Raw genomic sequence first — 144,179 nt, 5'->3', positions numbered from 1 at the left:
CTTTGTTCCTTACAAAGTATTATTGTTTTATGTTTTCCATTGTCCAGACCCCAAGAACCTTGAGTGAAGAACCAGCAGTCTGTGCCGGGTTTGAATTCACCATTAGCACCCAGGGTAACCTCAGTCCACAGAATGTAAGAAGACAAGCAAGGCAATGTTTGTGGAGTCCAGTGACCGAACCCGCTCCACTCCAGAAGAAATACCCCAATTGTCCTTCCTAAGCAAAAATTGCCACGATTCCCCATAAACAAGCAGTTGTCCGTTGACTGTTATAAATAGACTTTAATACACAACCAGCTGTCAGAGAGTTTATAACTGTTGACCAAAGACACAGTGGGGAAGGGAAATGGGAGATTTCCGCATAGCAGGAGAATGGCTTGTCTGCAGTGAGTGAGCTTGTGCACAGATCCCCCATTAAAAATATGTCAGCATGCCTGGATTCGAGCTAAAATTAGGGAAAGGCACAATGGGCTTCATGTTGGAGTCTTCTCAATAGTTACTGTATTCTTGTCTCATGGACACCCTCGAATTCAGGATTGTGAAATAAGTGGCAGTCACCAGCAGATAGCCTGTAAAGTGCTGGTCAAAGGAGATATTTTAGACGATACAGAGCAAGATGCACCAGTTTGGCTGTGATAAGAGCTAACCTTTCCCCCTGGTTCTTCCCCCATTTCCGGTACTGTTTTCTTTTATCTTTAAGATGATTCTCCTTTTCCTTCTTTCCCAACCTCCCCAGATAAACTGTTGAGAACACCCCTAGAGAATGGTTATTTTCACCAGGCCCAATCCCTGGGGCAAGATGGTGTCTCAAAAATCTGATGGGGTGTGATAGAATGGGGCCAGAGCAGCCTGCCAGGAGCACACGCTTCCCTGTGTGTGCTGAGTTCTGACCAGCCAGCCAGAGATCACCGCCCACGGCTGCTCTGAGTTCTGACCAGCCAGCCGGAGATCACCGGCTGTGGCTATGGCTGAAGGTGCAAGGGCTGTTGTTGCAAAGCTGAATGAAACTAAGCGTGGAAGGACAAACAGGCCTTAGAGGAACGAATATGGACACAAAGGGGCAGACCCAGAAGACAGACACAGGAGTAGAACCCAGAAGGGAAGACTTACATTTCTTTCCCCTGTAAACTAAGTAGGGACAGAGAATGAAGGCCATATTTGAAGAGAAAATAGTAAGTTGTGTGTAGTTTTTAGATATACCTCTTCCCAAAGGTCTGTGAAATATGCTTTGAGACACTGAAATTTCTCTTCAAATTCCCAGTTTGATCCCCACCCGCTAAAAATTTTTAAGAGGTATTATGAACTTTTTACATTGAAATATAATTGATGTAATTATATTAGGCTCAGGTGTACAACATAGTGATTTGATATTTTCGTATATTACAAAATGATCACCATGATAGATCTCATTACCATCTGTTACCGTACGAAGACAGTGCCTCGTTTACTATTTTCGCCCACACGTCACGTTTCATACCCATGACTCATTTATTTTACAACTGGAAGTTTGTACCTCTTCATCTCCCTCACCTATTTCACTCATTCGCCCACCACCACGGCCTCCCCTCTGGCAGCCACCAGTTTGTTCTCTGTATCTACGCCTCTGTTTCTGTTTTGTTATGTTTGCTCATTTGTTTTTTAGATTCTATATATGAGTGATATTATATGGTATTTCTCTTTCTCTGTATGACTAATTTCACTTAGCATAATACCCCTTAGATCTCTCCATGGTGTCACAAATGGAAAGATATCATTTCTTATGGCTAATATCCCATTGTGTGTGTGCACGTATATATGTACACACACTGTGTGTGTATATATACACATTCTGTGTGTGTGTATATATATATATATATATATCCCACATCTTTAGCCACTCGTCTGTTAAACACTTATGCTCCTTCCATATTAGAGAGTATTATAAATTCTCTGTGGAGAAAAAGCCTCTCATGACTGGCTTTGAACTATCCAGAGCTAGCACCCATCCTATAATTCCAGCTTACCCTGAAATTAACATGAATGAGGAAGTTTACGGCTAAACGAGAATTTGTTTTCCTTCTGGTTGAGAAACGTGCAGTTTAACACCAGGTCCTATTTTTTTTAGGAATTAGAAGTTCTATTCTATAGACTGAAAAACTTTAAACTGAGTAAACAAGAGAGTGTACCTCTAGAGATGTATACCCTGAAGATCTGAGATATTGGATATCGCCTACTACACACCTACATACAGCTACTCTTTCCTCAATAAACCTGTTCGTTCATTTCCTCTTTAAGAAAGTAGCACCTAACTCAGTATTATAAGAGGGTTAAATGAGTTAGAAGAGTGCCTTGCACCTGGCACTCAATAGTGTAACCTATTACAAATTCATTCATTTCAAAACTTCCTGAGTCTTTTTCTTCCAGGATAACTTTGTACCAAAGCATAACGTTCAGACAGAAGTGCATGTAAGATACCTCTTGGTAAATCTTCACGAACTGAGGATAACCATGAGAGCCCTGCCTGGAATAAGAACATTCCCAGCACCTTAAGACCCTCCCCTCTAGCCATTGCTGCCTCACCTGCCAGCTAAGAATAACCATTATCCTGACAATATTAGTTTTGCTTTTTTAAAATATACTTTTATATTTATAATTGATATGCTTTATATATAAGATATATTTATGATATAATTATAAAATACAACATAAAATTTGCCATCTTAACCATTTATGTGTGTAGTTTTGTAGTATTAGCTATGTTCACAGGGTTGTGCTACCATCATCGGCGCTCATTTCTAGAGCTCTTTATCCGTAAACTGCAGCTCTGTACCCATTAAACAATCTCTCTATTCCCACCCCCAGGTCTTGCCAACCACCTTATATTTTCAGTCTCTGAATCTGACTATTCTAGGTACCTCATATAAGTGGAATCGCACAGTATTGGTCCTCGTTTGGGCCGTTTGTTTTCTCTAAAAATGGAATCATCCAAGTGTGTGTTCTTCTGTGTCTGGCTTTCCCCACCTCAATATCATGTCTGTGGGATTCATCACTCCTGTTGCAGACAGTTACACTTTATTTATTCTCACCATTACATAGTATTCCTCTGTGTGACCATACCATAATTTATTCTACTGGTGATAGGCATTTGGGTAGTTTCCAGTTTGAGGGTTTTTATATATAGTACTGCTATATCTTAGGAGCAACATTGCTAGGCCATAGGTGCACGTGTTCAGCTTTAGCAGATAGCCCCATGAAGTTTTTTCTGCTACAAGTCACTATAGAGAAGTGATCTCTTGTATCATGTGACTTAGATAATCTTCCAAGAAGAGCAATTGCATGTTTGAATACATATGATGCCACAGGCTCTGCACAGAACAGTTCTTCTCTTCCCAGGGTCTATCTGCCCACCCCACTTCCCTCAACTTCCCCTACCTCAAATCCATGCTCCAGCTCCACTGGGCTTTCTGCACTTACCCAAATGCAGGTCTTACTCTCCCTTCTTTTCTAGGCCATTGTGGGTACTGCTTTGTTCAGCTGGAAAATCTCACTACCCCACCCCAATATTGTTTCAAATCAGTGGGGAAAAGTGTGAATAGACAATAAAAAGGGTCAGGACAGTTGGCTATTTATGTATTGTTTCAGTTGGCTATTTAAAAAAAAAGATTCTCATCAGGTAAGAATGCATTTAACTGCAAGTAACCAAAAAAACTAACAGTGACCTAAACAGCTAGGGCTACATTTTCTCATGTAAGTCAGGAGAGATAGTTGCTAGCAGTGACCCACCTGCTCGATGATACCGTTGGGCAGAGGTTGGCCAAACTATGGCCCATGAGCCAATCACTACTGGGTTTTGTACAGCTCACAGACTAAGGATGGTCTTTTTAAACGATAAAAAACAAAGCAAAAAAATGTTATGTGGCAAGTGAAAAGTCTATGAAATTCAAGTTTTGGTGCCTATGAATAAAGTCGTTGGAATACAGCTATGCTCATTTGTTGACATTTCCTCTGTGGCTGCTTCCACAGTGCAACAGCAGGGTTGAGTAGTTGCGGCCGACTGTATGGCCCACAAAGCCTAAGACAGTAACTATCTGGCCCCTTACAGAAAAAGCTTGCTGATCTCTGCCCTACAGAACCCAAGGTCATTTCAGTTTTCTCCTTTGCCATCTTTGCCACATGACCCCCAGTAATTTGCTAGGCCCCAAGCTCCAAAGCTGAGCTTTCCTGGAAACCATGCAGACCTCTACTTCCACCTCATAGACCAGAATATCACAGCGCCCTAGATGCAGAAGGGTGTGGGAGATATCCACGTCTCCTCACTCAGAAACAAACTTCAGAAGGAGGAAACATATAGGTAAAACTATCAATACAAAACACAAAAACGAGGAAGTGCAGAATGTGTATGACCCTTTTACATGGAAAACTAAGCAAACATGAAACCAAGAGTCAATAAAGACAGTGATTGACTTATCTATATAAAACCTCCATGTAGAAAAGATAAACTTTATATATTTGCCACATGCTAAGAGTTTCTACAAGAAAATAGAGAAATGATAGAGAAATTCAAAGAATTCACGTGTCCTACAAGATATTCAAATCTTCATTTTTAAAGATGCAACTTAAAACAATGAAATAATCAGATTAACAAAAATTATCTTGCCCAGTGTGTGTGGGGCGCAGGGAGAGAATGGACACTCACAGTGGATGAGACTATAATTTGATACAGTCCTTTTTAGGAGGAAGCTCAGTATTGCAGCAAGAACAAGACACATCTCTGACTAGCTGTTCTATGTCTAGCACTTTCCCTAGAGAAATTCTCCTAGAGCCTGAAGAAATGCACTCAAAAATTATCACAGCACTCTAACAGCGTGTAACTTTAAATATTCTCTGAGGACCCACCAAGAATGCAATCCGTCAATTGGAACTTTGTTCATATGAAAAGCAAGCAATCTGGCAGGGCACAGTCAGGCCAATGGTAATGACTTCAGGATAGGATCAGTGGTGGAAGGTGGGCCTTTCATTTGTATACTTTGCTATTCTTCACATTTAAAGCACAGACTACTTCCATAAATGTGTTGAAGTTCAGTTGCAGGAGTACTAAAAATCTAGCAAACAAGTTAGTGCATCCATTTAAAAATTACCATAAAACTGAGACAGAGCTTGGAACAGACAGGAGCCAGGGACCGTTATGTCTTCTAACTCAGTCCCCACCCCGACCACTATTCTTCCATATTGTCAACTTCACAAATTATGCTGCAAGGACAGGCTAACGTGGAGAGCTATGAATACTGCTGAGAACATTGAATGCAGTGATCTTAAGGTTATTGCCAAATGTAACTGATGTATTCCTCCCCTTTCCTAGGATTTTAGGACCCATCATACAATATTAAGGTATTCAGTAAATGCAGAGTGTCATCTTGAACTTTTCAGTTTCTCTTCTGCATCAACATCTAAGAAGTAATTTTTGCATGAATAGTCACATCGGAATACTTCCTTATATTTTTGTAGCTAGGTTTTAGAACTTAAAACCAAAAGTCACGAATAAATACTATAAAGGACAAACATTTCAAAGAGCATTTGAGTTACTTCTCTTTTCTGTGATCCTAGACAATAAGATTTGTGACCCAATACCTTTACTCATTCTGATTCAGACTCTCAAGGATATCAAAAGATAGCATGAGACCCACAAAACTAGTACAGATTGTAAAGAATATTAAAGATAGTAAAAGAGCTAATATAACTGAGTTAAACCATCTTTAGGCAGAAAGTCTCTTAAGTGATAATGAGAGACTTAATCTGTCTGTGAGTTTCAAGTTCTCTGCACCCAGGGTCAGTCTCCAGCGATGTCATCCATACCCAGAGGTTCCCAGGCTCTCAGCTGACACTCACTACTAGCTGAAGCCTGGTGTCCTGCACCACGACTAGCCCATGCAGAATGCTCCCTTGTACAGAGTCCTCACCTACTCCAAAGAGGCCAGGAATGTTAGCTGGGGAGGAGTTGACAGTCTGACTTAAGCCAGCTTTGGGCCAGCTGCAGGCCTATGGTACAGAGACAGACAAGAGGAGGGGAATAGCTTGGAAAGGTCCAAAGCAGAGCCCTGATTAACACCAGTAACAGTTCTACCCCTACCCCAAGGGCAGGCACACACCCATTCCAACTCCTCCTTCCCCTCCTAAGTGACCCCCAAGGTGACACAGAACCTGGCCAACTCACCCATCTAGGACACAGCAGTATCCAGACATCCTGACACACAGTGGGCCCAGCTCCCCCAGTGATGGGGTGGTGAGAACAGCACTAGAGGGGCCTCTGCCCACAAAGACAAGCATCCAAGGAGGAGTTACTCTCATAGCTCCATCCTTCCTACTGTGCTTTGACAAATAGAAACCAAAGAGCTTCAAAGAGCTCTCATCGCTATGAGGACTAACCCCAGGCCCTCACTAGAGTCCCGAGATTGCAGTGGCTGTGAGGCTGGTGGGAGGCTCCAGCGTATCTCAAAAGCAGCCTCACTTTTCTATCAGGGACGTGTTCATGCAATACACACTCATTGTGTTCACCATCCCGGACCATCAAGGAGAAAAGCCTGACCTTGATGGGACCGCAGACCTGGAAGAACCATGCCTGTCTCCTGACATTAAGGGGAGTTGGACGCTGGGTGCAGCAATACTCTTTGCAGGCATCTCTGAAGTTTCACCTTGTGATCCTGCAGGTGACAGAACTTTTCTGCTGGAGACTTGGCCTGGCCAGGCCCTGTCTACCAGTGACACTGGCCTGGGAACCCCAGGACCAGCTGCTCCACATCAGGGATAAAGGGTTCCTGCAGGTAAGGCAGGAGAAACAGAGGGGGTTGTGTGAGGAACCAGGACATAACCAGCATCCCTGTATCCTGCCTGCCATTGGTGTAGACACACTCATTCAGGCCGGTGTCAGTAACATCAGCGATGGAAACTTTTCCTCTGCCATGAGGGTGGGTACCAGCTCTACCCAATACCTTAGTGAACAGTAGATCTCCAATAATGATCCTCTGTCTGACAGATAGGATGGAAAGATAATGGGAAAAAAACCCAGAAGGAATCTTTTGGTGCCCGTCAATGATCCTCGAACTCTAGAAGTAGCTCAGCTGTGGTGGGGGTAATAGGCCCACAGCTGTATCAAGGAAATCCCTAAGAAGGAAGCTGTTTCAAAATGGAGAAGCCAGTAACTGTATAGGATCTGGGAGCCTGGACGAAAGAAGAGAGGATGCTCAAGGAGGCTGCTATCACAGAACGTCTCACAGAGGAAGCTCCTTCCTCCCCATGCACCCGGCCTCACAGGATGGGGCGAAGACTAAGTAGCCCCAGCACATGCACACCCACCCACTAAGCCAGCTCTGACTCCACAGCAGCCAGGCATGGCCAGAGATTCCTCTAATCCCGTCACCTACCACTTGTATTAAGGCCAAGAAAGACAGCTCCGGGGCTGACAATAATCCCAGTCACCATGACCTAGGATAAGCCACTTGCCCCGTCATGTCTCCTAAACACACTGTAGTTGCCCAGGTTACCAGATGTACACTTCATGCTTTAGAGCATCTTCGCACACGGAATATCAAGGACATCAGCCACAAAACTTAAGAACACCTCACCATCAGAGCTACAGAGCCAAGACCAGGAAACAGACTCCTTTCCTGCTAGACCAGCTCTGGAGTATTTCCTGTCCCCAACTCCTAGCTCTACCCCCAAGAGGCCCAAACATTTGTGGTCTCTTACACCCCACTCCCACACTGGCCCCGCAAAATGCTACCAGGCAGCTTCTGGAACATTCATTCCCTGGCAGGGAGCAGAGCTCCAGTTACTTACTTTTGAACGTGAGGGGGAAGCCACGTTGCCTGGCAGAAAAGGTCTCATTCATCTGGGAAGGCAGAATCTGGCCGGGACAGTCCTATGGCTCTGGCTAAACCACATGAACCAAAAACCCAGAGCCGAAAGCACAGGGACAAACCAAAGCAGCCCCTCCTACCGATACCATCCCCATTGTGCCTACTCTCAGATCCTGGACTGCCCTCTCCATGGCCTTTAAATATCCTTCTGCACTGGTGTAGGCCCTTGTCTAACCCCTGCAACCTGGGGCCGATCCTGAATCCAAGAAGAACTGAATTCAGGTGAGAGAACTTCCCTCTCCCAGCACAACTTCAACACCTACTCCTGCTTATAGATGGAGGTGCAAGAAGAGATAATACAGAGTATTTCTTAACCTAAACCCGAAAGCACAGTACACAGTTAGTAGGTAGATGCACTTATGAGGAAGGTGTCAGCCTATGTCAGCCCAAACGCTGGCAATAAGACAGAGGCGGGCAGTTTACAAGTTATATAACTTTACCCTACCTTTGAATCCTCCAGAGTGGTGCTCTTTAGACTTTAGCAAACAAACAGCAGAATCACCAAGAGGGTTTGTTAAAACATCTATTGCTGGGCCCCATTCCCAGGGTCCCTGATTCAGAGGTCTGGGTGAGATCCGAGAATTTCTCTAACAAGTTCCCAGGTGATGTTGGTTCTGAGGCTACACTTTCAGAACAACTGATCCAATCATCTACACCAGGACTAGTAGATAGAAGTTGCTCACTAAGTGTATATTGATTCATTGATAACAAGCCATGCCTGGTGTGTTTTGCAGCTCTAGAATTCTTTAAAACAAAAACAAAAACAAAAAACTTTTGGAGTTCCCTGGTGGTCCGATGGGTAGGACTCCGTGTTCCCAGTGCGGGGCGGTGGGGGGGTGGAGGGGACGGGGTTCGATCCCTGATCTGGGAACTGGATCCCACACACGTGCTGCAACTAAGAGCTCACATCGCATAACTGAGTCTTCACGCGGCAGCTAAGATCCCACGTGCCGCAACTAAGACCCGGCGCAGCCAAAATAAATAAATAAAAATAAATCTTTAAAAAAAAAACTCTTCAGTTTAAAAAGAGAAAATTCACTAAATCTGGAAATTATTGGAGGAAGTATCCGTGTAAGCAAAGTAACTGGTATTTGGAATTCATGTTCCCAACATTCTTTTATCTTGTTTGAGGAGAGGAAATAGCTGGATCTCCAAAATTTTTGAATAATGAAGACTTAAGAAGCCAATACAGTCCTCCTCATGCTTCTTAACACTTACAGGTTATTATGAATATCATAGTAATAGTCTGTCAAGTAAACATGCAAGGGAGGCATACTTCATTCACAAATTAACCCGCACTTCACAATATTTGCTTTTCTTAGAAGACCAAATCACATTGACACACACACACTCAAAAGAAGAGAAACTCGAAGTTTATTTATTCTCACTAAAAGATTTGGAGTGTGTGTCCCAAATTATACAAATGTATCGAAAGGAGCCATAATCAGGACGTTCCATCTTTTTAAAAAAACAAATTTATTTATTTTTGGCTGTGCTGGGTCTTCATTTCTGTGCGCGGGCTTTCTCTAGTTGTGGCGAGCAGGGGCCACTCTTCATCACGGTGTGTGGGCCTCTCACTATCGCGGCCTGCGGGCCTCTCACTATCGCGGCCTGTCTTGTTGTGAAGCACAGGCTCCAGGCGCGCAGGCTCAGTAGTTGTGGCTCACGGGCCTATTCGCTCTGTGGCACGTGGGATCTTCCTAGTCCAGGGCTCAAACCCGTGTCTCTTGTACTGGCAGGCAGATTCTCAACCATTGTACCACCAGGGAAGCCCACCGGACATTACATCTTTAGAAATGCTTCACCAACATTAGCTAATAGTCTCACACAGCAAGCTGGTAGGCGTGATTATCCTTGTTTTGTGGATGGAGAAATTGAGCAAGGAGGTAATGACTTGCCCCAGGCAGGCATGAGTCAGCACCAAATGCAGAGACTCTATGTTAAGACAACTGCTTTGGATTTTCGTCTCTTAAAAATCAAGAAATACAAAACAGAAACAAAGGAGAAAATAACTCAATTTAGAAAAATGCGCTTTGGTGTGAGAAATAGACTTTTTTTTTTTTTTTAAACTAAGAACAGAATTTCACAAGCTAATAATTTGTATGCCCTCCAAGGTTCCTGCTAATTACCACCTCCTCCTCTGGGATGTCTTTCTAGTCAATGAGAGGTTGATGATAACTCTCTCTTTCTACCTGATATGCTTTGCTTTTTAATGAGTAGTTTTTTATGAAACCCAATTAAATATGTAGTGAGCTTATGAAATTTCTAGCAAGCATGGCTTTCCTTTTTGTTTACATAAATTAATCTTCAAATTCTCAGCAAAGAATAAAGAGGTTGCTCCCATGTAATCCCCAGACCTTCCCTAAATGGCTTCAAAAGCTGTATCAAGTATGAATGTGTTAATTAAAATCCTTCATGACTTTGTAAATTGCTCTGAATAAAGCCTTTCAATAGTAATCTTGAACGAGAAGCTTGTTTTAGTAATTTATAGCTAAGCAGCTGTTGTTTTGGTAACATCTTCAGTTTCTTTTACACAAGAAAATCTGAAAAGGAGTCAGGTAGACAGGAAGACCAGATTGCTTTCCATGGTAAATGTTTTTGTACGCTTATCTCATAGAACTCTTAAAGTTTCAGAGAAGTAAACACCAGAAAAGACCATTCGTTAACCATCACACGGGAGAAAATGTTGGCCAATAATATGTTCGATTCATATTCCAATGGATTTTCCATTTCATCATTGCCATGTGATAGCTGAGCCTGTGTGATTAGCACACGGGCTAGCAAAATACAAGTCACCTTCTCTGAGGCCCTGCAAAGCTTAGCAAATGCCTCTTCAAGGGTGTAAGGTAGGATTTGACTGCTCAAGTTATTTCCTCTGGTATTCCTGTCTGCACCACTCAGTTCGGTCCACTTGGACTTGGCAAGAATCAGAAGCTGATGAAAAGTACATAGTTACTAATATGCTCAGTATCTTCTTGGCACTTGAGGTAATTTATGTAAAGCATATATTATAAATTGTAAATTACAATTCTCTTCCGTATACAAGAATGTCATATACTTCAGTAATGCAATTATTTCTAAGCTTTTGATTGAGTACCAGCAAAAAGAAATTAACATTTACCCCCAAATCTATATGTGTGTTTAGTCATTCATTAATAAACTATACATGTATAATCTCTAATAATATATTATATATTATAAGACACAAAAAATAGAAGTTGAAAATGGATAAGAAGATAAATAGGAATAGTTGCTCTAGTATTTTCTTCCTTCTTTCAATGGATAATCTTTGGAGACTACTGCTCTAATGGAATGTTAAATCTATCTTGAAAATAAGGGGTGATAACTATAATTAGCATTTAACATCGTGTAAGTAAATACTGCAAAAAATCATTAATTCTCATGCTTTATGTATATTAACTTGTTTTATCTTGGTATCAGCCTTATGCAAGAGGTATAATTATTATCTTCACTTCCCAAATGATGAAACTGAGCACAAACTTGTCACCTAACTTGCCTGTGGCCAAATAATTACAAAGTAAGAGGATATGATTTAAACCCAGGCAGTCTAGAGCTAGATTCCAGCTGAAACTGAAGACCTGGCAAGTTATTATCGTTCTAACCAGTGAGTGATAGAGGCCCCAATGCATTAGTTTCCATAATACCAGCATAATGGCATGTATCCTACCATATTAAAATTGTTCTTTTGAGTGTTTCTCTCTCCCACTAGAATAGAAACTTCTTGAGTCTGGTGACTGAAGCATTTTTATATTTGTATCACAGCACTGAGCACAGTGCCTGATATCTAGAAAGCACTTGGTATAGACACTTGTTGAATGGATGGCTGGATGAAAGAAGAAAAGATTTTAAAAATGGATGGATCAAGGGGTAGATTTACCTAAAGCTACTAGATATCCACTGAAAATTTTTTTTTCTTTTCCTTTTTTTTTTTTTTTTTTCCTGCGGTATGCAGGCCTCTCACTGTTGTGGCCTCTCCTGTTGCGGAGCACAGGCTCCGGACGTGCAGGCTCAGCGGCCATGGCTTACGGGCCCAGCCGCTCCGCGGCATGTGGGATCTTCCCAGACCGGGGCACGAACCCGTGTCCCCTGCATCAGCAGGCGGATTCTCAACCACTGCGCCAGGGAAGCCCTCCACTGAAATTTGAATGTCCTTGAAATAGGGACAGGAAGCTATCCTGCCAACAAAGATATTCTCAGACTTTCTTCTTAGTGGGATATTGCTCCATTGCTAAACCAACACATAGGAAAACAATATCTGCTGATGTTATCCAAACCCCTTCAGATAGGAGTATTGTCCCACCCATGAGCTTTCCAATTCTTGACCCTAGAGAAACTGAAAAGATGAAAGAAGAAAAGATGGGAATGTTGTTTATGGAAATAATATGTCTCTCAGGAGCCTTATTCACAGTTTCTCTCATGAAAAGAACAAAACAACAAGCAAATCTGCCCTCATGCTCTGGAGTCAACAGGAAACTATTTCATTACAAACTTAGCCTGGATACCACTGGTGGGGGGGTAGGGGCATGTTGGGGGATGCATGGGTGAATGAATGAATGATGAGCTTGCTTCCTAAGAAATGGAATCCACATATCTAGGTCTCAATCCAGTCTCAGTCCAGCATATGTGGTTATACTTCCTTTAGCAATATGCTTTGTCATAACACGAGCTACCCAAGCTGCAAACTGACATTTATCCTCAAACCATGGGAGTTAGTGTATTTCCTTCCCTTCATTTTGAGTGGCACAAATCAGCACCAGAATGTGTCAGCCAAACCTTGAAAAGTTCCTTCTTATATTTGAAGCTGGAAAAACTTCAAGGCACTTTGACCCAAATGTACTTTCTAGTAAAACGTGTGTTTCTTTCACACCAGTTATTCTGTACATAGCTTAAAGCACAAAGGTCTCTGAATCAAAACAATGACTATGGAACTGCTTCAACAAATCAAACAATTTACATAATGTAATGTGATGGGTTCCATCTAAGTACTATATAATTTTGTCTGTTTTCCATTGCTTTATATTCTTTCAAAGGAAATGCAGTTTCATGTCAGTTGAATTCTGGACTTTCTTTGTTACAATTATATATATTGTATATATTAATTATTGAATATATAACATATTTTCTATATAATATATATTTTATTTAGGCTCATTAGTGTTGCCCTTTGGACCTTTCTTTTTTTTTTTTTTTTTTTTTTTTTTTTTGCGATACGCGGGCCTCTCACTGCTGTGGCCTCTCCCATTGTGGAGCACAGGCTCCGGACGCGCAGGCTCAGCGGCCATGGCTCACGGGCCCAGCCGCTGCCGCGGCATGTGGGATCTTCCCGGACCGGGACACGAACCCATGTCCCCTGCATCGGCAGGCGGACTCCCAACCACTGCGCCACCAGGGAAGCCCTGGACCTTTCTTTTGTTTGAAGCAATCAGATACAGCTATCACTGTTCTAAAACACTGCCAGTCAAACTCATCATTTCACTCTGAGAGCTGTGCCTGCCTGTCTTTATTCTTCCCTCCTCAGGACAATGTCCAGCACACCATTGATAAATTTTTACTGAATTGAGTAACTGTTGAACTACTTAGCAAAGGTAGCATTTTTCAAAGATGTTCATTTTAATGAGTAGGGAGGGAGTAGAGTCCTGCTAAAGTGTGGTTAAGAGGACCAGCAAAGCAGCATCAGTGTCACCTAAGAGCTTCTTAGGAATGCAGAATCTCAAAAACTCTCTTTCATGTGCATTTGAACCAACTGGGGATTGTGGTAAAAAGCAGGTTCTGACCCCAAGAGTTGGGGTGGGGCCCAAGATCCCGCAGTTCAGTGAGTTCCCAGGTGATACCTATACAGCTAGTCCTCAGACCACACTAAATGGGAGGTGTAGGTAAGAAGCCCAGGAAGACACTGCACCCACCAGGTCTTACGACCAAAACAAAAAGATTTAATGGGACAAGTAAGTAGTTGATAAATAAGGATTCACTTAGTATTGATATATAGTCTCTGACTAGACCTTTTATGAGTTGCTATTTGACTTTAGTTAGACCATAAGATTTCTCTGCTTATTATCTCTATGTATTTAATGAAAGTAGGGCTTCAATTTGTTTTCTGATAATGTTTACATTTGTCCTTTGGATTCACTTTATGCATGCTATTCGTTGATACTACCAAGACCAGCTAATTTTTATTTATAGAAGAAATAATATAAAGATATAATTTTCAAGTAAAAAAGAGGACTGGTCTGTTAAAAATCTTTTCAATCTTGTTATGATTTAATCTTAATTAAAAGTTGTGGCAACAAAAACCAAGAAATCTCAGGGTTCCTCAGGTCTATTTTGTTAGTATAAACCTCAGAAAACCACCTAATTGATTTCCGTACTAGATTCCTCATCTATAAAATAGGTTTAAAGTTAAGTTTTCTCAAAGCATTAATGCTGAAAGATGCTAAGAAAATATATTGATTCCTCTACATAAGTGGGTCTCAGAGAGTGGTCCCAGGTGATGCCTACACAGCTAGTATGACTCCAAGGTCAGCAGCCCCAGCAACACCTGAGAACTTAAGAAACAAATTCTCAGAGCCCACCCAAGACCTACTGAATCAAAAACTGTGGGGACGGGGTCTGGGAATCTATGATTTTAACAAGCTCTTGTGTGAATCTGATATATGCTAAAATTTTTAAAACCCCCGCTCTCTCTATAAAGTGTAACAATAATCATTCTTAGTCAGATTTTCCCAATTTTTAAAGGACTTTTATATTTAGTTACATAAGTTCATAGGGTTGCATGGTACAAAGATTTTATTTCTTTTTTTAATTGATAAATTTATTTTTGGCTGCATTGGGTCTTCGTTGCTGCACACAGGCTTTCTCTAGAGTTGCAGCAAGCAGGGGCTACTCTTCGTGCGGTGCGCAGGCTTCTCATTACAGTGGCTTCTCTTGCGGAGCATGGGCTCTAGGCGCATGGGCTTCAGTAGTTGTGACACATGGGCTCAGTAGTTGTGGCTCGCGGGCTCTAGAGCACAGGCTCAGTAGTTGTGGCGCACGGGCTTAGCTGCTCCGTGGCATGTGGGATCTTCCCAGGCCGGGGCTCGAACCCGTGTCCCCAGCATTGGCAGGAGGATTCTTAACCACTGTAGCACCAGGGAAGTCCCCAGAGATTTTGTTTTAACAGTATAAAAGCAATGTAAACTGGTTCCAAGAACATGGAAGACTGGGGTACTGGAGAATCTCTCATATCACAGCATATAGAAATGTATAATACAAAACTAAGCTCCAAAGAAATAATAAGAAATCTCAAGATGAAAAAAGTGATGTGGGAACTCACAGGCAGAAAAGTAAGCAAGGACGACAGAGTGTCCCAGGGGATGGGGTTTATTACCCACAAGGGAACAGAGATGTGGCCTGGGCCCAATGAAGTCAGGGACCTAAAATTAAGACTCCTTCAGAAAGCTGAGACACACACCCCCTCCCATAGTGAAAGGAGGATTAGAAAAACTCTGCTGTCTGCCCAAGGAAGCTTGTCTTTTCCTCAGGCTCTGAGGAGAAAAAGGAAAGATTATGTGGGAGATTTCAATCCCCAATGGGCCGTGTGTGAATGTGGAGACTGATTTAACACTGCAGGATGTGGAAATCCCAAAGTGAAATACCTGAAACTCCCGGGACCAGCGGAAGCAAAACTGAAACCTCCTTGCAGGAATGTTTCCACAGCCCAGAATAGCAGGCAAAAATGAAACCTCCTTGCAGGAATGTTTCCACAGCCCAGTATAGCAGACTGTCACAAGAAGACAGAGAGAGAAAAGGTAAGTGTAAAAAAAAAAGACATTTTCAAACAAGGAAAGTCTACCATCCAAAAACCTTGGCCAAAGGAGCCTCTAAAGATTGTACTTCAGTGCAAAGAAAAATGAACCCAGAAAGAATTTCTTACAATTCCACAATAAAAAGACAACCCAGTTTAAAAATGAGTAAAGAATTGGAATAGACATTTCTTCAAAGAAGATAAATGAGTGACCAATAAGCATAAGAAAAGATGCTCAACATCATTAGCCATTAGAGAAATGTAAACCAAAATCACAATGAAATACCAATTCATGCTCACTAGGACAGCTACAATTTTAAAAACCGATAACAGTAAATGTTGGCAAAGGTGTGGAAAATTAGACCCCTTGTACCTTTCAAGTGTGAACGTAAAATAATGCAACCATTTTGGAAAATAGTTTGGCAGTTCCTCAAAATGCTAAACGTATAGTTGTCATGTGACCTCACAACTCCATTCCCAGGTATCTACCTATGAGAACTGAAACATGTTCACATAAAAACTTGTACATGAATATTCATAACAGCACTATTCGTAATAGCCAAAGGTGGAACAACTCAAATGTTCATCAACTGGCGAATGGATAAAGTGTGATGCATCTATACAATGAAATATTATTTAATAATAAAAAAGGAATGAAGTACTGCTACATGCTACAACATGGATGAACCTTGAAAACATTACAGTAAGTGAAAGAAGGCCATCCCAAAACTTGGGAAAATGTCTAAAATCTTTATGGAGGAAATTAGAAACATTTATTCCAGACAAAAATGAAGACTTAAATATTTGGTGGAAATCTCCCACCATATTTTCCTGTAGTAACTAACACTTTAGGCCTTGCTTCCCACTCCTTAAGTGAGTTTTTAGTAGAGAGTTTGTCTGACCTCCATGGGTCCCATTTTCTCTATTGGATGCAGCTAATCCATTAAATTGCTCCAAGCAGTGCAGATTCTCCCTCTCTGTTGTCCCTCTTCACTCTATCTGACCTTAAGTAACAAAGCTGGTTGGAGTGTTTACTTTGCAAGCCCAAACTTTCCCTAAATCCCAAGGTCTCCAAGACTGACTGGGGAAGAGAGTAGAGGAAACCATGTCTTCACAGATCTAAAGCACATTCCCTAACCACTTTTATCAACAATAAAAGCAATACTTTGATCACCATTTATCCATCTCTGCTAGAGCAATTTGGGAGGGAAAGGGGGGAATTATTTAATGATCTCCGAAAACCCCAACACGACATCATCACATTGAAGGCTTACTGTGTGCTGTACCCTATTCTAAGTGTGCTTTGTGAATTAGCATTCTTAAGCCCCACCAAATTCTGAAATAAACACTATTGTTAGCCTTTTTGCATATGAGGAGAGTGGGACACACTGAGTAAATAAAAGGATGTATCACCTCATGAATGGAAAGATCCAATAAAATAAAGAGGTCAGTTCTCTCCCAAATGATCCTGTAAATCCAGTGCAAACTACAGTCAAAACTGCAACAAGTATTTTCACTAAACTTGAAAGTGGATCCTAAAATACACATAGAAGAGGAGAAACAAGAATAAAAAGCAAGAATATTCAAGATTTTGAAGAAGAGTGGGGAGAGGGAGGTTAATCCTTCCAGATATTAAACTTAAGATAAATCAATGTGGTTGGTAGATAAATAGATCATCAATGGAGATTAACAAGTCCAGAAACAGAGCCAGTGTCCACGAGAACTTGGAGTGTGACAGAAGAAGCTTCACAAATCAGTGGAGAAAAGGGTATGCTCATCTAATTAGCTGTCCCTATAGAGCAATAAATTAGGCCTCACCTCACAAGAACATAGATTTATTTATTTATTTATTTATTTATTTTTGCTGTGTTGGGTCTTCGTTTCTGTGCGAGGGCTTTCTCTAGTTGTGGCAAGCGGGGGCCACTCTTCATCACGGTGCGCGGGCCTCTAACTATCACGGCCTCTCTTCTTGCAGATCAGAGGCTCCAAACGCGCAGGCTCAGTAGTTGTGGCTCACGGGCCTAGTTGCTCCGTGGCATGTGGGATTCCCCCCAGACCAGGGCTCGAACCCGTGTTCCCTGCATTAGCAGACAGATTCTCAACCACTGCGCCACCAGGGAAGCCCAAGAACATGGGTTTAAATCAACACTTATTAAAGGTATATGTATGAAAAATAAAACATTTAAAACTTTTTAAAATTTTTAATACATTAAAATTAAGTGTCTAGACAACAAGAGACACAACATACAAAATTAAGACAAATACTAAGAGAAGATACATCCAATGTAAAGTTCTTAAAATCCAGTAGCCCTAGTATAAATTTCTTAGAACTTTACAAATCAATTTGAAAAACACTATCCTTTTTTTTTCAAATGGGCAAAAGATAACAGCTAGTTCACATAAGAATGATCAATAAATATGTGAAAAGATTCTCATCAGCAATCAAGGAAACACAAAGGAAAAGAATATGGAATGCTATTTCTTACACAAAGGATTGGCAGAAGATCAAAAATCTAATAATATAAACATTGAGGGGTATGTGGGGAAGCAAGCACCCTAAGTGTAAATTATAAAATATGGCAATATCTAGTAAAACTGAAAATGTACATATCCTACAAACTAGCAATTCTACTTCTAGGAACTGACCTAGAGGCTCTCTTTCACATTTTCACTGGAAAGCTATACAAGGGTATTCCAGGTAGCATCCTTTATCTTCGGGAAAAACTGGAAGTAATCTAAATGTTCAATGATAGGCCAATAGATTAAAATAAAATTGAAGAATATTTACACCTAAGTGTTCATCAACACAGTGGAACACTATAGAGTCTTAAAATACATAAGATAGTTCTACACGCAGGAAGGTGATGAAATCTCAAAAACATTTCAAGATAGATTCATATAAATTTTTACAAACCATGAAACAATGTTATATTTTGTTTATGGATACAAACACACATAGTAAGAGCATGAAAGTATGGAACAATTTCAGTATGGTGATTACTTTTGGGGTTCAGGGAAGGGAATAGGAAAAGGAAGATTTCATCCTTATCTGTCATACTGTTTTATTTCTGCAAAACAATATTTGAAGCAAGAGCAGTGAAGTATCAGCGCACATTAAAACTGGTTAGTGAGTATTTAACTCTTTACTACCGCCAGCAATTTTTGTAATTTTATATGGTTTAATAATTTAAGAAACAAAATATAAGCTTCATTTATTTCTGTGTTCCTCAAATTTTTTCTGTGCTCCTCAAATTTTTCTAAGTCATCAGCTACCTTTACGTCTCCTTAACTACATATGAGAAACATATGCTTTAAAAACTAATAAAAAAGTAACAAACTTCATTTTTATCGATTGTCACTATGATATCAAATATCTATAAAATTGTGAAGAAAACAAAAATATATATACAAATAAAACCTTTCTAGTTGGTTTTGGAGTAGGGAAAATGCCAAAGTAGAGAATTTTCTGCATCTTTATGTGGTGTAGAAATGGACTTGAAGGCTATAAGGAAAAAATCAAGACCATAATTTATTCCCATGAATCCATCTAGAATGCACTGCTTGAATGAAGGAAAAAGTAGCTGTTTACCAATCCAAAAATGGGCAGAGGACCTAAATAGACATTTCTCCAAAGAAGATACACAGATTGCCAACAAACACATGAAAGAATGCTCAACATCACTAATCATTAGAGAAATACAGATCAAAACTACAATGGGGTATCACCTCACACCAGTCAGAATGGCCATCATCAAAAAATCTATAAACAATAAATGCTGGAGAGGGTGTGGAGAAAGAGGAACCCTCTTGCACTGTTGGTGGGAATGTAAATTGGTACAGCCACTATGGAGAACAGTATAGAGGTTCCTCAAAAAGCTAAAAATAGAACTACCATGCGACCCAGCAATCCCACTACTGGGCAAATACCCTGAGAAAAGCATAATTCAAAAAGAGTCATGAACCACAATGGTCACTGCAGCACTATTTAGAATACCTAGGACATGGAAGCAACCTAAGTGTCCATCAACAGATGAACAGGTAAAGAAGATGTGACACATATATACAATGGAATATTACTCAGCCATAAAAGGAAACGAAATTGAGTTATTTGTAGTGAGGTGGATGGACCCAGAGTCTGTTACACAGAGTGAAGTAAGTCAGAAAGAGAAAAACAAATATATGCTAACACATATATATGGAATCCAAAAAAAAAAAAATTATTCTGAAGAACATAGGGGCAGGACAGGAATAAAGACGAAGATGTAGAGAATGGACCTGAGGACACGGGGAGGGGGAAGGGTAAACTGAGATGAAGTGAGAGGGTGGCATGGACATATATATACTACCAAATGTAAAGTAGATAGATAGTGGGAAGCAGCCGCATAGCACAGGGAGATCAACTTGGTGCTTTGTGACCACCTAGAGGGGTGGGATAGGGAGGGTGGGAGGGAGACGCAAGAGGGAGGAGATATGGGGATATATGTATATGTATAGCTGATTCACTTTGTTATAAAGCAGAAGCTAACACACCATTGTAAAGCAATTATACTCCAATAAAGGTGTTTAAAAAAAAGTGGCTGTTTAGTGCTTAGGGGCTTTTTTAGAGGACTTAAGGGACTTATTAGATGCTTAGATATTTGAAACAGGATAACCAGCTTTCAGGCACAGGTGGGCCTTAATTCCAGTTGGTTTCCTTCTGGTAGGACAAAGTTTCCATATGCCCAGCTTCTAAAATGTTATCTCAATTTTACCTGCAAAAATTAGATTATCCAATTTATGTGTGGGGAGTTAGAGAATTGTCACTTGACTTTGTACATATAGGGTGTGGCTTCTCACAGCCAGGGCCCTTTGGAGACCACAAACACTGAAAAGATTATGGAGTCCTCTCACCCAATTGGTAATTCAAATTTCTATTTTGACACAAGATTTTCATGCATACTGAAATTAAAAGAATCCCTCTCTCCATTTTTGAGTGTGAAATTCTAGAAAACTATGTCAAAGTTAACTTGTTTATTTGTAGAGGGAGGATTCCCTTGCTTTTCTGGTGCTCTGAACACATCATAATCTATGGAGTAGTCCTGCACTGTCTCAGCTATCTGTAAAGCTAAAGGGCTCTTTAAGGCAACCCGTTATTTTAAACCTTAGAAGTGACTAGAAAAAGCTACTAGAAGCTGTAAGTTTTCTCACTGGTTTCAGGACTCAGATTCTAGTCTGAAAAAGCAAACACTCTAGTAGTTGAATGAGTAAGTACCACAGGGCTGAAGCCTAATGTTGAGATAGATGTTCATTTACACTCTCCCGTCCTCTGCCACAAAACGAGAATGTAAGACATCAGTGGAATTTGGACCTAAAACCTTATGAATGTGCTACGTGAATGCTTTTTGGAAAAGGTATACACTTTAGCTTCAGGACTTCTTTTGTTGTGTTTGACAGAGTGCAATTACTGGAATAAGATTGCCAAAATGCCTTTCCCAACCAATGCTACAGACTTCTGCAAATAAAGGTCATGTAGACATGCTCTTTTAGGTTTCAAAAATAAGGTTAATTGTAACAGTAGGTATAGCTTTAAACCAATTAATTTTAAGCCCATGCAATCTTACCAAAGAGCTTTATATTTTTATAAACTTGTTTCAGCAAACTTATTGAGAGCCGGGTCTATCTATCTGTGACATTCTGCTCAGTGCCCAGTGAGGCGATGGGTAAAATGTCTACTTGTTACATTACAAATCATAAGTCACCTGTTTTCAAGTTATGTAAAGACATTCAAAAGTATATGAGTTAGGGACTTCCCTGGTGGCACAGTGGATAAGACTCTGCACTCCCAATACTGGGGGCCTGGGTTTGATCCCCAGTCAGGGAACTAGATCCCACATGCATGCTGCAACTAAGAGTTCACATGTCACAGCTAAGGAGCTGGCGAGCTGCAACTAAGGGGCCTGCCTGCCACAACTAAGACCCAGCACAACCAAACAAACAAATGAGTAAATACTCTTTTAAAAATAAATAAATAAAAATTTTTAAAAAGTACATGAGTTAAAATTTACATTAATCTAAAAATTTAATTTTTTAAAACACATTCGTGGAACTGTAGTAGGAAATACCACCTGAGACCTTTTTGTAAAAAGTCCTTTTTTTGTGTGATTCTCCAAATCAGTTTAGTAAATCCAAGAACACCACCAATCAATCTGTCAATTAATCAATGTTCTTGAGTCCTTGTTATATGAAAAGAATCATAACAGTTGTTGTGTGGAATTTTTTTTTTTAAGTATAAAGGGTTTGCCCTTAAGAGATTTATAATTTGGTCAGGAAGAAAAGGCTTAAGTGCATTAAAACATAAATTACCACGTAAGAAAACAACACAAAAGCAGACAAAGGCAATGTATGATCAGTTGTCCAATCTAAATAAATGTGATTCTTTCATAAAAGGAAGAAATCATTGTGGAACAAAATTTGGTATGTGAAAATTTCACTATTTAACCAAGAAATGCTAAAGGACAGGCCAGTCACAGACCAGTTGAGCAAGAGGGCTCCCTTGCTCCAATGTTAAGACCAAACTAGGTCAAAACTATTGGGTATTTACATGTCTTTAAGGTTGTGAACTGAGATTGTAAACAGGGGAAAGATTAGGATAGCAAGCTGAGGTTGGAGAACCAAAATGCTGAGAGCTCCTTGCGCACTTCCTGGGAACCCTTCTGGTCAGCAATTCTGACACATTTGACGTGCTTATTGCGGATGGTTACATTTGCATGTGTTCTCACAAAACGGATAGTATTGTTTTAACTGCAGTTAACTGTATCTCAACCTTAATGATATAGTTCACGTACCATACAGTTCACTCATTTAAAGTGGACAGTTCATTGGTTTTTAGTACATTCACAAAGTTGTGCAACCATCACCACAATAAATTTTACTATATTATCTTCCCACAAAGAAACTCTGTACCCCCTGATGAGTCACTACCTATCTTCCCTCTGCCCAGCCCTTGGCAACCATGAATCTGCTTTCTGTCCCTATGGATTTGCCTCTTCAGGACATCTTGCATACGTGGAATCAGACAATATATGGCTTTTTGTGTCTCACTTCTTCCACTTAGCATAACAAGGTTTATCCATGTTGCAGCACAAATCAGTACATACTTCATTCCTTTTTATGGCTATATAATATTTCACTCTATGAATTTACCATACTTTGTTTTATCCACTCATCAGTTGACTGGATAACATTTGGGCTATTATGAATAATGCTGCTATGAACATTCATGCACAAGTTTTTGTGTGAACATATGTTTTCAATTCTCTTGGGTATAAACCCAAGAATGGAATTGCTGCATCATATGGTATGTCCATCTTTAGCATGTTGAGGAACCACCAAACTTTTTCAAAGTAGTTGCACAATTTTATATTTCCATAAGCAATTTCTCCACAATCTCACCAACACTTGTTATTATTTGTCTTTTTTTAAATTATAACCATCATAGTGGGTGTAAACTGTTATTTCAGTGTGCTTCTGATTTTCATTTCCCTGATAGTTAATGACGTTAAGCATATTTTCGTGTGCTCATTGACCACTTGTATATTCTCCTTGGAGAAATGTCTATTTCAATCTTTTTCCCCCTTTTTAAAATAATTAATTAATTTTTATTTTTGGCTGCATTGGGTGTTCGTTGCTGCGCACGGGCTTTCTCTAGTTGCGGTGAGTAGGGGCTACTCTTCATTGCGGTGCACAGGCTTCTCATTAAGGTGGCTTTTCTTGTTGCGGAGCGTGGGCTCTAGGCATGCAGGCTTCAGCAGTTGTGGCACGTGGGTTCTAGAGCACAGGCTCAGTAGTTGTGGTGCACGGGCTTAGTTGCTTCGCAGCATGTGGGAACTTCCTGGACCAGGGCTCAAACCCATGTCCCCTGCATTGGCAGCCAGATTCTTAACCACTGAGTCACCAGGGAAGTCCTGCGCCTTTTTAAATCAGGTTATCTGTCTTTTTATTATTGAGTTGGAAGAATTCTTCATATGTATTCTAGATACAAGTTCTTTATCAGGGTTGTGTTTTCAATTTCTTAATAGTGTCCTACGAAACACAGAAGTTTTTCATTTTGATGAAGTCCACTTTGTCTATTTTTCTTTTGTCTCTTGTGCTTTTGGTGTCACATCTAAGAAATGATTATGAAACACAGGTCACAAAGATTTACCTCTATGTTTTCTTCCAAGAGTTTTATAAGTTTAGCTCTTACATTTGGCCCTTTGATCCAATTTGAGTTAATTTTTGTATATGCTATGAGGTAGGGATTCCACTTCATTCTTTTGCTTATGGTTATCTCATCCCAGAATCATTTGTTGAAAATACTATTCTTTCCCCATTTAATTTTCTTAGCACTCTTGTCAAAAATCAACTGACTCTAAACGTGAGGGTTTATTTCTGGATTCTCAATACATTCTATTGATCTAGATGCCTGTCCTTATGCTAGTACCTCAATGTTTTTGGGGTTTTTTTTGGGTTTTTTTGGGGGTTTTTTTTGTGGTACGCGGGCCTCTCACCGTTGTGGCCTCTCTGGTTGTGGAGCACAGGCTCCGGACGCGCAGGCTCAGCGGCCATGGCTCACGGACCTAGCCGCTCCGCGGCATGTGGGATCTTCTCGGACCGGGGCACGAACCCATGTCCCCTGCATTGTCAGGCAGACTCTCAACCACTGCGCCACCAGGGAAGCCCTCAATGTTTTGATTACTGTTGCTTTTTAAACTGTTTTGAAATGTTTGACTCTTCCAATTTTGTTATTTTTCAAGACTGCATATATTTTTTTATAACATATTTCATTTTTTATCCACATATCCCTTTTATAGTTGATTTTGAAACAAAGTCCTAGTGATAATTTACATAAAATCTGTCTTTTCCTCTTTGTGGAGGTGTCCTGTCATTCTCTTCTTTGGGTTGATGTTAAACATCAAGGCTCCTCTTGCTGGAACTGACTGAGGCAAAGCTCCCGAAAAAAAGCCTTCTATGACGGTGGCAGTTCTTCCTTCTTCCTCAAAGTTCCTTCTTAAACCAGATCTTGTCTCTTTGCATTGTTTTCTTAAACTCTTGAGACCTTCAGGACAATTGCTCTATCTCTGATAATTGCAGTTGAACTGCCCAAACTGAAACTGAGTGAGTGAATGCCTTAATAATAGGCTTTTTAACCACACTATAAAGTTCTTTGCTTTATACCTCTTTCAAATGCCCTCTTGGTTCCACATAGCTAGGGATATAATAGATTCTCTATAAACAATCCAAATAATCCATGGTTAATTGATGATGTTAGGCGAAAAAACGCCAGCTTTAAATGTTGATAGCAGTTAGTGAAAAGAAATCCAAATCTATAATTTCTAAATTTCTTTACCTGTAACTACTTCATATATGTTGTTTTATATAGAAGTATAATAACTAACACTTATGTAGTACTCTCTGTGTTCCAGGCACTATTTAAGTGTTTTTCCTATTTTAACTCATTCACTCCTCTCACTGATACCACAAGTTTGGTATTACTATTAGTCCCATCTTACAGATGAGGAAAACAATGTATATGGAGATTAAGTAATTTGTTCAAGATTACATGACTATTAAGTTGCAGAGTCAAGTGCAAACCTGGACAGTCTTGCTCCAAAGTTTGTGTGTGTGTGTATGTGTGTGTGTGTGTGTGTGTCAGTCGCCTGTTTATATCAACATGGTATGATACCATTATGTGGTAGAGGTAATTAGAGAATAGCATGCCATACCATAATGTACAGTGTGGTTCAGAGAGAGAATGTAAAAGGGATCAGAGAAGAGAGAGGTCCTTATGCATAGAAATGACTGGAAAAGAATTTCCTAAGTAGAGAAGATATGAGCAGGCCTTAGGTCCGTTTGCTCTAAGTCAATTTACCAAATGATCAATTTGCCAAATGACAAATTAGCTAAAATGTGTCAGAAAATTCATTGCAGCTATGGTACTACAAGAGCCATCCACATGGCCAAGAGCAGAAAGGGACAGAGCTATCTAAGTTGCAAGATTGATAACCAAAATTGATAGTCATTTGACAAGTCTAACAAGTCTCTATCTACAGAATTATGGCACAGCTTTAAGGAAGCTGAAATGTGGGAAAAGTCCCCATTAAGGCAATGCATTGATGATTCAGCACATTAATCATTTGTGGAACTGATTTTTGGTGAACTGGCTTGTGGCAAATTCACTGTCAATGAGTTGATTTTTGCTGCATGTGCCTGATTCAGCATCTAGAACTGTAACGTATAAACGTTGGTTTGATCCTACAATCCCCAACCTGATGACCTTGAATCCTTTTTTACTGTAACCTACAATAAGGAATACACTTTACAGTGTGACCACACACACACACACACACACACACACACACACACACACACAAGATTCACATTGCCCTTACCTCAGGCAATGCACTCTGGTATTTTCTATTCTATTCTATTTCTTTTTTTCCCCAATACTGATTACAACCCAATAACACGATTTCATCATCACTCAGTTGGTTATGACCTGCAGTTTAGAAAACCTCCTAACAGAAAACCTGTTGTAACTTTGAATATACAGTACAAGGCTAACAGTCCTATAGCACCAAACTAACATGGGTAATACTATTTTGGAGATAATAATGGATATAATCCCAACTCAGTGTTTCAGGATACAGTTCTCCACTTACAATGAAACCGGGAACATTCTGTCTACTCTAAATCCTGCTGTGGGGCTGTAGGGAGATCTTGCAGATCCAAATAGCTTGTATGGCTGCCATGGCCTGGTGGGTAGATGTAGAGCTAGTTAAGGGGCTGGGAGGCATATGCCTTGACCACCAGATGCCTCACTAGTGAGGCCATTTTTTTCCCTCTACCAAACCTGCAAGTCTCACTTTCCACTGCTAGAACTTGCTATCTGGTGCCCATAGAAATTGCTCTTTCCCTTGTTCCACTAATAAACCAAAGAGCATCTTTCAAGTCCTGGAATCAAGTCATCAATCCTTCGAGATTTTCTAGGGGGATATAGTGCTGGTGATAAGAAGGTAGAGATGGGATGGGAGTTTTATGCTGTGTTTGCCTCATGCCTTTCTTTTTCCCTTGGGCCATGTAGGAACGACAGAATTGCACATAGATTCTTGTGGTGGGTAGTCAAGTACAGTAACATTGATTCATCATCATTTCAAGAAAAACCAGACTTGGGCGGGTCTGACTGGGCTTTCAGATCGTCTGGCTAAAATCACTATTTTATGACATTATTTCTAATTCAGTGACATATATTAGAGGGAACAATAATTTTAATAAGTACGCCATGTGCTATTTTATAATGTCCTTTCATTTAGCCACGCATTTAAACAAGTTAGATGCTGATTATACTTCAAGTGTAAAATGCTGAAGGCCTATTCTGCTCTTTTGAGTCCAATTAAAATTTTAATTACTTGGTAAAGTGAAGCACTTCAGGAAGGAGAGGTGACATTTCACCCAAAGATTTTTCTAAAGTTAAGGGTTGAAAAACAATATTTTTATGTGCTATTGTTCACTGATGACCAACCAGTGCTTTTCTTATGAGCTCATTTTGTTCAATTTTAACTCTCTCCATTTGTTCATCTCCACTGGATTTGTATCAACGCTACTGAATGCTAATAGAAAATATTCGAGTCAAAGACAAAGAATAAGGAAAATATCTGGGATTTGCAAATCTCTGGGATTACATCCTTTGCAGCTGGAACTTCCCATATTGGCGTCAACCCAAACTTAATTTAGAGAGAAAATTTGATTAGCATCCCTTCAGTTATGAGGACTTTATAAAGCAAAATGTTTTCTTGCCACTTTTGTTAGATTTTTTTCCTTCTTCATCCACGTATCTTTAGAAGAAGAAGGAGAAAAAAGAGCTGCCCTTTGAAACAGACTTAAGAAGATGAATGTGGGGACCCCCTGGTGGTCCAGGGGTAAGACTCCGTGCTCCCAATGCAGGGGGCCTGGGTTTGATCCCTAGTCGGGAAACTAGATCCCACACGCATACCGCAACTAAGACTTTGCATGCCGCAACTGAGTCCACATGTTGCAACTAAGAAGCCCGCACGCTGCAACTAAAAAAAGATCCCACATGCTGCAAGAAAGACGCGGCACAGCCAAAATAAATAAATAAATAATATAAATAAATAAGGAAAATGTGAAGTACTCAATTTGCAAAACTGAGAAAATACAAAGCTGAGAGTATTACATTGGCATTTGAGTATCTCGAATGCCTACTGTGCGTGTTGGATGATCCTAGTGAATGCATGTGAATCTGTTGTGCAACTCCGGTCCCATGTTCTCTGGTGTGGCCCTGCTACCTCTGTGAATTAAAGTATAATGCTAATGAGGTGACATGGCAGGCATGGTCCCTGTTTGAGTTACTCAGCATCATTCAGAGAAATTTTACTTTTATCACCAGCTAAACTTCTAACTCCAGTGAACTGCTGGGACATTTTGTGCTACTGCTGACAATAGCACTGGCTGAGGACTGTGAGTGATAACGCCATCGATACTCAAGAAATCTTCAAGTGCCTGGTACCTCATAGGCACTCGATAAATATTTGTTGACTGATTAAGTGGTGCCTGATTGTTATACGAAGAATACATTTATTCTTCCTGGAAGCAGTGACGTAGAGTGGGAAGAATACCAAATATAGGATAAGCAGCCTATCCTGCCTATTTGCCAGCTTAGTAATTTGGGGCAGCATAAAAAAAAAAAATCTCCCTGAGGCCCCATTTCCAAGTCTGTAAAATGAGAGGAAGAACTCTGTCTCGAAAAAGAGTTGTGGGAGAATTAAATGGGGTGACAGAATGCAAAAACACCTGACACACAGGGGGGAACCTCAGTAAATGCTGGTTGAATCAAATCCCAAATTACTCATTCTCATGAATGAATTTGTCCCTAATTTTAGTCTTTCCACCAATAATTTTTATCTATATATTTATTTTGTTCTCTGCGTTATTTAGTATTCCTCCTCCCTTAAAAATAATCAACTCATTTTTGGCAAAGTACAGATGCAGGCAAAAATAATAAAAATATTAAATATTACAATGTCAATAAAAAAAGATTAAGACCTTCTTTGAGATATTAGTCAGCTCACAGAGCAGGCTCCTAAGTGTACATTAGTAAGGGAAGCAATGAATCCAACAGTAAATTCCCTGGGTAAAAACAACTGTGCTCTTCACAGAGAACCCAACTGATTGTAATTTTATGCCATCCTCTCATCAAGGATGGCCTCTTGGCAGTTACCTAAGCTGGCATTATTATTAGGTTAATATGAAAATTTATGACAGATGCTGAGATACTTCCCTTCAAATAAAATGAAAATAGCGTCCAAGGAAGAAGAAAGACATACATGTGAAGGGGCCAAAAATCAGCTGAGTTAGAAAGGGGCCACTCTGAAGCTGTGCTCTACCTAATAGGAGACTGACAGCTCCAGTCTGTGACAGGCCAGACTTCTTGGGAGCTGCCTCTTCTCTTCCAGACCAGACCAGATGATAATCAGTAACTGTCACATGAATAGGCAGAGCTGGGCCTGGGCCTGAAACTGCAGTGAGGAACACCAGTTCCAGCCAACAAACCTGCAAAGCAGCTGGGAAATAGGAAAATGCAAATATCCTGGGTCTCCTCAGCCTTCAACGCAGAATCTAAGTACCACCCAACATACAGTCGGCTGTTTCGGGAACATAAAGAATTTCTTTTAGGGACTTCCCTGGTGACACAGTGGTTAAGAATCTGCCTGCCAATGCAGGGGACACAGGTTCAAGCCATGGTGCAAGAAGAACCCACATGCCATGAAGCAAGTAAGCATGTGCGCACAACTACTGAGCCTGTGCTCTAGAGCCTGTGAGCCGCAACTACCGAGCCCACACGCCTAGAGCTCATGTTCCGCAACAAGAGAAACCACTTCAGTGAGAAGCCCACGCACCACAACGAGGAGTAGTCCCTGCTCGCCGCAACTAGAGAAGACCTGCGCACAGCAATGAAGACCCAACACAGCCAAAAATAAATAAATAAATAAATTTATTTTAAAAAAAGAAAAGAATTACTTTTAGGAAAAGACGGCAATTTAAAATTGGCTTTGAAATGTCCTTAATTTCAGAAGCTTTTGATTTCCAACGATATTCCCATATAATTTTCATCCCTGCAAATTTTAGTGTTTGAAAAATTAAAAAAACCTAAATCTTCTTGGAATTAGTTCAATTTACTTTGTCAGTATTTATTTCTAAAGAAGGAGATGACTCTTTTAAAAGAAAATTTTGAGACCTTCTGAGATATCAAGTGATTTGAATAAGAGGAAGTGTTTATTTACATGGTCTCATTCTGCCTAGTCCACTGTTTTCTTATCTTAAAAGGAGTTGGCATTCCAATGTTTTCATATGTACTAATGAGCTATAACAACAATTGCCCACCCACTTAAATGAATCTATTTAGTAATAAAGAAGGTAGTCTTGTGGTTTCCCCACCATTAGGAGCACTTCCCAAAGAAAAGCCGTTCTTAGTTTACCTTTGCCTCCTCTCTCAGACTGGGATAGGGTACAACTTGCTTTGTAGACTACAAAGTTGAGGAGAGTAAATGCTCCTTTTTAAGCTTCCATATCTTGCCATATTCTCCTACAACCTGTCCTGCAGGCTCTCTGCCCACTAAATCATCTGAAGCAACAGATGCATTCTGCAATTGCCAGTAAATATGTGTGAGGGGAGGGCTCTCTGCAGGCGTTTCCTGTGGTTTAGAGCCATTACTATATTGACACTTTTACTTTTTCAACTTAGAAATTATTTTTCTTTATAATTTAATTAGAGATGGAAGTCAATGATAGGTGTCCTCTTAGGAAAGGCAGAGCGGTACTAAACCAAGTCCCCAGGTCAAGACTGTTTCCCCCACCTCATGAGTTGTATTTCTTTTTTACTTTGGTTTCTTTTTTTGTAACTTGACAAAACCACTTTAATTACTTAATGTACTGAAGAACATACTGTGTCCACAACGTGCACTGAATATATAGCAAGGATCAGTCTCTCTGTGTTGTAATTTCAGACTGAAATGCAAAGTCTTCATAAGCAATTCAAATGTTCACCACTAAGGTTTGGGGAAAATAAGTAAATAAAATCAGTTGTAAAGTTTTATACTTCCAGAAGAGAACCTGGCATTCTAGCATTTATTTATTTATATATATATATTTTTTCTATTTATTTATTTGGCTGTGTCGAGTCTTCGTTGCTGCATGCAGGCTTTCTCTAGTTGCGGCAAGCGGGGCTACTCTTCGTTGCGGTGCGAGGGCTTCTCATTGCGGTGGCTTCTCTTGTTGTGGAGCACGGTCTCTAGGCACGTGGGCTTCGGTAGTTGCATCACGCAGGCTCAGTAGTTGTGGCGCACGGGCTTAGTTGCTCCATGGCATGTGGGATCTTCCCGGACCAGGGCTTGAACCCGTGTCCTCTGCATTGGCAGGTAGATTCTTAACCACTGTGCCACCAGATAAGCCCATTCTAGCATTTAATGTCACCCTGGCTATTTCCTAAAATGTAAACTTTGTAATGTATGTAAATTGGGGGATTCATTATAGAAACACTTATTTTCAAAAGTTAGGCAAGTTATATCAATCTAACTAAAACTTAGCCAAAACAATATCACTGATAATCAGGAACACTTTTTGGAAATATTTATTATGTTTATACATATTATTTAAATGTATTATTATTTATTATTGAAAAACTGATACATGTCTGTTTTAAAATGTACAAATAACACAGAAATAAAAAGTGTAAATTCCTCCATCCAACTCCCAAGAGTACTATTAACCATCTTACATGTATTTGAAATATATTTTTTAAAATTTTATCATATCATATTAGCATTATATATAATATACATATATATATATAATAATATATGTATAGATTTTACAAAACTGGAATTATATAATGTTCTGCTGCTTGCTTTTCCACTTAACTACATTTCAGATACCTTTCTTTCTGCGTCAATACAATAAATAGGCAGAATGAGCTATTTCACTCTTCTTTATTACTGAATACTAATTCAGTTTGCATAATTTTTTTAATCTAGCCACTACTAATTGACATTTGGCTTACTGTTACTCTTTAATGAATATAAACACTGCCCTAAAGGACATTCTTGGTCTCTGTAGAATAGAAATTATTCTCTGCAGAGTAGAAATGCTGCTTCAGAGGATAGGTTTATTTAAATTTTTGAACAATATTTCACATTGGCCTTCAACTATGGGACTATATTGGATGCCTCTTGTGCCCACCACACATCTCAGCCCACCGTTTACTTCCACTATTGCTGCAGCTTGGTGCAGCTGTCTGCAGCCTGACAGCACCTCACTCCAGCCTCACCTCGTCTCTAACCTCTGCTCCAGGTTTCTTAGGCTGTGAGGAGGGTGCCTGTGGGACCCTGATCAGCTTTGGCACTTGCGCAAACCTTGGAATGTGAAAGGCTGACATCTCCTGGTGCAACCCTTGTCCAATGAGGACAGGAGCTTGTGGGGAAATGGTCCCCTCCCCTCTCCCATTCTTTAAGAGGGCAATTGGGAGGCCAGATCTACATAGCTCCTCAGTAGGTCCTGGAAGAATCCAGCCCTGATTGCCCACAAGGGTGGTGACCAGCTGGAAAAGGGTCCCCTGGACTGGTTTTTCTCTCACTTTTTACTCCCCTACTCCTGTTCCCCTGTCTCAGGCTCTACTTTCTGGGGGGACCTCAGCTAACACAGGTACAGATTAAATCTTACCACTGATGACTGGTTCTTCTTGTCCTCAGCCACAGCAGGCACTAGCTACGTTTTTAAATATTGTCTAGCTGATAGGAAATCTCACTGTTTTAATTTGCATGTCTGATTAACAGTAAGTTAAACATAAAACATGGGTTTAAAAATCAGCAAGTGAACCACAATCAAGAATCAGTCATTTCGTCTAACATTAAAACCCTAAGGAAAAACACTTTGTTGCCTCCCTCCCCATCAGGGTAGTACTTTCTGATTTTCACATAATCATTGATATAACAAAGGCAATACCAAGGAAACAACATGACCAGAAGTCTTTTGTTACTGCCTTATAGCCCTTGAAATGTTAAAAGAGGACCAGCAAATGATAACTACTTAATTTGAATTGGAGCTTTTGTCTATATGTGTTAGACTTTCATAAAATGTTAGAGCTGCAATAGATGTTAAATGTCCTCTGGTTCAGGATCCTTACTTTGAAAATGGAGTCACTAAGACCCAGGGAAGGGAAGTGCCTGAACGACTCACCCTATATGACACAGACAGAGGTAGCAACAACTTGGGACTCATGGCCCTTGGTTTGGCACTTTTTCTACTAAATCATAATGCCCTCTCCTCGGAAACTGATCATTTGGCTTTTCCAAAACATCCTCAGTTCTGGTATCTGTTAGGACCCCATTTACTTTTGTTTTTTTTGTTTTTCTTTTAATTAATTAATTAATTTATTCATTTATTTGGCTGTGTTGGGTCTTCGTTACTGCACGTGGGCTTTCTCTAGTTGTGGCGAGCAGGGGCTACTCTTCGTTGTGATGCGTGGGCTTCTCATTGCAGTGGCTTCTCTTGTTGTGGAGCATGGGCTTGAGGCATGCGGGCTTCAGTAGTTGTGGCTCTCAGGCTCTAGATCGCAGGCTCAGTAGTTGTGGCGCATGGGCTTAGTTGCTCTGCAGCATGTGGGATCTTCCCGGAGCAGGGATCGAACCCATGTCCCCTGCATTGGCAGGTGGATTCTTAACCACTGTGCAACCAGGGAAGTCCCAAGACCCCATTTATTTTGAAATAAGAAATGTTATTCATACTTTCACCATAAAGACACCACAAAGGACTATTTTTAAAGAAAAATATCCAGAGAGGTTATATCTTTGTAAGCAACTTTGTAACAGTGACCTCATGAAAGAGCTTTCCGGTGGCTCCAAAATTGTGATTTATTACTAGGATACTGGGATCCCGGCATACATCACTGTTCCAAGTTGACATAAAAATATGAGGTCAACACAAATATCTAAAATAAAAAACAAAATAAAATGAAACTGACAATTGCTAAGGAAACATCAAGATCAATTAGAGGTCAGAGGCCTTAAATTTATTAGAAGCCTATAGCTACCAGCAATGTAAAGGGAAACTGGAGATCTGTATCTCGCAAGACTAGATTCCAGAGTTAACTTTGTCTCTTTGGATGTATTAGAGATTTACCTTGAATTTTCATATGTGTAATTTTTATTTATTATGGTAAAACTCTATTTAAAATAATGAAAGTTTTAAAAAGTCATTGGAAGTGATTCATGTATTTGGGCAATTGAGTTTTTAATGCATACTTTCAATTCCTATTATGGTTAACTAACCTATAATAACTCTGCTGAGTTTGCTTTAGCCATATAGTATTTCAGCACAGGGAAGAGGTAATATTTGCGGTGCACCTACTAAGTGCTATGTACTTTGCATGATTTCAACTTCATTGCTAGACCCTGTCCTAGTTTGAGTTCCCATAAAAGCAGACCTTGAGACAAGATTCTAATGCAAATAGTTGTTTGGGAGGTGAAGGCAGAGTAGTGAAGAAATGATACAGGGAAGGCAGCTAATAAAGGTTTATTTCCAAGCTGGCTACTACTATGAGTAACTGGAGCTTAGTCTTGCTGGGAAAAAATCGAGAAATCATTGTAGAACACACTCCTGGGTTATCCCACATCGAGGGTAAGAAAGCTGGTATGTTGGTCAATGTTTAACAAACAGCTCTGGGAGAGGGTGGGAGAGTTTTGATTTGTAGCGTTTGTTTATTCCTGTGGTGTAAATACTCCCATCATGGCCAATTTTAAGCTGTCAACGTGACATCACTGAACTTGGAGTTGGGAAGACATGTGTATTCCAGGTTCTCATAAGTTGGTGCAAACCACCTGTAGTAGTACACCACTGCAACTTCCAACATTGGTTAAGGACCGCTCAGGATTGAAAATTGGGGCCCACTTCCAGCTGGCCACATGGTCAGCAAAGTGAGCTTCAGAGGCCAGAGAGATGCAGTGGCCAGCATGGCAATCTGGCTGCTGTGTTCCAAAGTAGTGGTAAGGGTGAGAGGAAAAGGGCGAGGTTCCAACAGTATAGCCCCGCATTGATGATGACTAAAGTGTGTACAGCTTGCCAAAGGTCACACAGCTAATAATGGAAGAGCAGAGATTCAAACAGAGACCTGGCTAATACTAGAGCCCTCTTGTCTCTATGGCATGCTGCTTCTCCTATAGAAAGTTGTAAGTATTACAATGCATTAGTGAACAAAGAAAATTATACTGTGTTACTTAGGGTAGATTAAACTGCTATAACAAATAGATCTAAACAAGTACACTAGAATTCTATTCCTTGGTCAGCAAAATAGATTTTTTTTTCCCCCTGGGAAGGAATTCAGGAGGTTGTCTAATGGGGCTGTCCTCTACCTAATCATTTGGGGACCCTCTTATTCTGTGGCTCTGCCATCCCATGGGGCATTATAGTCATCTGTATCCAGACAGTGCCATGGCGCATATCCTATTGGTGAGAACAAGTTGCATGGCCATACCTAGCTGCAAGGCAGGCTAGGAAACATAGTCCCTGGCTGGGTAGCTGCTTTCCAACTACAACTATATGGTAATGGATGGAGAGAGGGAATTTGGTGGGCAGCTAACTGTTTCTAACACATCTTTCCAGAGAATATTTAGGCTAGATATTAATTTCCATTTCTTTGTATAATAAATTTAAAGATCTATAGTAATTCAAAGGTAATTTTTATGTTTGATAGACAATGATTTTTTTCAAATATAAGATTTGAAACAGCTTGCAACTTTGGGTTAAAAAATAATACAGAGTATAATATCCTTTTTCCCATTCAAAGGGATGTGTTAATAAAGATCCCCATGGTAAAATTTTCACTTGAGATGCTTAAATCATTGGGGAATAAAAATTCCCCATTCTCACTGAGGCAAGAACTCTGAAAGATCTCATGAATATTTTTATGGTCACTAAGAGAATGATATCTAACCAGTGAAAATCAACAAATATATTTAATATGTTATATTAGTATATATATCCAATATCTATAATGGATATATATTGCATTTTTAAGATTTGAAGAACAGGCTGTGCAGCCAGAGCATATAAGTTCAAACCCCACCTCCACCACTTCCTGGCTGAGTAACCTTGGTTAAGTTGCTTAACCTCTCCGTGGTTCAGTTTCATCTGGAAAATGCAAATGATGATAGTGCCTACTTCATAGGGTTATTGTGTAGATTAAATAAGTTAACATATATGAAGCACTTATCATCATACTGGCATATAGTAAATGCTCAATAAATCATTTATAACTATAAACTTTCTAGGATCCTGTTCCTACAAACTTTCAGATTTGTTTCATGTGTTACAGATATGGCTCCTTTTCTGCCATTCTCTTCTTCTGCATTTTAGATTCCCACTCCTCAGTTCTCTCTCATTTTCTCTCTGTCTCTCCCTTCTCTCCTTATGTCCCTCCTTCTCTCTCTCCCTCCCTCCCTCTCAATTATCCCCAATAAGAGACAATTAGAATGCATATAGAAATAAATTCTCACCTTCTTCTAAAGAAAGTGCAAAATTATATTTGCAGATGCATTCATATTCTTTTAAGGAAAGAGAACTTTTCCCCCATTAGGGATGGAATGTTGTGATTGAAGCTCAAATCCTAAGGAGTCTTGGACAGTTTGTGTTTTGTAACAACTGGAGTCAACTCCTTTTAATTGAGCATCTACTACATGAAAGGCACTGAGCTAGAGGCTCTGGGGAGACAAGGATGATGAAGGGGAGATGGTTCCTCTCTCCAGGGTCTCATGAGCTGGTGGAAAATGCAGACACGGACAAAAGTGGCTCTCCCACAAGGGCAGCCTCTGGAAGTTCTCTGAGGGAAAGGGCATCGTCTCACTTTCTCTACTCCCAGCACCTGGAACAGGGCCTGCTCATTAGCAGGTGCTTAGCAGTACCTCCCTCAGACCTGGGCAGGAGAATACAGTGCACCATGCATCACAAATCTGGAAAAGCAAATGTATTAAAGAACACACAGCTACCCTGGTCACTCAGATCTGGTGTGCAGTGCTGGCTTAGCATGACCCAGAACCCTAAACATCTGCTCTAGAGACCAGTGCCTTTCAGGCCCTAGGGAAACACTGCTTCACATGTCTTGTCCCATGACCTTGACGTGTCAAGAAGGTCTGTGGCTGTGCTCCTGCCGATGTTGGACATCAACGTTAATTTGCAGTCGGGGAGAATTTCACTAGTTGAAGTGTTCAGTAGGAGAAGAGATAAGCTAACTTGTCAAATCTGCCCCTCTGATAACAGGAATGCAATAGATTCCTGTATAACAACGTGTCATATCCTCTTCGTCGGAGTGCTCCTGTTCTTGCTTCTCTCTTTTTTTTTTTTTTTTTTTTTTTTCTGTACGCGGGCCTCTCACTGTTGTGGCCTCTCCCGTTGCGGAGCACAGCCTCCGGATGCGCAGGCTCAGCGGCCACGGCTCACGGGCCCAGCCGCTCCGCGGCATGCGGGATCCTCCCGGACCGGGGCACGAACCCGTATCTTCTGCATCGGCAGGCGGACTCTCAACCACTGCGCCACAAGGGAAGCCCTTGCTTCTCTTTTTGGCCTATTTCATAGGTCCTGAGCTAGTCACCCATTAGGCCAGTATTCACAACAGTTGCTCACAAATGCTGAGGAAAATTTTGCAGTATTAAGCAATATGTATGACTTAGACTTGTATTTATGGAAGTATAAATAAAACATGTGAAGTATGTTGCTATTCCTTACATTGGCAACTGTATGGATGTTGAATGCTAGGACTGCAAATAGTTTTATCCAAATAAAATATTTGATGACATTTAATTAAATTTTCAGAGTTAAAGACTCAGCTTTATTTGAATAATTTTTATTTAACATTTTGATATTCATCAAATTTGTAGTTTAAAATAGAATTTTGCCTCTTAATAATAACAGATAATTGGATTGTCTCAAGTGATCAAATGCCAATTATGTGAAAATCCCAATTATAACAACATAATTAGTAATTTTGTTGAAATAAAAGTAGGAAGTTAATGTTTGTCTTTATTTTAGTACTCATCCAAACACTCTCAGCCCATCAATGGAACACCAGATATAAATACAATTGTCTTTAATATTTTGTTGCCAGTCATATAAAAATCACAACTTTACATGTAACATTCAAATTTGTCTTTATATATATCCAGGTAGGAGCCTAGAACATATTTTATTTACTGTTGGTTTACAATTTGACTTTTAACTAATTTAAAATGTTGTATGGGGCCTTCATGTGTACTCACCCTGGCCCTCCAAATGTTAGGAATGGGCCAGACCCAGGGGTAGTGGTGTCCAGACTTTGGGGGTGGGGTGGATATAAGGAAGTGTTTTCAGAAGATGAGGGCTCATGGGTGAAAGCACGGAGGAAAGAGAGCATGATCTGTTCCTAATCTGTGGCTGGAGCCCAGGCGCAGGACAGGGTGAGCTGTGTTGAGAACTGAACAGTCAATGGTGGAGGCAGAGGGACGTGGTAGACTGGGAGTGTGATAAGGGCAGATGGTAGGTCTACTCTGATCTCTGTGACATCCTTCGGCCTTGCATGGTGCCCAGCACATAGGAGCTAATGCATTTAATACTCACTGAATGAATGAAAGAAGGAATTTGGACCCTATACTGTATGTAATGTAGAACCTCTAAAGAGTTTGAGGAGATGGGACAGAATCAGAACCGTAGTTTGGAAAGATAGCTGACAATGGTGCCTGAAATTTGTTTGAAAGTTTAGCTGCTGGAAGTAGAAAGATTAATATACTTAGTTATAACTAAGACTATACTTAGTCTTAGTTAAAGACTAATATACTTAATTAACTAATATATTAGTTATATGTTACCAATTTATATCTATTTTGATTCTTTATTTCCTGAACATATAAATGTGGATATTTAAAATTATACACTAATCTGGCCTAACCAGACATTTAATGGTCCATGAAACTCCTAAGTCTTAGGTACAATGGCTCTAGGGCTATGCTGTCTGTTAACACTGGCCACTATCTACATGTGCCCTTTTAAGCACCTGAAATGTGGCTCAAATTATGTTCAAGATGTTCTGAAGAGTAAAAAACACACCAGATTTCAAAGATCTAGTACAAAAAGAAATGGTAAAAGATCTCATTATAATATTTTACAATGTTGATTACATATTGAAATAGTAATATTTTGGATATATTGTGTAAAATAAAATATATTATTGAAATTAATTTCACTTGTTTCTCTTTAGTTTTTTTAATGTGGCTACTAGAAAATTTTTAATTACATATGTGCCCTGCATTTGTAGCTTGCGTTATAGTTTATCAGGCAGCACTGTTCTAGTGGATGCCAATTTTGTATATATCTTTAGCAGTTTGGACCCCAAAACAATGCACATCGATTGCAAACTGAAGGTGCACATGTTGCAAAAGATGCAGAAGTTGACTAAGCCACAGGAAGTGGTACTAAACTTCCCAGATTACATGTAAAGTCTTGTCAGCATAGGATTTAGCAGAGTTGGATCAATGGACCACAAAGGAAGAGAAAACCAACAAGGACACTGATTCAAAGAAAGAAATTGAATATTACAGGAGGACCTTGGGGAAACACAGAAAGTCTTCAAATATTTTTTTGAAAAAATGATGGTCATGATTAAGCCACAAAAGTTAAATGGAAAAAGAATATCTCATCATACATCAAAAAAAAAAGCAAGCAACAGGGCTCATGCAAAGAATTCAAAGAATCAGTGCAGAGTTGTAAAGGTAAGCAGAATTTTGCTAACTGTGAGATAAATGAAACTTCATTAATTGTAGTTGTATTTTTAAATATAAAAATCCCAATTCAACTGGCTTTCATTATTTACCATAAAATTAGTTTCTGATTTTAAATACAAGTAAATACATGCAAAATATTTAGATGGCTGGTTAATAAAAAGGAATCTTATATATATGCATATATGTATATATAATATAAAATATTTTCTTTTAGCCTAAAACATAAATAACAGGGTTTTGTTTTGTATAGTTGGGGGGTTTTAACCAGTATTTGGCTGTAGGGCCTTGGTCTTTTGAGTGTGGGTCCACTATTCAGAGCCCTATGTATCTTTCTCCCATATCTCGTTGACAATTTTCACTTTTAATCTCTTTCAAGCAAAGTGAAAACTGATAGATACGTGCAAAGTTCTTACAGATTTGAATGCTTTTTTCCCCAATCTTTCACAATCATCATACCCACAACTAATGTGACAGAGATTCTTCTGTGTCTCACCTTCATTCATTCTTTCAAAGCATTTAACTTAGTTTTCATTGGAACAACTTTCATTTTGCACTTACATACTCATGTTTAATAGTATTTAATTAAATTCCATAAGGATAGTTATAACAGGTATAGTCAGATTTGTGAAAAAATATGATGGATTCTCTTGGGGTCCATAACTCTCCTGGTGTGCAGGTGTCATGAGCATTCATTGTGCTGTGGCATCCCTCTGCCTGCTGCATACCACACCAGGAACGACAGGTATCTGTTACTGGATGAGTCAGCTAAGTGGAGGCTTGTTAAGAAACTTTTTACTATAATGTCACCTACAGTGTACTTGTAGAGGGACAACTATCCCATAAATGACAAGATTTCCTGACTTAGGACATCTGGAAATACCTGGGAATTATGGTGTCTGGAAAGAGCACAGAGAAACCAAGTTCCAGCCCCAATTCTCCTGCAAGTATTCCATAATAATATTGATAACTCTGTTAGGACACCAGCTTTTACTCTGTTCTCAAGGTTCTCTACTTACTCTCTATGTCTACCTAAGACATAGATCTCACAGAGAAATGAAACCACGCATACTGATGGATCTGAAATTCTATCAGAGTCAGCCTGATAAATACCCACTAATAAAAATACTTGCAGATGGGAATGTTTTATTTATTTACTTTTATAAATATGAAAAACAACCAACAATATCCCCAGAGAAGAAGAAAACTTCTTGCATGTGCATAATAGGTGTTTAATAAATACATGATGAATGATACATGGGCTGAAATATTTCTGCCAGTGCATATTAACTCCATTCATTCTAATATCAGTGATGTTTATGCACGATGAGGAAATGCACCAATATTAAACTGGATCCTCCAAATGAATGTGATGTAGGAACTGAAGTGTGACTTAGGGATCCCAGAAGCACTATGTGGAAGCAGTGATCTGTAAAGCACTGGCGTAAAGGTTACCATAGCTGTCATGGCATAAATGAAATCACTGCAACATGTGTACCTGAGTGAGGATAGAAACAAAGAAAATGAAATCACTGCAACATTTGTATCTGAGTGAGGATAGAAATAAAGAGCTTGGAAATAGGAACTGGAATTTTCAGTGTACAAGCAACCTTGGAAGAGACACCATTATGTCATTAAAGAAATCACATTAAGGCAATTTGACATATGCCTTTATGCATTAATATAAAGCAGGCTCCTACAGCACCAAACTAGAACTAGAATCTTAACCATGCTTAAGATGCAAAATCTATGGTAGCAATTCGATGGGTTAAAATCTCTTCAAAAATACGTTGTATCAACATATGGCAGAGGAAGAACACCCTTTTCAGTCAAGCACGTCCTTTATTTTTCTACCTTAAAAAAATGTGTGGGGCTTCCCTGGTGGCCGCAGTGGTTGAGAGTCCGCCTGCTGATGCAGGGAACACGGGTTCGTGCCCGGTCTGGGAGGATCCCACATGCCACGGAGCGGCTGGGCCCGGGGGCCATGGCCGCTGAGCCTGAGAGTCCGGAGCCTGTGCTCCGCAACGGGAGAGGCCACAACAGTGAGAGGCCCGCGTACCGCAAAAAAAAAAAAAGTTTGTCGGTGTATAGATGCATGATGACAACATGAATATTTACATAAAAGATTAAGGGGAAGGGCTTCCCTTGTGTCCCAGTGGTTAACAATCCGCCTGCCAATGCAAGGGACACGGGCTCGAGCCCTGGTCCGGGAAGATCCCACATGCCGCGGAGCAACTAAGCCCGGGCACCACAACTACTGAGCCTGCGCTCTAGAGCCTGCGAGCCACAACTACTGAGCCCGAGTGCCACAACTACTGAAGCCCATGCACCTAGAGCTCGTGCTCCGCAACAAGAGAAGCCGCCACAATGAGAAGCCTGCGCACCGCACCGAAGAGTAGCCCCCACTCGCCACAGCTAGAGAAAGCCCGCTCGCAGCAACTAAGACCCAACATAGCCAGAAATAAATAAAATTTTTAAAAAAGATTGGGCTTCCCTGGTGGCGCAGTGGTTTAGAGTCCGCCTGCTGATGCAGGGGACACGGGTTCGTGCCCCCGTCCGGGAAGATCCCACATGCCGCGGAGCGGCTAGGCCCGTGAGCCATGGCCACTGAGCCTGCGCGTCCGGAGCCTGTGCTCCGCAACGGGAGAGGCCACAACAGTGAGAGGCCCACGTACCGCAAAAAAAAAAAAAAAAAAAGATTAAGGGGAAAATGACTCAAAGTACCAAAAGCTAGATGAAAGACCAGCACTTAAGGTTTCTCCACGGTGGTGTGATGGATGGAGGTCAGAGAACTGTGGCTAGTTGATAGTGTTGTATTTGGTGCTCCTCTCACTTGGTTCCGTTTTCATCACTGTACAAATGAAGAGGCAAAAGTAAATGTTTTGCTGGAATTCCATTTCCACTTTTCTACTCTGGCCGAACTTCAAAACTGGAACAATTTTGAAAAGCTGAAGGCGTGTACTTACTTTTCTCATTTACAGTTACCTAAATATGTGTGTGCAAATTTAAAGGTTTTCTGATCTAAATAGGAAAGAAAAAAGTTTATCCTTTCCAATGTAGGATTTGGTGGGTGTGGCAATCCGGGAAGACCTGGGAAATAACTACTGTTTTCTTTGGATGATACACTTGGCTACCGTTAAAAGAGTGTGTAATTATAGCCTAAATGTAGACTTAAACTTTTAACAGATTTATCTAAAGTTTCAAAATTTGTGCCATTGGATGTAATTATCTAAAACTATCTTATGGCAGATGTTGCAGTACTCAAAACACTGAGCTAATATGAAATCTGAACCCGCTTTAAAAATCCCTCGGATATCACCATCCTCCTCAGTTACCATTTATAGCCAGGAAGGAGGTTTTCATTTTATCTATTTCCAAAAAAATCAAAGGAATTATTTTGTAGACAGTTTAGACTCCTGTCGAAATATATGAATACTGACAGGATACCGCTCTCCTTTCTGTTCCTGAGGAGCCCTCTGCCTCCCCCCCACAACCCAGCCCCCGCCTTAATTCCTGTTTCATAAAATAAATCTAGGGACTCTGCTCCCGGGTTGTGGGAGATTTCTCATCACAGACAAACCGGCTGGAGGAAGAGAAGGGAGGGGAGAAATAAACGCGACACGGAAGCCTGAAGAAAGGTCGAAAATCATTAACATGTAAATGGTGCTTTTTCCATTCCAAAGCACCTTATCGCCAGACGCCCCCAGGGACTGGAAGGGTTCGGAACTCCGCGTTAGGCAGCTCCGGCACTGCAGGGGCGGGGGCGGAGAGAACCCGGACGGCGGCCCGACCCTGCTGGGAAGAGGGACGTGCAACTAAAGGCATAGGATTCGGGGAGGGCCAGAACCTGTCCGAGGATGACAATATCACACACTTCCTGGTTCATTCCCCAAACGTGCTCTCTGTGGTCCTGTAAATCGCTGCCTTCCCCAAAGACACCGGAGGAAAAAATAGAAATCTATAGAGATCCCCCGGACCCCCGCCGCCCGCTCCTGTCTCCCTCTAGCCGGGGGCGGGATAGAGGGTGAGAAGAGTGTCCCAATCGGTGACTTCAGGTTTTGAACAAGATATTCCAGGAAACTTTTATTTGTAGCATGATTTTGGGGGTGGGGGGGTGGGCAAAAGATGAGGAAAGCTTTTATAAAACTTGTTTTTTTTGGTGCGCGGCACCAGGGCCGCTGAACGTTGGGTTTCTTTCGCTTTGCAGCAGGCGACAGCCCTGGGCGCCACCTGCGCGCCCCGTACGGAATGGAGGCGGGGTCGGGGGTGGGTTGGTCCGCGCCCGGGTTCCCCGACGCCCACTGCAACGGGCAATGCGAATGACAGACTGCAGACCCTCTCGCCTGCGTCCCCTTCAACGCCCCATACATCGAAGTTCGAACTGCGGCTCCCGTGAGGCGAGCCCCGGACGAGCCGGGCCGAGATTGCGGCGGAGAGGAAGCGGCGCTCCTCCACCGAAGCTTCTCCTCTCGCCGGTGCAGCCCGGGACTACCTGGCGGCGCGGCGGGTGCGGCGCGCAAACCGCAGCGCGCCCCCACGGCGGCCACCTCGGAGCCCACCTTGCTGGCCGGCGCGCAGGACGGAGCGCACAGCCGGCTCCCCACCAACCTGCTGCCGGCTGTCCTCCCTCCACCGAACCCCGCGCGCCCGCGCGTCAGCCCCTGCCGGGCGCCCAGAGGGCCGCGCTCACGCAGTTGGCGCAGGCGGCCTTACGCTAGAGGCGCAGCGCCCGCCCGTCCGCCCGCCCCCTGCACTCTCCCCGCCCCCTCCCTCCCTCGCAGGGGCCGAGCGAATGTAGCCCGCGAGAGAAAATGGCGGCGGCGACGGGGAATCGCGCCTCGTCCTCGGGATTCCCGGGCGCCGGGGCGGCGAGCCCCGAAGCGGGCGGCGGCGGAGGGGCCCTCAAGGCGAGCAGCACGCCCACGGCAGCTGCGGGGCTGCTGCGGGAGGCGGGCAGTGGGGGCCGCGAACGGGCGGACTGGCGGCGGCGGCAGCTGCGCAAAGTGCGGAGTGTGGAGCTGGACCAGCTGCCCGAGCCGCCGCTTTTCCTCACCGCCTCGCCGCCGTCCTCCTCCACTTCCCCGTCGCCGGAGCCCGCGGACGCGGCCGCTGGCGGGAGCGGTTTCCAGCCTGTGGTGGTGCCGCCGCCCCACGGAGCCGCGAGCCGCAGCGGCGCCCACCCTACAGAACCAGCGGCCGCACCGGACAGCGGCGCCCCGAGCCCCGCGGGGGCCGAGCCCGGGGAGAAGCGGACGCCAGCCGCCGAGCCGCCTCTTGCGGCGGCCCCAGCCGGGTGAGCAGCGCGGCCGGGGGCGCGATGGGGACTTCGGGGGCGGGCGGGCGAGGGCAATGAATGAACCCCGGGCACTGCGCAGGGCGTCCCGGGGCTCCGTGCAGCAAGGCTGCACGCCGCTCGCCGGGAGCCCCCGGGCACCCCCTTTGACCCTTCCGGCGTCGGGCGGCGCCCCGGACCTGGCCTGGGGTACGGGACGGGACGGGGGCCCGGGGCGGGGACATGCGGGAGAGTTTGTTATTGTTTGCAGACATGTGACAGGCGTGCGATCCGCGCTGCGGGTACCAGTTGAGATAAGGTGTGGGGGCCTGGGCTGGCTTTTGGGGGCTCCCGGAATCGGAGCTCTCCGAGGAGCCCCGGAGCGGCACCCTGGCCTTGCCCTCCGTGTCGGGTTGGGAGGCGGGCAGCCGTGCAGCGGCGGCGACCCCGGACGAGAGTCCTCGGGGGCGCCGGGGTGAGGCCCGACCCTGCGGGCGGGCGGTGTAGGTGGGCGGGGTAGGTGGGGAGCCCTGCCCGAGGCCGGGGGTGGGGGGGCCGGAGCGCTGCGGAGAAAGCAGTGGGGTCCCCGCGGCTGTGACAGGCAGAGTCTCTCGGCAGGTACCGGGGGCCGGGCTGGGACGAAGGCTGCGCGCTCGGAGCGCGGCCGCAGGGGGCTCCGGGTGGACGGCTCCGTAACGTCTGTCAAAGCGGTGTGGGCTGACCGGCTGCAAATGCTCGGGGGCTTGCGGTCTTTTAGGACGTGGGGTTTTCTGATTGCGTCCCCCAATTTCCTTGGGAATGAAGACTGCACCACTAGGACTTGAGTGACTTCTGTTTGGAGTTTGAATTTGGCCTTTGAGGTTTGTATTTGGCGGAGTGGTGTAAGAGCCAGGACCGGATGTGTCAGCCATTCAGTTTCAAAGCGGTGGTGACTGCTCCCCGCAGCCTCTCTGGCGTGGTTGGGGACCGCGGCGCGGGTGCGGTACTTCCTGCTCCGTGCAGCTGCGCGGGCCGCCGCCGACTGCCGGCTTCCAGGGGACACAGTGCTGTGGCTCCGGCTCCGTAAGAGCCGTACTGCCTGTGCGCTACGGTGTTTGTAAGGTAACTCAGACCAGCCGTTCCTGGCCTGACCCTTTTTGGCAACTGGAAATTTTTATGTTTAAGGAAGTTCTTTTGACTGTGACAGCCATCATCCTTGTTTTAAAAGAATCTGACTAGTGTATGCAAAGCACAAGTTTGAGAGGTATTTTGAGTTGCTGGAAATGTTTTTGTGATTGTCACCCGTTTCCCTATAGGGTTTTCTGACCTTTATTCTGAGTATTTTAAAGACTGCCTTAGGTTTGTTTCCCTTGTGAAACGAATTTGACAGCAGGACTCATTGGCTTTGGTTAATTATCTAAAGTGATTTTGGGGGGAACTTGATTGTTTAAAACCACAGTTCGTTGATTCCTTGGAAGTTTCCCGTTTCCCTCTCCCCGCCTCAAACCCTCCCCCCCAAAAAACCAACTAAAAATATGGTCAGCACTGTGCCATGGCAGTATTGATAGGAAAGATTTGTGACTGTGGTAGTTTTCTGTGTGCTCTTGTCCATGTAACTTAGTCTTACAGGGTTATTCCTCTACACTACTGCTCCTGGGAAGATTGGATTAAAACTTGACTAGGATAATTCGTTGTAGGCAATTGTTACTACAAGTGAGCTCCAGATAAAAATATTAAACCCAAAATTTGAGAGATTAATTTTGTCTGTTCTCATGAGACCGAATATTTGGATACAGTAGCAAGTGTCAGCATTCTAGTCATCTTAATGAGCTATTGAATATAGCAGAAGAGGAACTACTGTAAAATCAACATATAGATGTTGTTTAGTGTTGTCTCCACACAAAATAAGAGGATGAAGGTGTAAGCAGATAGAATTCAGGTACTGAGTAATCCATGCTTAATTTTTGCATTTTGTAACCTAGGTTTTTTCCCCCCCTCTTTGTTTAAGGGGTGGATAATAATTGCACAGTATATGAAATTATGGGCTAATCAGCATAATCATTTTTTAAAATGAATGTCACTAGCCAGAATGCTGTTTGTTCATCCCAAATCTTATACCTAAACATTTCATTTATAGTAAAATGTTGATTCCCTCTCCTCTTGAAATAGTGATTTTTTTTTTTTTACAATTTCCTTGTTAATGGGGTTGAAATTCATTTGATTCTATTGGTATAAACACTTTGATTGTAAGCAGTTAGTAAAATCTCAGTTGAACTTTAGTTTTTTGACAGTAGTTGCATTCATACTTTCAGGAGGAAAATCTAACATTGAGATTTTGAAATATTTTTGTTTCAGTGGTACTATAGGTCTGGAGACCCCTTCTGTTTAAAGACTTATTGTATTCTTTTAAAGAGAATTCTGTGAGATTTTTAATTTCATAATTTCCTCCAGTTTTTGATCTTCGGATGTAGAAATTTAAATTGTAGAAAATACATTTTTGTAGTATAAGTTATATAAAGAATACTCATATTAAAACAAAAGATTTTAAGTACATTCCTCTTTTACAGGTTAGTAACTGAAATCAGTGGAAGTTTTTTGCCTGTAAGTGGCGCCCAAGGGTTTGGGATTTTTCCTTATATTGCAGAATTAGGGGCATTTTCTTCCTATTTACGGTCTTTGAAGAGAAATTACAGTGTTACTCTCCATTGAACAGGCTATTGTGAGTTGGTAGATATAATTACTCCATTCTATTTTTGTAACTTAAAAAAAAACAACTATCAATTTGCTGGCCCCATGAAAGAACAAGATATGCTGTACTTGTTAATGTTAGTTTTGTGTAAAACTAAAGCTATTTCATAGGCTGCTTTTATATCCTCATAGAGCCCTCAGCTTTCACTTCCTTTTAGAAGCTGCTAGACTATAAATATAACTTAGTGAATTTTTACTAGAGGAGGTATAGGAACATTATTACCTAAAAATAAGTTTTTAAAAAAGTTAAGTTGGTGATTTTATAAAACAATAGAGGTAGTTACATAAGTTAGTCTTACATGAATTTGTAAGTTTTGTAATTATGAATTGTCTCCAAGTTCTGTTTTAAATTAGGTAAGGAAATTAATGCATTCTTCAAAGACTAACCTTATTAAATATAATTCTGAAGAAGAAATATCAGAACTAGAATTGTTGCCAACTTTTGTTGTCTTTTCATATCTGATTTTGGCAGGGGTGACTGGTTAACCAACATTCCTTAATATATTATCCCCAATACACTATAATAACTCCATTTTGTTAGATACAAAAAACAGGAAGTAGCTCTGTTCATTTATATTCTTTCACATCTCCTGTAGCACCTCAAGCATATGTTGCATGTTTTAGAAATGGTCGCGGACTTATTGACATAAAGATTCCAAAATATGGAATGAAAGGAGTGTTCTTTGCTTTCAACAAGAACAGAAGAACCAGCTACAGCTTGCCTAGGCTGTCTGCTGATCAGCTCTTGACAGTTGCTGTGAGCATTCCAGAAGAAGAAATGATGGGGTGGCAAGGCAGTTAATGGGGAGTGGATTCCCCTGAGGAAAAATGTAGGGCATTCAGAAGTGCTCTGAGTTAGAAGGCACAACTTTTGCATTTTGTACCCAATTTTCTTGGGTTGAGAGTTATTTCTTTATGAAGAAGGCAATAGGAGAACGTGGCATGGAAAAGTAATAGTCTCCAGAGGCTACTTAAGAGCTGCAGTATAGCACTTCTAACCTTGAAATGCCTTGCTATATCAGATATACCAAGTATATTCCTTAGACTTGGTTGTTTTCTTCAGTCTTGGCCTCCTTTTATATCCTGAGTCAAAAATTAGAGCTACTTTAGAATGTAAACGGGTAAAAGATTAATGTGAGGAAATGTGCAGTATTAGGAATCAACCCAAGTTGTTTTTAAGAAATAATTTAAGAACATTTTTAAACACGAAGGAAATAATCAGGAACAGAATTAAATGTTCATTTACAAATGCTCATTGCAAAGCAGTGAGGTGAGTTGGGTGTTCTTATTGCAAGAATATAAGAGGTTTTTTGCTGTGGCTAAACATGTTCATTGAGCATAGAGATGTATTTAGATACCTTTTATATAGTCACTTTTTTTGCCTTCTGTGTGTTATATATATATAACACAGGCAAGTTATATATATTATCTCATTTCATCATCGCTGCAGCCTTCCAGTGCATTGTAGTTTCTGTTTTCAAGAGGTGGAAACTCATGTGCAATGCTAAAGCCCCATTATCACACAACTAGAAGACAGGCTAGGATTCAAACCCAAGTTAGTCCCACTCCACAGTCCATTTCTTTTCACCACTCTCTAACGTCTCCATTTTCTTTTTCAAGTTAATAATCAGATTAACTAATGATTTTGAAGGAGAAAGTTGTTCTTCAAGAGTCAATAAGCAATTGATAGGTTTCTACCCAGTGCCATTGCTAATACATTTGTCTCCTGATGTGTATGTAACGCATAGCTTTCTGTAACCTGGCCTCATCCATGTAATACAAGTAAGCTGTGCTTAGATCACCGTATCATGTTAGGCAGGGAGAATAATTGATTAGTGTTGAGTGTTTTTTAGGTTCCTTGATTTGTGCTGTTTACATCGTAAGTGGAAGGAAATAAAGAAGCTGAAATAATATCACATTTATTTTTAATCATCACACATGGAGACGAGCTGTTGCAGTATAGCCAGACCCTATCCCTTTGTACTTGTTTTAGATTTCATGCATCCAACATTTATGGACCTCTGCAAGGTGATGTTCTGGGTGGTAGAGAAAAATATCATCAACGCACAGCCTCTATTTCTGTTGGCAGATTGTAGCATGAACATGTTTCACACTACCATGTTAAGCGTTGTAAGAGAGAGAGGAATAGAGAGGGGCATCCAGGTTAAAGAGTAGTGCTGTGAATCTCACCCATGACATTCCACACTGTATTCCTTCAGTGAATACAGTAGTTCCTCACTAACTTTCTGAGGAATTAATTGACCTTCTAGGTTTGTAGTTAAGGGTGGTAGCTTTGTTCTGCTTTCTGCTTGTACATTTGGTCTGCTAGTTTTTGCTCTTTCCCTTTGGTCTCTTTCCCTTTTCTTAGGACAGATATATGCTGTAGCTTTTCCATTTCCACAGCAATGGCAACAGGAATTCAGATACAGATTAGTTTCAAACTATTTCTGCCTACTCTTAGGAGGTATATGTATGGAACTGCAAGTTCAGACATGATTTTTTTCTTTCTTGAAAGAGAAAATTAAAATGGGGGTATAGGAGCAAGAAACCGAGTATCTACCAATGCTGGCTTTAGAATTCAGACTTTATTATTAGTAACAGCAACTCTGCTAGTTAAGAAAACAACATTGGGAAATGTAAAATATGCTCTAGGATGTAAGATAATCAAGAAGATATCCTTGTCTTCATTTACTCTATGACATATCATGGTTGGTTTAGGTATGTTTGGTATGGAGAGGAGCTCTGTACTGTTAGTGATTGAGTCCTTTGAAATACTAGTCTGGTTAGTTTTGGTTTAATAGATTGAGATGTTGTAGACTGCCAAGAACTCTTCAAGTTCTTAAGACCCACCAAGCGTGTGTTTCTGTAAGTACAGTCTGTCACCTGGGAATTATTAACGAGACAGTCAGACTTCTTGAAGACTGGAGGAAGTGCCTGGAGCTCACACAGTGCTGTAGTTAGCGTGTTTACTAAGTTTATCACATGTAAGCATGATGATGATGAGTATATGCGGAGCAAGGAGAGGGTAGATACTGGGCGGTGGGTGGAGGTGGTACTCTTGACAGATAAGATGTGATTATTACCTTTCTTTATTGCTAAATAGCCATTTGACTGATATAGCATCAAATAATCTTCAGATTGGTCTTACAGCATTCTGAATACTAAATATCGACTGCTGACAGACAAGGAGCTCTGTCTTATTCTTTGTCATTGCTCAGCACCTAGGCTAATGTCTAGCACCCATGAATATTGGATGCCCATGAGTGTTGGGATGAATTCGTTTTCCCAAAGTGGTTATTTTTACATAAGTGTATAAGAAGATACACTAACTCATGACTTACTGTGATGTGATGTGATTTTAATCATAATCTATCTTGAGGCAGGTTTTGAAGGCAGGAACTATTTCTTATGAGTTTTTGTGCATTGCTTGGTATTTTGTAGCAGTAGTTGGTATTTAGCAAGCAGTAGTTAATAATAATGACCAATTTTATATACTGTAAACCAAACAGTAATTAGTTCAATAACTAAGTGTAGTTACAAAATAATTGGAGCCATGTATAAACTGTCAGATATTGAGAAAATTGAGTTTCTGGTATTTGAGTGTCTAGTTATTTGGGCTGATAGGTAAGCCCTGCTGATTTTCTTCTTAACCCTGTGGCAACCCTTCCTGAATGGCTTCTCCTCATCTTCTTGAACATTAATATTAGAACACACTCAGGCCCAGGCCTTCTGTCATTCCCTGTCTTCCACCCCCACCCCAGGCTCATTAATGCATTTAGATCAATTTTTGGCCATTCATGAATGATTGCAGAGTTTATTTTCCTAGCCATGATCTCTCCTAAATGCCACACCTGTCTACATGACACATCCATACTCAGATATCTAAAACCAAATTTAGGATTTTCCCTGTACCTTGCCCTACTAATACATTCCCTGCTCATGAAATGGCAGAACCAGAACCTAGGGTTGTCCTTGACAACTTCTGGTCTTCAGGTGATTTCATCTATTATCACATCCCTAGTCCACCTTCCGTGATCTCTCATTTGGACTAATGTAATAGTAAGTAGCCTTCTAACTTGCCCACTCTCTCCTACTTTCTCTCTTCCAGTTGGTTCTCCACATTACGTGGCCAGAGGGATCATTTTACAATGTAAATCTTATTATAACAATTTTCCTCTAGAAAAGTAAATTAAATTGAATTTTGAAACTTTCAAATGCTTTCCATTTGGATAAAGACCACAGGATCCTTCCCATGCCCCACAGAGTCCCTGCCTGGTTTAGCCCGTGACTGCCTCTCCAGGCCCATCTCTGATCACGCTCGCCCTTGTTCTCTGCAGGATTGCCGTAACTTCCTCAGACTCAGCACACCACCTCCTGCCATAGGGCCTTTGCACGCACCGCATGCGCCCCCTGCCAGGAGCACTTTGCCTAGTCCCAAGCCAGCTCCTCAGTGTTCAGGTCTTAGCTCACTGATGCTTCCTCAGGGAAGCCTTCCTTCCCTGATCTCCCAGACTGGCTTTGTAGCTCAGTGTCCCTACTGTCAGTGTTGTGATTTTATATTTGTTATGTCATTTGGTGAATGGCTGCCTTCCCTGGAAGACTGTAAAATCTGAGTGGGCAGAGCCTTTGGCTGGTAGCAACCCAGCACCTAGCAAAATGCCTGGCACAGAGTAGACCCTCGATAAATATTTGTTGACTAAATGGATGAGGGTAATAATGACATGGCAAGTTCAACCTAGTCTATGGATTATCTGTTCTTCCCCTTTGTCAGATGTAGTCTGGGACCTAGCTAAGACGGGGTTAAATGGCAAAAGCCTTGTCGGTTTGTGATAGATTCATTAGGCCGTATCTGGACTATTAAACACACCAAGTGCCTCAGGTGAAGTAGGACAGCTTAATGTGGTACAGAGGAAATAGCTATATTGCATGATTATATGCTGTAGGAAGAAGTGTTTGCTATGTGTATTTAGTTCTCCTGCTCTTACCAGGGAGTTGAGAGAGAGAGTATATGTGTGGGCTCGTGTGTGTGCATATATATGAATAAATATACACCTGAAGGTGTTATGCATTAATATAATGATTCCTTCTTCCGAGTTCTCAGTGTCATCTAAACTTAGGGTACCACTTTTAGGATTTTTGTGTCAATAACCCTGCTTCATCCAAAATTTAATTTGTTATTGATGATAATTCAACTTGGGATAAATAGTTTACATTTGCATTAAAGAAGAGGTTTGCTAGACAAGTACTATATGAGATTTCAGGAGCCAAGAACCCACGTAACAGAAAACGATTTACCGGTGGTAACTAAACCTGGCAGCCTCCCTTATCTAGAACATGGTTTAGCACTAAGAAGTAAGTAAAAAAGGCTCTGAGCTGCCAAAGGGCCTGTAACAAAATCTGCACTTTGAAGTTCTTTGATTTTACACATAGAAGAGTTCCAAGGGCATTCACTCAGAATTCACTGACATTTATTTAAGTTATTATTCTTGCAGTCTTGTCCATTTGGTGTCCCTAACATGCAGCAATTAAAAGCAGCCAATTAGAAGGCGAGTAGTGTGAGCAAGAGACAGGTTCCCTGAAGGCAGCATATAAGCAAAGACCTGACAGGTGAGGAGAGAGAAGGGAGGAGAAAGGGAGAGATAAGAGGACGTTAAAACATTGCAGTTGGGGCCACCTGGTGTTTGAACGTTAGGTTCCACATACCTGGATTGCCTCTAAGATTATAAATTTATTAAATCACAGCACTTTCCAACATTACTTTTTGGGCATCAGCTTCCTTATTTGTAAAATGAGAGTGATCAAGGTTATGTGATTGGCTTTGTTTTTTGTAATGCTGATTACTGTGGCTCATTATTGCAAGGTTGTTGTGTTTATAGTTTTAGAAAGTATTTTGATCCTGAGTGGTAAACATCTAAATTATCTGGAAGGGGTCGTCCTGTAGCCTTGATGATGCTGAATAAATACAGTGCTGTTTGGAATTACATGAAATTGGATGCTGCTCATTACAAATGTCTTGTGGATTGGCTTTGTGGGAAAATCGTTTTGCTTTATTTGTTGGCCTGAGTCATTTTATATCCTGCAATTTTTAAAAAATGCTTGATAGTTAATCACCACCACCAGTATGTACTGCCCTTTCTCCTAGCTAGACTTTGAGAAGTCAGGCTGTAAGCGCCAGCTTTGCAATGTTGACCAAGTTATTTAATTACTGCAAGGACTTTGGTTTAATAAGATGGCTACTTGTGAAAGGATTCTTGATGTTCACATGCTCTTAAGATGCTCAGTGTTTTGAAAAAGACATTTCACAATTCCTTTTTTCTCTTTCAAAATAATTAATTGGCTCTACCTGTTATTTATGGTCTGGATTTTATTGGTATTCTTAAATTCTTCTTGGGTAATAAATCAAATTATTTTCACTGAACCTTAGATTTTAAAAAAGATGTGACATATTAATGTAGATGTTAATATTCCTGGAGAAGGTTTAGTGTCTTAATATAAATTTATTTTGAATTTTGAAAATATATTTCAATTATTCTGGTACACTGGCACCTCCACACTGTTATACAAGGTCCTTATGATTTCTCTGGGATTCAGAATTTATAGAATTAAACTTCATTAATAAAATGATTAGACAGTCCTTTTGAAAGCAACAGAAAAATTTATTTTTTTAATTTATTTATCTTTTAACAAAAGAACAGTATTATGTAGACTGCTATATAGTTTGCTTTTTTCTTAATAGTATTTTGTTCATTATCTTAATGATGAACATAGAGCTGTCATTTTCCATGACTGCATAGCATTCTATCATTTGCCTGTCTCATTAACCAGTTTCCTATTTTTAGACATTTATATTGTTTTGTTGTTATATTGAGCTGTAGTGACTACCATTGTACCTACATTTTCATATGTTTGTGCATTTGATTTTGTAAAATAAATATTCAGAAGTGAAATTGCTGAGTCAAAGGACATGTATATTTAAAAATTTTATCATATAGCCAAATTGCCCTGTAAAACACTGCCAGTTTACATTTTTCTCATGGTCAGAGTGCGCATTGCCCCATATTCTTGCCAGCGTTGGATATTATCAATCTTTCATTTTTGCCAATGTGGTGGATGAAAGATGTTTTCTTATTTTAATTTGCATTTCTTAGCTTTTTAGCATCATAGTACAACTTGTGTTTATTAACAATTTCCTACTTCTTTTGTGTATTTCCTTTCACACATGGGAGAGAATTGTTTTTTCTTATTGATTTTTAAGCATCCTTTGTATGTTAGAATATTAGCTCTGACATTTATTGGGATTGTTTTCTTCTACTTTTGTGTGATGAATTTCAATTATAGTATTTTTCTATAAAGAAGCTTTAAATATTCCTTCAAATTTCAATCCCTTCCTTCCTTCCTCCCTCCCCCCTCCTCTCCTCCCTCCCCCCTCCTCTCCTCCCTCCCCACCTCCTCCCTCCCTCCCTCCCTCCCTCCCCCTCTCCTCCCTCCCTCCCTTCCTTCCTCCCTCCCCCTCCTCTCCTCCCTCCGCTCCTCTCCTCCTTCCCCCTCCTCTCCTCCCTCCCTCCCCCTCTCCTCCCTCCCTCCCTCCCCCTCTCCTCCCTCCCTCCCTCCCCCTCTCCTCCCTCCCTCCCTCCCCCTCTCCTCCCTCCCTCCCTCCCCCTCTCCTACCTCCCTCCCCCTCTCCTCCCTCCCTCCCTCCCCCTCTCCTCCCTCCCTCCCTCCCCCTCTCCTCCCTCCCTCCCTCCCTCCCCCTCTCCTCCCTCTCTCCCTCCCCCTCTCCTCCCTCCCTCCCTCCCTCCCCCTCTCCTCCCTCCCTCCCTGCCCCCTCTCCTCCCTCCCCCCTCCCTTCCTCTCTCCCTCCCTCCCTCCCTCCCTTCCTTGCCTTCTAGAGAGGGTAGGCTGTGTAGTGGTTCAAAGTACAGATGCCTGAGTTCTAGTCAGAGTTTCACCACTATCAAGTAGTGTATCTGGGAAGTTACTTAACTTCTTTGCACTTAAGTTTCCTCAACTATAAAATGAAGATACTACTTCAGAGTTGTTGTGAGGACAAAGTGTTTGTATAGTTCTTAAAACAGTGCTTGATGCATGGCAAACACTGTATAGGTAATAGCTATTATTATTCCCTACTGCAAGATTATAAAAATTCACCAGTCTTTTCTAATACTATTTTTCTAGGTTTAAAAAAAAAAATCTCTTATCTGTATGAAGTTTAAGGGGTGACACAGGGCCCTAACTTAATTTTCTCCAAATGATTGGCTAGGTGTCCCAGCACTGCTTATTGATTAAAAGTTTCCCCTTTATCATATACTAAATTTTCAAATATTTCAAAGTTCCCAAATACATTTCTTTAGATCTTATTCTTGCACCAAGGGCCTAAATTCCTATATAACCACATTTCAAGTTTTGTACGAAGATTCTAAAAGAATGTCATTGACTAGAGAGAAGAAGATCTATCAGAAGACTATTAGCTGTATCTTTGCTGAATCGTTCTTATTAATATTTTGGTGCCTAAAATATCTTGGCTTCAATGACAGAGCCTCTGGGATAGCTTCACCAGGAGGTACAGCTCTGCCAGGCACTGCAGCCGGCGCAGTGTCCGAATTGAATCCCTGTCTTCTGCAGCCTCTCTGTCTTCCCCTTCAGATCTCCTGGTCCTTTGCGGTGCCGTTGGTAATTCTTGTCACCATCTCCCTCATCACCGTGCTCTTACTCCTCTGGCTTTCTCACCCTCAGCTTCCAGTCAGTGTCCAGTTCTATTGTTGCCGGTTGTCTGCTAGCCCTGGAATCACCCACGCAGCTGCTAACCCAGGGTCAGGCCTCTGTCACCTTGTCCCAGTTCTTGCAAACCTTCTTTCTAACTAGCCTCTGGCTTTTGGACATGTTCTCCTCAGTCGTTTCTCTACACTGCAGGTAGAGTGAGGCTTCTATGATGCAAGTCTGATCTTGACACTTCAAAATATCTAATCTAGTCTTCTCATTTTAAAAATGAGGAAACTGAAACACAGGCTTAAACAGCTCAGATAGCTAATCAGTGGTAAAGCTGGGAAATCCCAAGTCCATCAGAAATAATTGGCACTTTTTCTGGCATTCAAAAATAATTTCTTTTCAAATATATGCATAATAGATTTTGCACCTTGTGAGTGGTGGATAATTTATGTGATTTGAATTGCTGGTGTTCAGCATGCCTTCTACACACAAACTGAGGCCAGGAGAATGATGAAATGCTGTAGAATGAACTCCTGCTTACAGTATACTATACAGTTAAAAAGATGCTTTTGTATTTGCTGCCATCTCATTGAAATATATAGGTTATTATAATCTTCCAACCTGAAAATCAAGCAGTATCACTCAACTTAGATACTGTTAGTTACTTGTGTCATTAGTGTCTTAATAAATCTTAAAATCTACAATTGTTTCTTTTAAGATACTTATTCATGTAAAGGAAATGTAACAATTCAATTTAATTCCCCAACTTTATTCTGTGTTGATATTGTGTTCCACACTTTCAAATGGCTGTGTTTTATCTTTAGATAAATGAATTCAGAGGGGAAAAAAAAAAACCAACAACTTTTCTTCATCCTGAGAATAAAGTCCAGACTCCTTAGTGTAGTTCAGAAGCTCTGGTAATTGGCTCTGCTCCCCTCTCAGCTCCCCCTTCCAGAACTCCCTGCTCCAGTCATTCAGTGCTATGTTCACATTTTTGTTTCCCCGGCTAACTCTTCTTTTCTTTCAATGTGCTAAATGTTGTTTCTTCTGTCTGGAACACTCATTTTGTCTCCGCTGTGAGATACTTTTTAATATGTTTTTATTCCCTCTGCAATAAAGAATTATTGGTATCCTACTAAATATAAATGTGTCTATTTACAGAAGTCAGTACTGTATTGTGAATTTTGCTGAACTCTTTGATTTAAAGTTCCTTGGTATCTGAGTTAGATATCCCACTTTTAAAACTTTTTAGTTTTTCCTCTGTCATTGCATACATAGTCGTGTCTGACTGAACAAGTGTTTACAAAAAGTTCTTTTAAAATTATACATTATTGTAAAGTGAATCAGATTTTTCTGTTAATATTTGTTAAAATTTCAGAGGTACAGTCTCAGGAAAATATTTTGGTGCCAAGCAGTGTACAATCAGCCCTCCATATCTGAGGTTGCAGAACTCGCAGGTACCGAGAGCCGACTGTACTAAACAGTTTTATAGTATAAGGGCTTGAGCATCTGTGGATTTTGGTATCCGCAGGGGGTCCTGGAACCAGTGTCCCGTGGCTACTGGGGGACGACTGTATTGCTGTCATCCAGAATAATCCAAGACCATCTCAAGTCAGAGAACAAATATGCTCAAATGCTTCAAGCACAGAGCTTGACTGTGGCCTAGGCACATCCATCACAAGGTTTGTATCAGCTGCCCAGCCTCCACGGGCAAGGTGCCGGGGAGCTGATAGGTTATAGGAAAACAAGCACATCAGATGTAGGGTCATTCCAAATCTTTTTGTCTGGTCTGTGGGTGCTCTTTCTAGAAAAACGAAAGGGCAGAGTAGTAAACATGCCAGGATGAATGCCCGTGGTCAGTGCTGTCATCGCTCCTGACACGGGCAGGGTCATGCCTTCATGAACACTCTTGGAGTGACTGCTGTGAGCCAGGCTCCAAGGTGCTGGGGACCCAGCAGTGGGGAAGCCCATGAAGGAGTTTAACAAGGTAACAGACTGCCTGGTGACAGATGGGAATGAGGAGGGTATAGGGAGGGTTTTCTGGGAAATGGGAGGTCCACCAAGTTGTGAAGAATGCCGAGGAGTTAAACAAGTGAAAAGGACTTGGAGGGAGACTGTGGCCTGCTGGTGGGGTTGTGTGGAGAACACACACAGGCCCGGAAGTCCATGGTAGGCTTGCGCGCTGATACGGAGAACTGTGAGTGTAGTTCAGGTGGCCCTGTCTGGGTGGGAGCAGGGTGCAGACAAGGCTCAGCAGCCAAGCCTGGGGTAGGGTTCCTGGCTCTGGCCAGAGAACCATGCAGAGCTCCCTGCCTCCTCATTGCCGCCACTGGGCAATCCTTAGATCGCTGTGCTTGGGACAAAATAAAAAGCCTTTGTAGTTCGGTAAGTAACTACAGTGCCCTAGGAAGTCGGTCAGGAGGCCCAAAGGGGGAGTTACATCAAAGCTGGTGCAAGACAGTCTGAGTCTGAGATCACAGTCCGGGAGCTGTGTGGCTCTTGCATTTCCAATAGCTTCCCATAGTTTCAGAGGCTCGCAGATTGGGAAATGTAATCAGGCAAATGAATTCCATCCACTCTGGTCGTGAATGTGTTTTGGAACTGCACGATTACATTTCAGGGGCAGCACAGGGTAGTGATGAGGGTGCTGGACCTGACGAGTCAGGTCCTCTTAGGCACTTACTGTCGCTGGACTCCAAAGAAGTCCCTTAACTTCTCTGAACCTCACATTTCTCATCTTGAAAATGGGGTGAGTGGGGGTGATTAGACAGGATAATGAAGTCCGGTTCTTAACCCAGAAAAGCACTCAGTAAAAATTAACTGTCTATAAGTGCAAGTAACTATGAAGACTCACTGCGTAAACCTTGACTGTACAGATGAGGATGAGATAAAGAGACTCACGGTTCCCTTACTAGTTACCATTAAGGTAACAAAGGCAGTTTATATAGATTATGCGTCATCTTGGGAGCAGTATATTTTCCTTATTATTTTGAAATTATTAACGAGAATAATGGAAAATGCAACTTTCAAAATTACGTGATGTGGGATAAAGCATGTCATCGGTAGGACATAATGAGGGTTCTCATCACTTTGTGAGGACCTAAGGCTGATCCCCTGGGTCTCTTTCTCATCTGTGAAAAGAAGAGGTTGGCTTACATAATTTTTTTGTTCCCTTCAAGCTCTAGCAAATTATATTCCAAAATTTTAATTTGAAAATTATTTCTTGTGGCTAAATTTAGTTCTATTTGTTAAAACAAGTGGATTTTTGAACTTATAAACTCTTGAAATTTTAAAGCTGGGTACCAACTATAAAAAGAAATGCAAATGAAAAGCAATGAAGGCTCAGAAAAGAGATAATCATATTTATTACCTGACATTATATGATGAGAAGTATTTTTTAGAAAGCATATAACTGTCGGGAGAACAGTATTTGGCAAAATGGAGAAAATAAATTAGGGTAAGGTCGTTTGCATGTTAGTGTTTAGCAAATATGCTTAGAGAGTAGTTTTGAAAATAACTTTTTACGCCTAATTTTTAGTAACTTTACTGCTGTTAAAAACTATCTTTTTTTCCTCAACTTTAATTATATAAGGAAGGGACATTCCCTAGGGATAACCTGTAATAAGCAAAGCAATCCTTTGACTTTTCCCTATGTTTACAAAGACCTTTTTGTAAACATGCATGTGTATACATACTCTTTCGTTTAACTAAAACTTTTAAAAGACAGTTGTATTGTTTCCTAATTGTGAAAATTCAGATTTCGTTCTATTTCAGGAGTTCTTTTCACATGATTTATATAGAGTTGGCAGTTGCTGGAAAGTATGAATTTCACTATGAATTTTTTTTCTTTTTAATCTAGTAATTTGGGGCCTCAAGTGGTAGAAAATCTTGAGTTTCAAATAGTTTTGGAATTGAACTTTTAAACTGATTTAATCATTGTGGTTACACCAATTTGAAGCATATTCACACAAAACTCCCTTGCCCGTCACTATTCTTCATATATAGAACTGAAGCTGCTTATAATTCATTGCAGAGCACCCGGACATCCAACAGTAATTACTCTTTTAGATTCCTGGTAGTGAAGAATATTTGACCCTTCCTCCTTCCATTAAAACCCACACAGCTCTCTAATTCTGATTGTTGTGATCAGTTATTCAGATATTTGGGAGCACTTACTGTATGCTACCAGCACGTGATTTCCAGACAAGGCTGTGATAAGAAATAGAGCAAAGTCCTTTTGAGCCTTGGTTGCCTTAGCACCATTCTTCCATCCTATCGTGACTGATTATGGTAACTGGCTATAGGTTTTGTCACCAATAAATACGGCAGCTAGACTGGCATTTGCACAATGCAAACTGAAATCATCCTGCAGTTTTATAAGTGGATAGTAGAACATTCCCTCCACTGCAAGAAGATTTGCTAGGAGAGTCTTAAATAATGCCCAAAACACATGAGAACAAAGCTTTCCCTTTTGGCACTTAGGCCCGTAAAGGCAGTTTTGGCATCAAAGAGAAAAGGTTTATGTTCAAGAACTTCTTGATTTCTATTCTCCCTCTTACTTCCTAGGCCAAGTTTTGGTGATAACATATAAAGCCATTAGTGTGTAAAGTCAGCTTATCTCTAAGTACAGCAACTTGAAAAAGAAATGTGTTCAGAATTACATTGTATAATATAATGCTTTATTCTTGTTGAAGATTCACCAAAATAATGTATTTTAATTACTAAAAACAAATTAGTAGAAATTTCTTATCTAAGTAGAAAATACGGTCAGCCATGCACTGAGCCAAGATGAAATTGTTTTTTCTGAGTTGTGTTTTTGTTTCTTATTCCCCCAGTCCCCAACACATAGACTTGCCACCTCCCCCATACACACACACACACACACACACACACACACACACACACACACACACACACACACACACGTCTTGCTAAAGTATTGACTTTTCATTCCATGCTGACAAGTTGTGCTGGAACTTGCCATTACAGGGTCTTCAGTAAGCAACTTACACTGAATTCTGTGCTGTAGCAAGGCTCGTGTAGTGCCAGTGCATTCACACTTTTTCCTATATTTCTCTGTTCTTTATTAAAAATAAATCTCATTTTATAAATTATTTATTGAACATTTATAGGGTTTGCATTTTTTATCAAATCTGCTTTACACTTTAGATTACCTATACCATACTTTTACTCCTAGGCTGACTTCCCGTCCTTATACTGTTGGGTTACCCCTGCCCTGGTATATCATTTCTTGTGAATGTAGGGCATATACCCTGAAAAACCATAATTCAAAGAGAGACATGTACCACAATGTTCATTGCAGCCTATTTACAATAGCCAGGACGTGGAACCAACCTAAATGTCCATCAACAGATGAATGGATAAAGAAGATGTGGCACATATATACAGTGGAATATTAGTCGGCCATAAAAAGAAACGAAATTGAGTTATTTGTAGTGAGGTAGATGGACTTAGGGTCTGTCTTACAGAGTGAAGTAAGTCAGAAAGAGAAAAACAAATACTGTATGCTAACGCGTATATATAGAATCTAAAACAACAACAAAAATGGTACTGATGAACCTAGTTGCAGGGCAGGAATAAAGATGTAGACATAGAGAATGGACTTGACACAGGGTGGGAGGGGAAAGCTGGGGCGAAGTGAGAGTAGCATTGACATATATACACTACCGAATGTAAAATAGCTAGTGGGAAGCAGCCGCATGGCACAGGGAGATCAGCTCGGTGCTTTGTGACCACCTAGAGGGGTGGGATAGGGAGGGTGGGAGGGAGGCTCAAGAGGGAGGGGATATGGGGACATATGTATGCATATGGCTGACTCACTTTGGTGTACAACAGGAAACTAACACAGTGTTGTGAAGCAATTATACTCCAATAAAGATACATTTTAAAAAATACATTTTATTTAAAAGCCAGAGAGTTTTTAAATCTGTGGCAAAGGTTAGCCCAAAGACATAGAAAATTGCATACTATTAATTATTCATTTTTTAGATACCTAATCTAGGATTTTTTTTTTTTTAGTGTGCTGTGGAGATTGCCTACATTAAAAACATTGAAAATAACACCCAAGTTTTGTAAGAAGTTTTTACTTAAGGAATAATATATTTAAAATGTTGATTCATCCTTTACCATGTGCTTAGGCAGCCACGTGTCACATCTTTTTAAATACAATACTGTCTTCTGTCCATAAACCATTGAAACTTCAGCATTCCAGCTCTGTCTTCCACAACTCTTACCCATGAAAATGAGATAAAATTTTGGTTTCTTAGGATCATGTGTGTGAATTTGAGGTTCAGAGACTGTGGTCACTATGGTGATCTGACAGCCATCACCAGCTCTCCTCCAGAATTATGCCACCTGTAATTGTCATGGGGGAAATGGTGACATCAGCACTCTTAGCTGCTATAATTTCAGAATCGCAGCCCAGTAACTATTTTGGAGTCTCTCCTATAGGTCTGGGAAGTGAAACATCACTAGTCTCACGTTGGATTGGGCAGCAGAGGGATCCGCTGCTGTGCTGCAGCTGAAGCTGGGGTGAATTCCTTGGCATGGATCACTTCAGGTGTCTCTAAGAGCTGTTCCTCCTGCATAAGGCTGGCTCAGCAGGATGCTGAACTGTTCTTGCCTGCTGGAGCACAGAAGCAGCCACCGGGACGTTTTTTAGGAGACAGGTCAGGAATGGGATGGAGAGCAGGAAGGGCGGGTTGTGGGGGCGGCTAGAAATCAGTCTCTAGACCCAGTGAACTCCGAAACCTCATCGGGCTGCTTCCAAGGTAGTTAGACTCTGAGAGAGGGAGGTGGGCCACAAAGACCTAGGCCTCAATTAGCTTTAACCCCTGATTTGTAACTTAAGTTTTCCTAATTGTTCATTTTGTAATTAAAGTTTAATTCGACTAACCACCAAGTGGGCCTTTAGACTGCCATTTCAAAAAATTGGTAGCATGCTAACTTTCACACTTATTAAATATTTAGAATCATTGACCATTTGTTTCCCTTAGAACTTTAAATATTAAAAAAAACACTTTTGAACATTCTAGTCTATTCAAAATATCTATGATTGTTTATGTAGGACTGATAAAAAAATTAGAAACAAATGAATTCCATGAGAATTCTTTTTTTTTTAATAACCATGAGAATTCTTTTTTGACCTCTCAGTAGTCAAGTAGCGCTACTTGAAGATGAGATAAATGTGGATAATACTTTAAAAACCAAAATTATTCTGATGCAAAACTTCTGTCTTTACTGTCTCAGGTAAAATGAAAAGCCTACTCAAATTGCAGTTCAAATTCAAGAGTTCCTTATGGACATATCTGATTCCTTCTTTCTCCCTTGTTGTAACTATTGGATAGGGAATTGCCAGGTGTCTTTAGTTGAAAGGTACTTAACCTGCTTTCCGACTGCTTATTGTGGTGGACTAGGTGTTGGCATTGGCTCAGGCCCATCAGGCCCGTCTCCAGTATTATCTTACCACTTCTGCAGGACATTGAGTAAAGTTATTTAACTGCTTTGAATCTGACTGTCCTCATCTGTGAATTAGAAATAATGATACCTTTCCTACTACCAGAATTTGAAAAGATCGAATGAGATGGTGGATATGAAATTACTTTCTAAGGGTGAAAATAAAGCCCTAAGGGACTTCCCTGGTGGTCCAGAGACTCCATGCTTCCGGTGCAGGGGGTGCAGGTTCGATCCCTGGTCGGGGAACTAAGATCCCTCATGCCACGTGGCACAGCCAAAAAATTAAATTAAATAATAAAAAAAAAAAAAGCCCTAGGATTTATGGTCACAGTATTTTAGAATTCAAAAGTACAACCTCCTGACTCTTAGAGTGGCATTAGAGAGGTTCCGTCATTGTAAGGAGGTTGAGTGCTGAAGTGCAGTGTGGGGCTAGGGTGCCCCTGCGTAGCTTACCTTAGTCCATCCTAGTTTAGCTGCATTCTCCTGCTGTGCTTGTCTTATTGGAAATATCAATAGTGGTTAATTTCCTCTGTGCCTGGTACACTGGTACATTATATAGCTTGTCTCATTTTAAGCCTTGTACTATCCTTGTGAAGTAAGTGCGGTTTTTATTCCTATTTTACAGATAAGAAAACAGAGACCCTGAGAGGTGAGGTAACCTGGCACCTAGTGGGTGGGTGAAGCCTGGGTGTGAACCCTGGCAGTTTGACTCCAAGACTGTGCTCTTTAACCTTATGGTAATCTTTTATGCATATTTTAATATTTTTTTTAAATCAGGAGATGGGTTTGAGTTGTATCAGAGAACAAATTTCATTGTCTGTTACTCATTTTCCCTGTCTTGGCTGTTTAGGTCCTCCAAAATATACAGGAAGCATCAGTGAAATGTTTTAACATTTTTCATTGTTATGTGAAGTTCTTATAAAAGAAGACCAGTTGTAAACACAAATTTAGACTTCGGTGTGTTTACTGTACCAGAAAAGAGAGTAGGCTCAGGGTGCAGGTGTGGCTGAACTTCCTTCATGCGCACACCTTTGCCAGCAGAATGGGAGATGTGCTTGGAGTGCATGGTCAATGTTAACACTTGTGGAGCCTTCACCCTTTACAGAGTGCTTGCACAGACTGTCTCATCCTCGCCCTGCGACACAGGCATCTTCCCATTTTACAGCTGGTGGGAATACCTTAGAAAAGTTAGGGGGCAAGAGGCAGAGTGAAAACTCCTGACCCTCTACTCTGTATATACACACGCTCCCTCCTCTGGGCTTCTCCTAGGCTCACACCTGCATGTCCTATTGCATGCTCTGAGGTAGCTGCCTTGGGTAGCTCAGGCATTTAAAATTTATTTGTTTACAACTAAACATAGCTGTTAGAGCTCTTTATAAATGGGTCATGAAAATAATAGCTAGTTTGCTAGTTTTCATTTCCAGTGGTTTCAAATTAAAGCTCAATTTAGACTTCGGCATTCTTTTGATTGGTGTGTTTTGAATGTTGGTTGTGCCTGTTTACTCATTAGAATAAAGATACTAATTTCTAAGGCACACATCCAATATAGCGTTATGCCTAAATGGGCTTCAGTTCATTTATTCTCTTACTGTTATTTGTTCTCCACTAGTAATATAAGTTAACGAATGCCTGCCTATCAAGTATTTTGTCTTCAGCAGGCATCTTCTATAATTAAAAGAGCTTAGTGGCTCTGAGAGAATTCAGTAATTTCCCTGACCCTATGCCTCCCCAACAAACAAAGGAGATTATCTTTGAGTTTAACTAGAGAAAGGTCACTCAGGTAAAACTGAAATCTCCTTTAAGGCAAGATAAATATCTTTGCCCTTAACTGGGTCTCTAATATTCCATTATTTTGTTTCTTAAATAACAGTAGTAATGTGTTTGCAGTCCCAGAAATCTTATATATGCGCTGCTTCTGGAAAGTTTCACTGTCATTCCAAACTCAGTAATGTTTACTGATATACCATGTGGCTACTACTGTTCTAGGAACTGAGTCATCCCCAGATAAGAGCTGGTAGGTAACAAGATAATTCAGTTCTTGTGTTCTCTAGCTAGTTACTGATTACCAGTAGCTAGTTTCATGAGAAACTCTTGGAGAAAACTGAGGAGTAGTTGTAGGTTCTACCTGGGTTTGACCATTTTCATGTACACACTGGATATGAGACAACTTCATGAATGCTGCCTGTTGATTGTCCTTTTAGGGTACAAATGATGTAGGCAATGAAGAAAAAAGATGAAGAAAGAAATACTGTTGCGCTTTAAGAAAGCCCTCTTAATAAAAACGTGAGTTGACACCCCCCCCAAAAAAAAATCAAGAATGATTGTGTCAGACTCCTGAAAATGATTTTATTATGTGTATTGTATTTATATACAGCTTTTAAGAAAACAACTTGTAGAAAGTAAAATATGCTTAGCTTTATATCTTATTACATTGATAGTAATTCCACCTCTGGGATTGAAGTTTCCTGGCTGAGACGCTTCTCTTTAATGGTACCTTTGCTCAGTTCAGTCTTGGGTTTCTCAGAATCTCTCACAATGGCCAAGAATTGAGGAATGAATGGGGACTTCCTATGGGCAATTTTGATTTCTTGATAGGCAGGCCCCGGCTTATATCCATACATCTGAAAGGATAGTGGGGAATTCTAGCTCAGATTCCTCCGAGCAGTGCCAGGATTTCCTGGAAGAGAGCAGAGAAGAACCTGCAGGAAAATGATACCTGAGAGGCAGAGGAGACTATTTTACCCAAGGAGAAAATGGTCAGCAGTAGTAATGCCACTGGGCAGGATGCAAGGGTAGCTGTGACTGCCTCAAGGCCAGAATTTAGTGGAGTACTGAGCATTGGAGCCACTGAGCTTCCTTAAGGGATGACAGGGCAGTGAGGAAGCCCAGGCTCCTCTTGAGAAGCTGGAGGAGGACGGAATGGGAGAGAGGCAGAAGCCTAAGGATTTGTAAAAGCGGGGAAGCGTTTTGGGGTTGGTTGGGTTGGTTTTTGTTTTAAGGCAAGAAGGGAGAATGCTCATAGGCTGAAGAGACGGAGCATAAGAGGGGAGGTTTGTTGTTAAAGTAGTGAGTGTGCTTTCCTGGAACACTGACATTTCTTAAGGGAGGGGCTTGGAGGGTGCTTGACTGCATAGTGAATAAGAAGCCAGTCTGTGATGAAGTTTGCCATGGCTATGAAATATGTTGGTAGGGGTTTTCTCGGTGTTTAAATTATTATTGCTCATGGTGTAACAAAACATTCAGCCACCTGGCAAATTTATTAAGTATTGGCTACATGCCAGGCACTAGGAATATAGCAGTGATGAAACAGACAAAAATCCCTGCTCCCACAGAGATTATGTCTTCACAGAAACATGGTTGTAAGTATTCTTGGAATCCATTTCATGGTTTCTGCTTGCACTTTTTTTCATGTTTTGTGGCCTTCCCTTAGAATGACATGAACACTAAAGTGACCTTCCTGCACCAGATGTTCAGAGGATTGCATTCTGTCCAAGCCTTCTGGGTGGCTCTTGCATTTTTCTACCCTCTTCCTAATTGCTGTTAGTAGTTACCTTATGGAAATACTGTCCAGGTCCCATTTTAACTTAGGCAGCATGTGTACCTGACTGGTAGCCAGTCAGATTTTGATGTTGAAGGTGTGGGTGTGGCGATAGTCTGGGGAGGTAACCCAAGAGTACTTTCTTAGTAATAATAAAATATCAGTTTTAAAATGATTTCTTTTTAGAAAAATAATTTAGAACATATTTAGAAATATCCTTGTAAATATTGCTTATTATCTTGCATAACTGATAGACTTTCTTGGATGGAAAGTGGTAGAGATATGGCTGATACTTTGGCACTTAGGCGGTTTATCTTTGCTTCAGGTAGAGGGTGACTTGTTACTTATATGTCGCTAGTGGTTGTGCCATTGATAAACATTTGTTTATGTCCCCTAAACAAGTTTTTGAAGTTTTGTCGTACATATGTGATCGTCAGATTGTGGGAAAGTTGTTGAGAACAGCTGCTTTAGCTTATTGGTGAACATCCATTCGGCAAACTTCTGTTGAAGAGAAAGGACCCGGGAGCACGCTCTGCAGCCTGCCATTCTGGGAATGCTTACTTGGAACATTGAACAAAATTGATTCAAGTCCCTAGTCTCATAGTTTACCTTAATTCATTTGAGTTTTATGTTTTAGTCATATTTGTTTTTTGTTTTTAGTTTCTTTTTGCGGTACGCGGGTCTCTCACTGTTGTGGCCTCTCCCGTTGCGGAGCACAGGCTCCGGACGCGCAGGCTCAGCGGCCATGGCTCACGGGTCCAGCCGCTCCGCGGCATGTGGGATCTTCCCGGACCGGGGCACAAACCCGTGACCCCTGCATCGGCAGGCGGACTCCCAACCACTGCGCCACCAGGGAAGCCCCATATTTGTATTTTTAACACAAAACTGTCACTGCACCCCTCTCCCGAATCTTGGAATAAAATTGACATTCTAGAAGTAGATGCTCTATGTTTTTCATGCTTATGCTGTGGTTTCAGATGCATCCTGCTAGCCGTATCCCCTCCAAACTAGGAGAATCCAGGTTTGAGGAGTCTGGATTGGGGGTTCTAGCGCTGTCCCTTCCCTGGAGACACCTCATTCATTGACCTCCTCAGCTAGTTCCCTTTCTTCCACTCAGGTTTCTTCCTAATAGGATGTAGTCTTGTCTTCTGCCTCTTCCCTCCCAGGCACAAAATCTTTTGGGATTTTCTTCAGAATTCTTTCTTCCTGTTAACTACAGGAAAATCAATAGGTATTAACAAAATTAGAGATATGGACAAGTTCCAAAGTTATGGAAAAGTTTTTTCCACTGAAATACATGCATCTAAGCTTATGGTTTGGGGCTTATTTTACTGACCATCTCAGTGTTTTACTGGGGGTGAAATCTGTCACTCTTACTAGAGCTGGTATCCCCAGCTCTTCTCTCTTTCTGCAGTGTTCCTAAAACTAATGGTGGGGAGTTAGTTTACACAAAGGCCTCAGTGAAGCTTATTTACATCTTATAGATCTTTCGTATTGGAAGGGTGTTACTTCCTCATAGCCTGCTGTGTACAAGTACCAGGCATTTCAGAGTCAGTACTGTTAGAGTGGTGGATGAGTAGGACATAGGCCTTGCCATCAAGAAAAAACACAGCCCGAGGGGAAAGATCAATCTGTTCCTTTATTCAGCACATATTTTTTGAGTGTCTGCCATATGCTAAGCTTTCTGCTGGGGCAAGGAGCATAAAGTTAAGACTCATTTCTGCTCTCAAGGATTTCACAGTCAAATGTTGGAGACAGACAAGTAAGAAACCATTATAACAGAGTGCTATTTGCTGAGTTGGGACTGAGGAAGGACACCGCCCCCCCCCCCCCCCAGCCCCGACTGAGTTAGAGGGGCTGTGACCAGTGGGGAAGGCTGAAGGCAGCTTCTGGGATAGTTTCTCCAAGGAAGGGAGGACCCTAGAACTTGTGATGAGGTGGGAACTACAGGATATACCTAAGGAAAATTAGACAAATTTTATTTTTATTTTTTGCTTCTTCTGTATACTAGATAAACTCACATTTTATTAATTGTCAACATTGTTTCTGTTTTTCAACGTAAAGGGTTTGAGTTTCAGCCAGAATGATAATGAATTTAGTCAGTTTTTTTGTTTGTTTGTTTGTTTGTTTTTTTGCGGTACACGGCCCTCTCACTGCTGTGGCCCCTCTCATCGCAGAGCACAGGCTCAGCGGCCATGGCTCATGGGCCCAGCCGCTCCGCGGCACGTGGGACCCTCCTGGACCGGGGCACGAACCCGCGTCCCCTGCATCGGCAGGCAGACCCCCAACCACTGTGCCACCAGGGAAGGCCTTAGTCAGTTATTTAATTAAAAAGAATATTAATATGCATGCTTATGAAAGAGTTGCTGTCATGTTTTAAAACAGAAAACGATAATACAATTTATAAAGTACAAGTATAGTTCTTTGCCCCATTTCCATTCAGGTTATTCTTTTATAATTGAATTCTTTAAAATTAGAAAATGGCTAGGAAGAATGGCTTTTGAAGCATATATCAGGCTAAACTGTAAGTCAAAACCTGCCAGTTTAAAATAAATGCGATTCTTTGGTTCTCCTAAATTGTAGCTTTTGCTACAGTGAAAAGAAATTAGCATATTTATGAACATCTACAAAATTCCATTGAAATGAGAAGACATTATTCAGGTAGACGGAATGTAATGATTCAGACTATATTTGGGACAGGATATCGGAATTAATGTGGCTTCTCTTTCAAGTTATTTGTGGGCAGATGACATCTTTAATATTAATAATTGCCTAAGTTACATTTTTAAGGAAAGAGTGCCACCTATTGAATGAAGGTTTTTTTTCTCTCCTCCCATTCCATTCCTAGAATGTTCTGTTTCACTTTGAATCCTTGGTTTCTCCAACTGTGTACTATAATTAATTCCAATAGGTAATTTATGCCAGACAGTGAACAAAGAAGTTAGATTCACTCTTGATCCTATCTTCCAATGGATTAACTAGGGTGGCTAGTATTCTTAGAGGGAGTTTGTGCCTCCAAAACCAACTGTAGAAACAAAACCTACACATAAGCATGATTCAGCTCTTTGCAAGTTTCAAAACCTTCCCATTATTTTAATGTATTCTCTAGCTGAAGGGTTTTTTGTTTGTTTTAAGATGGGTGTATGGACACTCAGTGAATAGGAATTATTCCGGAATAATTGAAAGGGATTGAGGAATTTATGACATTGGTCAAGATCTACTGGGGAGACCTCAGTCTCCCAGGGGATATTAGTACAGAGATTGTTGGATCACAACTTGGCCATAGGTCACTTGGGGAGATTCCTGAGGTTCAAATCCAAATACCTACTTCAAAATAAACCACGTGGTACTTTTCGGTAGTTCTTATCTGTGAAAGGTTGAGAACATGAACACTAGCAAACACACCAGTATCAGAAGTAAAAGATTTCATTTGAGAATTTACGTGGCCATTATTTGTAGTTTATTGGCACGTTTGTGGTGTATTGGCTTAATACATTGCTAGGCATCGATTGTCTCCAGCTTTTCCACTTGTTTATTGGACTGTGCAAGTAGGGAGTGATTTTTTTTAAAGGAGGTGAACTGTATGCTAAATTGATTTATACTTGCTGATGTAGACAGATTAATCGTACAGCCCACTGAGGGATGATATTTTGTATTAAAATCCTAAAGTCAAAAACAAAAAAATAGGGCTTCCCTGGTGGCACAGTGGTTGAGAGTCCGCCTGCCGATGCAGGGGACACGGGTTCGTGCCCCGGTCCGGGAGGATCCCATGTGCCGCGGAGCGGCTGGGCCCGTGAGCCATGGCCGCTGAGTCTGCGCGTCCGGAGCCTGTGCTCCGCAATGGGAGAGGCCACAACAGTGAGAGGCCCCCGTACCGGAAAAAAAAAAAAAAAAAAAAAAAACCAAAAAAATATATTGTGTAAGGTATTAAAATTCATTCCATATAAAATGTTTAAGTTGTCTAACCCAAATATGTCAATCTTATGTCCTAAATACCAGATGTAATTAACCAAAGATGTCACTTTTTTTTTCAGTTTAAAGAATAAATTGCGTCTGAGAGAGTAGATCTTAAAAGTAAAATAAATAAGTAAATAAATTGCAGTGACATCTATTCATGTTACTTAAATAAGGAGTACTAATTGGCTGGATGGCAAGCATTCTCTGAAAATATTATGATTTTCTAATAATACAAAAGCAAAAAAATTTTAGCAGTAATTGTGTTTTCATATTAGCAGTCAGAATGACTCATTAAATGTTAACACTGTATCCCAGCTTTTCTCCATTTAAAAAAAGCAAACTCTCACTTCTCTAACTTGACACAGATTTAAGCATTTCTGAAATGATGATACCACATTATGGGAAAAGCAGGCTTTGTGGCCGCAGAGAGCCCTGGACTCGGGAGTTAGAATTCAGATTGGAACATTGTCACAACTGAAGCTGAGACTTGGCCAGAAAGCCACCATGCTTCGTTTCTCATTTCAGGCTACTACTTCGTATCTTTTTGACTCAGAGCACTTAAATATGCAAAATGGTTATGTATCTTTTAAGGAAGAGAAATCTGTGGTTCTTTCATTTAAAAACAAAAAAACTAGAAAGGTTAATGTTTTCAGTGTTTAAAAAAAAACCCTTGAAATCCATGTTTTGTGGTCTCTCCTTTCTTGAATGTTTCTCCTAACGGTTGTTTTATCTTTCTGAGAGAGCTTTGATAGAGTCCCTTGTACATAATACATACCCTTTTTAGTAATTAGATTTGAATTGCTTTTATCATAGTGCCTATCAGGGGTACTGAGTCTAAAAGTTCAGTAATTTCTAGCTTGAGTTTTCACAGGGTCTGTGGATCTGTATTTGTTCTATGGTGTTGGTAACGTTGAGAAAGGATTCTCACATTTTAAAACACCAGGAGCCACTGGATTATAGATGTACAAAGAATATTTTATACAAATAAACTATTGGGAGGTACTCTCCAGATATAAAAATTAGAGGGAGTTTGTGGATCCTGTCGAGCTTTATATTTTCTGATATTATTTCTCCCTCACAGAACTATAGCATTTACATCGTGGCATTAATAAATGAATCATGTTCATTCTGGATGGCCCTGAGTCTTGTAGTCTGATCTGATTTGGTAAATTCTTAAATTCCAGAAAGGTAAAGATTATGTAGCTGGCTAATGGCCTAGTTATGACTTGGCTCTTAATCTCAAGACTCCCCAGTCCTGTTATTTTTCTTTGGTTCTGTGAAGCCTCCCACAATGTAGAGAAGAGTAATTCAGTAGCACATGTTTATTTTTAAGGAATATATCAGCCATACAGAGGGAAAATATTAGAGCATAATATAACGAACAGCCATAAAACCGTTGCCTGTATTTAATGTTAATATTTTATCATATTTGCTGCAATTGGGTATCTGTGCTTTAAAGAAACGAATATTAAAGACACAGTTGGAGCCTCCTTTGTCTTCTTACCTCCCTCCTTGCACCCCACCGGTAGTGGGCCACGTAGTAGCCTTGTTTGGCAGTCTTCACATTCCAGATGTCTCTAATCAACATTGTTACCTCCTGAAACTAGAAAAAAATAGTTGTATTTTGCTATTTTCATCTGTTTTTCAACTAACATATTGTTAAAAGAAATTATGTGTAACATAGACTAGAAGGAAGAGCACAGGGCTTTGAAGCCAGAGAGACCTGGTTTTGAAACAAAGAATTCCCACTTACTGTGGTGGATCCTTAGTCAAGTTACTTATCTTTCTGTAAGAGTTTCTTTGTCTGCACAAGGGAGACAATGTGTCTTACTTACATTGTAGCCTCATGTGAGAGTTGGAGCCCCTGTAAGGATAGTACCTAGCATGTTACCCAGTTCAGAGGAGGTGCTCCATAAAGAGTAGCAGATCATAAATAATGATCATAGTAATAGTTGTAGTAGTTGCATTTATTGTGTGCTTGCCATATACTTGGCACTATTTTAAGTGCTTCATCCATGTTCATTCATTTTAAAACTGTGAGATGAGAACTATATGCTAAGGGCTTAAAACAGTGAAAGGCACAGAGAGGTTAAATAACTTGGGCCAAAGCCACACAGCTAGTAGGTGTCAGACCTTGGATTTTAACTCAGGCATTCTAGCTCCAGAGCTCATGCCACTGATCACCATGCCATCCATCTTGATGATGTTTGTGGTATGACTTCTTTATCTACCCTATCCTAGGAACATGTCCTTCAAGTTATGTCATTTCTGTTGAATAAGAAGCCCTTTTGATTTTGCTGTGTATACAACCAAGATTTTACTGGTTTGGGTGGCTATTGCCCCATCAATGCCCCTAACAAACCCCACCGCCATACTTTCTAAACTCCCCAGTGTGGGCCTGGCATGACTAGTGAACGAATTTGGTCAGTTCCCTGTAGCCATCTCTGGACAGCTCTGCCTCCTCGGCCATTGCCCTCGCCTCTTTCAGCCGCACTGGTCTCACTGCCTCTGCTGAGCACTGATGCTGCTTCTGCCCTGATCTGCTTCCCACCAGTCACTGCCAGGAGTGCTGTCATCAGTGCTGAAGACACACGAGTGCTTCCACTGTGCCAGAGCTCCAGCGGTTTGCAGTGAAGTGAGGTCCGTGCCCCAGGCCCCTTTTTTATTTCAGATTCTGGGGCTTTGCTCTAGGCATATAGAGCTATTTAGAGCAAATGGCTTATCGGGTTTTTGGCTTTGTTTTTTTGGCTGATACCTTCTTTGTCTTCACCCCGGACCTAAGTCCTTGGCAGAGAGTGAGCAGACTGGGCCTGGGGCAAATCTTAGTGACAAACTCTGGCCTCTGCTAGTGGTTAGATTGGGCCACGTTTGTATGTCTGACATCCACTTCTCTTAAGATGGGTTTGTACCAGGTGAATTTACTCATCTCAAGCTGGCTGTCAGGTGATCTTTTTCCCACATATTTTGATTCTTGGAGGCTTAGTTGCACTAAAGACAATTGCTGAATTTTATGATAGCTCGTGAAGCCTTAATTAAGACATTAAAACAGCTGTTGTCAGTTTCGTCTCTGGATTTTTCTTCTTAGGCCTATTCACTCATTTGAGCCAGAAAGGATATAGAGATGATCACATACACATTTCTCTCTAAGGACCACTACTACTCTGTCAAAGATGTTTTGCTTAAAGGACTTCTGTGCCAAATGAGTGCAAGGAATACTGTGTTACCTTCTTTTTTTTTCCCTCTTGGAAAAATATGATGCACATAGGTCTTTAAATGAACGTGTTTATTTTAGTGTTTCCTAAACAGCAGAATCATAAACTGTTTAATATTCTATAGAACATTATTTTCACCAGAGCTGTTTCTTTTGTCAAGAAAACCTTTCAGCCTTCATTGGCTCCAAGCCTGCCAGTCCTGTTCTTTCATTAAATATTATTCAGGAGGGCTTCCCCGGTGGCGCAGTGGTTGAGAGTCCGCCTGCCGATGCAGGGGACACGGGTTCGTGCCCCGGTCCAGGAAGATCCCACATGCCGCGGAGCGGCTGGGCCCGTGAGCCATGGCTGCTGAGCCTGCGCGTCCGCCGCAACGGGAGAGGCCACAGCGGTGAGGCCCGCGTACCGCACACACACACACACACAAAATATATATATATATGTTATTCAGGCATCACCTCCTCTGTAGACCTTTCTAGGACTCTCCTAGATAAAATTAAGATGGAGATCCACTCCATCCTTGCAACTATTTATGATATATTAAAATACATCTATTATAGCAGGGTTGGCATCTGTTTTCTCTGTTCTGCTAGACTAAGCACCTAGAGGGATAGAGATTCTGTCTTACTTTTCTTTATCCCGCTTTGTATTTGTATCTCTGTTGCCTACCCCAGAGCTTACACGTAGTAGGCGTGCCAACATTCATTGAACAGAGTGGTTTTCTAGCATTAAAAGCATAGAGAAGAAAAGCTACATTTGTCAGGAAGTCATTCTTCCTCATTCTGAGCATCCCAGTTAACATGCCTTTCCACCAGCTAGGAGGAAGTACTGTAGAAATAGTGCTAGCTGTTCCACGGGGTTTGAAAGAAATCATTCTCCTAGCAAAAAGGCTGTAAGAGGGCTTTGTGCTCTACTTCAGCACTATATGCCTTCTCATCCATTAATCTGGGAATGTTAAAAACAGTCCAAGGGTTTTTATTAACACAGAAGGTACTCAAAATGTTACATTTTAAACTTTAAACCACTTTTCTTAAACTGTGGGAGGGAAAATGTGCAGTAACATACCACTTTTGCAATTATTAGTTTTGTTCATTTGCTCTTTTAGAATATTCAAACTGAAGCTGCCACATTTCTTTCAAGATAATTGACTTAGTGAAAATGTAATCACACACCCATTGGAGAAGGTTCCAAAGAAAAACATACATCAGAGCCCCCCATAACACTGACTTGGGAGCTTTTTGATGAAAACCAAAATGGTGAAGGAGCAGCCATCTTTTCCCCCTGGAATACCTGCTTTGTGCCATGGATTATGTACCAGTGCCCTTAGATGGAGGACAGGACACATTGCTTTTCTGAAAACTGCCCCAATAGTAGTAGTGTAGGGAGTTCCGATATACTTCTGTAATGTAGTATAAAAGCTCACTTACATTTATGCATCAGTTGTCTTTTACACATTCCCAACCCTGGGTTTGTCAAGTAGCATGAAAGAGGAATTCTTGAAAGCAAATACACATTTAGCCAAATACTGTAAAAAATTAGCATCCTTTTCCTTGCTTACTGATCTATATTCAACAATTAAAGAAGAGGATGTTCATACGTCCCATTTTTTCCCCAAAGGTTTCTAAAGGTTCTTCGTCAGTTATCAAGGACACAACAAAGGAAGGAATAAACAGTGGAATTTTTAGCACTGAATATTAAAAGAATACAGGCTTACAGAGTAAAAAGTATTTGAAGCTTTCATGGGTTTTTATTGGAAAGGAACAAATGAGAAATGCAACCACATTGGTTTTAAACTCCCCCTGTAAACAATGACTCTTAAAAAATAGTTTACATTAAACCTGTAGATTTTCTTGAGTTCATGAGTGAGAAGAAAAGAATAGTGTGAATCTTATCCCATAGGAAGACGGGTAGAAGAATAGTAGTACTTAGAAATTTTGTTACAGAAGTGATTACTCTGATGAGTAAATAAAGTATTTTTGTAAAATATTTAGTTTAAGTAATAAATGTTCCAGGGACACCTAGCAACTTTTCAGTCCATTTGTTTTATCATTGGTAACAGAACTGCATTCAGTTTTTCTGTCACTAAGATATTCATATATTTTGTGACACGATGAATCTTACAAAATCACAAAACTCATTTCTGTCCAGTTCTATTTTTACAATTTTCACTTGTCTGCATAAATACTGCCATCAAATTTCAGCTCATAATTTGTGACAAGTCAGTGAATTTCATTGAACTTGAATCATAAGACATTATAGAACTGACGTGTTGGTTTCACTTTAGTCTGATTTGTTTTCTTTTATGCCCACACATGAGGGGTGTTCACTTGAAGAGACACCTGCCCTCACCTTCTCTGGTTTTCCTCCTTGACTACTTTTTAAAAAATAATATTTTTTATTTCAAATTGCTAAATCGTCTAGGATATTCATTTCCTTACTAACCTAACTTGATTACTGACTTGATTCATCTTATTTCCTTTAATTTTCTTTAAATTTCTTATCAATTTTAATAGTCATTGCATATACTTGATTGTCTCTACATAACTACTTCCCGCCTGAAATTGCTCTGTGTTTGAGCTGTCTGAATTATCTTTTCCTCCTGATGAGTTTTTTTTTTTTTAATTTATTTATTTTATTTATTTTTTATCTGGGTTGGGTCTTCGTTGCTGCCCACGGGCTTTCTCTAGTTGTGGCGAGCAGGGGCTACTCTTCATTGCGGTGCGCGGGCTTCTCCTTGTGGTGGCTTCTCCTGTTGTGGAGCACGGGCTCTAGGCACGTGGGCTCAGTAGCTGTGGCTTGCAGGCTCTAGAGCGCAGGCTCAGTAGTTGTGGCACACGGGCTTAGTTGCTTCGTGGCATGTGGGATCTTCCCGGACCAGGGCTTGAACCCACGTCCTCTGCATTGGCAGGTGGATTCTTAACTACTGCGCCACCAGGGAAGTCCTCCCAGATGTTTGTTGATTTGAAGTGATAACCAGCTGCTCTGACTCCAAATCATTGGTTGCTTATCAAGTCCGTGGCATCTGTTGCTCTGGTTGCTTTGTTTGTGGCTGCAGGACATGCCAGGGGAAAGGACCTGCCCTCAAAGAACTTGCACTTTCCTTGTCTAGGCTGACCTAGGTCAGCTAGAGAGCAAGTATTTGCAGTATGATTATCCACTAATTTTTTGGTTTAATTTTGGTTAATTTCAAACATACTTATCACGATTCTGTACCATGTTCTACTTTTCAGAATTCTGTAATTTTTAGTGGAGAATAATTATAATCTTAAAACTCAAATGGGGTGATATTTTAATAGAAAGAAATCCTTGATATCAGATAAGTTGACTTTTAGTATGTGCAAGACAATTTAGAATAATTTATAAATATGAATCAATCAGAATAACTAAGGTGGTATTAAGCTGCTTGTAATCATTGTTGATAGTAAGCTATATTGTCATCTTTGTTGTTTGACCTCCATATTATTTAATTTTTGATGTAGTTAACCACAACGTGAGCTTTTTGAGGATGAAATTCTGTGCCTGTATCCTTCAAAGGACTAAATAGGAAGGTTTGCACACAATACTAGAAATAGTTTTTCTCACCCTGATGAAGATTTCTGATATAGAGTCAACATATTATAAAACTGATTATACCATGGCCATACCCATATTAAGAAATCAACAGTCCTTTGTTGTGCTAAAGAGAGGATATTTACTCTGTATTGAGGGAAAAAAAAGTAGTTGCCTGTTTCTTGGTAAAAATAAATAGGAGTTGTGCCATCTTTAGTTCTTAGGGCCAAACATTACCGAGCACACCTGGAATGAAATCTTCTGGGGACTAATTTTCATAATGTGAGCCACTTTTATATATTATTTCTTATGTAAAATTAGACATGTTGTAAATGTTGCATTACATAAAGATGGAAGGGTTGGCCTTACCAATGATTTTATCTAATCCTTCTTGCTCAGAAGAGGGAAAAGGCCAGCAGTTGCCAATGACAATATATCTCTGGAGGAATTATCTTAAGGAAAAACAGAGTTGTTCCACCACTGAGATACAGATTTTTTGGCCTCAGATCTAGGTGTATGAATTTTAAGCACTTGTAAATACTAAGTTTGCTTTTGCCCTGGAAATCATTCATATCTGAGTTAAATCCAGTATTTTTCACAGACTTTATCACCTTGGACACATAACCTCCCTGCTTTTTTTCTTATCTGCCAGTGGGGTAGTTAAGAGTCCCATCCTCATGAGATGACCCACTGTTAGCACAGTGCCCTGTCGATGGTAAGGGATGGTTAGCCTCTGTTGTTAGCCTTTATGCTTCACCACATTCTCGTCATCCTTTCCGAAGTCATTCCTTCTCCTGCCTTTTGCCTGGCAACTTAAATTTTAAGGGTCCCAGAGTGGTCTAGTTTTGTTTTGGGAGATAGTTCCTCCCTTGCTCTCTCTCCATAATCTAAACTGTTCTGGAACTCTTTATGTATGCTAAGGTAAAACCCCATTAATTTCCAGAAGGGTTTCATATAATCATTATACTTTGTTACTCCTATTACAGTGACGTACTCTACTAATGAATAAAATTAATGTGCTTCTTTAATTCTTGTAACGAAAGTCACCATTTAAATAACTTGTTTAAACTTCTTTGAATCCTCATCAAGTAGATATCAACTTAGATATCTGATGCTGACTCGCTGTAAAGACAAAATCAGATTTGACAGTGACCTGCTAGACCAGTGAAGAGCACAGGCTTCAAAGTCAGATTGAGTGGGGTTTGAAGCCTGTTCCTACCACTTAAAACTGTGTGACCCTGGGCTTGTAACCCAGCCTCTCCAGACCTCAGATGGTAAAGACCTGAGAAGTTTGTCGGGAAGATGAAATGAGTTAATACTCGTAAAGCACCTAACACCTTGCCTGACACATAACATTCACGTTTTCTGTTATGACATAAGTCTGGCAGTTACTTCTCCGATCACTAGTTGTTGACTAACATTATATTTTCACGCTAAAGATGAACCATTTAAGAAATACCTTAAAGAAATTATAGTAAACTTGTAGGATTCTGTTTTTCAGTGTTTATCGAATGTCCTCTGTTTGCCAGGGAATGTGCTGAGTTAGTGTTTTCATCCGGCTCTTCGGGGTTGCAGGGAAGAGAGACATGTTAGGGTTTATTTCAGTGCAAAATAAAGGACCCGTGGAGTTTCTGCACATACATGTGGCCTCTGGAGAACATGGTGATTCACCACCTGGGGAGGTATGTGTAAAAGTAGCTCCAGCTGGCTGACATCATGGACAGGGGACCCAGGTACAACTCTTACGTTTATTGCTTATTCCCTTCTCCCTGTCTCTAACTACATCTTCCTTCTGACTAATTTCTCTCTTCTGCCTTATTTCTGTCTCATTGATCCTATTTACTACTTTGCTCTTTTTCTCTATTTTGATGCCATTCTTCCTGCCATAACACTCTCCATGTATCTTGTACTCAAACTCCCATAGAGAGGAGGTCTGGTGAAGATGTATAGCACCATCCAGTGTAGAGGGTGTTTGGATCAGGGCACATTCTTACACCAGCCAGTTGTGGACTTCAGGATGGGTTCAAATATATAAAGCATGGTGCCACGGGTGTCAGACACCATCCTGGGAAGAGGAATTGGCTATGGCTGGATAGGCCCTCTGGCTTCTTGTAGGGTGCCTTTTGTGGCCTGTCCAGGACATTTGGCACTGATGATAGAAGAATGAATAAGATGTGGCAACCTGTCCCAGAAGAGCTCCCAGTGTGGTGAGGGAAGCAGATATTTAAACAAATACTTGAGTTTATGCTGTATGATAATACTAGCATACGGGGAGGAAATGGCTAACTGCTGTAGAATGGCAGTAGGAAATTCTTTACTGAAGGCATATGAGATGACAAAAGGCGTATTCCTTTCAGGATATAAATCATCTGCAAAGACAGAGAGATGTGAAATATCTTGGTGTGCTTAAGAAGAGAGTATTTTAGTGCTGTGAGAAGAGGGCAATGGCTGGCATTTAAGGGGTTCCAGGAAGAGGGTCTAGTATATGATACCAGTGAGGCTAGTCAGAGTGTTAGAAACAGAACTAGGGAAAAATCATCTTCTAGAAAACAGGTGGGGGAGAGCTACAAGAGTGGCAGTCTTATCAACAATGGCTGGTACCACAGTGGGTCAGATAAAGGCAGGACTGAGTGGCTTCACTGAGAAGGGGCCGTTGAAGCATCTCGTTTTATAGCAGGTAAATTCTGTAGGTCTAGGAAGAGTCTAAACTAGAAACCTAACCTCAGGGGAAAAAGGTTTTTTGAAGCTCTAGGTCAATCACAAATTCATTCTGAGGAATGTTTAGAAACCAAAAAAATGCAAGAAACCTCATGTTTTCTAAATAAATAGGAAAGGAGGATAAAGCTTAATCTGTAACAATGTTAAGTTTCTCATAGTTATCTGAATAAAATTTTATTAGGTCTTCAAAGTAGTTTCTCAAAATATATATGTTTGTTTTGTTAAAAAGTCAGAAATATACAAGCTACTATTTTAGTTAAAATAAGAAGTATGGTTCTAGGTAATAGATAGGGCAAGAGTAACTCTCTTATTCATGTTTAACCAAAATGGATTAGAGGCCCTCTAATCTCGCAGTGATTTTACAACTATCTGTTTAGATTAGTTTGTGTTTAAAAAAACAAACAAACAACTTTCCTGTTATAACTATGATATTAACTGGATAAGATGCCTAATCACTGCTATATACATGTAGACATACACACATAGCTGGTAAAAATAAAAACCCTGTTTATGTCTGATCTGTGAAGACTATATGTTAAGGTTATAACAAAACGGTAAGTATGTAAGGAAAACTTGTTTTTCTTTTCAGAGATAAATGAAGCTAAGTAGGTATGATTTTTTTTTTTTCTGGCATGTAGAATAGAATTTACTGTATATTTCATTGAATCTAAGATTCCATTGGTTATAAATTGTACCATTATTTTCTATACCATGAAGAAATTTTTAAAACCCTGTCCATTAAATTATAACAGCATTTGATTCTAAGAGGCATTCAGATTTCAGAGATATTAAAATGTGAGGCACAGGCATGGGAAAGTTGAACGAAGAAAGGAAAGTTTAAAAAAAAAAAAAAAGAAAGGAAAGTTTATACAAGTGTATTGGAGATGGCAATGGAGCCAGGGACCAGGAGCCCCCATGGCAGGCTCGGAAGAGCTGGGGCTCCAGGAGGACACGCTGAGGGTCCTAGCTGCCTTCCTTAGGCGGGGTAAATTTTTTTTTTTTTTAATGTGAAAAACTACACATTTTAGAATTAATGATATATAGTTATTACTTATGAAGACATTAGAAAAAACACTTAGGTTTATATTTGCAGATCAATTTAGGAACAATAAAAATTGTTCTACTGAATAAGATCTAAATTACAAACTGAGTCTTAATTAAATACAGAACTGTAAAAAGATTAACATGAGTAATCATTAAATTTTAAAACTAGGAAGATCCTTACAGCTGCCAAAGATGTTAGTAAATGATCATTCATTTAATATTTGTTTTAATACCTACTGTAAGCCAGACATTGTTAGATGTTGGTTGTATAGCCATGGATGAAACACTCACTGTTCCCTCCCTTTGTGGAGCTTACATTTTGCGGGGGGGTGGTGGTTTATAGGTTTGCAAATTGCAATGAGCACTTTAAAGCAAAATTACAGAGCTGTGAAAGAGTGGAACTCGAGATTCCTAATTTGAGATTGGGAAGGTCTGTAAGGAGTTGAAGAAAAGCAAAAGAGTGGGTAGAAATGAACAAGGTAAAAAGTAGACAAATAAGAAACAGCCTGTGCAAAAAACCCGAGCAGGAAAGATGTTGGAGCCAGGCAGTGAAAGAAACAACAGAAGCGGGTGGGCGGTCCGGGTAACTTCAGTTGAGCTAAGACTGGATGATGCAGGGCCTCACAGGCCATAACATTCTGGATTTTAGTCTAAGCCCAGGGGGAAGCCACCAGAGGGTTTTAATGGGGGAGGTGACCTTGGCTGCTCTGTGAAGCCTGGATTGGAGTAAGATTCAAAGTGAAGAAGCTGTTGCTAGTTCAGACCAACTAAGTTGGCAACTTGGCCTGGGTGTTTTGAACGGAAGATCTGTTTTCTTGAAAATAATTTGTCAGTATTACCCGAAGTCTTAATTTTGTGTACATTGGACCAGCAGTTCCACTTCAGGGCATTTATTCTAAAGAAATAATCTTAGATGTGTGCAGAAGTTGAGCTACTAGTATGTTTATCCTCTATTATTTATAATAAGAAATTGGTTGGAAAGATGATAGTATTTTGAAAACAAGTGGAAAGGAAAGAGGAAAGTCATACTGACTTTAAGGAAGCCACATCATCCAGGAAGATTTGTTTAGATAAGGAGAGTTCTCTGTGTGTTTGAGCGGGTACTAGGGAAAAGACACTGAAAATACAGAATTGAGAAGAGATGCTCATAAAACAAATTTGGGGGAGGAGAGACATCTAGGACCAGGGGAAGATAAGGAGTGCTGGGAGTGCTGCACCATCTGGTGTAAAAATGCACTGCAGTTCTACAATGGGACTTACTAGCCTGGGAACCTAAGCCATGCCTTGCAACATTGTTACAGGGGGGAAAGTGCTTTTCAAACCAGAGTTGTAAGTGAATTTGTAGTATGCAGTCAGCCCATGAATTTGATTGCCTATAAATCTGAGCTTCCCTGGGTAAGTACTGACTGAGCAGGATGAATTTTTGAGAGAGTATTGCTCTGTCTCTACCCTCCCTGCCTTCTTTCCCTCTCCCTTACTTTCTCCCTTACTTTCCCCCTTCCCTTTCCTCCCTCCCTTCCTTAGCCTCTCGTCCCTCCCTATTCCTCTGACCCACCCCTAACATTTACACTTCAGGATATATTTAGGGAAGGAAAAACAGCCAAACACTTAAGTGTTTTATTATTTAAGTAAATAATAAAATCAACTTCCCCCCTCCTTCCCTCCCTTCCTTCTTCCCTCCCTCCTTCCCTCCCTCCCTCCCACATTGCTTCTTTCTTTGTGACAGTTTTTGTACCTGTGTGGTGGAAATATTTTACTATACGGTCTTAGTGCCCCTTTGCAAGTTTCAAATGTTAGTGTTCTTTGCATTACTAAAAATACCTAGGCCAGTCTCTGGCACAGAGGTATTTAACATACTGGTTTTCACTCCCCTCACAGTGTTGATGCTTAAGTAAAACCAGTTAACTGTTATTTCCTTTCTAGTGCATATTTAGTTTTAAGTAGGGTTTTTTTGTCTTGTTCTTTGGGTTGTTTTTTTTTTTTTCTGGTTCTTTGCAAATACTGCTGCTTTATAGTTATGATTAGCTGGAAAATTCCTAGAGGAGTTTAAATTTGACTTTTTTGGTAAGCTTGCAGTTATCATCTCTGGTATTTCCTTGAGTATTTCCTTTTCCTATCAGTGTAAAGAAATAACTATTCTGTAGCTCTACAGAATTTCCAAAATAGTTACTGAAGTTAGCTTAGTATTTTTAAAATTGTTACTTCTCGCAGAATGCAGTTGCTTTAACTCTTTCCTTATGAACCAGTTTTAAAACCCATGGCTGTATATATATTGTGTGTTGCATATATCCATGTATGGATATGAGTGTATTTTGAAGTTAGTGGATATCTTACCTATTAGGCTTTGTAGAAATAGTTCTCAAAAGTTACCAGCCTGCAGGTTATTTTATTATGGTAACTCCACAATATATTATGGAGTAAAGGTTAAAATGTTTGTACCAGGTAATTTTTACTATTTATATGTGGGGTACCCCAAGTACTATATCATGTTCTGAGAAAACAAATTTGATCATTGAGGTGTTGAAAAAATATGTGGGATCACAGAAGATGTGGTTAGGTTTCACCTAGCTTATTAAATATTTAGCTGATTTCAGCAAATGAGCATATCCACCAGATTTTATCTGTATTGACTTAAATTGTTGGAATTCCTGGGATAAATAGTAGTAAAATACTCTTCTAAATATTTGTCTGTTATATACTTGAGTATGTTAGAATGGTGTAATTAGGAACAGTGCAATTTTCATGAATGTATTTGTTAATGCAGTGCTTAATGTCCTAGGATGCTTTTTATTAACTACCTAGAAACAAAGGTCTGCAGTAATATTACTAGTAAGCCTGCACCGTCTATATAGAACCTTTCTGTTTTTTTATATATAAATTTATTTATTTATTATGGCGGTGTTGGGTCTTCATTGCTGTGTGCAGGCTTTCTCTAGTTGTGGTGAGCGGGGGCTACTCTTCGTTGTGGTGCGTGGGCTTCTCATTGTGGTGCTTGTTGCAGAGCACGGGCTGTAGGCGCACGGGCTTCAGTAGTTGTAGCATGCAGGCTCAGTAGTTGTGGCTCGCGGGCTCTAGAGTGCAGGCTCAGTAGTAGTGGCGCACGGGATTAGTTGCTGTGCGGCATATGGGATCTTCCCGGACCAGGGCTCGAACCCGTGTCCCCTGCATTGGCAGATGGATTCTTAACCACTGTGCCACCAGGGAAGCCCAGAACCTTTCTTTTTAAAGGCTAATATTATTGAACTCATGTTATCAGGCAACATTTAACACTATCCATGTATAATTTCAACAATATAATGTGATTCACAATGCTATTTTCATATCTTGCTTAAATCATTTAGGGGTTTTAGCAGTTATCCTTTTTAGTTACATGTCCATTGAAAGTATTGAAATAGAACCGTATTGTTCTTGGAATTTTTTTTTCATATATAAATCTCATTCTCCTTCCATTTTAGTCGTGAGATGGAGAATAAAGAAACTCTCAAGGGGTTGCACAAGATGGACGATCCCCAGAAGAACGAATGATCAGGGAGAAACTGAAGGCAACCTGTATGCCAGCCTGGAAGCACGAATGGCTGGAAAGGAGAAACAGGAGAGGCCCTGTGGTGAGTGACTGTGGGTTACCTGCTAATAAGGAAGAAAGCATAGGAGGAAATGAAAAATTAAGCATAAATAGATCCTCTTGTAAGCTTTTTTTTCCTTCTTCATTTTAAATGCAGTGGTTTTATTTGCCTTGATATTTTCTAGACAATTGACAAAACATAGCTAAAACTATTCTCATTAAGCAACTTAAACTGTTCTAAGAACGAATCCCTTTGGTTGAGTGGGAGAGGTAATGCTTAAAGCAACACTGCCCTCTAATGTTAGTATCTAAAATCCTTTAATTAGAGATTTACATTGTACTTAAAAAAGAAAAGCAATTTTTCCAATTTTATTTTGATGTTTTATCTCTAAGGTAGGATCTAAGGATCTTAATTCCAAATCTTCTAAAATCATGTATGACAACATTTTAAAATGTATTATGTATTATCAACATTTAGTTGATAAAGCCTAAATGACTAAAATCTGTGTGGGTAAAAAATAGTCTTCATTTATGGCTTAAAGTAATAATAAAGAGAAGCTGATATATTGTCTGTTGTGTTTGTATAATACTGCATAATAAAAAACTCACTGAGCTCATGCCTTAGTCTGATGTTCAAATTTACTTATTTTTTTAATTTTTTAACTAATAAACATATTGGCATTTTAATTTAGGTGGTAAAACCAATCCCTATTAAAGGAGATGGATCTGAAATTAATACCTTGGCAGCTGAGTCTCAAGGAGAGGGCCAGGCAAGCGCTGCTTCCTCAGCTCCCAAAGGCCGACGCAGTCCTTCCCCTGGCAGCTCCCCATCAGGCCGCACAGTGAAATCTGAATCTCCAGGAGTAAGGAGAAAAAAAGTTTCCCCGGTGCCTGTAAGTTAATGATTTAGCAAATATGTTAAGTTTCTACAATCTTTAAACTTATTTATAACACAGAAAAGATTGGCTAGCCGTCTATTAGAGCAACAATTCCCAAAGTATGGCCCACAGACCCTTGCTTGGGGGAACCTGCCCTGAGATGCTTCCTGTGGCTCCATTAGGTCAAAACTAATTTTGTAATAAAACTGAGATGTTATTTGCCTCTTTTACTGCATTGACATTTACAGTGGTGGGTAAAACTGCTGGTGAATTTGCCTGAATTAAAGCTCTGACTGTAGAAACTGTATTCTTCACTTGGGTATTTGGCAAACATTTTCCTTAAGAAGAATTAAGTAAGACTCACTTCAAGGAAAACAACTGATATGTTTCTTCACTAGTGGTAAAATTTGAAATTTCAAGCAAAAATTAAGAGTTTTGGAAAACTCATATCCACCACTGTAAGCTTGAAAGCTTCCCAATACTAAGACTTTTCTATAGGCCAGTGATATTATCAAATGTGATTTTTTTTGTATATTGCATAATGAAATGTATGAACTTTTAGAAGATCTGCATAACTTAGTGAACCAGAATTTTCCATATGACCAGTGAATGATGAAACAAAATCATTCTTTAGTAAATGATCCATCCAAGTATATAAAATAAACCATCTAGATTTAATGTAACAGTAGGAAAAATTTATGTGGTTTCAGATTCCACATTACAGCCTCCTTTAAGGAAACCACTCCTTTGATGTAGTATCAAAGAAGAATATTCATCATTATTTGAAAAGGATTTTCCAAATACATATCTGTGTGAGGCCAGATTTTCTTCATGTACTTTAACCAAAACACCGTTATCACAGCAGATTGAATGCAGAAGCATAGATGAGAATGTAGGTGTCTTCTGTATAGAGCCAGACATCAAAGAGACTTATAAAAAGATAGGTGCTAACCCCTCTGAGAGAGACAGACGGACTTCCACTGGCAGAAAGCAAGTTAAACATTCTAACCTTGAAGAACAAATGAGTGAATGGCAAAATGACTGAGATATAGTGACCACAATGGGAGATTTGGTTTTCCTCACATCCGAGGTTGTTAAAGCATATAAATACTTCAAAAAGTAAATTTTAAGTAAAAATTGTTACAGTAAATATAATAAATAGTATTTATTGGCTTTATGTGGACACACCTTTAAATTAGCTGCTCAAAACAGGATCTTATTAGCTCAAGAATCTGCAAATTGGGCAGGGCTCAGCAGGAATGGCTTATGTCTGCTCCCCATGGCATCTGCAGAAGCTGGAATATGCAAGACTGCTTCTTCACTCACATATCTGGTGCTTCACCTCGAACAGTTGGGGGCTGTTGGCACCTCTTTCTTACAGTATGGAAATTGGGTTGCAACAAGTGTTTCAAGCTAGGAGAGCACAAGGAACAGATTCTCTCTCACAGCCCTCAGAAGGAACCAACTCTGCCAGCACCTTGATCTTGGACTTCAAGCCTCTGGAACTATGAGACAATAAATTTCTAAGTCCAAAAAAAAAATTTGTGATTCAAGAGGGCAAATCTCAGCGTGGAAGCTCTTATCAAGGCACCACTTGCATCATGTTTACTAATGCCTTATTACCCAAAGCCGGTTACATGCCCAAATCCAGAATCCACGTGGTAGAGGACTACAGAAGGGTGTAAATACTGGGAGGTGTCGTTTATGGGGGCCATTCAAAGTAAAAGTCTACCACAAGTAAATACAGAATTGGGTCTCCCCTCCCCCTACACCTGTTTTGGGATATGTGCTAGACAAAGTTACTTCCTTATTCTTTATAACAGCTACCTAACATTTCATTATCTGGATAAATCATGGCTTATTTGGTAAACTACATCCTAATGGACATTTATATTCCTTCTTAACTTCCATTACTAAAAACAATGGTGCAAAAATATTTTTTATGCATACATCATTTTGCACATCTTTGAGCATATCCATAGTCTGAATACTTAGCAAGTCCAATAGCAGATGCATGTGTACTTGTTTTTGGTTTTGTTTTACTTTTTAGTAATTGCCTATTAAAAAATAATGGTTTTATTAAGATATAATTCATATAATGTACAATTCACCTGTTTAAATTGTACTGTTCATTGAGTTTTGGTATATTCACATAGTTGTAGCCATCACTACAATAAATTTTAAAACACTTTCACCACCCCAACAAGAAACCCCAGGCTAATTAGCAGTCTCTCCCCAGCCCTAGGCAACCACTAATCTACTTTCTGACTATATATAATTTGCCTATTCTGGACATTTTATATAAATGGAATCATATAATATGTATGGTCTTTTGTGACTGGTTTTTTGCACTTCGCATCATGTTTTCAAGGTTCATCCATGGTATAACTCCATTCATTTTTAATTGTAGAATAATATTCTATTGTATGGATATACATATTTTGTTTATTCACTGCTCAGTTGATGGGCATTTTGTTTCCACTTCTGGCTATTATGAATAATGATACTGTGAACATTTCTGTACACAGTTTTGTGTGGACATATCTTTTCATTTTTCTTGGGTATGTACCTAGGAGTGGGATTGCTAGATCATATGTTTCACAAAGCAGCTACACCATTTTACATTCCCGCCAGCACTGTATGAGGCTTCCAGTTGCTTCGTTTTCTCGTCAGCTTTTATTACCTTTTAACTATTTAGGTAGGCATCAGAAAGAACTAGAATTTCCACTGGGCACTGATGGAAAGACCAAGTTCTAGGGGAATCAGTGAAGTGGAGTGAGAGTGACATATATCACCCTCACCACAGGAGAGTTTTTATCAGCCTCCAGTGAGATGTCTTAATCTGGGAAGAGTCACTTGCCACTAGTTCTCTACAGAGTGTACCATGGGGGGAATTCCATGGAGCTGTTTGTAAATTACCAGTCACAAAAGAGCATTTAGTAATCCCTTAAGTGGAAACCAGGAAATTGGATGCTTAATTTTTATCACTAGAAACAAATCATTTTACCTGCTTATAAGGCGAATTTTCTGTGCTTTTTATTTTGATTTACATAATACTTTTCAAAGAAGTCAAATACTTACATAGTAATTCGTAAAATTACCACATGGTTGTCTCTCTAGGCCAAAGATTTATTATTAGTTACAGGGATGACAGATTTTAGAAGTTTACTCATAATGAGTATATCAGACAAATACATTTGCAAAATACATTTTGTCCCATCATATTATACATTAGGCATTTTTTCAGAATATGAAAATGGTGTCGGCTATGACCTTTTTTAGGTAACATTTTTCTAATGGAGAAGTGAGCAATTTACCTAATTTTTATTTTTTTTAAAGCATTTCTTAATTTTTTTAAAAATTTATTTATTGTATTTTATTTTTGGCTGCATTGGGTCTTTGTTGGTGTGTGTGGGTTTTCTCTAGTTGCAGCCAGCAGGGGTTACTCTTCTTTGCGGTGCGCAGGCCTCTCATTGCGGTGGCTTCTCTTGTTGCGGAGCACAGGCTCTAGGCGCGTTGGCTTCAGTAGTTGTGGCACGTGGGCTCAGTAGTTGTGGCACGTGGGCTGAGTAGTTGTGGCTCGCGAGCTCTAGAGCTCAGGCTCAGTAGTTGTGGTGCACGGGCTTAGTTGCTCTGCGGCATGTGGGATCTTCCCGGACCAGGGCTCGAACCCGTGTCCCCTGCATTGGCAGGTGGATTCTTAACCACTGTGCCACCAGGGGAGTCCCCTAATTTTTAAATGTTGTGAAGTTTCAGAGCGGGAGAATCACACCACCTCGAAGAGCCCCTTCACCGGATGGCTTCTCACCATACAGCCCTGAGGAAACAAACCGCCGTGTAAACAAAGTGATGCGGGCCAGGCTGTACTTACTGCAGCAGATAGGGCCCAACTCCTTCCTGATTGGAGGAGACAGCCCAGACAATAAATACCGGGTGTTTATTGGGCCTCAGGTAGGAATTGTCACCATTTTACTTTTTATTAGGATGTGGTACTAACTCTATGCACTGTAACATTCTTAAATTTAGATCAGTTGTGTGATTCTCTTTAGTGAACTAAAGAGAATTCAAATTATATTGTGGGAACTAATAAACACTTTTACTTCATGTGTTTATGAAGGGTTTTACTATGATTTAATATACTTCAGAATACAAATTTGGTCTTTTTAAGAAACCAAAAATAAGAGATTAATTCATGGAGATAGCTGTAGGCTTTTCTTGCGTATCCTTATATATCTTATTATATAAGGATAATGAAGAAAATTATAGAAAGTTTACTATAATAAACTTGGAAATATTTAAAAGTGATCAACTTAGGAGTTCTAATAGAACACAGATTTATTAAACTATAGGTTTGTGTTTTTTTTAAACTCTTTAGAACTGCAGCTGTGGGCGTGGAACATTTTGTATTCATCTACTATTTGTTATGCTCCGAGTGTTTCAGCTAGAACCTTCAGACCCAATGTTATGGAGGAAAACTTTAAAGAATTTTGAGGTAATTTTTTAATAACTCCTTTATAGTAAAATTGTCAACAGATTTTTATGATATTCCTGACATTTTTCCATGAGCTTTAAATTTAAATAGACAGTGGTCATTTTAAAGGTGTGAAGGTATGTAAGGATTACTTGATGTTTGTAAATAGTTCTCTTATAGTCTGTTGACTAATTAGTTTTTTCTTCTAGACTAAAAAAAAGTGAACACTGACCTGCTGTAAAAATACTATCCTTAGTAAGCTATATGTATTCTTATTTTTGAAGCCCTTAAATTGGCTTTGTGAAAAACTTAGAAAATAAAAGGCAAATAATTCAATCTCTAGAACTCTTCATATGTATATTATGGCACAAATGTCATTGTTACTGTCTTTTTTCAATGTTAGGTTGAGAGTTTGTTCCAGAAATATCACAGTAGGCGTAGCTCAAGGATCAAAGCTCCATCTCGTAACACCATCCAGAAGTTTGTTTCACGCATGTCAAATTCTCATACATTGTCATCATCTAGCACTTCTACATCTAGTTCAGAAAACAGGTTAGTACTTTTTAAGGAATTAAAAGCATTAATCCAGTGTTACTTTTTAATTTTAGGGGTAATTTTTATATATATACTTGTTAAGTTGCTCTAAAATGATATAATTATTGAATCTTGGCTTTCAAGGTAAAATCAAGGGTAAAAAACAGTAAAGGTCATCTAAGTATATATATTTGGATATTTTGTCCTGAAAACTACAGTGTTGAAAACGGCACCTTAAATATCAGAATATAATAAATGTCCATTTCACAAGAAAAATCAAGTGGCAGGTATAAAATAAGTAGCTACTGTTTATCAATCATTACTTTGTGCCAAGCACCTTATATGTTGGTCTCATTAGGTAGGTTTTATCACTTTTGCAGATAATGAACCTGAGGCATTATATAAAGAATATGTCTATAATTTTTTGATATAAATAAATTGTGTACAAGGCAAAGTGGTTATCCAGAATCACTTTCAAATATAGGATGTTTAAATTTCATGACATCACTCCTTCTCTCATAGATACTCTCAGGGAATCCTCATTACAGCCTATTTTACATGTGAGAACATAAGCAGGCTCTTCTGAACAAAGAGACTAATAAGCTGTAATTAAGAGATACAGTAGCTGTTAATCATAGTTGTTAATTAAAATCTGCAGTGCTTCTCAAACTTTCCCATTGCTTAGTTGCTGATAAGAATAAACTCATGAAGGATCTGAGATGTATAGCCCAATATGACAGGTGTGAAAAAATTAAGAGTATTATCATAAAAAGTCATGTCAGTTTTCTTTCTTTTCCAAGATTTCTTTATTGCTTTAATGAAAAAATGAGGTTCTTAAAAATTACTCCAGAAAGGAGTGCTGCTTCTCATAGGAGGGCACCCCCTGTGTGTTCCCAGGAACCTCAGTCTGAGAAGCACTGGTGTAAGTGCTTTTAAGTCTCATTCTCATCCCATCAATCTTTTAAGTATTGTAACTACTTCAAAATTCATGAGGAATAGAAAGTGATGATATCAGGACAAGGGCATGATGAAGTCAAGAATTGAGAGAGAAGTTTTTTCATCTATGGAAAAAGTAAATGTTTGAATTTTATTATTTTATATTAAATGAATTGATTTTAGAATGATAGTTTTATGAGTTTTTTTGGACATTAGAGATTTTCCAGTTTACATGATAAATAAAGCCAGAAGAGGTCATTTGAACAAAGGCAGAACTGGAACCTGAGTATCCTGATTTCTAGTTCAGGGCTCTTTCTCTTACCTGTTATCTCTTCTAAATAAATGAAAAAATTAGCTTTACTTCTCAAGCTTCCTTACCCAAACTTCTAGAGCCTTTCTCCTTTTGATTGATATTTCTGTAGCTTTTTATTTTGGGAAAAAAAAAAAAACTGCTTAAAACCAGGTGGCCAAAGTTAAAATAGAAAGTCTCTTTCTCTAAGATGAAAAAAAGTACCCTTTCAATATGGGCTGGCCATAATTGGGGGGTTTTATTGATTCATTTGAATTTTTTGTATCCAAGGGGGGAAACCAAAGAAGTTATAATCTTCCTAAGATTATACTGTGTAGGTAAGTAGGTTAATGTTTCATGTAATCACAAATTTTTATGTCTAAAATAAATATTTTAAGACTAAAATTAATAAAAAAAATTATCTGGAGATCTTATTGCAGTATATTAATTTTAAATGGTATATAAGTGAAACAATGAAAAACAGAATTGGGACAGATTGAATATGCATATAAAAAATAATTAACAAAACCTTACCAACAAAATAAAAGCTGCAAACAGAAACCTAGGGTCCAGGACATAAATGGGCAAAGGACATGAAGAGAATTTCCACAAAAGAACAATTTCAGGGTGCTGACAAACATGAAAACTGTTCAGGCAACCTAATAACTTAGGAAATGCTCATTTAAAAAAATATATATATATCAGATTTATTTACAGAATTAGTAGATCCTTTGTAATGCGACAGTTCAGTTCTTATAAGATGCTTTACTGTACGTAGTGGTATAGCCTTTCTGGAAAAAAATAAATGTGACTTTTTAAAATGTTTATAGTCATTGATCCAGTAAATGTATTTTTTTTTAAGAAAAAAATTTTAATTTGAGAAATGTACAAGACTTACATATATGGCTGTTTCTCACAGTACTATGGTGAAAAATTGGGAACAACTTAAATATCCAGCAAATGAATGGTTAAAATATACCCATATTATGAATATTTCATGCAGCCATTAGGCTTATGCTTTTGAAGAACACTGAGTGGCATGAAATAAAATCCAGATTATAATACTGTCATGCACGAACCCATTTTTTATATATAAAAGGTATTATAGGTACATAAATATTGAAATGAATAAAAAAATTAATGGTTATTAAAGGGTGGTATTATGACAGGTGACATTTTTATACTTTAAATACTTTGGGCTTTGAGGGTCATTGGGTCTCTGTCACAACTATTCAGCTCTGCCCTTGTAGCTGAAGTAGCTGTAGACAATATGTGAATGAATTGGTGTGGCTGTGTTGCAATAAATCTTTACTTACAGAAGCTTGACTAATTTGATCCCCCTTTAGTTCGCTAATCCCTGCTCTCTACTCAAGTGATTTTACTTCTGAAGAAACTGCTAGAAAGAAAATCTGAAATGTCAAAAAAAGAGGGCACAAAGAGGTTTCTAACGGTTTCTTAAAATGTGGAAACAACTCAAATGTCCAGCAATAAGTGGGTGCTTAAGAAGTTAGGATCTGTCTAATCAATGAAAAATTATGCCACCACTTGAAGAGTTTAATAAGTAGAATTTTTACGATAAATCTCTTAAGAACATGAAATTGTACATGTATATAGATAAATGATCTGAATAATGTTTACAAAATATGTACTTGGAAAAAGGGCAGAAAATACCCCAGAATGGAATATTTTTAAGTCAGAAAAGCATTTAAGAAATAAGTTGCACTTACAATTTGACTAAATTGTGGAACTTTATTTCTCCTGTATTTAAGTCTTTTGAATAAGCTAATTTTGGTGTAATTATTTGAAAAATTATTTGATCTTGGGTCATCTTTGCCATTAGTATTTTTATTTTAGATTGTTGTGTAAATCATTTCTGCAGTGTTTCGTTAATTTTTGTCATTAATACATGCATATTTTAATAGCTTTTCCCGCCTCCTCATAGCTCCATAATTATGAAAAGAGATAGAGAGACAGGATAGATAAATGGGAGGGAGAGAGACTAGTAAGTGTGCTTCAGCTCAGGAATCACACATCATGACATTGATGACATATTTCTTCAGCTTTCAGGGAAGTTTTCTGGGGAACTGTTATTTCCTGTCAGTCACTCAGACCTGTTTTTCAGGAATTATAGCTTAAGGTAGTAGAAGTGTAATATTGAGCCCACGGGACAGCCTGAGCTTAGTAGAAGCACGAATTTGTAGGGATAAGTAGGTTATGGGATATTCTCCTCAAGTTAAAGCCAAATGATAGATTTGCCACGAACTGTTCTGTGATCTTGGGCAGCTTACTTATAATACCCCAGAATCTTGTCTTTATGTTGTAATGGAAATATTGTTATTTTATTTATTTTCTTTTTCTAACATCTTTATTGGGGTATAATTGCTTTACAGTGGTGTGTTAGTTTCTGCTTTATAACAAAGTGAATCAGTTATACATATACATATGTTCCCATATCTCTTCCCTCTTGTGTCTCCCTCCCTCCCACCCTCCCTATCTCACCCCTCCAGGCGGTCACAAAGCACCGAGCTGATCTCCCTGTGCTATGCAGCTGCTTCCCAGTAGCTATCTACCTTACGTTTGGTAGTGTATATATGTCCATGCCTCTCTCTCGCTTTGTCACAGCTCACCCTTCCCCCTCCCCATATCCTCAAGTCTGTTCTCTAGTAGGTCTGTGTCTTTATTCCTGTCTTACCCCTACGTTCTTCATGACATTTTTTTTTCTTAAATTCCATATATATGTGTCAGCATACGGTATTTGTCTTTCTCTTTCTGCCTTACTTCACTCTGTATGACAGACTCTAGGTCTATCCACCTCATTACAAACAGCTCAATTTCGTTCATTTTTATGGCTGAGTAATATTCCATTGTGTATATGTACCACATCTTCTTTATCCATTCATCTGATGATGGGCACTTAGGTTGTTTCCATCTCTGGGCTATTGTAAATAGAGCTGCAATGAACATTTTGGTACATGACTCTTTTTGAATTATGGTTTTCTCAGGGTATATGCCCAGTAGTGGGATTGCTGGGTCGTATGGTAGTTCTATTTGTAGTTTTTTAAGGAACCTCCATACTGTTCTCCATAGTGGTTGTACCAATTCACATTCCCACCAGCAGTGCAAGAGTGTTCCCTTTTCTCCACACCCTCTCCAGCATTTATTGTTTGTAGATTTTTTGATGATGGCCATTCTGACTGGTGTGAGATGATATCTCACTGTAGTTTTGATTTGCATTTCTCTAATGATTAATGATGTTGAGCATTCTCTCATGTGTTTGTTCGCAGTCTGTATATCTTCTTTGGAGAAATGTCTCTTTAGATCTTCTGCCCATTTTTGGACTGGGTTGTTTGTTTTTTTGTTATTGAGCTGCATGACCTGCTTGTAAATTTTGGAAATTAATCCTTTGTCAGTTGCTTCATTTGCAAATATTTTCTCCCATTCCAAGGGTTGTCTTTTGGTCTTGTTTATGGTTTCCTTTGCTGTGCAAAAGCTTTGAAGTTTCATTAGGTCCCATTTGTTTATTTTTGTTTTTATTTCCATTTCTCTAGGAGGTGGGTCAAAAAGGATCTTGCTGTGATTTATGTGATAGAGTGTTCTGCCTATGTTTTCCTCTAAGAGTTTGATGGTGTCTGGCCTTACGTTCAGGTCTTTAATCCATTTTGAGCTTATTTTTGTGTATGGTGTTAGGGAGCGATCTAATCTCATACTTTTACATGTACCTGTCCAGTTTTCCCAGCAACACTTATTGAAGGGCTGTCCTTTCTCCACTGTACATTCCTGCTTCCTTTACCAAAGATAAGGTGACCATATGTGCGTGGGTTTATCTCTGGGCTTTCTATCCTGTTACATTGATCTTTCTGTTTTGGTGCCAGTACCATACTGTCTTGATTACTGTAGCTTTGTAGTATAGTCTGAAGTCAGGGAGCCTGAGTCCTCCAGCTCCGTTTTTCGTTCTCAAGATTGCTTTGGCTATTTGGGGTCTTTTGTGTTTCCATACAAATTGCGAAATTTTTTGTTCTAGTTCTGTGAAAAATGCCATTGGTAGTTTGATAGGGATTGCATTGAGTCTGTAGATTGCTTTGGGTAGTGGAGTCATTTTCACAATGTTGATTCTTCCAATCCAAGAACATGGTATATCTCTCCATGTATCATCTTTAATTTCTTTCATCAGTGTCTTATAATTTTCTGCATACAGGTCTTTTGTCTCCTTAGGTAGGTTTATTCCTAGATATTTTATTCTTTTTGTTTCAATGGTAAATGGGAGGGTTTTCTTGATTTCACTTTCAGATTTTTCATCATTAGTGTATAGGAATGCCAGAGATTTCTGTGCATTAATTTTGTATCCTGCAACTTTACCAAATTCATTGATTAGCTCTAGTGGTTTTCTGGTGGCCTCTTTAGGATTCTCTATGTATAGTATGATGTCATCTGCAAACAGTGACAGCTTTACTTCTTCTTTTCCGATTTGGATTCCTTTTATTTCCTTTTCTTCTCTGATTGCTGTGGCTAATACTTCCAAAACTATGTTGAATAAGAGTGGTGAGAGTGGGCAACCTTGTCTTGTTTCTGATCTCAGTGGAAATGCTTTCAGTGTTTCACCATTGAGGATGATGTTGGCTGTGGGTTTGTCATATATGGCCTTTATTATGTTGAGGAAAGTTCCCGCTATGCCTACTTTCAGCAGGGTTTTTATCATAAATGGGTGTTGAATTTTGTCAAAAGCTTTCTCTGCATCTATTGAGATGATCATATGGTCTTTTGTCTCCTTCAATTTGTTAATATGTTTTATCACATTGATTGATTTGTGTGTATTGAAGAATCCTTTCATTCCTGGAATAAACCCCACTTGATCATGGTGTACGATCCTTTTAATGTGCTGTTGGATTCTGTTTGCTAGTATTTTGTTGAGGATTCTTGCATCTATGTTCATCAGTGATATTGGCCTGTAGTTTTCTTTCTCTGTGACATCCTTGTTTGGTTTTGGTATCAAGGTGATGGTGGCCTCGTAGAATGAGTTTGGGAGTGTTCCTCCCTCTGCTGTATTTTGGAAGAGTTTGAGAAGGATAGGTGTTAACTCTTCTCTAAATGTTTGATAGAATTCTCCTGTGAAGCCATCTGGTCCTGGGCTTTTGTTTGTTGGAAAATTTCAATTTCAGTGCTTGTGATTGGTCTGTTCATATTTTCTATTTCTTCCTGATTCAGTCTGGGCAGTTTGTGCATTTCTAAGAATTTGTCCATTTCTTCCAGGTTGCCCATTATATTGGCATAGAGTTGCTTGTAGTAATCTCTCATGATCTTTTGTATTTCTGCAGTGTCAGTTGTTACTTCTTTTTCATTTCTAATTCTATTGATTTGAGTCTTCTCCCTTTTTTTCTTGATGAGTCTCGCTAATGGTTTATCTATTTTGTTTATCTTCTCAAAGAACCAGTTTTTAGTTTTATTGGTCTTTGCTATCGTTTCCTTCGTTTCTTTTTCATTTATTTCTGATCTGATTTTTATGATTTCTTTCCTTCTGCTAACTTTGGGTTTTTTTTGTTCTTCTTTCTCTAATTGCTTTAGGTGCAAGGTTAGGTTGTTTATTCGAGATGTTTCCTGTCTCTTAAGCTTGTATTGCTATAAACTTCCCTCTTAGAACTGCTTTTGCTGCATCCCATAGGTTTTGGGTCGTCGTGTCTCCATTGTCATTTGTTTCTAGGTATTTTTTTATTTCCTCTTTGATTTCTTCAGTGATCACTTCGATATTAAGTAGTGTATTGTTTTGCCTCCAGGTGTTTGTATTTTTTACAGATCTTTTCCTGTAATTGATATCTAGTCTCATGGCGATACTTGATACAATTTCAATTTTCTTAAATTTACCAAGGCTTTGTGACCCAAGATATGATCTATCCTGGAGAATGTTCCATGAGCACTTGAGAAAAATGTGTATTCTGTTGTTTTTGGATGGAGCATCCTATAAATATCAATTAAGTCCATCTTGTTTAATGTATCATTTAAAGCTTGTGTTTCCTTATTTATTTTCATTTTGGATGATCTGTCCATGGGTGAAAGTGGGGTGTTAAAGTCCCCTACTATGAATGTGTTACTGTCGATTTCCCCTTTTATGGCTGTTAGTATGTATTGAGGTGCTCCTATGTTGGGTGCATAAATATTTACAACTGTTATATCTTCTTCTTGGATCGATCCCTTGATCATTATGTAGTGTCCTTCTTTGTCTCTTCTAATAGTCTTTATTTTAAAGTCTATTTTGTCTGATATGAGAATTGCTACTCCAGCTTTCTTTTCGTTTCCATTTGCATGGAATATCTTTTTCCATCCCCTTACTTTCAGTCTGTATGTGTCTCTCGGTCTGAAGTGGGTCTGTTGTAGACAGCATATATATGGAAATATTGTTATTGATTTTAAAAGCTGTTCATCACATCATGAAGGTTCAAACAAAAATCTGTAAAATAGAAACAAACCTCCTCCCACTCCAGTCTGGGCTGCACACAAAATGACTACTGTTAACAGTTTTTAATACATCTTTTAAAATTGTATAAAGCAAGGAATATAAAACTCTTCTCTGCATTCTGGGTATGCAGACACACACACACCCCAATACTTCTCTCATCTTTCCTATTGTTAAGCAATATAGTCATGACATATACTTTGATCTGCAACTTTTTAAATTAAAAAAAAATTTTACTTTATATATCAAGAACATTTTCCTCAATACAAAAAAATACACTACTTCAGCTATATAAGATTGTATGGATGTGACACAATATATTTTGCCATTGCCATAATTAATGGACATTTAGTACACCTAATTTTTTGTTGGCCTATTAAATGCAGTAAATTTTATATTTTTTGTTTACTTAAAATATTTCTGAAGGATAGAATTCTAGAAAATAGGTTTTTTTAGGTCATGGATATATACATTTAGTACTTTAAGAAATACTAGCAAATTCCTTTCTAAAAATTTCAGGGTTTTTTTTACTCCCACCGTTAGTGTATATGAGAGCCTGTTTTCCTATGCAGTTATCAACCTACTTAATTTTTGTCAATCAGATTATCCCATTCCCCCCACAAAGACAAATAAAATAAGATAGAGCTTTATTAATTTAACATGTATTTTGTACTTCTCTTTTCACATTTATTGGCTATTGGTCTTTTTTATTTCAACTGCCTTTTTATCTTCTTTGCTTGTTTCACTGTTGAGTTAATATTTTTCTTACTGATTTTATATTCACTTTGTATATAATAGGAATAGTCAAATATATACAGTATAATTTAGATACACATAATAAAGTTAAAATTTTGCCATAAATGGAACCATTCTATACGTTTGAATTCTGTCAGGTTATCTGCTTTTTTTCACCATATGATATATTATGGATATTTTTCTTTGTCATCATTTATGGATCTCTGATCATTTTCAAAGGCTTCATAGTGTCTGGGTGTACCATTTTTTTAACCTTCTTTTGATGTTCCTTTGGTTGATTTTTTTCCTTATGCTAAATAGTTCTGCAGTGAACATTCTCACACATATATCTTTATTATGTCTCTTTATTTCCTAGAAGTCTAGTTGAAAGGTTGTGTGCATTAAAAATGTGACATACTTGTTTCTAGGAAAGTTGGACTATACATGCACCAAAATTGTCTGAGATGGGTCTTCATACTTAAGGACGTGGAATAGATGAGTTCTACAGTCCTTCTAATACTTGAAATCTTGAAACTGTTGGCATGTAGTATGTTTGTACATAGTCAAATCTTATAGCAGTTTGTTTATTCAAAAGGTACAATAACAGAATTTGTGGGATACATATCTCTCTCAGGTTGTAGTTCATATATTGAATTATATTCATAGCAAGGAAAGGTTAAACCATATCCACAACCTATAAATACGTGGTGGTATGAGTCTGATTCAAAATTACTGTATATTAATAAGAGAAATATTTCTCAAATAGTTCATATACAAGACGCTCCTAAACAAGAATTTCTAATCAATTTTTTCATAGTCTAAAGAAGCCACAGTTGTTTTTAGCATATGGTATTAATTCTGTTCTTTTGTGGTTAATGCTTTTGTTTCCCCTTCTTTATAGTATAAAAGATGAAGAGGAACAGATGTGTCCTATTTGCTTGTTGGGCATGCTTGATGAAGAAAGTCTTACAGTGTGTGAAGATGGCTGCAGGAATAAGCTGCACCACCATTGCATGTCAATTTGTATGTGGCTCTTTTTCTCTCTGTGCTTACTCAACATGGTTACTCTATCAGCTAACTATATTATTTAGGATTTTAACGTGGCCTTCAGCGAGACTGGTGAGAGAAGAAAAGAAGTATACCTAGGCCCTGTAAGAAGTTTTCAACAAGTAGGAGTTTAGGATCTCTTAGGGATGAGCAAAGAAATGTTATAAAGTGTGACGCGTGGTAATGGAAGGCGTGCCCGGAATTAGAAACAGTTCTGATCTGGAAGGTGCACGTGGAGGGAAGGAGGTGGAAGAAGGTCTGGGCAGGCCTTCCAGAGAGGGTAACGCCAAAGCAAGTTTTGGAATAACATTACCAGGTTATCAGGTGGGCAGAATGTTTTGAAAAACAGTAAACAAAGTATATGTTATATATAGCATGTTTAATAAAATAGCATTTGCAACAATTACAAGCATCAGAATAATTTAACCTTCCATGTTTGCCTGTGTTTAGGTAAACATATAACGTTTTGAGGTTCCTTCCATATAAATCCTATACTAGCCATTATGAACAATTAATACATAAATACTTAATGGTAAACATTTATACTTTTCTAAGTTTTTTTCCATAATTTTTCAGGGGCAGAAGAATGTAGAAGAAACAGAGAACCTTTAATATGTCCCCTTTGTAGGTCTAAGTGGAGATCCCATGATTTCTACAGGTAACAATTAAGACTTAATGATTTGGGTATGTTTAATAAAGAATAAAAATGCTCTCAAAGTGTTATTTAAACCTGTTAATTATTTTTAGCAAGCTTTGTTAATTTTTCATTTAGCCACGAGTTGTCAAGCCCTGTGGATTCCCCTTCTTCCCTGCGAGCTGCACAGCAGCAAACCACACAGCAGCATCCCTTGGCTGGATCACAACGAAGGAATCAAGAGAGCAATTTTAATCTTACTCATTATGGAACTCAGCAGATCCCTCCTGCTTATAAAGATTTAGCTGAGCCATGGATTCAGGTAAGTAGTTCTGATTCTTCATTTCTCAAAGAAACATTTATAGACTAATTAATATAGTCGTCTCCCCAGTTTATAATTGAAGAAAGTACTTTTGCTTGCCTCCATCATGACTCGTATTCCATTGAAAATTTTAATTTTACCTTTGATGTTAATACTATGCCACTTATTATAGAGCTTAAACTTCAAATTTTCTTTGTAATCTCACCTCCCATCTCTAGAAACATCTTTCTAAACTAACAGACAATAAAAGGTTATTCAAGGATAGACACCAGAACCATTTAATGCTAAGTTGCTCCAATGTTTAATCCTGCCAAGAATTTGTCATTTTCTTATTTGTTGCCATTTAAACTCAGCTTCTCCTATTCATATTCTCATGGCATATGTTAGGTACTCAATAATTGCTGAGTGGATGAGTAAGAAAAGAATGTGGTATTTACCTTGTATTAGTAATTTTTATTTGTAAGGACAGTTTCCATTCCTTTACTTTCTCTTCTGCTTAAATACTTTTTCATCCTTAGTAAATCGGAATTTCGGTTGGTTGGTTGGATTCTAATGATTTTCTTTGTTGTTATCTGCTTAGTCCATATGTAGAATCCAAAAGCAGACAACATCTCCAGATTAGAGTGAAGTAAAATGTTTTTGATAATCTGGTAAATTCTATTAAATTCGTTAACAGACACAATAACTCATTAAGCTTATACACCAGAAGGATTTATCTCCTTTTTCTTTTTGTGACCGTTATAGTCCTGCAGCTTTTGAATCCTCTTTTCTTAGCATGTTAACAGCCTAATAGGAATCTAATAAAATTTACAAACTTAATAAATATATTATTTATTTTATCTAGTTCATTAATGGTATTTAACATAGGCCCTTACCTGCCCCTTCATGAGTCCTCAAGAAAACTCTCAATTTGATACTGAGCTATTGGATGCCATTTTTTCAAGGCAGTGGTTCAGGTTTGTTTTGCTTAAGCTTTAGGTTGGCCTAGGCTATGTATTCCTAGTTTTTTAAATTAGGAATATCATATAAGACATAATTAAGACTTATTGGTATGCTGTTTAACAATGCCAGGCATACAACAAATTCACTATACTCTAATTGATTTATTCTCCTTTACTATCACTTTAAAACAGAACACATAAAAAAGTCATGATTTATTTCCCCCAAAAATGTGTTTATTCATCCCTAATATTTAGAACTTTTTCAAATGATACATTATCTTAGATATTAAGTTTACTTTTAGCTAACTGGTCCATAATGTCAAGACCATGCACCCTTTCTTTTCTTTAGGGATTCTCTGGCTTTGCAGATGTGATAATGATGACTATAATCACATGCACTTTAAGTATTTCATTATCCTTTGCTGATTTGAACACAGTGTTTTTCTTTAGTCTTGATTTTTCCACTCCATTCATTATATTTTTTCTAGTTAACCAAATAAGAGCCTTTGACTTACTACTATCATTGGTAGGAGAAATACTCTTATCTCTTGAACACCTGCCCCAGTGCCTTTCTTGATTTGGCTTTTTTTAATCTTCAGTTTTTTTTCTGTAAACTACCTTAACACAAATACAAATTTGAGGTTCTTCACAGATATGTTTATTTTGTTTTGTGGTAAGCGCCGGAGTACAGAAAAGCATATATATCCATCCAATTACTTAATGGTGTTCACTCTTAGTTTTACTTGAGCTAATAAATGTTAAGGAGTTTTGCTAATTACCAGTTAAACTTGAGTATGTCCTTACGGACACATTTGAAAATTGTATAGTATGGTGAAGACTTAAGAAATGTCCAACTTTCCTTTAGTAACCAAAAATCATACTTAATTCAAAACACTTCAGTTTTTCTTCACATTGAATTCATTTTGTTTGTCTGATTATAGGTATTCGGAATGGAACTCGTTGGCTGCTTATTTTCTAGAAACTGGAATGTAAGAGAGATGGCTCTCAGACGTCTTTCCCATGATGTTAGTGGGGCTCTGCTGTTGGCAAATGGGGAGAGCACTGGAAATTCCGGGAGCAACAGCGGGAACAGCCCAAGTGCTGGAGCTGCCAGTGGGTCTTCCCAGACCAGTGTCTCAGGAGATGTGGTGGAGGCATGCTGCAACGTTTTGTCAATGGTCTGTGCTGACCCTGTCTACAAAGTGTACGTTGCTGCTTTAGTAAGTAGCTTTATTCTACAACCATAGCGTTATGGGTTTCTTGGGTTTTTTTTTTTTGACAGTTTGCAGATATCATTTTTAAGATTCAGTAAAACTACTTTACCTAATTTAATTTTGGAAAATCCAAATATTTTTTTTATTCCATAATCCCAGGAAATTGCAGTCTTCCATTTAATCTCTTCACTTGGATTTTACTCGTTTTAACCTGGTCAGGATTTCTTATATGCTGTTTACTTTTCTCTACTCTATAAAGTAGCAATAGTAGGACTTCCCTTATGGCGCAGTGGTTAAGAATCACCTACCAATGCAGGGGACACGGGTTCGATCCCTGGGCCGGGAAGATCCCACATGCCGCAGAACAGCTAAGCCCTCGAGCCACAACTGCTGAGCCTACGTGCCACAACTACTGAGCCTGAGTGTCTACAGCCTGTGCCCTGCAAGAAGAGAAGCCACTGCAATGAAGCCCCTGCTCGCCACAACTAGAGAAAGCCCACGCACAGCAATGAAGACCCAACACAGCCAAAAAAAGCAATAGCTTGCTATTCATACCTTCACGTTTGCCTTACATTATACATGACCAAATTAAAGATTCTTTATGGGATAGCAAAGTAACCAGAGTTACTTTGATTTTTAAAAATTTGATATTAGACATTTTTTTTTATTAATTTGATATTAGACATTAAGAAGAACTGATTTGGGGGACTTCCCTGATGGTCCACTGGTAAAGAATCCGCCTTGCAGTGCAGGGGACGCAGGTTTGATCCCTGGTCAGGGAACTAAGATTCCACGTGCTGTGGGACAACTAAGCCTGCGTGCCGCAACTACTGAGCTCACAGGCCTCAACAAGAGAGCCCATGTGCTGCAAACTACAGCTGACACACCCTGGAGCCCGTGAACCACAGCTAGAGAGAGAAAACCCACATGCCACAACTAGAGAGAAACCCGAGCACTGCAACGAAAGATCCCACGTGCCTCAACGAAAGATCCCGCGTGCCGCAACTAAGACCTGACACAGCCAAAAATAAAATAAATAAATATAAAAAAAAGAACTGATTTTTAATGAACGTTGTATGGAAATTCAGAAACCTTTTCACAAAAGAGGATTCCATGACATAGATTACTGAGTTGTTTTTCTACTTTAACCTGTTAGAAGTTGTCTTTCATGAGTGAGATGGAATGACAAGGAGGCTGTTCTGTTTGTAATTTTGTATGCTAAAATTTGACTTTCTCCATTACGAGTATATATATCTTTAGAACAGGGTTTCTCAACCTCAGCACTTACTGACATTGACACATAATTATCTGTTGGGGGCAGGGGTGCTGTCTTATGCATTATAGGATGTTTAGTAGCATCCTTGGACTATACCCACTAGATACCAATGGCCACCCTATCCTCCCCTTAGTCATGACAACCAACAATGTCTCCAGGCATTGCTGAGTGTCCCCTGAGGGCCAAAACTGCCCCCAGTTCAGGACCACTGCTTTATTTATTTATTTATTTTTACAGCAGGTTCTCACTGGTCATCAATTTTATAATTTTATCCACATCAGTGTATACATGTCCATCCCAATCTCCCAATTCATCCCACCACCACCACCACCCCGCCCCCCCCCGCCACTTTCCACCCTTGGTGTCCATATATTTCTTCTCTACATCTGTGTCTCAATTTCTGCCCTGCAAACCAGTGCATCTGTACCATTTTTCTAGATTCCACATATATATGATAACATATGGTATTTGTTTTTCTCTTTCTGACTTCACTCTGTATGACAGTTTCTAGATTCATCCACATCTCTACAAATGACCCAATTTTGTTCCTTTTTATGGCTGAGTAATATTGCATTGTGTATATGTACCACATCTTCTTTATCCATTCGTCTGTCAGTGCGCATTTAGGTTGCTTCCATGACCTGGCTATTGTAAACAGTGCTGCAGTGAACATTGGGGTGCATGTGTCTTTTTGAATTAATGGTTTTATCTGGGTATATGCCCAGTAGTGGGATTGCTGGGTCACATGGTAATTCTGTTTTTGTTCTTTAAGGAACCTCCATACTGTTCTCCATAGTGGCTGTATCAATTGACATTCCCACCAACAGTGCAAGAGGGTTCCCTTTTCTACACACCCTCTCCAGCATTTGTTGTTTGTAGATTTTCTGATGATGCCCATTCTAACTGGTGTGAGTTTTGATTTGCATTTCTCTAATAATTAGTGACGTTGAGCAGCTTTTCATGTGCTTCTTGGCCATCTGTATGTCTTCTTTGGAGAAATGTCTGTTTAGGTCTTCTGCCCACCTGTTGATTGGGTTGTTTGTTTTTATAATATTGAGCTGCAAGAGCTGTTTATATATTTTGGAGATTAATCCTTTGTCCATTGATTCATTTGCAAATATTTTCTCATTCTGAGGGTTGTCTTTTCGTCTTGTTTGTAGTTTCTTTTGCTTTGCAAAAGCTTTTAAGTTTCAGTAGGTCCCATTTGTTTATTTTTTTTTAATTTCCATTACTCTAGGAGGTGGATCAAAAAAGACCTTGCTGTGACTTATGTCAAAGAGTGTTCTTCCTATGTTTTCCGCTAAGAGTTTTATAGTGTCCAGTCTTACATTTAGGTGTCTAATCCATTTTGAGTTTATTTTTGTGTATGGTGTTAAGGAGTGTTCTAATTTCATTCTTTTACATGTAGCTGTCCAGTTTACCCAGCACCACTTATTGAAGAGACTGTCTTTTCTCCATTGTATGTCCTTGCCTCCTTTCTCATAGATTAGTTGACCATAGGTGCGTGGGTTTATCTCTGGGCTTTCTATCCTGTTCCATTGATCTGTATCTCTGTTTTTCTGCCAGTACCATACTGTCTTGATTACTGTAGCTTTGTAGTATAGTCTGAAGGCAGGGAGTCTGATTCCTCCAGCTCCTTTTTTTCCCCTCAAGACTGTTTTGGCTATTTGGTGTCTTTTGTGTCTCCATACAAATTTTACGATTTTTTGTTCTAGTTCTTTAAAAAATGCCATTGGTAATTTGATAGGGATTGTATTGAATCTGTAGATTGCTTTGGATAGTACAGTCATTTTCACCATATTGATTCTTGCAGTCCAAGAACATGGTATATCTCTCCATCTGTTTGTATCATCTTTAATTTCTTTCAACAGTGTCTTACAGTTTTCTGCATACAGGTCCTTTGTCTCCCTAGGTAGGTTTATGCCTAGGTATTTTATTCTTTTTGTTGCAGTGGTAGATGGGAGTGTTTCCTTAATTTCTCTTTCAGATTTTTCCTCATTAGTGTAAGATTTCTGTGCATTAATTTTGTATCCTGCAACTTTACCAGATTCATTGATTAGCTCTAGTAGTTTTCTGGTGGCATCTTTAGGATTCTCTATGTATAGTATCATGTCATCTGCAAACAGTGACAGTTTTACTTCTTCTTTTCCAATTTGTATTCCTTTTATTTCTTTTTCTTCTCTGATTGCCACAACTATGACTTCCAAAACTATGTTGCATAATAATGGTGAGTGGACATCGTTTTCTTGTTCCTGATCTTAGAGGAAATGCTTTCAGGTTTTCACCATTGAGAATGATGTTTGCTGTGGGTTTGTCGTATATGCCCTTTATTATATTGAGGTAGGTTCCCTCTATGCCCACTTTCTGGAGAGTTTTTTATTATAAATTGGTGTTGAATTTTGTCAAAAACTTTTTCTGCATCTATTGAGATAATCATATGGTTTTTATTCTTCAGTTTGTTAATAGTGTATCACATGACTGATTTTCATATATTGAAGAATCTTTGCATCCCTGGGATAAATCCGTGTATGATCCTTTTAATGTGTTGTTGGATTCTGTTTGCTAGTATTTTGTTGAGGATTTTTGCATCTATATTCATCAGTGATATTGGTCTATAATTTTCTTTTTTTCTAGTGTCTTTGTCTGGTTTTGGTATCAGGGTGATGGTGGCCTCATAGAATGAGTTTGAGAGTGTTCCTTCTTCTGCAGTTTTTTGGAAGAGTTTGAGAATGATGGGTGTTAGCTCTTCTCTAAATGTTTGGTAGAATTCACCTGTGAAGCCATCTGGTCCTGGACTTTTGTTTGTTGGAAGATTTTTAATCACAGTTTCAATTTTATTACTTGTGATTGGTCTGTTCATATTTTCTATTTCTTCCTGTTTCAGTCTTGGAAGGTTATACCTTTCTAAGAATTTGTCCAATTTTTCCAGGTTGTCCATTTTATTGGCATAGAGTTGCTTGTAGTAGTCTCTTAGGATGCTTTGTATTTCTGCAGTGTCTGTTGTAACTTCTCCTTTTTCATTTCTAATTTTATTGATTTGAGTCCTCTCCCTCTTTTTCTTAATGAGTCTGGCTAATGGTTTATCAATTTTGTTTATCTTCCCAAAGAACCAGCTTTTAGTTTTATTGATCTTTGCTGCTATTTTCTTTGTTTCTATTTCATTTATTTCTTCTCTAATCTTTATGATTTCTTTCCTTCTGGTAACTTTGGGTTTTGTTTGTTCTTCTTTCTCTAGTTCCTTTAGGTGTAAGGTTAGATTGTTTGTTTGAGATTTTTCTTGTTTCTTGAGGTAGGCTGGTATTGCTATAAACTTTCCTCTTAGAACAGCATTCGCTGCATCCCATAGGTTTTGGATCATCATGTTTTCATTGTCATTTGTCTCTAGGTATTTTTTGATTTCCTCTTTGATTTCTTCAGTGATCTCTTGGTTATTTAGTAACGTATTATTTAGCCTCCACGTGTTTGTGTTTTTTATGTTTTTCTTCCCTGTAAGTGATTTCTAATCTCATAGTGTTGTGTTCAGAAAATATGCTTGATATGAGTTCAGTTTTCTTAAATTTACTGAGGCTGATTTGTGATCTATCCTGGAGAATGTTCTGTGTGCACTTGAGAAGAAAGTGTAATCTGCTGTTTTGGGATGGAATGTCCTATAAATATCAATTAAATCTATCTGGTCTGTTGTGTCATTTAAAGCTTGTGTTTCCTTAGTAATTTTCTGTTTGGATGATCTTTCCTTTGTTGTAAGTGAGGTGTTAAAGTCCCCTACTATTACTGTGTTACTGTTGATTTGCTCTTTTATAGCGGTTAGCAGTTGCCTTATGTATTGAGGTACTCCTATGTTGGGAGCATATATATTTATAATTGTTACATCTTCTTCTTGGATTGATCCCTTGATCATTATGTAGTCCTTCCTTGTCTCTCGTAACATTCTTTATTTTAAAGTCTATTTTATCTCATACGAGTATTGCTACTTCAGCTTCTTTTGATTTCCATTTGCATGGAATATCTTTTTCCATCCTCTTACTTTCAATCTGTATGTGTCCCTAGGTCTGAAGTGGGTCTCTTGTAGACAGCATATATATGGGTCTTGTTTTTTGTATCCATTCAGCGAGCCTGTGTCTTTTGGTTGGAGCATTTAATTCATTCACGTTTAAGGTAATTATTGATATGTATGTTCCTATGACCATTTTCTTAATTGTTTTGGGCTTGTTTTTGTAGGTCCTTTTCTTCTCTTGTGTCTCCCACTTAGAGAAGTTCCTTTAGCATTTGTTGTAAAGCTGGTTTGGTGGTGCTGAATTCTCTTAGCTTTTGCTTGTCTGTAAAGCTTTTGATTTCTCCATCGAATATTGCCAGGTAGAGTAATCTTGGTTGTAGGTTCTTCCCTTTCATCACTTTAAATATGTCATACCACTCCCTTCTGGCTTATAGAGTTTCTGCTGAGAAGTCAGCTGTTAATTTTATGGGAGTTCCCTTGTATGTTATTTGTCGTTTTTCCCTTGCTGCTTTCAGTAATTTTTCTGTCTTTAATTTTTGCCAATTTGATTACTGTGTGTCTCGGTGTGTTTCTCTTTGGGTTTATCCTGTATGGGACTCTCTGCGCTTCCTGGACTTGGGTGGCTATTTCCTTTCCCATATTAGGGAAGTTTTCGACTATAATCTCTTCAGATATTTTCTCAGGTCCTTTCTCTCTCTCTTCTCCTTCTGGGACCCCTATAATGCGAATGTTGTTATGTTTAATATTGTCCCAGAGGTCTCTTAGGCTGTCTTCATTTCTTTTGATTATTTTTTCTTTATACTGTTCTGAAGCAGTGAATTCCACCATTCTGTCTTCCAGATCACTTATCCGTTCTTCTGCCTCATTTATCATGCTACTGATTCCTTCTAGTGTATTTTTCATTTCTGTTATTGTATTGTTCATCTCTGTTTGTTCTTTAATTCTTCTAGGTCTTTGTTAAACATTTCTTGCATCTTCTCGATCTTTGCCTCCATTCTTTTGCTGAGGTTCTGGATCATCTTCACTGTCATTATTCTGAATTCTTTTTCTGGAAGGCTGCCTATCTCCACTTCATTTAGTTGTTTTTCTGGGGTTTTATCTTGTTCCTTCATCTGGTACATAGCCCTCTCTGCCTTTTCATCTTGTCTGTCTTTCTGTGAATGTGGTTTTTGTTCCACAGGCTGCAGGATTGTAGTTCTTCTTAGGACCACTGCTTTAGAATAATTCTTATCTGGTCTGTTTTTATTTTTATTTTGGGGGTAGGAGTTTATTAATTTATTTTTGCTGTGTTGGGTCTTTGTTTCTGTGCGAGGGCTTTCTCTAGTTGTGGCAAGCGGGGGCCACTCTTCATCGCGGTGCGTGGGCCTCTCCCTATCGCGGCCTCTCGTTTTGGAACGCAGGCTCAGTAGTTGTGGCTCATGGGCCTAGTTGCTCTGCAGCATGTGGGATCCTCCCAAACCAGGGCTCAAACCCGTGTCCCCTGCATTAGCAGGCAGATTCTCAACCACTGCGCCACCAGGGAAGCCCTCTGGTCTGTTTTTTTTTTAATTCCACTTCATTTTAAAAATTTATTTATTTATTTTATTTATTTGTTTTTGGCTGCATTGGATCTTCGTTGCTACACACACACACTCTCTCTAGTTGCAGTGTGCGGGCTTCTCATTGCAGAGCATGGGCTTTAGGCGTGCAGGCTTCAGTAGTTGCAGCACACAGGCTCAGTAGTTGTGGTTCGCGGGCTCTATAGCATAGAGTCAGTAATTGTGGCACACAGGATTAGTTGCTCCACGGCATGTGGGATCTTCCCAGACCAGGAATCAAACCTGTGTCCCCTGCATTGGCAGGAGGATTCTTAACCACTATGCCACCAGGGAAGTCCCTGGTCTGTTTTTAAAACTCATTTCATTTCTCTGCTTCCACTCTTAATCTTTTTCTAATCCATCCTATAACAACTATGCCTAGCAAATCTTCTTTTTGAAAGGTAGTATAGTATAGTGTTTATGAACATTAGTTTGGAGTCAAAATTGAGTGACCTCATAATTTATCATCCCAAGTGGGATACTTGGATAATCTGCTAAACTGGGCCTAGCCTAGGCAATCTGGATATTTGGTCAAAATCAGAGAGACTTTGATTCGAATTCTGGTTCTCCAGTTTGCTAGCAGTGTAACTTTTTAGGACTCTTAAACTTCATCTTTTTCACCTATAAAATAATGAAAATATGTACCTCTTAGGTTTGAAATGAGATTGTGTAGAGATACCTCTAACTGTAATGTCTAGTACATTGTGAGAACATGGAATATAATAGTCATCATTATTCCTTAAATGCCACTTTATTCCCCAGCTCAGAAACCTACAGAGGTTTCTGTTTCTTCAACAGCATTTCCTAAGGCATATTCTGTGGAAGTTTGGCTGGACTATGAAAAGTTCCTTCCCTTTCTTCCCTGAAGAAAGAGTTCTGTGTTCAGTTAAAATTGGTGAATACTAAATTACATGAGGTTAAATGGGTCTGTTCACTGAAAGGCTTCCAGGAACCTTCATAAGTTAACATACATTGGGAATCTAATCATGGCATAAGATGCATTATTTCCCAAATTTATCTTAACCGTGGTCTTTTTTTTTTATATAGCATCTTGAGGGACCAAAAGACCAGCATACTGTAGAATAAAGACCAGCATAATGTAGAATAAAGACCAGTGTTCTTGGCCCAACTTTTTACCTCTTTCTTCTTACTATTTTCCAACACAAACCTTCAGACAGACATATTTGACTGTTCAGTATAATGCCTTACTATCTGGTTGTTTATTATCACTTCACATGGTTTCCCAGTGTGTTCATGAGCTCCTAGAGTGCAGGGACTCTGAATGATACTGTATTCTGATTCCTCTACAGTTATTTAGTGTGCCAGGCACAGTGAGGGCAGACATGGTTCCTGCCCTTAGAGCTCTCCCTTCCCTTTCTCCCCTCCCTCTTGCCCTTCTTTGTTTTCCCTTCCCCTCCCTCCCCATATATAATTTTTTGCTGAACAATTTGAAAGTTATGTGCAGGCATCATGACATTTCACTTCAAATACTTTAGCATGTATCTCTTAAGAACAAATAACATTCTTCTGTATAATCACCATGCAATCAGCAAACTCTAAAAATTTAGCATTAATTACAATATTATTATGGACTATAAAGTCCATATTCAGATATCCCCAAACTGTCCCAACAGTGTCCTTTTCAGCTAAACTACAGACTTTATTCATATTTCACCCATTTTTCCATTAATGTCTTTTTTCTCTTTTAGGATCCAATCCAGAATCTCACATTGCACTTAGTTATCATGCCCCCCTAATTTTCCCATCTGTGACAATTCCTCAGTCCTTACTTGTCTTTTGTAGACCTTGACACTTTTGAAGTATTGGCCAGTTATTTTGAAGAATGTTCCTCAATTTGGGTTTATCTGGTATTTTCTCATGATTACATTATGCATTTTTCGCAAGAACACCAGAGGTGATGTGCCCTTCTCAGTGCATTGTTATCAGGGGGTATATCATGTCAGTGTGTCTTATTATTGGTGATGCCATCCTTCATCACTTGCTTAAGGTGCTGTCTACTGGGTACTGTAAAATTACTAATAATAAATGTCTTGGGGGAGATACTTCGAGACTATGCAAATATCCTGTCTCTATTCACAGATTTTAGCATTTGTCAGTGGATCTTGCCTACAGCAATGACTACTGTGGTGTTCTAACGGTGATCTTCTATTTCCCATATTCCTCCTTTATTAGTTAATTGGAATTTGTCTATAACGAAGAGCTGTCTCTTCTCTCCTATTTATGTATTTATTCAGTTTTTTTATTTCTATCACCATAGACTCATGGGTATTTATTTTATTCTATGGGTTATAATTCAGTACTATCATCATTTACTTTGTGCCCAAGTTATTCCATCTTTAGCCATTGGGAGCTCTTTCAAGTTGGCTCCTTTCCTCATTTTCTTTTTAAAATAACTTTTTATTCTGAAATTAATTCAGACTTTTAAAAATTACAGAAATAGTTGAGAGTTCCTTTCTACCTTATCTATCCAATTTTTTATTTGTATCAGTATCAACTCATGGATTCTTATTTTATTTATGGGTTATAATCTGTTCCTATCATTATTTTATTTCTCAAATTGTCTCAGATTAGGCCATTGTCCCTGATGCTTTTTAAATGTAGTTAAACTGACCTTCAGTTTTTTTCCCCCAGAAAACGTTGAGAGCCATGCTAGTATATACTCCTTGCCATAGTTTGGCAGAAAGAATCAAACTGCAGAGACTTCTCCGGCCAGTTGTAGACACCATCCTAGTCAAGTGTGCAGACGTCAATAGGTAAGGCCCTATAAATGAAGTGCTTCAAACCGCCTTGTCCTGAAAGCCTAGCACAGAGCCTCAAACCTAGTGAGTATTTGATACATACTTACTAAATGAGGCTTTGAATACTGTTTTATAATGTGAGATTTGAAATTAACATGTAACATTTAAAGCTCTTAAGGACTAGGGAGAACTAATGGCAAGTAAAAACCAGGCTAACAACCTGCGTGGACCTCCAGATTATTGTATGGTGATTGAATCTCTTTTATTTTAAAGTAATATTCTTAAAACTGAAGTCCAGTTGATAAGAACAGCAGGTGATATATGAGATATTATCTCATTTTAGAGAATGAGTTACACAGGATAGGAACCAATAAAATCATTATACATGCTTTGCATTATCAGGACCAAAAAAACAAAAACCCCATTCCATTATTTTCTTTGTGATGGAATTTTACTCTGTGATAGTTTTGTCAAATAACAACAACAACAATTCCATATATCCCTGCAATATCCTTAAAAATCAGCAAGGAACAAGAACAGCCCTAACTGGAGGTAGAGAAATGAGGGTATGGTGATAGGGAAAATGAGCACAAGCTATGCTTTTATTAGACCGCTGGTTCTCTCTCTATATTTTTTCCCTTTCCATAAAGTGGGAGGAAAAGACCACTTTTCATATAATGAGCATAGCCGCAGTAAACACTTTTTTGGCAGTTCTCATCTCTTCGTGTCCCAGCAGATCTCAGGTGGTAAGAAGCACTGACTCTCCCTTGGTTTGCCTCTGCCATTACCTCCTTTTGGAGCTCTTCTAGTCCAATTTTGTCTTCCTCCCTAAGTCACATGATATAGTCTGTAGAGGATCTCAGAAATTAAGTACTTAATTTTGACTTGTTTCTCATCTCATAAAGTCTGTCTTTTGTCTCCATTGTTTCTCTACACAAGCCTATAGATTGTATTAGAGGTTTTCTTGTTGCTTAGAGAGAATACTATAAATACCTGAAAAAAATTAACAAGTAATTTGAAAAATGCATAGAAAAATCATTTCATTTCTTAATATTATAATAGGGTTTTTTCCCCTAAGAATTTCAATGCTTTTATGGCATTTGTTTTGTTGTCCGCTTTCTGAAATTCTAAAGTTAGGTTGTTTACTTGGTCACTTGAATGACTGAACATCATAAGAAATATGGTAAAGAGATTTTATGATATTTAGAAGTCATTCTGGCTATATAAAGAGAATATAAAGGTTTTGGATGGGAAGACTTTGTTTTTAATTCAAGAGAACTTAATGAAAATTCAGAAATCAAAATGTCTAAGTCTTTTCTTTCTTATTTTAACAAGATATGATAATGAAAATAAGCCTTTTATCTGGTTTCATATTTAATACTTGCTGTTTATAAGAGCCAGTAGTGAAGATTCTGTGCTTAACACAGAAGATAAGGTAAAATTTATGGAATCAGACCTAATAATAAATATTATTACTTATAGTGACATCATTAATGCAGTTTTAGTGGTTGAGAAGCAAACACTCCTAAAAACATTTTTTCCCACCTTTTCACAAGGCGTTACATTACTACTCTCCTTTTAATATGTATTTTATCCAAGATTAAAGTCTGATGTTGCTTCCTTTCATTTTTAGTCGCACAAGTCAGCTGTCTATATCAACGCTATTGGAATTGTGCAAAGGCCAAGCAGGAGAGTTGGCCGTTGGCAGAGAAATACTTAAAGCTGGTAATAACTTTTTACTTAAAATTAATATAGCATGTTTTATCATTTTCCTTAGACGGTCTAATCTCATAATCTCTAATAGGGCAGTTACAGGATTTTGAAATAATTTTGTAAATTGACTCAGCTAACATTAGAAATAGGAATTAATCTAAAAGGGAGATTCTTGAAATTAATATAATTCAAGTATTTTTGTTAACCTTAAACCATTTGATCATGTTTTGTTTTAGATTTTAATATCACTGTTTTTCATTTATTTTTACTTTACTTTCTGTAGGATCCATTGGTATTGGTGGTGTTGATTATGTCTTAAATTGTATTCTTGGAAACCAAACTGAATCAAACAACTGGCAAGAACTCCTGGGCCGCCTTTGTCTCATAGATAGACTGCTGTTGGAATTTCCTGCTGAATTTTACCCTCATACTGTCAGTACTGATGTTTCACAAGCTGAGCCTGTTGAAGTCAGGTAATTTTTCTTCTGAAAATACATTTCTTTCCTCCTTTTACCTACCCCATCCCACCGCCCCCCGCCACACCCATCCAAGAAGGACACATTTTAGATGAATGAAAGACTCAAATTACAGCACACATGTAGGTTACTGATACCTTAATATTTGATTGGTGAACACCTGAAGTCTAGGCTATTTAATTAAAAATTTTTAGATCCTTTATACTGATTTTTTTAATGTAAAAGCTGTGAATAAGTACCATTTTATTTGTATATATTTTGCAGTAATTTTAATTTGTTTCATAATTGAATGTGTTTTTTCTTTCAGGTATAAGAAGCTGCTGTCCCTCTTAACCTTTGCTTTGCAGTCCATTGATAATTCCCACTCAATGGTTGGCAAACTCTCCAGAAGGATATATTTGAGTTCTGCAAGAATGGTTACTGCAGTACCCCATGTATTTTCAAAACTGTTAGAAATGCTGAATGTTTCCAGTTCTACTCATTTTACCAGGATGCGTCGTCGTTTGATGGCTATTGCAGATGAGGTGGAAATTGCTGAGGCCATCCAGCTGGGCATAGAAGACACTTTGGATGGTCGACATGACAGCTTTTTGAAGGCGTCAGTCCCCAACAGCTGTACGGAAGCCACAGAGAACAGTTCCTTTGAGCGCACAGACCATTTAGAGAAAACTGGAAAAGGATTGTGTGCTACAAAATTGAGTGCCAGTTCAGAGGACATTTCTGACCGACTGGCCAGCATTTCAGTAGGACTTCCTAGTTCAACAACAATGGAGCAGCCAAAGCCAATGGTTCAAACAAAAGGCAGACCCCACAGTCAGTGTTTGAACTCCTCTCCTTTATCTCATCATTCCCAACTAATGTTCCCAGCCGTGTCAAGCCCTTCTTCATCTGCCCCATCTGTACCACCTGGCACCGTAACAGATGTCTCTAAGCACAGACCCCAGGGGTTTGTTCCCTGCAAAATACCTTCTGCATCTCCTCAAACACAGCGCAAGTTTTCTCTACAGTTCCAGAGAAACTGTTCTGAAAACAAAGACTCAGATAAACTTTCCCCAATCTTTACTCAGTCAAGACCCCTGCCCTCCAGTAATATACACAGGCCAAAGCCATCTCGACCTACCCCAAGTAATACAAGTAAACAGGGAGATGCCTCAAAAAATAGCATGACACTTGATTTGAACGGTAGTTCCAAACGTGATGACGGCTTTGGCAGCAGCAGCAATAGCAGTAATGCTATTATACCTAGTGACGAGACAGTGTTCACCCCAGTAGAGGAGAAATGCAGATTAGATGTCAATACAGAGCTCAACTCCAGTATTGAGGACCTTCTTGAAGCATCTATGCCTTCAAGTGACACAACAGTAACTTTTAAGTCAGAAGTTGCTGTGCTGTCTCCTGAAAAGGATGAAAATGATGATACCTACAAAGATGATATGAATCATAATCAGAAGTGCAAAGAAAAAATGGAAGCTGAAGAAGAAGAAGCTTTAGCGATTGCCATGGCAATGTCAGCATCTCAGGATGCCCTCCCCCTAGTTCCTCAACTACAGGTTGAAAATGGAGAAGACATCATCATCATTCAACAAGATGTAAGTATAGTCTTTAAGAGGTTAGAGAGTTTCCTCGGGCCGTGCTAAAATAAAACTAATTCAGAAATACAGCTTTTAACATGAGTTAACTGTTAGAAGCAGAGTTTTCACATAGAATTAATTATACAACAATTTTTGTATCATTATTTGAACAGAAATACTCATTGCCTATTTCAGAGGTGCTTCTGGTTGATTCTACAGTGGTGATCACTTATGCATTTGACATTGGTCACCAACACTGTCCACTCAGAGGTCAAGTTTATAGGTGATTTGGGGAAGCCAGACTGAACAAGAGTAATATTTTGCCAGGCTGATTTCACAAACTCTTACTCTTTTAACTTAACAGTAAAAGGATTGCTCTCATTTAATATGCAGACACCAGAGACTCTACCAGGACATACCAAAGCAAAACAACCTTATAGAGAAGACACTGAATGGCTGAAAGGTCAGCAGATAGGCCTTGGAGCATTTTCTTCTTGTTATCAGGCTCAAGATGTGGGAACTGGAACTTTAATGGCTGTTAAACAGGTAAATATCTAGTGAGCATATAAATGATTACAATTATAAAAGTGAGCAAATAAAGGATATATCCCCATATGTATATATTTTAGTTTTTAAAGTTTTCAGAAACCTAAATTTCTTTTTCTAAAATATTTATTTATTCATTTTTTTGCTGCGTTGGTTCTTAGTTGCGGCACGCAGGATCTTCATTGCGGCACGTGGGCCTCTCTCTAGTTGTGGCTTGCAGGTTTTCTGTCTCTAGTTGGGGCACGCAGCCTCTCTTGTTGAGGCATGTAGGCTCAGTAGTTGTGGCGTGAGGGCTTAGTTCCCCGACCACGGATCAAACCCACGTCCCCTGCATTGGAAGGCAGATTCCTTACGACTGGACCACCAGGGAAGTCCTGAGAAACCTAAATTTTAAAATAGATGTTGCCACAGCACCAAAGGTATCATGAGTTCTATTTGAAAGTTGAAGCATGATTATTGTCATGGTTCATCAAGATGAAACATCAGGATGGGCCCTATAAAGGTTGCAGTTTTTGTTTGCACTTTTTTATATTTATTAGAGGTATGGTTTTATACTCCCTTCAGCAAAGTTACTGATGCAGTGTCATCTTGGGATTTCTGTGGTTTACTTTTTATAATGAGCATGCTTATCAAGATATGACAATAGTTGGGAACTCCCTTGTGGTCCAGTGGTTAGGACTTGGCGCTCTCACTGCTGGGGCCCGGGTTCAGTCCCTGGTCGGGGAACTAAGATCCCACAAGCCTCATGGTGAGGCCATAGTAAAGTTTTAGTCATGTTTAAGTCATGTTTAAGTCATGTTGGTTCTTATGATTGGGCTTTTCTCATTTTTTTAGTCTGCCTTCAGACAGTTTGGAAAGATTGGTTATGTCTCAGTCTTCTTTCATCTCCTGATATTTTACTGCTGCTTGTTAGATTCTTATTATTTAAAAGAGTTTGATTTGGTTTTTTTTATAAAGTATCTACATTGCATCCATGAGCATAAATGCCTTCTACTATTGATATATGTTAATTTGGGTTTGTCCATTTTAGATCAGTAATTAGTGAAAATTATAAATAGAAACCCATCAGAATTCAAAACTTTGTAAATATGTTTACTGAAATAGGTGACGTATGTCAGAAATACATCTTCTGAGCAAGAAGAAGTAGTAGAAGCATTAAGGGAGGAGATAAGAATGATGAGCCATCTGAATCATCCAAACATCATTAGGATGTTGGGAGCCACATGTGAGAAGAGCAATTATAATCTCTTCATTGAATGGATGGCAGGTATGTTCATGTTTTAAATTACAAATAGTGATACATAGATTTAACTTTTGCTTGATATTAAATTTAGGAAAAACCGTTTAATGAACACTTATTTTTATTAAATAGTTTAGATTCCTAAAAGTAAATTGCCTCAGCATAGTAGTATGAACTGTAAATAGTTTGTCTTTCATTTAAATATAAATAAAATATTCATTAACTCTAACTTTTAAACTTTTTCAGTGTGTCTTTTAAAATGATTGTGTACCATTGTTTTATAGGAATAATTTTTTTAAACCTGCCATGGTAAGATCCATATTTGTCCAGTTGGCCATCATTAATAGGACAGATTTAGGAAATATTTTAACATAACAATATAAAAATAAAATTAGTTAAGATATAGCTTTAAAAACTAACAGGTAAACTAGCACTGAAGCGTAAGTTGAACCTTGTCATCTACTTGAACAAATAGAGACTGAGTTTTATTTTGTATTATACCCTATATACAGTAAAATAAATGACTTGGGACGTAATGAATACACAAGCACTTGGTTTCTTACTTTTTTGTGTTTGAAGAGTGTATTTCTATTTACAAATCAGTTCTTTAGTACATTCTCTGATGTTGGTTGTTACCTGGGTTGATGGTTGTATATAGGTTGACTATTATAAACAATTTTAGATATAAACAATTTTAGATGAGGCTTATTGAGTTTGTGACTTGTCCTAGGTCAGAGCTGGTAAACAGTAGGATATGAAGCCTAACTCTGGGTCTTCTGGCTCCTCCCATTCTTTTTACCTTCTGTTAAATAACATGTTACCACTGTTTACTTACATCATTAAGAAAGAGATTTTGTATATCTTGGTCAAAAAGACAGAGAGGTGAATTGTACATAAGAGGAATAGTTCCATCCAAAATTGTTAACTTTTAAAGTTTTCTGAAATCTTGACCTTCCAGAAAACCAGTTCATGAGGGTTCCATGAAAATGTCTCCTAATTGATAGGTTTTAAGATTACTGGAATGTGTTAGTCTTTAAACCAGTTTCACTTCTGAAGCAGATGATAAATTTAATATTTCAAATGTGAATGTGAGCTTATGTACTGCAAGCTTATGTAACCAAAGTGTAATAAACAATTTTAATTTTGGCTTAAGTTTATGACAAATTATTATTATTACATGTTTAGGGGGATCTGTGGCTCATTTGCTCAGTAAATATGGAGCCTTCAAGGAATCAGTAGTTATTAACTATACTGAACAATTACTTCGTGGCCTTTCATATCTCCATGAAAACCAGATCATTCACAGAGATGTCAAAGGTAGGAATTCTTTTAATTATTATCTTCTTATTATCAATAATCAGAAAACAAATGTAATTTTAAAACTTAGACCTTTGTTGATAGTTTCTAACTTGAAATCAACTATGGGATTGTTTCTCCTGAGTAACTCAGATCACTAGAATTATCAGAAGTGAAAGGAACTTTTCAGGGTAATATATTCTGCCTTCTTTAGGCTGAGACTTTTTCCACAGTCTTACTGCTAATTGATGACAAACCAAGTACCGAATCCAAGTCTCTGATTCCCCTGTCTTGGTCTCATGATGTACTTACTGCCTCCCCAAAGGTTCCTGTTCCTGGCTTTATTTAAAATAACTGGGATACTGTAAGACTCCTTTTAAGAAAAATCCTCTCTAATCTTTTGCAGTTTGGTTTATTAAAGAGCAACTTCAGGGAATTCCCTGGTAGTCTAGGTTAGGACTCCGTGCTTTCACTGCCAGGGTGCAGGTTCGATCCCTGGTCAGGGAACTAAGATCCTGCAAGCTGCGTGGCCAAAAAAAGAGAGCAACTTTGGTTTTCTGACATGAATGCCTTTAGGATTTGATATAACACATTCAAGTAATTTTATAACATTAATTTTTTATTAAGCTATAATTATGAAATTATAAAGTCTGAATTGGTCTAGGTCAGTATGTTTCAACAGAGCTTGTCTCAAAGTGTAAACTACACTAAAATTGGAACTTTGAGTAAAGGTTTTGCTAAGAATCATTATATTAAAGGTTTAACACTTACTATTTAAAAGTTTTACGAAATCTCTGCTTTTGTTCCTTATGCCTTGATGCTTTGTCTGATTTTCCCTCTGAGGCTTTGGATTTTTTTTTACACTGCAGAGACCTATGTGCCTTTACTAATGAAGTGAATTGAGAGGAAGAGTAGATTTCTCTGTCACACAGTCTACTTTCTTTCTTTTGTCATTATCCTATTTTATTAGTAGTATTTTACTGAGTTTTTAATCTGTTCTTTTGTTTTTAACATATAAGGTCATTTGCTGTTTTTGTTGACAGGTGCCAATTTGCTAATTGACAGCACAGGTCAGAGACTGAGAATTGCTGATTTTGGAGCTGCAGCCAGGTTGGCATCAAAAGGAACTGGTGCAGGAGAGTTTCAGGGACAATTATTGGGGACAATTGCATTTATGGCACCTGAGGTGAGAAGCAGCTTTGAGTGTGATGAAAAAAAATATTTTGGAGTTCTGTGTGACAGCATTACACCAAATAAATTTGCAGTGTTATCCACTATGTGATTACTAATTAGAAGTCCACGGCCCTAAAACTAAGGTCTTAATGATATCCTTGATTTCAGACCTTAATCCCTGCCTTTCCATAGCCTTTAAGCAAATCTATTAAAACCTATTTCTAACAAAGAATTATTCGGTAATTTATAGTAGTTGTTTTCTAGTAAACCCAAGGTGCATAATTGCTATTCTGAACTCGGCCTCTTCTGTTATGTTCAGAACTCTTCACGTTCATATGTAGTGATAATTGGTTGTCCTCTTGCTCTGTAGTTTACTACGCGTACTGAGGCGGCTTTGAAATTCTGTGATATGCCTCTCCTTCAGAACCTCACAATTCTCCAAAATATTTTTGTCCCACATAGGAGATTGAGCGTGTTAATGAAATAAATGAGACATCAGGTAGTCTGTGGAATTGTTCTTTGTACATTGTTTTGCTCTGAAGTAAAAAAAACCAGAATCCGTAACTACAGAATGGCTTTCTCTTTTTCTAATGAGTCATATTTCCAAATTAACTCTGCTTTATTTTAGGTCCTAAGAGGTCAGCAGTATGGTAGGAGCTGTGATGTATGGAGTGTTGGCTGTGCTATTATAGAAATGGCTTGCGCTAAACCACCTTGGAATGCAGAAAAACACTCCAATCATCTTGCTTTGATATTTAAGGTACTCATGAGATAAAAATTACTTCTTTCTGCTAAAATTGGCAGAAGGCAAATTTTCATGGGTTCTCTCCTTCCCTGTCAATCTAACATGAAGGCATATCTTCTTTGAAATAAATGTATGTGTATATATCTCCAGGAATTGATATGATGTGGTGAATGTTGGCAGCATGAACAGTCAGTTCTCATTATTCACGGTAGTCATGCTCTGTCAAGTCACTGAGAACACTGAATTAGCAAATACTGAATCATTGCTCCTGGGTGAAATATGTACATATATATATATATACACACACACACACACACGCACACCAAACTTTTAAATTAAAATACTTGAAGCTCTTTTTGTATTGTACTGTCACAAATTTTTTAATCTGTTATTTCCTGTATTTAAAAAATTCACACCTAAGTCAGAGGCCAAGGCTGTTCTACCTTTCTGACAACTTCCAAATCCATTCTCTCCACTTCCACCAGAGAATAATGTAATGTTTGAGATTTAGCGTTTGAGTTGCACATGTGCTCATTTAAAAGCTTGGGCTTTGTAGTTATACAGACCTGGGCCCAAACCCTGGTTCCATCCTTTAACAGCCATGTGACTAGGAGAATTACTTATTCTGTCTACTGTCTGTTTTCTTGTTTATAAAATGGGTGTAATAATAGCACCTCCTTGATGAATTATTTATATTACATCATGAGGATAAACAGAATTACCTCTGGGCCTGAGAGTAAAGCACTTAAAACACACAGTCTGTGCAGAGTGGGTAGTATTAGTCCTCCGAGCTGATCCCCAGCGCCTCTCCCCTGCCATAATCTCCTCCAGGTCTCCCCATGCTTATATAACTTCCTCAGTCACCTGAAAATAAAAAATCAGTGCAGTTGTGTTTCTGATATACTAAATTGACTGGCCAGGTTTAGTCTTACTTACTTTGAATAGCTCTCTGTGCTGAAAAAACAGAAAATGTGCAATGAAGGAAAGAGGACAAACCATTTTGGAGAGTGAGTATGAGGAAAGCAGAATTGATTTGAGTGACTGTTTCACCTGCCTCATCATTGTGATGCACTTCGCCTTGTTCATTTGAGACAATAAAGAGAACTGTAGCTCCATCTGATCAGCATGTATTTGCTCAAATTCATGAGTTTTTCCATAGACACCTTGTTAGCAAAAAGTCCACCCACTTTTAATTCTTCTATGTATAGGATGCATATATAGAGGTTATGAAATATATGCACGTGTACTTCTGTATCAGAAGCTCCAGTTGTGGAGAACTTTAACCCTAGTGTTTTCTCTTACAGATTGCCAGTGCAACTACTGCTCCATCAATCCCTTCACATTTGTCTCCTGGTTTACGAGATGTGGCTCTTCGCTGTTTAGAACTTCAACCTCAGGACAGACCTCCATCAAGAGAGCTACTGAAGCATCCAGTCTTCCGTACTACATGGTAGCCAATTATACAAATAAACTGTAATGGAGACAGGATGCTCAACAAGAGAAAAAACTTTTGTGGGGAACCACATTGATAATCTGCTGGCCTTCATGCCACTGAACAGCTATGAACAAGATCAGTGGGGAACCCTTACCTAAGTATGTGATTGACAAATCATGATTTGTACCTAAGCTTAGTATGCAAAAGTCCACAATTTGTGCAGAAACTGTAAACTGTGCCTTTCAAAGAACTGGCCCTAGGTAAACAGGAAAGCAATGAAGTTTGCATGATTAATTAACAGAAGCATAATTTTTTGGAGCACTTTTTCAGCAATATTAGCAGCTGAGGGGCTCAGGATCTGTTTTAATGTTTCAGTTATTCTTCCATTTCATATTGTGATCACAAGCAGGGGGTTCTGCAGTTCATTTTTTTGTTTTTTTTTTTTTGGTCACTGGCTATAAAAATCAGTATCTGCCTCTTTTAGGTCAGAATATGCTATAAGTAGCAGTAAATAAATATATTTTTAAAAGTTGATAACTTCTTTATGACCCACAATTGACCTTTATCTTTTTAAATGCCTGGGCAATTGTGGTTCATTGTGCATTTTACTGTTGGCCCATTCATTTCGTTTTTGGAAATTATGGTTCTATATTTTCATTTCACCTTCATTTATGTTTAATATTCAGGGAAAGGTGATCTTTCAAACCAGAAAAAAAAAAAAGAACTAGATGTGAACCAGAGTTTATTAAATATCTTGCTATTGCAAGAGTTTTTTAAAATATAGATGCAATTTTGTTTGTTTTTAAAATTGGAATATGATAAAATACTACCTTCATTGAGTCAGTCACTGCTCTTCTTATGCAGGTTAAATATAAATTAAGTGAAAATCAACTGTTCTCTGTGATGCAGCTCACAACCAAGATCAAGATGACCTTGAAATGTATTTGAATTTTTTTAATGTATCGGTTTCTTTTGTAGGAAACTTCACACCATTTAAGTCTTACTCTGTATGTAATTATCCATCATGCATCATCACCACTGATAACAACATTAACTGCTGTTTTCCTTCTACCATGCATTATCTCTTTACAGTAGGCCTGGCTGATAGATAGATAAAGAAAAATTAACTTACTCAACTACAAACGAGTGTTTCTAAACAATAAATTTGCTTTGAACTTGGAAAATGTGTTCAGAAAGATAAGTGAAACAATTTCATTTACACACTAATTCCTTGGATTTTGCACAGTTATCTAATGGTTTTTGTCTAAACTGAATTCAGATGCATGGAATCCTGAAGGAAAATGGCAGCTCTTTTACCCTTTTTTCTGTGAGTCTTTTAAATTAAGTACTGATTAAGTATTTAATACAGCTTTTTGAGATGTTAAGTTTTAACTCTTCAGAAGCCAGTTGAATTGTTGTAGAGTTAAATAAAATTGGTTATTCTCAAAGACTCAGGATAAGCTAAATAAGCTATATAGAGTACATTTTAAATGTACAACACAAATTGGAAGTAAAATAAGTTACAAGATAAGTTTACAGGGATATATTGCATATAATTTTTAAAAGGCAGTTTTTTTATATGAATGTGTTTCTTAGTGAAATTTTACATTCCTTTGGTTGGAAGATTGGCAATATTTGAAGAGTTAAACATAGTACAGAAATGTGAAGTTTGGTAGCTCTAAATGTGTTGTATTTTCTTTCTTTCTTTTTTTTTGATTACTTAGAATTTTCACAGTTCTAATAAGATTGTTTCCAAGTCTCTCATGTGCAAGCTTTAAAGGATGCACTCTTGCCATTTTATGTACTGGAAGATCATTGGTCAGATTAATACTGTGTCTGACAGAGATGTAAACTGTATAAACTGAGGAACCTCAGCTAATCAGTATTACTTTGTAGATCACCATGCCCACCACATTTCAAACTCAGACTGCCTGTAGATGTCAGAAATCCATTGTTTGAGTTTGTTTGCAGTTCCCTCAGCTTGCTGGTAATTGTGGTGTTTTGTTTTTTGTTTTGTTTTCAATGCAAATGTGATGTAATATTCTTATTTTCTTTGGATCAAAGCTGGACTGAAAATTGTAATGTGTAATTATTTTTGTGTTCTTAATGTTATTTGGTACTCAAGTTGTAAATAACGTCTACTGCTGTTTATTCCAGTTTCTACTACCTCAGGTGTCCTATAGATTTTTCTTCTACCAAAGTTCACTTTCACAATGAAATTATATTTGCTGTATGACTATGATTCCTAAGACTTCCAGGGCTTAAGGGCTAACTTCTATTAGCACCTTACTGTGTAAGCAAATGTTACAAACAAAATCTCTGGGTTAAGATAATTTGGCTTAAATGTATCCTTTGTTATTTTAAATATATCAAGATATTTTAATTAAAATTTTTACCCCATTGAACCACTTTTATAGTATTTGTACCTATTTTGGTGTTTTGTCTTTATAGTAAATAAAAGTTTTTGAACAAAGGTTGTTATTTTTATTTATTTTGAAATAATTTCATACTGACAGAAAAGTCCTAAGAACACCACAAAGTGCTCCCATATATACCATTCACCCAAAAGCCCCATTCAGATTTTGCCAGCAGCCCAGTTATATCCTTTATAGCAAAAGGATCCAAACCAAGATCAGCTTTGCTCTTGGCTGTTTCTTGAGTCCCATTCAATCCAGAACCATTCCTTATGCGTTCCTTGACCCTGACGACCTTAATTTACTGTTTTATAGAAGTCCCTCAATTTGCATTTGGTGATTCCTCATGATTCAATTCAGAGTATGCATTTGTGACAGGAATATCTCAGAGATGATGGTGCAGGCAGTGTTCTTTTCAGTGTCTCCTATCCGGAGGTATACAAGGTCAGTTTGTCCCATTGCTGGTGATACAAACTGTGATCATCTGAGAAGGCTTTGCCACTGTAAAGTTACTCTTTCCCTTTATAATTAATATCTACCTTTATATTAAATATTTTGTGGAGGTGACACTTTGAGGCTACATAAATAGCTTGTTATTCATCCAACTTTAGCTCTCTGCTCTTAACTTTCTTGCCTGAATTATTACTCTGATGGTTGCCAGACACTGGTTTTCTGGTTCCTGCACTCCTTCTGTATTCTGTTAATGGGCATTTTTCTATAAGGAAGACTTTTCTCTTCTTTGTTATTCATATATATCAAAATGGGTTTGTGGATTCCTATTCAGTGAGATAAAATCCATTACTGTCATCACATATTTCCTCAAATTGTCACATTTAGCCATTGGGAGCCTCTCAGAGCTAGCTTCTCTATGGACTGACAAGCCACCATTATTCTTTGAACACTTCTATACTTCAGACCCATCTCGTGAGTTTGGTTCATCCCTGGGATCAGCCATTTTTCCAAAGAGCCCTGACTGGTATTTAAAAACTGGGTGCTAGATACACTCATTATTCCTGGGTATCACTGCTCCCAGGCCCTCTTGGTAGACAAAGCTAGAATATATGTTTTTTTGCATACGTATGCAAAATACATATACATATACCTACCCATACACACACATAAACCATGAGTTCACACCAACCTTTCCATTTCAGTATACCACCATCCAGGTTCATTCAAGCTTTCCCTCTTTCCATATTTGTAACTCCTTTTCTGGACAGTAAGAAACCTGGCTCCCATTTGCCTCAATACGTTGACTGACTTGCTCAAGCTCTCCACCCACCCATGTAACCCATCTCCTGATCCCCAGTTAGGCTGCCACCTCAGTCGGCTGCCTTCTCTGCATGGGCCCCAACCCCTGCTGGACTGCCCTTGTTCCAGCTTACCTAAAGCCAGACATACACGTATGTATATTTTTTAGGGCAGTTTTAGGTTCACAACAAAATGGAGCAGAAGATTCAGGGATTTCCCCCCGTTAACTCCTGGCCTCACATACTGCACAGCCTACCCCACTATCAACACTGAAGGGCTTTTTGACAAAATAAAGCTTTATTTAAAATTGTTCTTTAAAAAAAAAAATTAACGGAAAATTATACCTTTTTTAAAAAAATCTTATGTGGTTTGACATGTTATATACTTGCACATAAATACTACTACTGTTCCCAGACAGCACAGATTAAACTTAATTGATCCTGTTCATACAACTCTTTTTATATCAGACATAAAAAAAGCATAAAAACCATCCTCTTATGTTAAACTGTTGGGACTAGGAATAAAGATTTATTCAACAGCTACTATTTGTCAGGCATACTTTACAACACAGTGATTATACTCCATTTCACAAATGAGGAAATAAGGCAATTTCAATCATTCTGCAATTCAGGCTGTACCAGGGAACTCACTTGGCCTACCGCAGAGTTCTAGTCTTAGATTGTACCTTGTGGTTGTGTGTTACTGTTTTCTACTTTCATCCTTCGTATTTCTGCTCAGTAGTTGTTTCTCACATGATCACCCTGCAAGATAGGTAATGTCACTGAAAACTGTGAGTTCAGAAGCTATCTTGTGTCTCTACATTTGTTTTAAACTTTCTGTATAACGTGATTTAAAATGAACACCTTTTAAATAGGCTCTGGATATTTTCCCTAAAGGGCACACTTCAGTCATTTCAGGAAAATATTAACTTTGAGAAAAGCTTTCTGTTTCAGAGGAATTAATAAATTAATTCTGTTCCTTGATTTTACTTCAATGATATTAACAGTTTTACAAAATGACCAAATCTGCAGGTTAGATGGAATCTAGAAAAATGTTGGGGTATCATGCCCACATGGAAATGCCAATGAATGCATTTGTGAACTGATACAGTAATTCACTTGTTATAAAACAAAATGCATGAAATACTGCAGTCACTGGAGAACACAGTGACAAACGTATGCAAACTGCCATATTTCCATGTCATGCCAATTTTTAGGTTTGTCATTTAAAAAATTTCTGCTATAAGCAAAAATCAGATGTTGAATTGAGACGTAAGGTAGGAAAGGATGGGTCTTTTAAAGTAGGTGATGATAATGGACTTCGTGACCACAGAGCCTGAGACATCACCTGGGTCAAGTCTGGCTCTGCCACTTGCTAGCCGTGTAACCCCACAACAGCTTTGTAAGAAGTAAGAGAACCTATGTAAATGGCTAAGAACAGTACCAGGCACAGTGGATGCACAATATGTATTTTATGAATGAATGAGTGACCCAAAAGTCACAGACTCAAATGCCTGTGGACCTAGAAGTGTCCTTAGCAGAGCTTTTGGCTGACCTGAGAGTTCATGCCAAATTCATGTCCAAGCGGGGTCCATGTTACCATGTTGGAATGAAAAAAAAAAAGCCCAGTGTTTCCAAAGCCTCTGAATTTTCAAAAGAAGCTGGAGAGATCTGGATTTTACATGCAATTTATTGATGTTTACATATTGGAAACTAATATTAAATTTTATAAGGAACAGTAGGCTAAACAAAACTCATATGCTTGATCTGGCCTGTGACTAGCTGCTTTTTGACCTCTGATCTGGGTCCAGGCTTATAAAACAAAAAATGAAGTAGAAAATCAGAGTGAAATCTCAGCTTTAGGAAACTGGATCCAGGACTTTTGTCTTCTGAGATATATGAGATAAGGGGGAAATGGAGATGCTGATTATAGATGCTAGAGAACTAACCTATGAAAATTAATGTCTAGTTTTATGCACTAATGTGAAATGCCTACCGCTAAAGCCTAATTATCATGTAGCAAACTATGTATATAGCATTCAAATATGCAGGACTTCCCGGTGGTCCACTGGTAAAGAATCCGCCTTACAATGCAGGAGACATGGGTTTGACCCCTGGTCTGGGAACTAAGATCCCACATGCCGCGGGGCAACTAAGCCCGTGGACCACAACTACTGAGCCCACACGCCTCAACTAGAGAGCCTGCATGCCGCAAACTACAGAACCCACGTGCTCTGGAAACTGCACACCACAGCTAGAAAAGAGAAAACCCACACACCACAACTAGAGAGAAGCCCTCGTGCCACAAGGAAGAGCCCGCACGCTACAACAAAAGATCCAGCATGCCTCAATGAAGATCCCGCATGCTGCAACTAAGACCCAACGCAGCCAAAAACAAATAAGTAAAATCTTAGAAAAACAAATATGCCATCACAGTGGTATAGCTAGTCTGTGAGTTTCATTTTACAGTAGGTACTCTGCATGATCTGTGACTAAAGAACTTCACCCACAACCGAAGCCAGTCTCATCACTTGCGATCAACCTGGTATTACTGTGGCCCATGCCCCATGGCCCTCAGTTCAGAACTTTGCCAAACCTGTAGAGATAAAACTAGGCTAAGCCGATGACATAAGAGGCAAAGTCTTCATGCCCCAAAGTTCCTTTCCCACAACGCTGAAATTCGTATTGGAGTTTATTTTTGAGATAACTAAGTGCTATTTTCCCTTAAAGTCAATTTGCTTAATGAGATCTCACAACATCTACGTAGACATACTCAGAGGATGAGGGTCGTAACTAGGATGAAAGGGAAAGAAAGAAAAGGAGGAGGAATAATGAGGTATGGGGAAATATTGAAAAATCTTTGGCAGGGAGTAGCACAACTGTATTTGCATTTTATAAAGATCACTCCAGCAGTATCTTGAAGAAGGAATCAAAGGGGCGGTACCAGAGGCAGAAAGAAAGTCCGAAGACAACTGCATTATCTAGATAAGAAAGTGTGAGGGGAGGGCTTCCCTGGTGGCGCAGCGGTTGAGAGTCCGCCTATGCAGGCGACACGGGTTCATGCCCCGGTCCGGGAAGATCCCACATGCTGCGGAGCGGCTGGGCCCGTGAGCCATGGCCACTGAGCCTGCGCATCCGGAGCCTGTGCTCTGCAACGGGAGAGGCCACAACAGTGAGAGGCCCGCATACCGGGGGAAAAAAAAAAAGGAAATGTGAGGGGAGAGTGATGTCAGCATCAGGGCAGAATACAATGTCCCTAACAACACTGAATCATGAAGAAAGAGAAAATCTGAACAGACCAATAACAAGTAAGGAAACTGAATCAGTAAACAAAAACCTCTCAACAAAGAAAAGCCCAGGGGGGCTTCCCTCTTCGCACAGTGATTGAGAATCTGCCTGCTAATGCAGGGGACACGGGTTTGAGCCCTGGTCTGGGAGGATCCCACATGCCGCAGAGCAACTAGGCCCGTGAGCCACAACTACTGAGCCTGCGCGTCTGGAGCCCGTGCTCCACAACAAGAGAGGCCGCGACAGTCAGAGGCCCGCGCACTGCCATGAAGAGTGGCCCCTGCTTGCCACAACTAAAGAAAGCCCTCGCACAGAAATGAAGACCCAACACAGCAAAAATAAATAAATAAATTACTAAACTCCTACCTCCAACATCTTCTTAAAAAAAAAAAAAGAAAGAAAAAGAAAAGCCCAAGACCAGATGGTTTTGCTGGTGAGTTCCATCAAACATTTAAAGAATTAACGCCAATCCTTTTCAAACTCTTCAAAAAAACTGAAAAGGAGGGAACACTCCCAAGCTCATTTTATGAGCCCGGCATTACCCTGACATCAAAGACAGATACGGACACTACAAAAAAAGAAAACTACAGGCCACAGGTGGTCCAGGATGGCGGTGTAGGAAGATCCTGAACTCACGTCCTCCCACAGGTACACCATATCTACAACTACATATGGAATATTTCCCTCTGGAAAAGACCTGAAAACTAGCTGACCAGCTCCTTCACGACAAATGATAAAAGGGCCACATTGAGGCAGAGGCAGAGAAGTGATCTCACTAAAACCCCACCCTCAGTGCAGCGACGCACAGTCAGGAGGGATGTCAAAAATACAGAGCTTCTCCCTGAGGAGTGAGGGGTTTGTGCCCCACATCGGGTGCCCTGACCCTTGGGACCTGCAGTGGAGAGATGAGCCCCCAAAAGGTCTGGCTTGGGAAACCAACAGGGCTCACGTCCAGGGGACCCAAAGGGCTGTACAGAACTGAGACATTTCTCTTAAAGGGCTCACGTGCAGACTCACTTGCCCTGGGGACCAGTGTAAAAGCAGTTTGAAAAGTGCCTGTTCTCCACCGTGGCTGTATCAATTTACATTCCCACCAACAGTACGAGAGGGTTCCCTTTTCTCCACACCCTCTCCAGCATTTGTTGTTTGTAGACTTTTTGATGATGGCCATTCTGACTGGTGTGAGGTGATACCTCACTGTAGTTTTGATTTGCATTTCTCTAATAATTAGTGATACTGAGCATCTTTACACGTGCCTGTTGGCCATCTGCATGTCTTCTTTGGAGAAATGCCTATTTAGGTCTTCTGCCCATTTTTTTGATTGGGTTTTTTTGTTTTGTTTTTGATATTAAGCTGTATGAGTTGTTTATATATTTTAGAAATTAATCCCTTTTTGGTCTCTTCATTTGCAAATATTTTCTCCCATTCTGTAGGTTGTCTTTCTGTTTTGTGTATGGTTTCCTTTGCTATGCAAAAGCTTTTAAGTTTAATTAGGTCCCACTTATTTTTGCTTTTGTTTCCATTAATCTAGGAGACAGATCCAAAAAAAAATATTGCTGCAATTTATGTCAAAGCGTGTTCTGCCTATGTTTTCCTCTAGGAGCTTTATAGTATCTGGTCTTACATTTAGGTCTTTAATCCATTTTGAGTTAATTTTTGTATATGGTGTTAGTGAATGTTCTAATTTCATTCTTTCACATGTAGCTGTCCAGTTTTCCCAGCACAAATTACTGAAGAGACTGTCTTTTCTTCATTGTATATTCTTGCCTCTTTTGTCATAGATTAATTGACCATAAGTGCGTGGTTTATTTCTGGGCTCTCTATCCTGTTCCACTGATCTATGTGTCTGTTTTTGTGCCAATACCATACTGGTTTGTGTTTTTTTTAACATCTTTATTAGAGTATAATTGCTTTACAATGCTGTGTTAGTTTCTGCTGCATAACAAAGTGAATCAGCTATACATATACATACATCCCCATATCTCCTCCCTCTTGTGTCTCCCTCCCACCCTCCCTATCCCACCCCTCTTGGTGGTCACAAAGCACCAAGGTGATCTCCCTGTGTACCATACTGTTTTGATTACTATAGCTTTGTAGTAATTTATAGTATAGTCTGAAGTCAGGGAGTGTGGTTCCTCCAGCTCCATTCTTCTTTCTCAAGATTGTTTTGGCTATTGGGGGTCTTTTGTGTTTCCATACAAATTTTAAAATTATTTGTTCTAGTTCTGTGAAAAATGCCATTAGTATTTTGATAGGGATTGCACTGAATCTGTAGATTGCTTTGAGTAGTATAGTCATTTTCACAATGTTGAATCTTCCAGTCCAAGAACATGCTATATCTTTCCATCTGTTTGTGTCATCTTCAATTTCTTTCATCAGTGTCTTTCTTTTATTTTGGCTGCACCAGGTCTTAGTTGCAGCATGTGGGATTTTTGTTGCAGCATGTGGACTCTTTAGTTGTGGCATGTAGGCTCTTAGTTACGGCATGCATGTGGGATCTAGTTCCCTGACCAGGGATCAAACCCAGGCCCCCTGCATTGGGAGCACAGAGTCTTAACCACTGGACCACCAGGGAAGTCCCTCATCAGTGTCTTATAGTTTTCCAAGTATGACTCTTGTATATCTGTAAGTAGGTTTATTTCTAGGTATTTTATTCTTTTTGATGCAGTGGTAAATGGGATCGTTTCTTTAATTTCTCTCTCTCATATTTTGTTGTTAGTGTGTAGAAACTAACAGATTTCTGTATATTAATTTCCTTCAACTTTACCAATTTCATTGATATGAGTTCTAGTAGTTTCCCGGTAGCATCTTTAGGATTTTCTATGTATAATATCATGTCATCTGCAAACAGTGACAGTTTTACTTCTTCTGCAATTTGGGTTCCTTTTATTTCTTTTTATTCTCTGATTGCGGTGGCTAGTACAAAAGTGGCGAGAGTGGACATTCTTTTCTTGTTCTGATCTTAGAGGAAATGCTTTCAGATTTTCACCATTGACTACGATGTTAGCTCTGGGTGTGTCATATATGGCCTTTATCATGTCAAGGTATGTTCCCTGTATGCCCACTTTCTGGAGAGTTTTTATCATAAATGGATGTTGAATTTTATCCAAAGCTTTTTCTGCATCTATGATCATCTCCATATGAGATGATCATATGGCTTTTATTCTTCAATTTGTTAATGTGGTGTATCACATTGACTGATCTAGGGATACTGAAAAATCCTTGCATTCCTGGGATAAATCCCACTTGATCATGGTGTATGATCCTTTTAATGTATTGTTGAATTTGTTTTGCTAGTGATATTGTGAGGATATTTGCATCTATGTTCATCAGTAATATTGGCCTGTAATTTTCTTTTTTGTGGTATCTTTGTCTGGCTTTGGTATCAGGGAGATGGTGTCCTCATAGAATGAGTTCAAAAGTGTTCCTTCCTCTGCAATTTTTTAGAATAGTGTTAGAAGGATAGGTGTTAACTCTTCTCTAAACTTTTGGTAGAATTCACTTGTGAAGCCATTTGGTCTTTTGTTTATTGGGAGTTTTTAAATTACTGATTCAATTTCAGTATTCATAAAAGTTTTAGGGCATGAAAAACAAATAAAAGCAGAGGTAGATTAAATTAGACTAGATTAACTTTGACCCAGTTTAAAAAACAAATAATAAAAGAACAGTTATAAAAGGTATTTTTGAAATTAGAGAAATTTAAATATGGGCTATATTCATGATATTGAAGTACTGTTCACTTTTAAAGATACAATGGTAATGTGATTATGTAGAAAATGTCATTCTTATATATGTGTGTGTGGAGAGAGAGAAAGAGAGAGAGGAATTGTTACAAAATGTTAACAACTGGTGAACCTACATAAAAGATATATGGCTGTTCACTGCACTTTTCTGTAGGTTAGAAATTTTCAAAATAAAAAATTGGGAAAATATTTATGTTTGTATATTCTTTGGTTTGTTGTCATTTATTTTTTTGTATTTTACCTTGATTTCCTTTTTTTTTTTTTCCTGCAGCCGGGCTCCTGTATTTCAGTGGCAATTCAGCCTACTACACTAATTGACCACCAGTGAAAGAATTATTTACAGAATTACACAACATCCAGAAGAGGGCAGCAGAGTAAAAGTTTTCTTTAATTAAAGGATGATCTTAACAGTGTACTGACTTTGCCAAATATCTGAAAATCAGAGTTTACATCACCTCTTTCTCAGGAATAAGCAGTTAGCTCAGTGTTCCTCTTAGAAAACTGAAAAAACTAAGGCAATTCACCGATAACTCCATTGTTCCAATCAAAAACTTAGACTCAGTTTAAGAATAAGAACAGGACATTCTTATTCTCCTATCCCCTTCAGACAAGAGTAACAGTTACAACCAAGGAGAGGCTCTAAAAAGACACTTGATGCCTTTTTCCCGGTTTCCTGTTCTCAAGACCACCTTGCTCTTGAATTGCCACCCACCCACCCATCCATTCACCCATCCATCTTGCCAACCACTGTTCGTCTTGAGCTTCCCAAACTATTCCTACATGCTAGTGCTCTGCTTAAGAACCTTCAATGACTACCTACCGCTTACCTCAAGATTTCCTAATGGTCTGATCTTACTCTGCCTAAAAATTTTATTTCCTACTATTCCTAATGCAAATTTTTGCTCTACTCAGATTGTTACACTCTTGTTCTCTGAACCCACAGTATTCATTCCCACCTCTGCAGTTTTGCTCACGCCAATGGTTCTCAAACGTTTTGGTCTCATACTCTGGTCTGAGAAGCATCTGAGAGCCAATGGCATAGAATCTTCCAGTTGATATATTCAAAACTGCCATAACGAACTGTGTACTAATACACAGCTCTCTGGGGCATCATTCCTAAATATTTGTATGTTTATTATAATCATTTTCCACTAGATGGCAGTAAAGTGGCTGGAGGCAGAGGTGAATTTTGCTAATTCAGACTAGCAGAGACAATTTTTTTCTTCTCCTTTTTAGGCAGTATGTTATTTTCTTTTACTTTTACTTTTTTTTTTCAGGGGAGAGCATGAACACAGTCCCCCACTACCGCAAATTATGCAGTCGAGTTTTCCACATTTGGGGAAATCGCAGGAGTCAACATATCCGGAGTACAATGGATAAGCCTTGCCCTGGGAAAACCACCTTTAAGATCATGGTATCTCCCCTGCCAGGTAAGTATTTCATGCAGTATTTTATAAATTTATTTATTTATTTATTTTTGTCTGCGTTGGGTCTTCGTTGCTGTGCGCGGGCTTTCTCTAGTTGCGGGGAGTGGGGGCTACTCTTGTTGCAGTGCACGGGCTTCTCATTGTGGTGGCTTCTCTTGTTGCGGAGCACGGGCTCTAGGCGCGCAGGCTCATAGTTGTGGCTCGCGGGCTCTAGATCGCAAGCTCAGTAGTTGTGGCACACGGACTTAGTTGTTCCGCAGCACGTGGGATCTTCCCGGACCAGGGCTCGAACCCGTGTCCCCTGAATTTGGCAGGCAGATTCTTAACCACTGCACCACCAGGGAAGTCCCTCATGCAGTATTTTAGACCCTAAAGCACAAAATAACTTTGAAATACGTTGCGTCTAATTTTATCAATAGGCAATATACTACTGTAATTCATAGAATTGACATTAACTTCAATATCCAAAGTTAATGAAATGCCTTGTCACAAACTTTCCTTCTCAAAATTTTACATCACAGTATGTGGCTCTAACACTCAATTCTCAAACATTTTTGTCTTCAGACCCCATTATACCTTTAAAAATTACGAGAATCCCCAAGGAGCTTTTGTTTATGTGGGTTATATCTATTGATATTTACTGTATCATATTAAAACTGATAAATTTAAAAATATTTACTTATTAACTCATTAAAAATAACAATTTAAAAATCTATTACATGTTAATATAGGTAACTTAACTTTATGAAAAATAGCTAACCCCCCCAAATAGTGAAAAGAATGGCATTTTAATATTTTTGCAAATCTATTTTATTTCTGGCTTAATAAGAGACAGCCAGATTCTCATATCTGCTTCTGCATTCAATCTGTCTTACCACATATCATGTAACCCCTAGAAAATGCCACTGTACCCTTGTGAGAGAATGGAAATAAAGGCAAATAACCTTTTAGTACTGTTATGAAAATAGCTTTGACCTTGCCAATCTCTAAAAAGATTGTAGGGACCCCCAGCATCCTTAGGCTACACTTTGAGAACTGCTGGTTTATGCTATCCCTTCCTTTCCACCTCTCTTCTACCTATTTCTCTTTGAGGCACTCCTTACTCCAGTAACTCATATTCAAATTCTATAGTAATATTTAAGTTTTTCTAAATTATATGTTTTTCCAACTACACCATAATCTTTTGAAGCTGTACCTAGGCACACAGCTATCAATGAATAAATATTTGCCAGTTATGTTACCCACATTAGATGATGTACCTATTCAAATAGCCTCCAGAATACCCACTAACTTTAAACATCCACTCTCTTACAGCAGAGAACTGTGAAATCATGATTCATGCAAAGTAAGCCTGTCCTCCAGTTTATAGTTTGAAAAACAGTTCTTTCTTGAACAAAGTCAAAGCTCTTAGTTATTTACTGATCTTGCCCATAAAGAATATTAAGCGGATAAATACTGCCAAGAATTCATAAAATGTTTGAATATCTGCTAGTTTGTCAACATAAACTCAGTCTTTTCATCACTTTCCACAGAGAAAAAACCTTAACGCCCTCCTCTAAGGGTGGGAAGAGGACCCTTCCTTGCTTGCCCAGGAGCAGATAAACATTGGTGGGTTCACTCAAAGTAGTTCAGCAGTTCCCTCCTGCATTTCCCTACAAGACTGGCTTTCCAATTCTGGGCTATTTTAAATCTTACCTTCTCATCTCAAACCTCCAATATTCCCCTATAACTATTCTCAGTTGAAGATCTTGCCTCATAGGTCAGTGAGAAACTAGAAGCCATCAGATTTAGCCCTCAACTTTCTCCAACCAAATCCCCTAGTATCCATTGAGTGCACATTCTCCGCCTTCCCTCTTACTACAGTTGAAGATGTATCCCTGCTCCTGTCAGAGGACAACCTCTCCACTTATGCTCTGAACCCACTCCCACCTTTTCAAGAACTTTATTCTGGAAATTACTCATACATCTATATAAATTTCTTTCTTTCTGTTGGATCATTCTCACCAGTACACAAATATGCTATAGGATCTTTCATCTTACAAAATTTCCCTTCACCTTTGGCCCTATTTCTCTGCCTCTCTTTCAGTAAAACTTACTAAAAGAGTTGTGTACATTTGTTTCTCCTTCCTCACCTCACATTTTCTCCCCAACACACTCAAACTTTTCACCAAAACTGCTTTTAATCAAGTCATCATGGGCCTGCATCTTGTAAAACTCATGGTCACTGATCCATCTACATTTTTGCCATCTCCTTTTTCTTCATGTCCTCTGGCTGAAGACTCTGAATTTTATCTCCAGCTATGGCTTCATTTCAAAGCTCCAGATATGGATATTCAACTAGTTACTTGTCATTTCTCACAGGTATTTTAAAACTTCACCCTCCCACATCCAATCCATCATCAAGTCTGGCCAGCTCCTCCAAAATATAATCCTAATCCACCCACTCTCTCCATCTCCACAGCTACCACTCTAGTCCAAGCTATCATTATCTGTCACCTAAACTACTGTACTAGCCTCCTAATTAACCTTCCTTGTGTGGTAACTGCCCATCTAATTGTCCATAAAATACTCAAAGTGATCTTTTAAAAACAAGAATCAAATCATGTTACTTCTCTGCTCATAACCCTCCAATGACTTCCCACGCACACTAAGAATGCTAAATCCTCACCCAAACCTGCAAGGCCCTCCATGATTTGGCCACTTCCCTGACATCACCTTTCCCCTCTCCTTTACTACCATGTTCCAGCCACGTGGCCCTCTTTTCCTTCCCCACCTCAGTGCCTTTGCATTTCCTATCCAGAGACTCTCCCCATAGATCTTCCCAAGTTTGGTGCCTTCTTGTCGTTTAGGTCTCAGTCATACATGGCACCACCCTATCTAATGTTGCTACCCCTATTCCCACCCCAAGTGACCCTTAAGAGGGTAAAGTCCCAGGAGGAAACAGATGACACACACAAAATTATCCATTCCACTTCCTTCTCAGTACCCTACCTCATTTTCTTCAGGGCACTAATCGCTATCTGATATTATTTATGTGTTTAATATCTGTCTCCTACACTAGAGCCTGGGATGCAGTAGGTGTTCAATAAATTATTTGTTGAAATCTCATTTTGAACTCTGGAAGTTACAATCCATTTAGGGACACTATTTGTGGATTTTAAGGATATTAATAATAAAGTTTATCTATTCTACATGGCATTTTTGTGATTAATAGCATAAATGGCCTTTAAATGAAAAAATACAGCACACATATCTTTAGTTGGGTAGAGTATTTCAAGAGACTGGAAACAATAGGAAGTAGGGGTAAAGAATCAGCAAAGAAGGCAATTTTGGACAGCAGCACATCTCTATGCCTACCAATGCTAACCTTTTGCTTGTTGTATATTATATATTAGAAAATTGTCTTCCTGTCTGTTGTTTCTCATTTATTTGTATTTAAAATTTTATGTAAATCATTAAAGGCAAAACAACTACAAAATATACACTTTTCAACTGCATTTGGTATGTTCATCAAGAGAGAGCATACCCTGGGACATAAAACAAGTCAATAAATTTAAAAGAACTGAAAACATACTTGTTCTCTGACCACAACAGAATTAAGAACCAATTACAAGATATCTAGGAAAACCCAAAATATTTGGAAATTAAAAACACTTCTAGGGACTTCCCTGGTGGTGCAGTGGTTAAGAATCCGCCTGCCAACAGGAATAAAGATGGAGACATAGAGAATGGCCTTGAGGATACGGGGAGGGGGAAGGGTAACCTGGGACAAAGTGAGAGAGTGGCATGGACATATATACACTACCAAATGTAAAATAGATAGCTGGGGGAAGCAGCTGCATAGCACAGGGAGATCAGCTCGGTGCTTTGTGTCCACCTAGAGGGGTAGGGCAGGGAGGGTGGGAGGGAGACGCAAGAGGGAGGAGATATGGGGATGTATGTATATGTATAGCTGATTCACTTTGTTATACAGCAGAAACTAACATACCATTGTAAAGCAATTATACTCCAATAAAGATGTTAAAAAAAAAAAAAGAATCCGCCTGCCAATGCAGGGGACATGGGTTCAAGCCCTGGTTCAGGAAGATCCCACATGCTGCAGAGCAACTAAGCCTGTGCGCCACAACTACTGAGCCTGTGCTCTAGAGCCGAGCCACAACTACTGAGCCCGTGTGCCACAGCTATTGAAGGCTGTGCACCTAGAACCCATGCTCCGCAACAAGAGAAGTCACCACAATGAGAAGCCTACGCACCACTACGAAGAGTAGCCCCCACTCACCACAACTAAAGAAAGCCTGAGCACAGCAATGAAGACCCAACGTAGCCAAAGATAAATAAATAAATAATAAAATATAGTTATTAAAAAATAATAAATAATATAAAAAACACTTCTAAATAATTCCTAGATCAAAAAATAAATCACAAGGAAATTTAAAAAATATTTTATACTGAATGCTAATGAAAATACAATATATCAAAATTCCCAGGATTCAGCAAACATAATGCTTGGAAGGAAATTTTTAACTTTAGATACATATATTAGAAAAGAAGAGAATTACAGTAAATATTAAACTCGATTAATATCAGTGATGTTAAGGTTCCACTTTAAGAAGCTAGAAAAAGGGCAAAATAAACCCAAAGTAAGTAGGACATATAAAATAATAACAAAGAGAAATAGCCAAAATAGAAAATAGACAAACAACAGAAAATTAATAAAGTCAAAAGCTGTTTCTTTGAAAAGATCCACAAACTTCCAGTTACAATGATAAAAGAAAAAAGAAAACATATCACCAAAACCAGGAATGAATTATCACTATAGATCATATAGACATTAAAAGGACAGTAAGATATTTATGAACAATTTTATGCTACTAAATTTGACAACTTAGATGAAATGAACAAAATTCCATGACTAAACTTGAAACAAGATGAAACAAATTCTGAATAACCCTACATCTTTAAAAGAAATTGAATTCATTATCAAAGAAAACTAGAAACCCACAGTTTCACCAGAGAATTCTATCAATATTTAATAAAGGAATAACACCAATCTTATATTAAAAAATATTTTTTTTAGAAAGTAGAAGAGAAGGAAACACTTCTTAACTCATTTTAGGAGGTCAGCATAAGCCTAATACCAAAACTTGAAATAAAACTACAAACAAGCCATGAAACCAAAAATTTTAAAATACTTCAAAATAAACATGGGATGACAACAAAAGCATATAGAAACCGACAGGGTATGACCAAAGTGTTACTCACAATTGAGTAGGGTTATCTCAGGAATCCAAGGATGGTGCAACATTTGATAGTGTGTCATTATAATTCACTCTATTAACAGGAAAACAGAGAAAAGTCATGTGATCATCTCAATAAATAGCAAAGAAAAGCATTTGATATTCATCATTCATTTAAAACTTAAGGCAAAAATTATTGACAAATCAAAAATAGAAGAGAACTTTTTAAACTCTATAAATTATACCTACCAGAAAATTACAGTAAATATTAAACTCAAAGGTGAAACCTCAGAAATAGGAGAATGAAGTATATTCATACAAAATAATAAGGGGCGATTCCAAAATATATCTTTAATAAATAAAAGTTGAATATACAAAACACACTCACACACAATTCTATGATTTTCTACAGGAACATACACAGATAGGTACATACATAGAAATAAGATGGGCAGAAAACACATCAGCGTGATAACCTCTGAGGAGAGTGGTAAGGATCAGGATTGTTGGAAGCACGGGTTACAGGGTGTGGTTATAGGAGACTTTTTAGCCTTATCTACCATGTTTCTATTTGTTAAAAGGAGAATGCTGTTTTCATGAATTACTTAGATAACCAACAGGTAATTTTAACACTATAAATTTAAACTCAACATAGTATTCGAAGTCCAAATCAGAGCAATTAGGCAAGAAAAAGAAATAAAAGACACCCAAATTAGAAAGGAAGAAGTAAAACTGTCACTATTTGCAGATGACATGATATTATATATAGGAAACCCTAAAGACTCCACTAAAAAACTGTTAAACTACTAAACAAATTCAGTAAACTTGTGGGGTACAATTTCAACATGGAAAAATCTTTTGCATTTCTATACACTAATAAAGAACTAGCAGGAAGAAAAATTAAGAAAACAACCCCATTTACAGTTGCATCAAAAAGAATAAAATACCTAGGAATAAATATAACCAAGGAGGTGAAAGACCTGTCCAGTAAAAACTGTAAGACATTAATGAAATAAACTGAAGATAACATAGGAAAGATATTAAATTATCATTGATTAGAAGAATTAATATTGTTAAAATGTCCATATGACCCAAAGTAATCTACAGATTCAATGCAATCCCTATCAAAATCCCAATGTCATTTTTCACAGAAATAAAACAAACAATTCTAAAATTTGTATGGAACCACAAAAGATTCCAAATAGCCAAAAAGTATTGAGAAAGAAGAGCATAGCAGGAGGCAAAATACTCTCTGATATCAAACTATATTACAAAGCTATAGTAATCAAAACAGAATGGTATTGTCATAAAAACAGACAGATCAATAAAACAGAATAGAGAGCCCAGAAATGAACCCATCATATAAACAGATTTACAACAATTAATTTACAAGAAAGGAAAGAAGAATATACAATGGAGAAAGGACAGTCTCTTCAATAAATGTTGCTGGGATAACTGGACAGCCAACATGCAAAAGAATGACACTGGACTACTATCTTACACAATACACAAAAATTAACTCAAAATAGGTTAAACACTTTAATGTAAGACCTGAAACCATAAAAATCCTCAAAGAAAATATAGGCAGTAAGCTCCTTAACATCATTCTTGCCAGTGATTTTTTGGATCTGACACCAAAAGCAAACGCAACAAAAGCAAAAATAAGTAAGTGGGACTACATCAAACTAAAAAGCTTCTGTACAGCGAAGGAAACTATCAACAAAATGAAAAGGTAAGCTGCTGAATGGAAGAAAAGGGGTTAACGTCCAAAACATATAAAGAACTCATACTTATCAACAGCAGAAAAACAACCTGATTTTTAAAATGGCCTCAAGATCTGAACAGATAGTTTTCCAAAGAAGATACCTAAATAACCAACAGGTACATGCAAAGATGCTCAACATCACTAATCACCAGGGAAATGCAAATTAAAACCACAATAGATATCACCTCACACCTGTCAGAATGGCTATTATCAAAAAGACAACAAAAAACAAGTGTTGGTGAGGATGTAGAGAAAAGGGAACCCTTGTACACCATTTGTGGGACTGTAAATTCGTGCAGTCACTATGGAAAACAGTATGAAGGTTCCTCAAAAAATTAAAAATAGAACTACCATATGATCCAGCAATTCTACTTCTGGTTATGTATCTGAAGGAAACCAAATCACTGTCTTGAAAAGATTATCTGCACCCTCACGTTCATTGCAGCATTATTTACAATAGCCAAGACATGGAAACAACCTAAGTGCCCATCAATAAATGAATGGATAAAGAAGATGCAGTATATATATATATATATATATGTATATGTATACAATGAATACTACTCAGCCATAAAAAAACACATTATCTTGCTATTTGCAACAACATGGATGGACCCTGAGGGCATTATTAAGTGAAATAAGACAAAGACAAACAAATAGCGTATAATCTCACTTATATGTGGAATCAAAAAAAACCAAAACAAGTTCATAGAAACAGAGAACAGACTGGTGCCTGCCAGGAGTTGGGGGGGTGGAGGAAATGCATGAAGGGGGTCAAAAGGTACAAACTTCCTTTTATAAAATAGTAAGTCATGGGGATGTAATGTACAGCATGGTAACTATAGTTAACAAAATTGTATTGTGCATTTGAAAGTCACTAAGAGAGTACATCTTAAAAGTCCTCATGACAAGAAAATTTTCTATATATGGTGACATGTTAACTAGATTATTGTGATCATTTTGCAATATATACAAATATCGCATCATTATGTTGCACACTTGAAACTAATATTATGTTATATGTCAATTATACCTCAAAAACATAAAGAAATAAGTAAATAAGTAAGGTCTGGGCAAAACGGTCCTTTGTACCAGAGGTACATTGTAGATGATTAAACTATATGGTAAAAATTTTAAAAGCACTGGAAATATAAACAAAAACTACTTTTTTGTTTTTAAAGACAAGTATATTACTATAGGTAAGAAGTCAACTAGTTCCTTTTAGTTCCTTTTAAGTTTGGAGACCTTAAAGTTACTCTTTGAATGCCATTTGTTACACATCCTGGAACTGAATTGCTCCCATTTAGCAAATCAGGTAAATCTGGAGGATGTCAATTTACCAAACACAACACCTGACAGCACAGCCTCTAGAGTTTGCCAACTATCCTATATAGTAGAGTGAAATAGAAACTTTGACAGATATTTTTTTCTTTTTATTCCTTTTTTGGAATACAACAAATCAGTCCTAAGGCTACTTGAATTTGCCTGAATTTTCACTAGATCTGACTAGTTCAATTTAGACTTTT

The 144,179-nt window shown here is 39.0% G+C and overlaps 1 protein-coding gene and 1 non-coding gene across 2 annotated transcripts; one reads left to right on the top strand and one right to left on the bottom strand.

Annotated features, from left to right (window-relative positions):
• The first annotated feature begins 44,312 nt into the window (after nucleotides 1-44,312).
• On the top strand, nucleotides 44,313-125,937 carry MAP3K1 (mitogen-activated protein kinase kinase kinase 1). Its single transcript, XM_032625663.1, is given in 21 exon segments — nucleotides 44,313-44,817; nucleotides 85,176-85,225; nucleotides 85,228-85,325; nucleotides 85,975-86,175; nucleotides 89,911-90,111; nucleotides 90,536-90,652; nucleotides 91,035-91,183; nucleotides 100,472-100,593; nucleotides 101,194-101,275; nucleotides 101,390-101,573; nucleotides 103,456-103,734; nucleotides 113,228-113,349; nucleotides 114,968-115,059; nucleotides 115,331-115,520; nucleotides 115,831-117,112; nucleotides 117,488-117,640; nucleotides 118,745-118,907; nucleotides 120,066-120,197; nucleotides 121,220-121,362; nucleotides 121,978-122,109; nucleotides 123,399-125,937. Coding segments are annotated over 21 exon segments (4,524 nt in total). The 5' UTR covers nucleotides 44,313-44,335; the 3' UTR covers nucleotides 123,549-125,937.
• A 9,561-nt stretch (nucleotides 125,938-135,498) lies between these two features.
• On the bottom strand, nucleotides 135,499-135,662 carry LOC116752407. Its single transcript, XR_004349480.1, has one exon. It is a non-coding gene; the product is annotated as a U1 spliceosomal RNA (small nuclear RNA).
• Between the last annotated feature and the right edge of the window lie 8,517 nt (nucleotides 135,663-144,179).

Source organism: Phocoena sinus, chromosome 3, assembly GCF_008692025.1.
Source record: "Phocoena sinus isolate mPhoSin1 chromosome 3, mPhoSin1.pri, whole genome shotgun sequence".
NCBI classification, from domain to species: Eukaryota; Metazoa; Chordata; class Mammalia; order Artiodactyla; family Phocoenidae; genus Phocoena; species Phocoena sinus.
This window is presented reverse-complemented; position numbering and strand designations above follow the sequence as displayed.